This window comes from Saccostrea cucullata, unplaced genomic scaffold (assembly GCF_032062105.1).
Source record: "Saccostrea cucullata isolate Sc308-1 unplaced genomic scaffold, CSIRO_AGI_Scuc_v1 ctg2457, whole genome shotgun sequence".
In the NCBI taxonomy this organism is placed as follows: domain Eukaryota; kingdom Metazoa; phylum Mollusca; class Bivalvia; order Ostreida; family Ostreidae; genus Saccostrea; species Saccostrea cuccullata.
Genome location: NW_026940281.1, coordinates 1 through 122,279, shown reverse-complemented (window position 1 = coordinate 122,279; position 122,279 = coordinate 1). Strand labels below are relative to the sequence as shown.

General features: G+C 34.2%; 3 protein-coding genes and 1 long non-coding RNA gene across 5 annotated transcripts; 2 read left to right on the top strand and 2 right to left on the bottom strand.

Annotated features, from left to right (window-relative positions):
• Window positions 1-7,848: 7,848 nt before the first annotated feature.
• LOC134255064 (small ribosomal subunit protein eS26-like) lies at window positions 7,849-16,291 on the bottom strand. The gene is made up of 4 exons (XM_062737585.1): window positions 16,277-16,291; window positions 15,923-16,100; window positions 9,770-9,903; window positions 7,849-7,933 (listed from the first exon to the last, which is right to left on the bottom strand). Exons 1-4 carry the CDS (start codon window positions 16,289-16,291, stop codon window positions 7,880-7,882), a joined length of 381 nt encoding a protein of 126 aa, XP_062593569.1. The 3' UTR covers window positions 7,849-7,879.
• A 2,425-nt stretch (window positions 16,292-18,716) lies between these two features.
• LOC134255062 (serine/threonine-protein phosphatase 2A 65 kDa regulatory subunit A alpha isoform-like) lies at window positions 18,717-117,125 on the bottom strand. The gene is made up of 20 exons (XM_062737584.1): window positions 116,986-117,125; window positions 115,160-115,250; window positions 114,792-114,892; window positions 46,536-46,677; window positions 46,286-46,376; window positions 45,856-46,003; window positions 45,465-45,620; window positions 45,081-45,195; window positions 44,821-44,977; window positions 40,753-40,852; window positions 39,840-39,962; window positions 39,350-39,410; window positions 38,940-39,094; window positions 38,253-38,395; window positions 37,929-38,020; window positions 20,425-20,696; window positions 20,209-20,289; window positions 19,933-20,055; window positions 19,645-19,766; window positions 18,717-19,545 (listed from the first exon to the last, which is right to left on the bottom strand). The coding sequence occupies exons 1-20, from the start codon at window positions 117,064-117,066 to the stop codon at window positions 18,780-18,782; spliced, it is 3,120 nt and encodes a 1,039-aa protein (XP_062593568.1). The 5' UTR covers window positions 117,067-117,125; the 3' UTR covers window positions 18,717-18,779.
• Window positions 33,848-34,402, top strand: LOC134255063 (uncharacterized). The gene is made up of 3 exons (XR_009989444.1): window positions 33,848-34,013; window positions 34,050-34,213; window positions 34,325-34,402. It is a non-coding gene; the product is annotated as an uncharacterized LOC134255063 (long non-coding RNA).
• A 1,836-nt stretch (window positions 117,126-118,961) lies between the features above and the next one.
• Window positions 118,962-122,263, top strand: LOC134255060 (uncharacterized). 2 transcript variants are annotated; one of them, XM_062737583.1, is made up of 3 exons: window positions 118,962-119,030; window positions 119,272-119,504; window positions 119,652-122,263. In XM_062737583.1, the coding sequence occupies exons 2-3, from the start codon at window positions 119,282-119,284 to the stop codon at window positions 121,043-121,045; spliced, it is 1,617 nt and encodes a 538-aa protein (XP_062593567.1). In that variant the 5' UTR covers window positions 118,962-119,030; window positions 119,272-119,281; the 3' UTR covers window positions 121,046-122,263. The 2 variants fall into 2 exon arrangements, with proteins under 2 accessions (XP_062593567.1, XP_062593566.1); XM_062737582.1 differs by having other exon boundaries at window positions 118,973-119,030; window positions 119,159-119,504.
• Window positions 122,264-122,279: the final 16 nt, after the last annotated feature.

Here is a 122,279-nt window from a genome sequence, read left to right as displayed (position 1 = left end):
CTCGGCTTCGCCTTGGTCAATATGAATATTTTTCTGGTGAATAACAAAGCATATTCAACACCAAAAGAGTCCATAATTGTATAATATAGTACTGTTACATGTGTAATGAGCATGATTTATACAGGTTTGGTCACCAAATGGCTTATACAATGTAATTACTTGAGAATGGACCTGGTCAACTAACCGAAAAATATAGGTCAGATCCATGCAGGATCCAAAGAATCTGATAGTGTGCATCAATGGATATAATTCATGCAAATTGGAAACTGAAACCTGACTGATGACAATGATCAAAATATACTACATGCACCTTCCAGACAGCGGGTAAGAGATCTGCTAAAAAAAACTTGAACTTCTTTAAAGGGACATGCACAGTTTAAGCTAAAAAAATCAAATTTATTTTTTCATTTTTTGCGTACAAATACTTATAATAGAGGTATTTTTAATGATTATCATAAATATGAATCTCAGTTGTCGAGACACAAGACAAAATTAGATCTGTACACCTTTGTTATGTATATATAAGGTCCATGTCACGTTTTATTTACATAGGTAAAATATACTAATATGCAGATATTTTCAATACAGAAATTAATTCTTAATACCATTAAACAGTTTTTAGTGTTTTACTGCAGCATGTTTTTTTTATAAATATATTTTTTATGAGTAAACAAAAACAAGACACGAGCCTTGTTTACATTATGAAGAATTTTAAGTCATGTATTTCTTTTGTAAATCAACAAATGATGTTCAAATTTTTGCTGATCATTTGAATAGCCTTAATTAGGAACTGTAAACATTGATATTGGTTTTTAAAAAAATCAGTTAACATGTGTGCATGCTCCTTTAAGGGTTATAATAACTTTTACATAAAAATGTTTGTCCTGTCACCGGATCTTTCCTGAATATTCAGCTCTTTTCCAAGCCTGACATGTGCGTGATATTGGGAGCCAAAGAATTATTTTCAAGATATATTGATATACACTATACACTTACATGTCTCTCTTTCTTTCAGGTCAGCAATGTCAGAACTTTGTATACCCGGTATCCTTTTATTATCAGTAAACGGAATAAAGTATTTAAAGGCAGCACTACAGAACACAGTTTCAACTGTTGCTCCTTCTTCTTGAAGAAAAAGACTACATGTATTTGTTTTATCTTCTGTAGCCAAAGGTTTCTATAAACGGCTACTCTCCTTATGAGCTAAAGGGTTTAAGGGAAGAGTCACGCGATTCAGGCACGTAGCAACAGGGGGAACCCCCCTTTTTTCCAAACATAACTTTTATTGTTGAAAATGTTCATTGAAAGGCCGGTTGCCCCCACCGCCCCACCCCCACTTTTTGGTACAGTAAAGTTAAATTAGGGTAATGTACAGTATTGTATTGGGAAAAAATTAGTACTGATAAAAGTGAACCTCTACCCCCACCCCAATGTAATAGTTTTTTTTTAGTTTGGGAAATTTTTCCTTTTTTTTTTTTTTTTTTTTTTTTTTTTTGCTTGTCAATTTTTTTAGGCAAGTATTTAATTAATGAAACTTTCACAGAATTTATAACAAAGTGCAGTTGTGCACCTCCTATTTTTCTTTTTGATCCGACACATATTTCGCGTTTCACATCGCTGTCATTTGTTGAAGGGTACCCATCTTTTATCATCAACTCATTATTTACCACTAAATAAAATAATGTAATCATAATTTCACAAGGTTTATAATAACATTATTATTTGTGCACTTCCATTTACTCTTTTATCCGACACTTAATTCAGACGGGCATCCCAGAGCAAATATATTTGCCATAATAATCATATGGGAGGCTGGGGTTATCCTTTAGTGAGCTCAGTGCAGCTCACATTACCTCTCCTTTTTTCAGTTTGGGAGAAAAAGTTAAACCAAGAACACTGTGAGACATTTGTTTCCCTCGACAATGAAATGAACAAAGAGAGATAACTCTCTTTTGCATCTTCTTTTTAATCTCCGTTCACCTCATCAAAATGTGTTCATGTTGACCAGTGATAACAGCCCTCTCTCCATACTTAGTTTTAACATTTATTGGGGGTTGTCAATGTATGTAAAATACTTGTCAAAGATTTTATAATATGCAAAATTTCTGCAATTTGCTCAAATTTCACCAAGTTTGAAATTATTTGTCTATATATATATATATATATATATATATATATATATATATATATATATATATATATATATATATATATATATATATATATATATATATATATATATATATATATATATATATATATATATATATATATATATATATATATATATATATATATATATATATATATATATATATATATATATATATATATATATATATATATATATATATATATATATATATTTAAAAGTAAAAATCCAAAAATATCACAAAACATTTGGATTTTTACTTTTAAATATACCAAAAACTGTACCGATTCTTCATTTTGTTTTGAAATTATATATATATATATATATATATATGAAATGGCTTGTAAAATACACACTGAACAGCATCTTCTCATACTATAATACATGACACTAATGGTCTTTATTCCATTCCTTTGCAAGTTCATTCAAAAAGTTATATGCAAAAATATACATTTTTGGTTAACGAAAACATGGTGCAAAGACCTGAGTGCTATACTTTTGATTCCACCTTTATGATAATTTTTTTTTTTTTTTGCATTTTTCCGAGAAAGGAGATGGGTGAACACGACGAGAGATAAGCCCATAGCGCGACAAACATGAAGGTGAAAAATTAAATCTCAATTTTATCAAAATTTTCCTTAACATTTCATCTAACATTAAAGTATACTTTATGTAAAATCTCTACAACTTGCACAAATCTCATGAAAATTGAAGTTATTAATTTGCCTATGAAATATTATACACACACGAAAGAGGGCAAAACGAGTCATTTTTTCACACTATAAAACTATACTGAAAGGAAAAAGAAACGCAGGGTAACATAATATTCGAAAAATTTTTGACCGCATGACCGAAAATTAAGAAAATTGGGCAGATGAGAAATTTAGTTACTCTGCACCAAAATCAGTATTCAGAATTACTCAACCGTAAAATGTTTGACGTCACGTAGGAAAAACGCTAAAAAGCCCAAACACGTGCAATTTAATGACGACGAGTTTGTCAACAAATCTTGTTGCACCATTTGATGCAACTGTGGTATGCACATCGTTTTTCAATATTTAGGGTAGCTGCAGATCAGATCTATAGCTCTCCGAAAAAAAAAAGTGATAGACCGGAGAGCTACAGTGCCACCCATTGAAAAAACTGTATATTTATTGCGCACAAAAAAGTGCGCTCGGTTGTTGATTAATTCTTTCAAATTCTTACCTCAATTGCATAAAATGGAAGATTAAAAAAAAAATCCCCTCTCCTTCATCAAGTACTTTCGTAGTTGACACTGAACGAAGCATATTGGACCGAATTATCTTTGAAACCAGAATGGCAGTATAAATAAGCAAAATGTTCGATGATTAAAATATCAGGGCCAGGAGGACTAGCTATTAACAACAATTATGAGGAATGTTTTGTTGTGGAAACAGTCAAAGAATATGTTAGGAACACATGGTTAGTAATATTTTGAGATTACAGTTTAAAAACATGGAGAAATAAACCGAGAACCGAGCGCACTTTTTTGTGCGCAATAAATATATATTTTTTTCAATGGGTGGCACTGTAGCTCTCCGGTCTATCAATATAATTTTTTTCGGAGAGCTACAGATCTGCAGCTATATTTAGGGACGATATGAATTACTTGCATTCTTGGTACAGTTTACGGAAGTTCCATGGGGTCTTGTTTTCGAATTGCCTAATTCATGAAAAAGGAAACAACGGTTAACTAAGCAGTTTCTTGTAAATTTCCCCCCATAAAACTTGTTACCCGTTGTCAGAGAAGGCCTGGAATGGTTTTCAATCAACCGTGACGATGACGTTAACGCGAAACAGAGTCATGATACGAGCGGGTTATTCGTCCTGCCATCTCTTAAATAGCCAAGTTACTACCACAAAAACCGCCATTTATACGGTAGACTATCATAATCATTACTTTCACACGAAAAAAGAAAGAAAACAATTCCTCCGTTAACTTTTTTGAGTCGGTCAACTAACCGTTGTGTTCCTCTCACTGGCGCATGCGCGCGTCGTTCGGCTGATTTTTTGGCGTTATTACCCATGCCCAATATAGCCAGGGTTTGAAAGATAAACACGCTGACGAATTCAATGCAAAGGAGAATTAAGGCTCTGACAGATGCGCGGGAGACACATTGAAGATAATGAGAGTTTTTGATTTTGACTTTTGGGGGGTATCGTCATTTGAGCTTCAATAACTCATGAATAATTAGACAAAATCAAATGGGATTTTGTTTATATGTTTTTGAAAGAAGATTCTAAAAGTTAGATAAAAATACTGAAAATAATTAAAAGAAAAATAAATTAAATTCACCTCAAAAGTTTACCCTGCGTTTCTTTTTCCTTTCAGAAAAAAGGTTTATACCCAGGTTTCTTTACTTATGAAAAAAAGTCATTGAGAGTGATCTCCCGTATGGAATTCTCTAGGCGCTGAAAACAAAGAAAGCATATGTAACAGACTGAGAGGTAAACAAAAGCACGTGTGTTTTTCTATCGGATATATTCAACTCTACAGTAATAAAAGAAAAGCAGCGCTGGGTTTTGTTTACATTGTGTTGAGGGGGCAGACAGTTAACAGGTCGTCATTTAGAATAGGTAAATGATTGCTGGGAAGTGCAAAGGTGTGAAATAATTATGCTGAAAGTGTTGATAGCTAGTTGGACCGAATGAGAACGATTCCATAGGTTATGTGAATGATGCACCATTAAAAAGTTACTATAAATCCTTGCAAAAATGTTTTTTAACAGTTCGTTTCCAATTAAGTGAATTATAGAATAGAAACAAACAACCACTCTCTTGGATGTTATTACGGTAAAGGGAAGTAACTCAAAATTAAAGAACAGTGCTGGTATTTCTGTGTTTTGTTTCAATATTCGCATTTTCAGCCAAATTATATGCATGTCATCGGAAATAAGGTTTCAACAATGTGTTTTATGTATAAACCTTATGAAATAAATGGTTTTTAGAGAAAACGTATGGTTAAAAATAATATAGGCCCATTTAATCAACATTTTACATAGGAAATGCATTGAAAATTGTAAAAACATTGATTTGACAAAATCGTTAAAGGAAGGTTGGCTTGATGGGTAAAAAGGACCTGAATTGAACATGTTTGGTACCATTAAACCTGTTCAAAAAATCATGAAAAATTCTATACGAAAACCAGAAACGTTGCCAATGTCCTTAAATGCCACATACCATCAGGACTTGTGTAGCGTAGTGGTTAGCGTGCTAGTCTCAATAGAGAATGCAACTTAGGATTTTTATTGCCCGGGTTCGAACCCAATGGGTACCACATTATTTTTCTTTATAAAAGAATAAATTTCAACGAAAAAGTTTCTTCAAAACTTTTTGTTTATCATGATTTTACAAAAATCAATGATGAGAACTTTACTCTAAATACTAAAATCACAATTTGAATATGATTTTTATATATCTGAAGCTTCACCAATCTCCTTTACTTAAAACATTTAGTCAAGGGTCTTTTAAACAATAAAATGCTTTCTTTGGTTGTTAGTATGGGATTGAATTTGCAGTTGTTGCAGAAAAAATACATAACCCGCGTATGCGGCTTATGTAAATTTTTTCTGCAATAGCTGTGACGTTCATTCCCGTACTAACATGATATGTACGCCTTAGTACGTTTCATTGATGGAACAGCCACTGATCAAATAAAGTGCCGCGCCACAGCATGACACGCCCGTCAAAAAATTACAATTTTCTTGAACAGTTTAGGTGCAAGAAAATCACATCAACCTTGATTCTAAGATTTCGATGATTTTTCCATTCCTTAAAATATTTATCAATCCCCTGTGATGTAGGCATCAATTATAATAAATATTACATCACCGATAGATTTCTGTGCTGGTTGTGTTAGACCTTGTCAAATGCCCGTCATCAAATTAGTCTTAAAAACTTAATCTATACCAAATTAATTTTGAAAAGAAAAGGTGGCCATCAAATGACATATGTTATAAACTGACCAGCAGTTCTTCTGTCTAATCCCCAAAGGGTACGGATAAGACTGCTAATCAGAGCGACTGAGACAGCTAGTCTTCCTACATTGAACTCATTAATTAATCTTTAACTGGATGCTTGTCTACTCATTACTACCAAGAGATGAATGGGTCTGCACTATCTACTATAAATTTTTTTTAAAAACATATAAAATACTCAAACATTTTTTTTTTTTGTTGAGATTTAATGTCCGACAGGTTTTAATATGTAATTGGACATGCTAATTCCACCCCACCCCATAAAATTAGTTTTTAAATTAATAATATTGCATAATATCAGATTAGTCTATTATGCAATATCAAATTAGTTTTAATTACTTTTCATTAAATTCATTTTAAAACTTAAGCTAGTCAACAAGAGCTATTTTTAATCAAACAGGCTTACCCATTTGCCCAATACTCAAGGGGTATAGATAACACCAATGCTCTGTCAGTTAGCTCCTCGCACTCAAAACCCATTAATTTCTCTCTAATTTGACATGCAATTTTCCGTTATCAAAATTCTTCTTGACCAGTGCTTGATAATTACACTCATGGGAGAGGTAGGATTTCTCTGACAAACATTATATTTGTTATAGATTGCTGTCAAGTATATTCTTAAACAAAATAAGTATTTTCTTGATTTAACACTTTTTTAATAAGAACAGTGCAATACTCTTACGTTATTTGGGATGTGTAAATGAATAGTAAAGAGACACATTTTTTTTTTAAAAATTCACTTAAATTAAAGGTCACAGTGACCTTGAAATAGGTAGCGACACACCTTCTAACTAAGATGCATAAACTGGCCAAGTTTGATGATTATGGTTTTCTAGTTATGGGCCGGAAAGGATTTTTCCATATTTGGCTATAACTTCTTAATTAAAGGTCAGAGCGACCTACTTTTTGTGCGCAACACACCTTCTACCCAAGATGCATCAGATGACAAAGTTTGATAATCCTAGGCCTAGTAGTATTAAAGTTATGAGCCGGAAACGAAAAAGCTAACAGACAGATGGACGGACACGAAGCCTGTAACATAAATCGTCCCGTCTTAAGACGGGTGTATAAAAATCTGTATACAGGTGATATGCCTAGTGTTGTTCATGCACTGATTAATGGCAATGGATTTCTTAAGAAATAGAGAAAATATTTCAGTGGATGTAAATATAACAATGCCAACCTTCATCTGATATGTAGTATCATGGTGAGCTTGCAGAACATTACCATGCTTTTTATAGCTAAGGTTTGAATTCCTTGAATACCTGTTAATGATGATAAATTTATCTTCAATAGAATAATTTTGGACAAGACTTTTTTTTCTCAGAAAAGTTTACCCATACTTATACATTTTGTATTACTTATACAAGATGAGATCACGCTTGGGTATCAGACGATGAAAAATTAGTTAATAATTTTCAATATAGAGCACTACTCTAAATAATTGATTCAATAACCAAGTTTTACATACCCGGTAGCACTCTGAACACCTTGTTCACTATCTTTTTGATAAAATATCATGCAACATGTACATCATGCACTGTACATGTAGTTCTTGTGTTAGGGTTTGAGCTGTGGATATCTTGGCCTGGATGATTAAGTCGGTAGAGGACCAGACTAGTAATACAGGGGTCCCGGGCTGGATTCCCAATTCAGAACTACATTTTCTCCTCTGGTTTATAAACACAACTAGAGAAATAAGACTGATCACATTTTATTGATTACAGAGTTAACGTGTCTGTGCTGGGGCACCAGGGGCTCCGGGGCGGGGAGCAGCATTATCCTGAAAGGAAACAAAGTATTCCATCAACAAAATATTACAGGTATCAATTAACAAAATATTTACAGATATGTATTGTAATACATGTAGTACTGCGCAGCATCATCCTAAAACGAAACAAAGTATTCCATCAACAAGATATTACAGGGGCTCCTGGGTGGGGAGCAGCGTTATCCTGAATCAAGACAAAGTATACAATCAACAATATATTACAGATATGTATTGTAATACATGTAGTTTTGAACTGAAGCCAGACAAACAGAAGCAATTGGCAAGCAATGTCAGTTCAAAAATTGTTCTAATATTCTCTGATGCTTGAACACTATTAGTCATATACTAAATATAAAAAAAGTATTTATTAACAAATTCTTTGTGAGGCTATAAGGTGTAAAGGCAGTAAAGCTCACTCAGTAAAAATTACTTTCTCTCCTGAATGCAGCCTTAATTAAACCAATTCAAATGGCATATATATAGCCTAAATTTACTTGAAAATAGTGATGGAACGATTGTCGCCGACAATCGATTGTCGGTCGTTAGAAGCTCTTCGATGCTACTAATCGATTATAAAATAAATGTCGCCGACATCGCTAACAAAAAATAGAATTGTCATACTTAAATTTTATTACCAAATCCAAGTGCATAGAGCATAAAAGTAGTGGTGAATGTTGAAAACAAGGAAGGATTCCGTGTTTTATTGATACTTTTACCGCCATGATTAAATATGAGGTTAGACTAATACCAGGAAACGGTGATATTGCAAGGTTTTACTATACAAAGGAAAGCATAATTAGTGTAGTCAATCTTTAAACGTAATTATAATCAGAAGTACAAGTCTTACTTCTGGATAACTACTTTTAAAACTTGCAATTTTAACCAATTAAAACTAATTTTAAGAAATAAATACATGTATTTAAATAAAATGTGGGACTAATAACAGTAAAATACCCATTGCATCAATTGTGCATGGACTTTATAAAAAAATTAAATTCCTATTCCCTTTCAACAGTCCTATATTGTTTAAAGAAAACAAAATATTATTTTCCACTTTTTAAAAAAGAAATGTCAATTAACATTTTTGAATATTTTATGTAAGTAAATGTTTTTTTTTGTAAAAGTTTGACAGAAATCTGAATAAGTTTTAACTTTTCTATATTAATTTCATTAAAGTTCAAAATTTCGATTATAATCGATTAATAATCGATTATGCCCAGCCGATTATTACCGATAATCGATTCTGATTTTTTTCCGATTCCCCATCACTACTTGAAAATCAAAACTTCATACTGTGACAGTTTGTCACTGAGAAACTTTAATTTTATGCTGGGATAAAAACACAAATATTTTAGAAAAAAAAAATTTCAAGTACTATAAATCACTTTTTACTCGCGAGAACTTTATTTTCGTGTATTTACGCGAGACAGTGTGCTCGGGAAAATTTCTCACGTATAATAGCATTTCTTAAGATTATATAGTGCAATAACCACAATTCGTGAAAATTTTTTCCCGCTAATCAAGAGTCAATGACTACATGTATCTCGCGAAAATTTAGTGATCTACAGTACTAATATTTTGAAGAATTTCCAACTTCCCAGCATAACCTCAGATATATAATGTAATTGTTTAACTTGGGGAGACACCGATATGAGCCTCGTCCATAAATGTAAGCCTTACCCTCATTGGTCTGAACCTGAGGGGAGTTGATCGGTAAAATGAAATGTAAGCCTTACCCTCATTGGTCTGAACCTGAGGGGAGTTGATCGGTAAAATGAAATGTAAGCCTTACCCTCATTGGTCTGAACCTGAGGGGAGGTGATTGATCAAATGAAATGTAAGCCTTACCCTCATTGGTCTGAATCTGAGGGGAGGTGATCGGTCCTTTCTGGCTTCTCGTGATCTGTTTCTGACAACCTTGGAGTGGATTGCGCAGGAAACACAGTATAACAACTTAGCATACAGCTTAGGCAGGGCATACACTACAAAACACATTAATTATATTAAACTCGAACAGGCATCATGCCGCATGCACAATGATTTTTTTTTCAAAGCTGGCAATCAAGTTTTTCTGCACCTCTACCATTTGTTAGATTGATCCCCAAGAGAATTGGAAACTTCCAAGAATCACTCTCCTTTTCGATGCGCATACAAAAAACTTAACAAGCTTATTCCTATGAAAGTTTCTTGATGCAAATTTATAATCAAAATAAATACATGTATTTTCAATTCTTGCACTGTAAATATATGTTTCATTTAAAAATACTCTATCCCAGACAGGCTAATATTTCCATTTCAAATTGCTTTCTCTATGATACCTCTTTCAAAGTTTGTTGATTTCTTGATAATTCTACTAGAAAGTTAATTTGCTACGTGAAAAGTCAGGAGCTACAGAAGCTTCATATGCATGTAAATCTCATGCAACTGTCCTTGTGCTTGTCGTCAGTGGGCGGGGACCCAATGGGTGGAAAAAAATCGCTGACAATGAATCACTGTCTACTTTTTTCAGTATGTCAGGCACAACAACAATTGTTGGAAACATGGAATAACGTGGCTATGCCTGTTTTGCATATTATCCCACTTTCCAACTATCGTTGATGCCCTGGCATACCCAATGAACTAGAAGTGATTCCTTAATTTATATTTCCCATTTGGGGAACTGGTCCAATCCTGAAATCCTCTAAAGTGTCCCATCAAAGTAGCAAGTGCAACTTTGCTGTGGGAGTCTATACTCTTCCAAGCTGTCACATCGTAAAAGATGTTTAAGGTAAAGCTAAGTGCTGGGGAATCTGATCATACTGTGAGGAGTTACATTTAGACTGGCTGCAGATCTGTAACATTATGGTTCTTTTATACACGGGATTTGTCTTTTACCATAACGCTACAGATCCTGTAATGCAAAAATTGTGCAATTTATGGCACAAGATTTTCTGCGCACAGTTGGAGAGAATTTCTCCACTTTCCAGCATTGGTCACTCATCTCCCTTTACAGGGGTAGACATTTAACTTTTATTTTCACTTGTCCTTCGGGCAAGTGAACTACAATTTTGACTTGTCCGAATTCAAAATGTGGTTGCCCAAAATTTTTGAAGAAAAAAAAAGTTATTGTACCTTAATTTGTTGTAAATATAAAAGTTGACAAATTAATCTCTATTTTGAAGTTACATATAACTGCCGGAAAAAATGTTGATATGATGGTGATGCTACATTTGTAAATATACATGTATTTAAAACACTTTCCTGTCATTTAACTATCCTGAAAACACACAGAGTCAGAGTTCTTGAAATCTTTTTTTCGCTGTCAGTCATTTGGACCGACTGCCATGTGAAGTTTGTCAGTCCAGACAGATTTCTATCAGTCCAAAATAAATTCAATAAAGACATGAAAAACAAGAGGCCCCTGGGCCTTATAGGTCACCTGAGCATTATTCAACAACTTCCCAGTGACTGAATTTGATCCATGTTTTAAGCCAGATGCTATAGCATTTATAATCTGGTCATCATAACTATACACTTAGCAGTTCCTTAGTTTGGTTACTTTATACCCATAGGCAGGGTAGGGGAACAAAAAATGCATTTCAACTAATCAGTAATATTCAGCAATAATCAGTAGTGCCGCTACCACACATGAACCCTTGACTCTTAGGCCTAGATCCACACATTGCACTATTTTTGGAAAGGCATACTTGCTTTTCAAAAATATTTGATTAATACCAAGGAGCACATTTCAAACAATCCATTCATTTTCAGTACATAAGTACAGCCTCCCCCCCCCACTATGGTACAACTGACCCTGGGGCCTTGAAATTTACAATTCTTGAAGATTAGGGATTGCTCATAACTATATAGGTAATTCATCTGCTTAAAACCTAGGAGCAAAGAAGAAAATATTCAAAAATTTAATGTTTTTTCACTATACATGTATAATCAATACAGCCCCGCCCTAACACCAGAATCCCTGACCCTGGGGCCATAAAGTTCACAATTTTGGCAGAGGCACTCTTGGTCAGCATAACTATGTACTTAGTTAGTTTATTTAATACCCAGGAGTGAAGAAGAAGATTTTCAAAGAATTCATGTATTTCCTCTATATAATCAATAGAGCCCCACCCTGACACCAGAACCCCTGACCCTGGGGCCATAAAATTCACAATTTTGGTAGTCGCACTCTTGCTCATCATAACTATGTACTTAGTTAGTTTATTTAAAACCTCGGAGCAGAGAAGAAGATTTTCAAAGAATTCATGTATTTTCACTATATAATCAATAGAGCCCCACCCTAAAACCAGAATCCCTGACCCTGGGGCCATAAAATTCACAATTTTAGTAGAGGCACTCTTGCTCATCATAACTATGTACTTAGTTAAATTATATAAAATCTAGGAGCAGAAAAGATTTTCAAAGAATTCATCTATTTTCACTATATAATCAATATAGCCCCACCCTAAAACCAGAACCCCTGACCCTGGGGCCATAAAATTCACAATTTTGGTAGTCGCACTCTTGCTCATCATAACTATGTACTTAGTTAGTTTATATAAAACCTAGGAGCAGAGAAGAAGATTTTCAAAGAATTCATGTATTTTCACTATATAATCAATAGAGCCCCGCCCTAAAACCAGAACCCCTGACCCTGGGGCCATAAAATTCACAATTTTGGTAGAGGCACTCTTGCTCATCATAACTATGTACTTAGTTAGTTTATTTAATACCCAGGAGCAGAGAAGAAGATTTTCAAAGAAATAATGCATTTTCAATATATACTTATTCAGCCCCGCCCTAGTACAAGAACCCCTGACCCCAGGGCCATGAATTTCACAATTTTGGTAAAGGACTCAATGCTGATTACAATCATGCAAACAGTTTGACTGCTTGATGTCCAGGAGTAAAGAAGAAGATTTTTGAAGATTGCATTAATTTTAGTGGTTTTGGCCCCACCCCCCAGGCCCCAGGGGGGCAGGGATCATGAAATTCACAAATTCTATTCCCCTTCACCCATAGATGCTTTGTGCCAAATTTGGTTGAAATTGGTTCAGTGGTTGCAGAGAAGAAGCTGAAAATGTTCAAAAGTTTACGACCGATTGACGACGAACGACGAACGACGTACGACGAACGACGGACGACGACGGACAAAAACAGATAGCAATAGGTCACCTGAGTGACTCAGGTGACCTAAAAATGTATTTAAATTTTATTATCAATAAACACAGCGTCTATATAAACACTGCACACTTCTTACCCTAGCGCTGTCAACAAACTTGTTTTAACAGTTTACCGAGAGTTTGGCGTAAGTTAGAATAATCTGTGTCTCGGAACAAGTCCTCATAACAGTTATACTCGCAATGTACTATAAGCAAATAATTACAGAATTGCTCCGAAACGAATTTGAAGTATACAAAAGGATATGCACTGGAAATAACTTCAAAATTAATTACAACAAACCTTTTTAGGTCGCGTATGTCTTTAAACCTAAATTATGATCCAAATAAAGACGATAATTCAACTAATTTTCTTTACGTTTTTTCTCGCTTCAAATTTACACGCCATGTTTGCATTCGGAACTTTCTGGAATCTTCGTAGTAAATGTACTGGGTTCGAGTTATTGCCCGTGTTTATTTTGCGACATAGTGAATGTACGGAACAAATTCTATTATTAAATCGGGTCCGTAGGACATTTATCATTTTAACGATAGAACATTGTCTCTAAAATTTGCACTTGTATTAATCGAGAAGCCATTACAACATGCAGAAAAAGAGTTTGAAAGATTACGATCGGTCGATTATAGGGAATTTGTACGAAATTTAGTCGGATTTTCGCAAGTTCCTCTGTCAACACCGTCCGGTCATTTGGACCGACACAGAACGGAAAGTAATCGGTCCTTGGTTGTTTTTATCGGTTTTGCCGACAGGACCGAAAGATTTCAAGAACTCTGCAGAGTACTGCAGGAATATTAATTTCTTAAGATTTTTGTTTGAAATTTAAATTATTCCTCTAAAAACTTGAAGTCAAGCTAGAAGGAAGAGAGTTGTAATGTTTTGAATCAAGATACATAGTGCACCCACCGTGAATAATTGGTGTTCTTCATATTCTTTAATACGCAAGTTTTGAGATTATCTCCCATGGTGCGCTCTTTCGTTGAGGAGGGGAGTTTCGTTGCCGCGTAAACAGACAGGTGGGACAGATATTTATTGCATCATCGATATACTTGTTTATCATAACTACTTGATTGTCAGGATGCAATCCACAACTCAAGAATAATCGAATTAATGTAAAAAGACGTTTTTTAATGCAAAAATTCGTAACAAAAAAAAATGTCAGTGGATGTGAGACTTTTCAAACGAGGTAAGAGATATGGACCTCTAATGAATACAGTACACGTGCATCCATCAGATCATTGCACGTCGGCAATCTAATTGAAACATTAATTCTTTTCCTTATTATAATTTTAAAAAAAACCACTAACTTTTTAGAAAATGTTTGTACAATTAAGAAATCGGTTACTTTTTATAGATACTACGACGTTTCTTTCGTTTTCAAGTACCTATAATTTAAAGTAGATTTGTAAATATGCATAGTTGAGCTTGATAAAATCATCAAATGCATCACTGCTTAACAATATTATCGTTCTATAACAATTAATAAATTTCAAAAGCCATAAATATCGTTCATTTATTAATGCACATTTGTGCACAGTAACAACCTGTCCCACCTCCATGCTGAAATGGATACTTTTTGCGCCTCTATCGTAGAAGAGTTACAATCTCGAAACTCGCGTATTGGGTAGAGAAATATTCTGTAATCCCTATTTCATAATAAGACTGTAACGTAAGTTGTCAGACAAATAATCGTATTTTTTAAACTACGAAAGAAAACAGAATAACGAACCCGATTTCTGACTAAAGGTAAGATCTAGAAACGCTACCAAAGGATTCCGAATGCAATAACAATGTCCCGTTTTTGGCGGAAATCAGGTGTTCAATTTATTGTGTTGTTTATAAACTTATGTGAGATTAAAAAAATGTTTTTATCAGAAATATCCACTTGCCCGAACTGATAATTTACTTGTCCCGGGCAATCGGACAACCGTTAATGTCGTTCCCTGCTTTAACTCCCTAACTGTATATTACATATTCTTTAACTAATCTGTATATTTTATCCATCTCCTAGCCCTTGATAGTCGTCCATACATGTGATAAACTCGCTTGATCAGAATTATTTGTTAGATTGCTGAAAATTTACTTCAAGTGAGTTTATAGATAGTTTTCGATTGACCTAAATTTAGCAAAAGTTACCTCCCGTTGGCCGCCATACTGGAGGTCCAAATGCTCATATTCCTTCATTATTCAACCAATTTTAAATTTTTATATTTGCGATTTTGAATTAGGAATCATTTTTTTTCTGAAGTATATAAATTTTTGGAAGCCTCCTTTATTTCAAAAAATTATTTAATAAAGATTTTCCACCAAATATTTATGCTATGTTTTCTTAAACTTGGTAAGACAAAGAGGAAAACTCACCGAGTCGACCTCCAATATGGCGACCAACGGGAGGTAACTTTAGGTCAATTGAAAACTATCTATTGTGTGTAGAGACAAATTTAAATGGTTGGGAGGTGGATATAATATATTTATTGGCTAAAGAATGTGTCTAGAATTAGCAAGTGAAAGGTAGTTGATTGACCAATGCTGGAATGTGGAGAAATTCTCTCCAAAGTGCGCAAAAAATATTGCGCCGTAAATTGCACCTTTTTTGCACTACAGGATTATGGTCAAAGACAAATATACAAAACCATAACGCTACAGATCTGCAGCTACATTTAGACGTACATGTTTCCTCCTTTAACGGAGATGAAGGGTGGGGCTAAAGGCAAATGATGAGCCGGGGTGCTAATTACAGGTATTTTCATGATTAATTGGTTGACTAACTTGACTTCAAAGGAAAACTCATCTGGTCATGTCACATTACTCACAAGTGATCAGACATTTATTTAATTTTCATACCGTCATAAACACTGGCATCAGCAATATCTCTGACGGCAGCAGCCTCTACAATGTTCCTGATGACAAACTTCTTGATGGCCTTATCCTTAGGCACACATCTGGCGCAGTTTGTGCAGCGAACGAACTGCACATGACCACGGCCCTTCTTGCTTCGTCCATTATTCCTTCGTTTCGAAGTCTACGAAACCATCGTGAAAATAGATTAATGTAAGTAACTGTCATTTTAAATTAAGCAGATTTTTTTTTCAGTTAATGATATTTTCAGTCAATGTAGTCTGTTACCACGTGGGGTATTTGAATAAGAAAGGGGGGGTTAAAGATGTTTTTCTTTAGCAATATTCTCAGCAGACAAACTATGCCATATTCCATGTCACAACACAATCTTAATCAAATAGTGTTTTAATCAGTCATTGGAGAATATGAAACATGTTTTTTTGTGACACTTATGAAGTATTTTTACAACGAACATGCGGTTTTCACCCACCATTTTGGACTGTTGAGGAGAAAAAGGAAGTAAGAATAATTAATCCGCCGCTCGTAAAAGTTATGTAAAGGTTTATATCTATCACAGACAACTACCATTTTCTTAACAAAGATACAAAAAATATAAATAATATAAATAATTTGTTCAAAAGTTTTATTCTATTCAACACGCCCAGAGTTCAGGGAATTAATTTTGTTCGCGGATCTCCGTGATAAGGCATGCAATGAATAACTCGTGCAACGATTTATTCCATTAAAATCAAAGTACTATAAGTACTCATGGCAATAAGAATATTATTAAACATGTGCTAGGCGATCTATACATGAATAAGTATGCCCATTTTTTTCTTCATCATCTAATTCTTTTTTCTTAAAACTATCCGTACTACATGTTAATTGTAAAACATGATCACTTATCATATAGCACAGCCATATAACAGGGTTTCTTGATTGGAAAAAAAAACTACGTAAGAATACTTCCAAATTTAATAAACATGATATTAGAGCCATCTTTCTAAATAAAATTATCATCTCTACCCAGAGATATCGTTCTACTTATACCTCTGTCAACGTCTAAAAAGTAGTATGTGCGCGGAGACAAGTGATTTCATCTTTAACGTTGTTCAAAATAGCAAACAATTAAGGGCGATTAAAATTAACACATACATATATATTTATGTATGTGTGCTAAAGATGCAAGTTGTTTGTCAATAAGAACTAAACCAAGTCGACATTTGAAAAAAAAAAAAAACAACTATATCTATTTCTAATATTCATATTAAATAAAATTTATTTCCTCAGTATCAGATATCTCAGTTGATTCGATACGCAGAAACATGCTATATAGACAGTCGTATGAACAATTTCTACATGTTCTAAACCGATGTAAATTATTGACAAACAAATTGATGCAATAATTGCAAGATCTAGAAACTTCAGCAGTCTAGTTTAAAGTCATTTTGTAAGTTCTATGGTCGATACAATGACCTTGTCAGCAAATACAATTTATCATTGAGTCAAATGCTGAATGGCGTTTTTCATGCTACTTGTTAGTACATTATTTATATATATATACGACACTGAATTGACGACGGAATTTTTCCATTATACCCCGATCATGACAAGAGTCAAGACGCACACGGCGGGTGTGACCGATCGGCAGGGGATGCTCATTCCTCCATCGCACCTGATCCCACCTCCGATGTTTTGGATCGAGGTCTTAGTTTGCTCTGCTCCTAATTTGTATTTTGATCAATAATTAAGTGTGCATCGTTTAATGTATCATCTAAGCAAGTTTTGTCATATATTAGGCTATAAATATATACCTTCTTCAGGATGAACCTGCTCCGAAAACGTTAACCTGTTTACTCACTCAAAAAAATGTAGGTCGGATTCCACACGAAGCAAATCCATTACTGTGCTCTTAAGATGTATCAACCATGCAAGTTTGGCCAGCATATATAGGGCTCATAGTAACTTGGAAATGGGACATGCACCAAAAACATTAACTCAGTGTTCACTCATCCGGGAAATGTAAGCCATTTCCAGCATCCAAAATTATTAAGCCTGGTAGTGCGCATCCTTAGATGTAATTCATCCATGCAAGGTTGGTCAAAATAGGACTCATAGTTTTTATTTTACTTACTTTAAAATGAGACCCCCCCCCCTGCAATTTAATTTGCCGATATCCAGTTTTCAAGCATATTATAGAAAATAAAGCTAGTACTGTTTATGCTCGTGCCCCTCAAAAAAACGCACGTTAACCTTACTTTTTGCTTGTCAATGTATTTTTTCAAAATGGAAGGACACTTAACGGCCATGCCTGATGACTAATCCAATTATATATCTATAAGCTGACTATACATATTAATAAAATATTGAGTAAATTAAGAATTTTTTATAGTTGGGAGTCCCCCGAACTGAAAATATATATGCCTCCCCCAAATTTGCTTCCTACTATCCTAACTGATATAATTAAGACGTTAAGACTTCCGTTTGGTTCTAATCGATTAAGTCTCACTATCGCTTTTTGTTAAAACCTAAAGGGTTTTAATTTAAAGAAAATATTTTATTCTAAAAAGGATTCAATATTTTCGAATCATGAAATTAGCAACAGAAACTCTTTGCAGTTTAACAACGAATGTAAATGGCAAACATACATACGTAAAAACACAAACTGTAAACCATATTTTAATTAACATGGTAAGAAACTAAAAACAACCACATTGTAGTATTTTATTCGATAGCATTTTCAAAGATAACTGAAATTTCTTTTACTTTCTTTCATTATAAAGCAAACGCTCCACGGAATATTATTTCTGCATCAGAATATAGGGACTGAGCTACAATTTTCTAGATTCCGGGAACTCGCAGGTCAACCGTATGTCGTTCCTTTACTAGACTGTAAAGAGAGAAGAAGCTTGGCCTTCATTTGAATGTTTTCTGGTACATCTAGTTTGTCATAAGATTTAAGTCGGTCACTGAATTCTTTTGAAATCTGAAGGTGCGGGTGTCCAAACCTCAGGTTAAACAGAGCTTGGTCGATGTCATGTTCCACAACAATCCAGTGCTGACCCAAAACAAAGGGGTCATAGTTAAGGTCAGAGGTCGACACCGGGGTCACAGACCTAAGAGCTTGCTTTTCCAGCTCACTGAAAACCTGAGGCACAGAAAACCCAGAATATCGACGACCAATCTCCTTCAGAATCAATTTGTAAATTTCTAGTCGCAACATTCGAGCCTTTCGCCTGACGTTTTCATCCGGGTGTTTTTCCCACATCTTGAGGTCATCGCCAAGGCCGTTTCTATTGGTGATCATCATTTGATCTGTGTAAAGGTCGTTTTCTACCGCCTTCATTTCGTCCATGATGTAGTCTGTTTTTAATTTGTCAATTTGCGGTGATATTGACTTGGCGTCGTTAAACTGGAGAAGATGAAGGGCGTACATTTGGTCTTCTGACAACTCCTCTATCTTAATTTTTTTGTCCTTATACCGTTTGTCAAGGTCATGTAACACCTCCATTACGATGGCTTCGATTCTTTTACCGCGCATGTTCTTGACCTCCTGGTTGATCTCAACCAGGATTTCCTCTTCAACCCGCGCCCTGAATTTGGGCATTAGTTTGTGTTCCTCTAGAAACCTGCAACGATATTTGTAATCAAATGTGAGACTGACATCATCTCTTGTATTTGCTAAAGAGAAGAGAAATAATAGAGAAAGAAAAACTTTCACATCTTACTCGGACTGTCTTCTGTAGACTTCCGGAATGAAGGACATGACGTCATCGGCGGCAAACTCTAACATCTCACAGGTCAAAGGTCGCTGTGACCAGTAGTCACCCATTTTCCGAAGGTACATGTCCTTCAAAAAACATATTAAAAAAAGGGATAAAGGTTCAAAATTATCCATTTATATATACAATTATTCATATTCGAGCACTCCTTTTATTGTGCATGGTGGTAGTGATAATTGATGCCCGTAAAATTTGACTTCAACTGTAACATTTTTTTGCATTTTTCTCCAATACCTTGACATCTGTCCTCCAGCCATAAGGATTTCCGGTCCCAGAATAGCACTGACAAATATCAAACAGAGTCAGACGTTCTGGTAACTTCCGGCCCTCAAATTCCCGGATCACTAGATGAGCTATCTTATAATCAAAACGTGTGAAGTAGTCAATGAATCTTGTCTATACACTAGTATATAAAACTTATAAACTTTATCCATAAACCAATTAAGTAAATTTCTAAAGTTTAAAATCCCATTATGTATTTTTCTAAGCGGCATTCAACATGGAACTTACTTGAGTATCGAACACGTTACGGAGACGAACAGCAAACTGTGTAAATAAAGCGGCACTTAAAAAACAACATGAAAAGGCCACCTGAAAACAAAAATGATATGGATTAAACGATCTCATTTATCAGCAGTGTTTTTGTCGATTTTTTTAACCGCGTTATTTATTCTAAAGTAGTTTAACGTGTTTAAGATATCATTATTTATAGACAGGGTGACTTACTTTGAGAACTTTTGTGTTCTCCAGAAGGAATCGTAGCCCTCCTTTGTCGAACAGTCGGTTGTTCACCAAACAGTCAAACGCATAGACCTTCCCGTAGAAGGTGCCCACAAGGAGTAGTGTCAGCGGTCCCTCCCGCCCCAGGGCCACGCCCTCCCCCGACACCGAGATGATGCATTCCCTCTGAAGCACGTGCACCAGCTGACGACACCGGGAAATCTCGGTCACCACTTCCTTCTCGTGGTATACACTGGGAGATGAGGGCCTCAGAAGATCTTACAATACAAAAATATCATTTATAAGCAGAAATAAATATATATTGTAATGTTGTTTTCCCATACAAAGATTTTGTGTAATGCTTTTACTTAAGCATTGTTAACCTTGATCAAACTGATATACAAACAATAGCCGTATCTCAAAGAGAGAGAGAGAGAGAGAGAGAGAGAGAGAATTCTTACCTAGCCTGGCACCAGGAAATATCGGTATGTTATGGAGATCCGCCATGTGGCAAGTCACCTGAAACTATAAGTATTGTTTTCATAACAGTCACATTTTGATCCCACGTACAAGATCCGATGACAATTTGTTTAAATGCAGCAATATACCTTTCTTTCTGTTTACCCAACAGGTGCGCCGTCAACATAGGACTTTACATAGTTACAGGTGCCCTCCGAATAGACTGCGCGCCTGTGTCGATATATTGTGATTTGCTCTCTTTATGATTCTCTAAAACATTCAGTTCTTCCACCAAAGGGGCGATCAGGCAATCGATAACGCTATATTGAAGTCTCCTATTGTCTTTTACTGTCAGCCATTCAGACGAATAAAATTTTCTTTTGAGAGAACAAAACTATTGAATGCCCTTATTCAAAGTGATTTAAAGTGTATTAAATATATATATCACTGAAAATAAATTTAAATCTCCCGAGCATAAGAGCGTTAAGCTAAATCTGCTACGAGACTAGGTATGAATACTTTATTAATAAGATTTGGAATTTTGACAACGATATTTACTCTCGGAGCACTTTGCTAATATTTGTGTTTATATCTGTATGCGGCGTAAGGGGTAGGTGACACAGTCACTAATGCTTGTTTTTAGAAGGTATTTTCTTAAATTCAAGCATCTTCGCTAACCAAGGGTTTCTGATAGCAAAAATGAAATTCAAGCGACATAGCGCATCTCTTCAACAAACGACGACCACAGATGAACAGTCCAGCCACAAGGAAAAATAGCTTAACCACGCAGGAGTTTGATATTCAGGAGGAAATGAAAGACGGCTTGCAAACTCTAGCTTGACTTGCTTATCATTGAAATAGCTGATATAGATGTCTAGCAGTAAATTCACTGCATCCTTCAGTTCATGTAATATAAATTTTGCATTAGTGTTAAATATCTTCCTAAAGAAATCTATTTTACAATACAAAAATTTTAATATTAATATACCTTGCGAGACACAATTTTACAAAATATATAGGTCTTTATTAACTTTGATAATTTAAAGGAAAAAACTTATCTATCCCAATAAGAGTTACCCCTCTTGTCAGAGGGTCATGAACCTTAAAGGCGCACTTGTTTCACGGGTCAAGCCGGTTGATACTTCCGGAAGCGGGCAAGTCACTTAATTGTTTCAAATATTTTTAAGCCGCCGGACGGTCAGAAAGTAGCTCGCATCGCCCGAAACATTTCGAGCGACCAAATGAAAAGCAATATGGCGGTAAACGGAGTTAGAAATTTTCTTGATGGTTAAATATTCGTTTTTTATCATTTGCAGTAGTTTCATTTTCAATAAACATGCAGTACTGAGATAATAAGTATATAACTATAGATTGTGACGACATTAATGACTTCGTTCAAAACTTTGAAACCGCAGTTAGCAATATTCTGGACAAGCATGCCCCAGTAAAGCAAAAAACGCGAATTCTGCGAGCACCTAAACCATGGTTTACAGACGAAATCAATAAACTAAAATGCATCTCGCGCAAAGCAGAAAGAACCTGGAAAAAGTACAAACAACTACAGCAGTACGAGGCAATGAAAGTAGCGCGCAACAAGTATAATTACGAGTTAAATAGAGAGAAAAAACGCGTCTTGAATGAAAAGGTTTTAAATTTTAAAGGAGATTCGAAAAAGCTGTATAAATTTGTTTCACAACTATCTGGTACTAGGACTGAAACCCCAATGCCCAACGCAAAAAGCGACAAAGATTTAGCAGAAAAATTCGCCGACTTTTTCATGGACAAAATAGACAAAATTAGAAAATCATTGAAAACGTTCGAAAATTTTGAACCAAAACATAAAAACGTACCCTTACTTAGCGAATTTCAGGAACTTTCCCAAGCTGAAGTAACAAATTTGATCATGGAATTACAAACCAAATCTTGTGAATTGGACATTCTACCTACCAATATTCTAAAATCTTTTCTAAACGAACTTTTACCAAACATTACAAAAATTGTAAACCTTTCATTGAAGCATGGTGTATTTCCCTCAACTTGGAAGCAGGCGATTGTAAGACCCCTGTTAAAGAAAGTAGGATTGGAACTCGAGTTGTCAAATTACAGACCTGTTAGCAACCTGTCGTTTCTCTCTAAACTCATCGAAAAATCAGCCCTTTATAGACTCAATGTGCACGTGGAAAAATATGATCTACTCCCCAAAAATCAGTCTGCATACAGACGTTTTCATTCATGCGAAACAGCTCTACTACGACTTGTAAATGACCTTCTTGACGCGATGGAAAAACAAGAAGTTACTGCTTTAATTGCAATAGATCTAAGTGCTGCATTTGACACGGTAGATCACGAAATTTTGCTGAATGTACTTCAAAAACAGTATGGAATATGTGGTTCGGCATTAAAGTGGATAGATTCTTATCTGCGGCCTCCCAGCTAACACAAAAACATTTTTAAAATGTTTTAAAAACATTTTCAAAATGTTGCGAAAACATTTTTAAAAAATGTTTTAATCACGTGATTTTGTATGGTTTTTTAAACGTTTTTAAAACATTTTAGTGAAATATTTCAGCAAAATGTTGTCAGAACATTTTCTTAAAATGTTGCAAAAACATTTTCAATAATGTTTTAATCACGTGAATTTGTATGGTTTTTTAAACGTTTTTAAAACATTTTAGTGAAATATTTCAGCAAATGTTTCCGGAACATTTTCTTGAAATGTCACAAAAACATTTTACAACAATGTTTAAATCACGTGATTTTGTATGGTTTTTTAAATGTTTTTAAAACATTTTACAAAATATTTCAACAAATGTTGTCATAACATTATTTTTAAATGTAACAAAAACATTTTCAAAAATGTTTTATTCACGTTTAATTTGTTTGGTTTTTAAAACGTTTTCAAAACATTCAAGTCGAGGTTACGAAAGTATTTTTCCTGATTTTTTTTTTACTTTATCTCATTAAATAATGAAATATTTATATTTTAAAAGAAATAATTAATAAAAACAAATTATAATTAATTTTTGAATCTTTAATACAAACCCATATCCAATATTTTAATCACATTTAAATTCCATTCTCGGTACAAGTTTTAATCTATTTTATTTCAAGTCACAGGTTGAAAACGGCGTCTAATCCATTCACTGAATTTTAAAAGAACATAGGGCGAATTTGTTGCACATAAACTGGTTTGGGTTTTGGTTTAAGGTTTAAAACTGTTTTTTCAAACTGGTTTAAATTTCAATCCGGTTTACCTCGGTAAAACAAATGAACAGTTTATACATGTATATACAAGATGGCGTCAAAAAGATGCAGAACAACATACGTGTACAGTATTAACCAAATATACATGCTAATAAATTTGTTAAAATCTTTTTCTTAATGAAAGAATTCAAGAAATTAAAACGTATTTTTTATATTCTTTGATTATCTTACTTATAGTTGAAGTGCAGTATTTATATTTTTAATGCCTCAAAGATTAATCATATGAACAATTTCCACATTTTTTACACATGGAAAGATAAACACTCGGGTATTTATAATTACTTTTTAGATTTCCAATATTTAAGCTTTCTTTACAGTATGTTATACAATTTACCATAAATGTTGAAGTTTGTCCAAATGATCCAAAACTTATTTTTGAAAAGGAAAATTTAACATATTCTGTTCATTACTGTATAACAAACACCATTATTTTCAATATGCAGCATTAATAAATTCTCTGAAGCTTTATATATAAAACATCAAATATCAGAATGTGGCATTTTAGTCAAAAGAGTTGTTTGTCCTCGAAAAAACAATTAATGGGCGTATTTATAACTTTTTTCTTTATTAGAATAGTCACCATCTTTCATCACCACCATATTGGAATACTTCCCGCTCTTTCGTAAACCGAATAAACCACCATCGGAGGTGGTTTGGTTGGTTTAACGAACTGGTTTAGGTTACAGCCAAAACAAATGGAAAACCGGTTCCGGGTTTAAACTAGTTTAAAACCAGTTTGTGGAACAAATGAACAGTTTACAAAACTGGTTCAAAACTAAACCCAGTTTTTGGGAAACAAATACGCCCATAATCACAGAAATCCTATGTTCACTGTAAACATGGTAAAGGTAGAACAGAGTGGCGGATCTATAAGACTTAGTTAGAATCACATACACTGAAAAGGCTGATAAGATACTGCTCCTCGGGGAGAATAGCATAATCTGTAAAGATAAGGAAAATTGTGTTTGTATCAGCATTCTACATCTAATGTATCTTTAGATAATCAATGAAAATATACAAAAATTATTTTAAATAATTATATAAAATTAAAGTTCTTTCCTCATTTGCATCGAAAAAAGCAGAAAAATAATTACTATGACAATGTTATTGAAGAGTAACAGTATTTACGTACACCTTTGCCTTCACCAAAGGCGGGTCTTTTGAATGTGGGAATTTGAAAATACGGATGATGCAATCAACACCATGCTGTAAAGAAATTTCATTTTTAAATCAACATATTCATGATATTGTTTGATGAATTTAAAACATTTAACAAAGACAACGAATACTTGAATCAAGGATATAATTGTGTTGCCTTAAGAATGAAATATTCAAATCAAACACATATATACGTATGCTTCATACATTTGTACAAAGTTATTGATCATGCACTGGTTGTATAAAAGTCATTTTTAAATGATCTTTTAAAGTCTATGATAAAGGAATAACTCTTACCATTCAAAGTTAATAAATCCCGAGGTTATTATTGTGGTTTAATGGTGCAAAGTCTTCCCATTCCAATCGGCACGGAGTAAGCGCGCACATCATGTTTACCAGAATTCAAAATTTGGCCTAGATAAGCAGCAAACCACTATACTCTGTAACACGCTGCCCAGCAGGAGAATTGCATAAGAGGTTATCATGACACTGAAACTGACCAGTGTGCCAATCCCTATCTAATGCCTCAGAGTAAAATTCTGGGAGTGGATCACAGATTTGATGAAGAACATTTTTTTTTCAAAAAAGACATTAAGAGTTTTATTTAATGCTTATGATTTTATAAATTTATAATATATTTTAATTTTTTTGTTTGCATATCTTTTCATTTATTGGTTTTTTTTTTATTTGTTTAATCAAAGGACTTTATATAAATTATGTCTGTTTTATCAAGAAGCCAAAACAAGAAATCATAATTATAAAATACCCGAAAAAAAATCTTTCAATTAAAAATAACAAGAATTCCTCATTTTAACACTATTTTTTCTATAAATTTGTTTTCTCCATTAACTAAATTTTAGAAAAATCGCAATAATACATTATTTGAATGTTTTAATTAAGAACATTTTGAAAATAACAGCAGCAGTAAAAAAAAAGAAGTCTTTAAAAAAAGAAAACACATTCAATTGAATGTTCTTAAATTATTCCCACAACATACTTTTAAAGTTACTAAACGAATTAAAATGTGCTGCAATTACATAAATGTTTCAGAAACACTTTGAAAATGTTTCCAAAAAATGTCAAAACTATAATTAAAATATTTCAATTGTAGTGAAAATAATTATTTTAGTTACTGTTTTAAATAAACATTTTCACTGCCTAGGCTGAAAAATATCCGGAATTGAATGTTTTTAACTAACAGCGATATTAAAAATGTTTTAAAAATATTTTTAAAATGTTCCTTACAAATGTTTCAGAAACGTATATGGAATGTTTCCGATTTACAGAAAAAGAATGTTTCATTTCATGTTTTAAAAACGTTTCTAAAACGTTTTATAAGATCTTCGATATTTGGAAGCTATAAAAACCCTTAAATGAATTCAGAATGTTTCAAAAACATTTTGACAACGTTCCTTCCAAATGTTTCAGAGACGTATTAATACAATGTTTCAGATTTATGGAAAAGGAATGTTTCATTTCATGTTTTAAGAACGTTTTTAAAACGTAATATAAAAATCTTTGACATTTGAAAGCTAAACATACCGTTTGAAACATTTTTAAAACGTTTCAAAAATATTTTAGAAAAATGTTCCAAAAGGATTTAATCATAAGCTTTTAGAAAACATTTTTAAAATGTTTTTAAAATGTTATAATGAGAAAAGGAAATGTTTTTAAAACATTTTTAAAATGTTTAGTCTGAAATGTTTTGAAAAAACCTTTTTGCAACACCAATAAAATGTTTTGAAAATGTTTTGTGCTACCTGGGCTCGTGGCTGCACGGTGTGCGTTAACTCCGTGACATCATCGGTACGTCAACTGCAGTGCAGCGTTCCTCAGGGCAGCTGCCTGGGACCCTGGCTTTATTTAACATACGCAGGGACCTTATTTGATGTCATTCCTTCAACCATATCGGTGTATGGCTTTGCAGACGACCATACCGCAAATAAACGGTTTAACCCAACGTCAAAACGCAATGAAATTAACGCCATTCGCGAGCTAGAGGAATGTGCTATCGATATTAACAATTGAATGAATGCAAACAAGCTTAAAATGAATTCATCAAAAACAGAATTCATCCTCTTTGGAAGCAAACGGCAACTAGAAAAATGTACAACAAAATCTATAAACATTAACGAAAATGAGATCGAATCTGTTAAATGTATACGATATTTAGGTGCTTTTCTGGACGAGAACTTAAATTTTAAAGATCATGTCAACAAAAAATGCCGCACAGCTATGTTTAATTACCAAAAAATCAAATGTATTCGAAAATATTTAACGACCGAAGCAACAGAAGTCTTAGTTTTATCTTTAGTTATATCCCATTTGGACTATTGCAATGTGATTCTGTATGGTATATCGCAAGGAGAAATCATCAAAATGCAAAGAATTCAAAATATGTGCGCAAAACTAGTTTTAAACCGCAAAAAATATGACAGTTCTAAGAAAGCCCTTTCTGATCTTCATTGGCTACCAATCAAATGCAGAATATCTTTTAAAATTCTAACATTCATGTACAATTGTTCTGTTGGCCAAGCACCGGAGTATTTAAAAGAACTGTTAACGAAAAAAACATCAAATGTCAATTTACGCTCTTCAAGAAATTCTGAAAGTCATTATAATGTTCCATTTAATAAGAGAAAAACCTTTAGTGACAGAAGTTTTAGTACCATCGGCCCCAAACTGTGGAATGAACTGCCAACCAGTATTCAAAACTCAGGATCAATTGACATTTTCAAAAACAAATTAAAAAATTACTTTTTCAGAGACTTCAATTCCTTGTTTTAATTCTTCGTATGTATGTAGTATTATGTGTAAAAAAAAAAGGACTTTATGAATATGTATAATTTATGTATATATGTAAATATCTTTTATTTTCTTAATGTACAACGCCATTGAATACGTTTTATGTAAAAATAGGCGTTTAATTAAATAAACAAGTTTCAAGTTTCAAATAAGTAAATTTTACATGTTTGTTTATATTTGCATTTTGCGCGAACGACCAACATTTTTTTCCTTAAATTTTAAAGCTACTTTTCAGTTTTGTGTGTAACAAGGCCCTGTGCTCCTAATTCACAGATTGTACATTGAATGGATCTAGTAAATATTAAAACGAAATATATGCACAAAATCGTTGTCCTCGTGCGTTCAGAGAAAGTTATTTTTTACAGCAACAGCACTAATAACAGTATCAGCTATTTTCCGGCTTAATTTTCACTCGTTTCAGCGATACTAACCGGGTCAATATGTCATGTGATAAAAGTCAACCGGGTCATCGCCCGGATGTCTGAAACAAGTGCGCTCTAAGGAAACATAGCAAAAAATTTTATCTTCCAATCAGATTTACAATGCTTTCAACTTTTAAATATTAAATAAATTTGATTTGTGTAGAATGTAAAGGTAGACTCTTGAACTTTATCATCTTTATAATTTAAAAATTAACTTTATAGGAAGAAAGATATGTTTCTTTCTTTCCTTAAAAAAGTACAACCTATTTCCTTTTATATATAAAAATACAGGCCACGTGCTTTTGCGAACAAAAAAAGAGGACTTAGTCCCTCGAATCCTCTCGGACTTACCCAGTATGCATGAAATCCAAGGGTATAAAAACTTTTTGAAGAAGGCATGAATTATTTGGATAAATGGCCTGAAATTCAACCCTGAAAAAAAAAACCCCTAACCATACATGTAGACCAGCAAGCCACCTAAATACCGGTACATTGAACCCTAACCATAGACCAGCATGTCACCTAAATACCAGTGCATAGAACCCTAACCATAGACCAGCATGCCACCAAAATACTAGTACATAGAACCCTAACCATAGACCAGCATGCCACCATAATAACCTAAAACCTGTTATGAGTTTAAAGATTTTGCATAATTACACACATTAATTGCACTTCCTCTCATCCAAGTCTTAGTAAGTTACACATGTATACCAAAATAGGTTGAAATATAGTTCAGCTGCAGATTTAAAGAAATTGCAGACTCTGAATACTTTACAACTAATGAACAACAGATATACAATAATTATTATTAGTACCGAGTAATTATATTTATATCAGAAACTGTGGATAAACTCAGAGCAATAAAGATTACACATCTTATATGTCATTAACAACAACAAAAGTTTTTTAATACATAAATCTCATTTTATTTTTAGATGAAAGGGGCTCTAATCAGTGATTGCTAAAAATTAAAACAAATTCCATGAATGACACAATCTTAAATAATAGAAATGTACAATTACATATTAGTTCAGAGGATTGCATTGGGCACTATTAATGTCACATATCTTGCTGCTAATCTCTTGTCATTGAAAGCATTCAATCCATTTTGTTCTGCGGCTTCACTAAAATTTCTTTCCTTTGTAGATTTAGCATTAATAAGTTTCCATTTGAACCATTTCACAAACTGCAATTTATAGATATATCTTACAAGACAATTACTACATCCACAAAACATTGCTATTGGATTATGTGAAAAGTAAAGATCCTGACATCGAGCTTTTCAACAGCCATTACACCTCCTGTAGAATGTTCTGTTTACGAGGAATTTAGGAAGCCGAGTTTATCAGGATTGAGTTTTAAATCTTTCCTGTTTGTCACAGAGATTCACAACTTCCTGATTATCCGCTATATTAAACACATATAAATTAAGAGAATATTATTGAAACAGAAGTTAGAATATCCAAGCACTTTGAATTGAACATTGTTTTTATCGTAGATTTGTGAACGCCTCTTCAACTGCTGCTGGCACAAAACAACACAGATGATTATTGTCCACACTCCTCCCCAAAAATCTGAAGAGAAAAATAAAGTGGATACAGATTTCAATGAATAAATCTTTGATGTATTACTGAAATTACTGAACATTTGAAGCAGATGTTGATGTACCACTTCTTTTATGAAATAGCCAGTGCCTAAAACAAGACAAGTAAGCAACCATGCTCACTAAATCAGACTTTTATTGTATACAAGGGTGTGGATAAATACCATTTTGAAACTTGGAAGTTACTGTATACAGGATCTTGTTAATAAATACCCATATACATATCACAGTTCTCAGGTAAGCTTTGATAAAACTTTCAGTAAGATGTGGTATTCTTGGTGCAACATAATTATCTTGTTAATAACATCATATACAAACAGTGGCATACAGGTTCTCATTGGTTAAGAAATTAATAACATCAAATGGCTATAAATTGTTATTGACAACGATGAAACGACTTAAGCCCCGCCTCTGTGCCATGCGAGAACTTTTAATTGGCTATTTGCTATACTATTTGACATTTGGCCAAATTTCTATCCATGTACTATATTTCAACCGTGAAGGAAAGCTGCGTAAATTTCAGGAGCTAATTATGTAACGTTGAGTATGCCACGCCTTACTGAAAGTCCAAGCTTAACTGGGAATTGTCCTAAGAATTCTCGTCTTTGGTATCAAAAATTTATTGTGCCTTCTAATTATTGACACTCTCCTTTATCAAATACTAAAATACTCTTTGTACTTAAGTGGCAAAAAAGGGGAAGATGACATGTAATCTCTCATAAACAACAAGCAAAAAGAATACTCCCCCTTTCCTGCACCAATTGTGTGTATATTAGTACTTTTCAATAAAAATCACTTTCTGTTCTTGAAATTTTTTTAAAAAATCCCCCCATTTTCTTCTGTACAAACTTTGACCCCTTATTATGGCCTCACTCTCACAATATCGTTTGATTTGAAACAGTTTAGATTTTTTATTTTCTGAATCATTAATTTCTTAACAATTAATTTTTAAGATAACACCACAATATCTCAGCATATTCTAATTAACCTTCCCTTGTATTGGGATTCTTTTTCACCAAACATGCTTTGTGCCAAGTTTGGTTGAAATATGCTCAGTGGTTATTGAAAAGAATTAAATATAGGCCCACGGGCCTTTTTTCACGTGGTATTGTGTAACAACTTTCAAACAATATAAATTTGGCATATAGTGTTTAAACCGGAGGCCATGAAATTCACAATTTACAATTTTGAAAGAGGCACCATTGCTTATCATAATTATTAACTTAGCATGCTTATCTCTATTTACTTAATACAATTACTTAAGAGTAACAAAAAAAATGCACTTCCACTTTATAACCAGTTGTTATTTACCTCACCCCAAAGGAACCACTGACCCAGGGCCATATATTTCAAAATTTTGCAAATTTTATCATAAAATGGTTGATTAATACCAAAGAGCAGATTTCAAAGATTTAATTTATTTTCAGTACACAAATGTTAAAGCCACGTTCTCACGAGAATAGCAACAAAAGTTAAAAAAAACTTTGCTAGATTTAATGCACCTTTTATTTCAAAAATATATATATACTTGGGTAATTGGCTTAAAACCCAGAAGCAAAGAAAAATATTTACAAAGAATAAATGTATTTTTACTATATAATCAATAGAGCCCCGCCATAACACCAGAACCCCAAACCCTGGGCCCATAAAATTCACAAATCTGGAAGAGGCACTCTTGTTCATCATAACTATGTGCTTAGTGAGTTTGATCAATACCCAGGACAGAGAATATATTTTCAAAGAAATAATGCATTTTCACTATATAATGCAATTAGTGCCCATCGATCCCTAACACCAGAACTTTAATTTGGGGCCATATAATTCACAATTTGGGATTGGTCATTTTCATCATTGATCATGTGCTTATTATTTTATCTAACACCCAGGAGCAGAGAAGAAGATTTTCAAAGAAATAATGCATTTTTGTATATAAACTGCTTATTTTCAAGCCCCGCCCTAACACCATAGAACCCCTGACCCTGGGGCCATAAATATTTTACAAATCTATGTAAGAGGCACTCTTAGTGACATCAAAATTATGTGCTTAATTAGTTTATCTAATACCCAAATAGCAGAGAAAAGATTTTTTGGCAAAGAAATAATGCATTTTCACTATATAAGAGTGCATATAAATGCCCCGCCCTATATATTAGAACCCCTAATATAATCTCTTCTTCCAAATAAATATCACAAATCTGGAAGAGGCACTCTTGCTCATCACAACTATGTGCTTAGTTAGTTTATCTATATACCCAGGAGCAGAGAAGAAGATTTTCAAAGAAATAATGCATTTTCACTATATAATTTTTTAAAGACCCACCCTAACACCAAACCACTGACCCTGGGGCCATAAAATTCACAATTTGGGAAGAGGCACTCTTGCTCATCATAACTATGTGCTTAGTTAGTTTATCTAACACCCAGGAGCAGAGAAGAAGATTTTCAAAGAAATAATGCATTTTCACTATATAATCTATAGAGCCCCACCCTAGCACTAGAACCCCTGAAAAATCCTGGGGCCATGAATTTCACAATTTGGTAGAGAACTCAATGCTTATTACATTCATGCCATGATAGTTTGCCTGCTTGATGTCCAGGAGTAAAGAAGAAGATTTTTAAAGATTTCATTAATTTTAGTGGTTTTGGCCCCACATTTATTTAAAAGTTAATTCGGGGAAATGTGAAAATTCACAATTTTTGTTTTTCCACCCATAATTTGTATACCAAATTTGGTTGAATTTGGTTCAGTGGTTTCAGAGAAGAAGCTGAAAATGTTCAAATGTTAACACACGACACACGACGGACGAAAACGGATAGCAATAGGTCACCTGAGTTACTCAGGTGACCTAAACATATAGAGTTTATTGTCAGACTTCAGTTGATGATTCATAGCAGACAGACACTGGACTTTTTTTTTGTCAGAATCTTAATTGTATTCATCTCTTACCTAATTTCTCTAAAGCTAATTTACTTGAGTCCTGAAAAAGAGAAAAAAAATTAATTACATGTCATGCTGAATTTAGAGTTTATCACCAAATCAAGTGAATATAAGTCTTAAAAACATGGCAAAAGTTCATTCAACAAGAACCTTATTTAATGTGTAATATACTTCCTTTTTTCAGTTTACTTACAAATTACAAAAAAATTAAAACCATATAACCAACTAATACTAAGAATTCAAAGAGTGATGATGTGCACTTTGAGGGAAGAAATCAGTCTCAAATGCATTTAATTTACACAGTAAGAACAAACTTACACCCAAATCTAGGTTTCCCATTATAACATTGTACTACAGAACCTGTCTAAACCGACAATCTGTCAGGATAAAGAGGGAGGGTAGGCATGCCAGAGTAATAGAGGTGCACATGTTATGAGATGTGTGTTAGTAGTGATATCGTGATCGCCGACGCAGTGAGAAAAGTCCTACCCATAATGCAGCATGTCATATGGCAGAGCTTTTTTTGTCCTTTATATAACTTGAGAAAACCTACTGCAGTGAACGCAACATCCTAGCTAACAACTGAGATCTACATGGGAAATCTACAGTGTGTTACAGCAGGCACTTGTTCTTGCAGGAAGATTGTTGGACACAGCTAGGAGCTGGTCACACACATAAACTAAAAATTAACTTAAGAATTAAGGTTAGGGTTTAACATTGAAATTCATCCTCCAGTTTCCCACAAAGCCATGGAAATGATTCCATAAAAGATGTATAAGTCAGTCTCCCTGAGTAAATTGGGAATCACTCTAACTGACTAGTGCATTCCCTGGGTAAATTGGGAATGACTTTAATAGACAGGTGCTTGCCCTGGGTAATTTGAGATTGACTCTGACAGGCAGGTGCTTGCCCTGGGTAAATTGGGAATGACACTTACAGACAGGTGCTTGCCCAATTTGAGATTGACTCTGACAGGCAGGTGCTTGCCCTGGGTAAATTGGGAATGACACTTACAGACAGGTGCTTGTCCTGGGTAAAATGGGAATGTCACTTACAAACAGGAGCTTGCCCTGGGTAAATTGAGAATGACACTTACAGACAGGTGCTTTCCCTGGTTAAATTAGGAATGACTCTAACAGACAGGTGCTTGCCCTGGGTAAATTGGGAATGACTCTGACAGTCGCTTGCCCTGGGTAAATTGGGAATGATTCTGACAGTTGCTTGCCCTGGGTAAATTGGGAATGACTCTGACAGTTGCTTGCCCTGGGTAAATTGGGAATGTCACTTACAGACAGGAGCTTGCCCTGGGTAAATTGGGAATGATTCTGACAGTTGCTTGCCCTGGATAAATTGGGAATGATTCTGACAGTTGCTTGCCCTGGGTAAATTGGGAATGTCACTTACAGACAGGAGCTTGCCCTGGGTAAATTGGGAATGACTCTAACAGACAGGTGCTTGCCCTGGATTAATTGGGAATTACTCTAACTGACAGGTGCTTGCCCTGGGTAAATTGGGAATGGCACTTACAGACAAGTGCTTGCCCTGGGTAAATTGGAAATGACTCTAACAGGCTGGTGATTGCCCTGGGTAAAATGGTTGGGAATTTGTCCTCTACTGCTAGTACTGCTGTGTGGGAATAAAGGGACACAGCGGGGCATGGAACACTCACCACACACAGTACTAAGTAAAGGAGCTCAAGACATAGCTTTTCTTTATTTTTCTTCAGCATTTAACATTCAATACATTTTAACAAGAAGCCTGTGTTGAGCTCCTTTAAATCATTACCACAGTAATTATAAACTGTATGCAGTTCTGATACAAGGATCTGTAACAAAGTGTACATTCAATATTTGGCCACTAAATGATTTTTGATATAACACAAATATTGTCTTTAAGTCTTTTCAAGATGAGAGCATACATGCCATCCTACACCATTCTGGAATGAAGCTTGCTCTAAATCAAAGAAATTGCGCAAATGTGGATATAAATGCAGCTTGGTGAACAAAATGAAGTAGATGAACATGCTTTGAGTAATGAACACGATCCATGTAGTGTTTTTTTTTTAGACAATGAATGAATGATTTCTGATTTCATGCATTCAATGTTATCTTAAAATAACATTCCAATCATTAAAGAAGCAATAGAAGTAAACATTACAACATCAATGGCTGTTGACACTTCTGTCAGGAAAGAAAGGATTCAGTGTTATACTGAGACTTTGTTTTGTGATGTTCATCTACATACCAGCGTTTGTGCGGGAGACTACAGTGAGTGGATGATTGATAAAACCAAGATCTATCGCAAGAGCTAGTACACAGACATGCAACAGACATAATTATAAGCATACAACAGAGAGGAAAGGCATCTGGTAAACTGCCGAGAACAGAGTTCAATCTGTGCCACCAAGAGCCCCATTCATTCTGTGCGGGCCCATCACTGACAAGCATTTCAACCAATAAACCAAAATTCAACAGCTTACAAAACTTGTCATTGTCATTAAGACTTTTCATTGGGTTTTTGCATAGTAAATTTATAGATTCTCTTGATTTTTTTTCTTTTCTTTATCAAACACATACAAATTTGCAACAGCTGTTTGGATGTACATGTATTTTAGGTTAAGTTGCACTGTGAAAGGACCAAAAGAGTAAATAAAATGATTACTTTTAAATGTATTTTATCATGTTTATTCCTTTTTTCACAGAAATAATCAGTTTAAGACCACAATTAACAAAATCTTGAAATGAATTTTGAAAATTGGAATTAATTGTAGGTCCATTTAACGAGGCCCGATCTAGTTGAAAATTACGAAAACGGAATGATAAAAAATTTTAATTCTTGTAGATATACTTGTATGTTTTATGCTTAGAAAAATTAAAATGAAATTTTGTTACATTGCCTTTATTGTAGTGAAATGGGGGCACTGTCAAGATATGGACCATTTGTCGTGTTTTTATACACAATTACATACTAAAACTCTTCAATAAACAAAGAAATTTACAAATCTAAAAAAAATACATGATGAAATTCTTTGTTTTTCACATATATCATGCAATTTTCATTCTTCTTATAAAAAATGAAAAGAAAATTGGAGGTAGCCTTTATTGCAGTGAAAAGGGGACATGTCAAAACACAAAATTTGGATTTATTCTATCCAACTACATATTTTATAGGTCGCAATGGGTTTACATAACACCAACAAACGATTGCAATTCTGTATAAGTTTCTAAAAAATAAATATATACCCCACCTTTGATATCCATTGAAACAAAATTGATTGTAGCTTTCAGTTGTTCAATTTTTCTGATTCTGCATTATATGTTTATATGCATGACATTCTGTGTTTTTTCATATAGTCATTTATATGTAAATAAATGGCATTTTCAATTCACAGAATCTTATTTTTGTTTCTTCGTATCAAACAGAGTTAAACTATTGTCAGTGGATTTACAAAAATAATTCTTACATTATAAAATAATTTTCTCGCCATGCTTTATTTTTCTCTTAACACGCGACGTTGTTTTACATGGAAAAAAGGGGTAGAGGGAGGAGGGGGGTTAAAGGCGACAAAATTGCGATTTTTACTAATATTATGTACGGTAATATATAGAAAAATAAAATATTTCGGGGGTTCAATTTAAATGATTTATAGACTTATTTTATTTTTTAAAACTGAAGATAATCCATGCATATTTAAGTCCGCAATAAAAAGAGTGTGTATAAACACTTCAACATGTTCAAAGAGAAAGACTAAACTCGTTTATTTTTAGTTGCAGTGTTTCCTTTTTTTTCTTAAATTCACAAATTGAAATAAAATTAATGAATCTGTACCAAAAAATTGATCCATCAAAATTAATTACGCTCCAAAGTTGTTTATCAATTTATACATTTTTTAAAGAAATGTAAATAATAGAAATGCCAGCTTTCAACTTGCACAGTCTATAGAGCTACCATGCAGGTAAGCAAGATCAACGAAACATTTTAGCGTAATTTGACGTCATTTTAATTGTGACGTTATTATGTTCAATTGTGACGGCAGTCAAGGGTATTGTGACGTGCCTGAGTCGACGCTGCGTTAAAACGTATGCGCAGATCAAGTAGATCGGGCCTCGTTAACATGTTAAAGTTTTAATTATTAACCATGTTACCATGATTAAAATAAACTTAGAATATGCCAAATTCAAGAAGTTTTATTAGTGTGAAGTCCAGCCTTTTTCCAGCAATCTATGCATATTTACATCAAGTTCATAACCTATAGACCTTAGAAAATAAGAAATCTGTAGTGAAGACTATAGCAGTGTAACAGTCTGACAGCCAGATAGACGATACAGCACTTACCCAATCTATGGCTTGATATGAACTACAGAGGGAGGGAAAAATAGCAAAATTAGAACCAAGCATGAAGTCCCCATCAAAATCAGTCACTGAACTGGTCAGCTTGATGACAGGATACATATCACAAATCAATTCTATTTCAGTTCTTAATATTTCGACTTTATAATCATGGCATGTAAATACATGTAATTTAAGAAATTGGGAAAAATTATTAATAATTGTTGATTTTTTAAATTGATTACAACTTTCAAAACAAAACAAGTTCACGTATTGATTTCACTTTAACCCCCACCCCTTTTCCTTTTCGTTCCCTTTTAAAGTGAAATCATGTGACAATAACTTCTTTCCTTGCATTGGACCAGTTCATTTAATACAAAATTTTGGATGATGAATGCCAGATGATATGAGTATGAATGTAGCAATGATAAATAAAAATCAATGCCTGCATAGCATAAGTAGGCCTATGGAGCTGAGATATTTAAATCAGTGATAAAATCGAGTGAAATTAAACAAAACAGACACTCACCATCAATGGCCTCCAATGCATAGTACTGCACATCTATATCTGGGTCCCCCTTCATCTTGTCCAAGACAGGCTTAATTTGTTGTTGAATTACACTACAGTACAAATAATGTCATTCTTTATAAAGCTCAATTCATAATGCCCCTGATCTTTATGGAAATCATTGGCTATTATTTATAATATGAAACAACACTTCTATCAGGTTAAATACAACCTAAATGTAACATAATTACTTTTGAGAAAGAAGTCATTTCCATGTACAAGCTTTGGCTATAGAAAGTAAACAGTTCACATACAGTGAATTACTGAAGAACTTGGTAAACTCACCTTTGATCAAACATTTTTCCAAGACGGAGTATTGTTTTGGCGACATTGAATCGAACATTTGGTACAGTGTCTCCAGCCATGCTAAGAATTGTGGGTAACATCAATTTCAGTGTGATCTCGGGTCCACATGCCTCGGACAGTAGCTGAAAATGAATCATGGTATATCATATCACAGTTGTACATGTATCACACCTATAAACTAACCCATGATTATTACATGCTTAAATTTAAATCTACTGTTTTATCTTCAAAATGAAATTGACACAAATTGAATTTCTTGTGAATTTCATTTTGCACTGTAAATCTAGCACAAAGCTGACCAGTAAAAATTTAAGGTGAAAGTTCAAGTGCCAGTGAAGAAAAATAACTATTTCTAGCCCTGCAGAAAGTTACCTAAATGGTGTGTTTGTGAAGGTAAATAAAGGTGACCTGCAATACTTGTATTGATTTCCCACAAACAGATGTCTAGAATTTCAGTAATTACAAATTTTCAATCTCAAGAATTAATTGGGACTTGTATTGCTTACACTGATATAGAATTCAAAGGTCATTAATGAAAGTAAATTTGGATACTGAGACACCTAAGGACTTGTATCAGTTAGACTGATACCGAATAAAACGGTGAGCTAACAAACCTTTAAGGTAATTCTGGGCATTTCTAGCCCCTGTACACCTGGTATTACTTACATTGATACAAAATAGACATGTGAGTCTATGTAAGTAATTCTGATCCCTAGACATTTGTAGGACTTTTGGGATAACTGTTTGTTGAGCCCAATCTACTCCAAACTTTTCAACCAACTTCTTCAGATTTACTGTGGCAGCATCACGAATAGCAAACACTGAAAAAGAACAGAACCATATTCAAGAATTAAACACTAACAGAAGAACCTACCATAGATTAGGATTCAATCCAAACCATAGAACAGGTGATTTTCTCCTTAGTTCTTGTGAGATATTGATGTAAGTCCACTGAGATATACGTTATTTAAACACTGTCAAACAACATCAATAATTAATACAGATGTGCAGACCTGACATCTTTACGACACAACATAAGTACTGCCTTAATGGCGATCTATAGGTGATAAACTTACCATGGTCTACCAGCCAAGTCATGCATAAGGAATTCAATTTCTCATCAAAGAAGTCTACTCCCTGGAAACACACAAGTACTCAATTGTAAGATAATATTACCATAAATCAAACAAACTGAATAAACTACAAGGTGTTCAATAAAGTAAATATATACAATATATGTAATGACTAAATTAATAGTTGTCCAAGTAATGGAAGTATATTTTAGTTAGCAACACCTTATTTTGGAAGTCAGCTATTCGGCATTCATAAGCTTGCAAGACACAATTTTCTTGAGCTATGCTTTTTGTCATCTACAGTCCTTTTATACAAAAATATGCCAGAGTGTGATTTCTATGAGCAGACAGACTCGCGTAATTATGCAAAAATAAACTTGAAAAAGTGATTTACAGTACTGAATAAATTATCACTTGTCCAGTAAAGTTAATTTGAACTGAATAAATTACAAGTTGTTTGTCCAGTAAAGTGATATAAATCAGAATAACTGACCAGTTGTCCAGCTAGAAGTGGCATGTACTCTATGATGGCGAGACGAACTCTCCACTTTGTATCCTCAGCCAGCTCAACAATGGCGGGAAGTAAACTCTGAGACAACTGTTTGATTCCAATAACCTGAACAGAAAGCATAAAATAATCAGTATACAACAGTGTACAAGTACAAAATAATCTACATACAACAGTGTACAAGTACAAAATAATCTATATACAACAGTGTACAAGTACAAAATAATCTACATACAACAGTGTACAAGTACAAAATACAAAATACAAGTCAAAATAATCTATACAACAGTGTACAAGTACAAAATAATCTACATACAACAGTGTACAAGTACAAAATAATCTATATACAACAGTGTACAAGTACAAAATAATCTATATACAACAGTGTACAAGTACAAAATAATCTATATACAACAGTGTACAAGTACAAAATAATCTACATACAACAGATTACAAGTACAAAATAATCTATATACAACAGTTTGCAAGACAGTTTACAAATGGAAAAATAATCTGTATACAAAGAGCAATGTACTGTATATGTGACCTAGATCTTCAAATGGCTCTAAGTCACAGAGAAAGATCACATGTGATTAGCTTAAGTAAAAAAAAATCTTTTTGTGATCATGCAAAAAAATTATATCTAAACTGACTCATTCTATGAGGAGTTTTTCTTGTAGTCTTTTTGGTATTTTGTTCATTTAAAATACTTCCTCAATGTCTATGTTTATCTAAAAGAACTCTAACTTACAATTTAAACATAAATAACTTCAGCATACCATCTGTTGAAATTTTTTTCTCAAAAATTACATATACTATTTTCTCAGGGTATAATTAATAAATCTTAATTCAAGAACTGTTGAAATGTAGTTTAAAAGTACAAAGGAGTAGAATTTACCTCATTGACGCAGTCTAAATTTGATATGATGTTCAAACGGACTTCAGGACATTCATCCTTCAGCTGAGTCAGGAACAGTGGCAACAAATGTTCAATGGTACTGAAACAAACAATGCATATACATGTATACAGAAAATAGTGGCAACAAGTGTTCAATGGTACTGAAACAAACAAATAATGTATATATATGTATACAGAAAATAATGGCAACAAGTGTTCAATGGTAATGAAACAAACGAATAATGTATATACATGTATACAGAAAATAATGGCAACAAGTGTTCAATGGTACTGAAACAAACAAATAATGTATATACATGTATACAGAAAATAGTGGCAACAAGTGTTCAATGGTACTAAAACAAGAGGCCCATGAGCCTTATAGGTCACCTGAGCATCATGCAACAACTTTCAAATGATTGAATTTGGTTTACGTTTTAAGCTAGATACTATGGCATTCACAATTTTGAAAGAGGCACCATTGCTAATCATAACTAACACTTAACAATTGTTTAGTTTGTTTACTTAATACCCATAAGCAGGGTAGGGGAACAAGAGTGTATGTCAACTAATCAGTAATATTTAGCAATAATCAGGAGTGCTCCTACCACACATGAACTCCTGACCCTAGGTCTAGACATTGCACAATTTTTGAAAAGGCACACTTGCTTATCAAAATTGCTTGATTAATACCAAGGAGCAGATTTCAAACAATTCATTTTCAGTATATAAGTAGAGCCCCCCCCCCCTCCCCCATTTTGGTATCCCTGACCCAGGGGCCTTGAAATTCACAAGTCTGGAAAAAGCCCATCATAACTATATAAATAGTTCATCTGCTTATTACCCAGGAGTAGAGAAAAAGATTTTAATAGATGTAATGTATTTTCACTATATAGTCATTATAAAGCCACACCCTAACACCAGAACCCCTGAATGGGGACATAAAATTCACAATTTTGGTAGAAACATTCTTGCTCATCATAACTATGTCCTTAATTAGTTTATTTAATACTCAGAAGCTGAAAAGAAGCTTTTCAAAGAATAAATGCATTTTCACTATATAATCAATAGAGCCCCGCCCTAACACCATAACCCTTGACCCTGGGGCCATGAATTTCACAATTTTGGTAAAGGCACTCTTGCTCATCATAACTATGTACTTAGTTAGTTTATTTAATAGCTAGGAGTAGAGAAGAAGATTTTCAAAGATTTAATGCATTTTCATTATATAATCAATAGAGCCCCGCCCTAACACCATAACCCCTGACCATGGGGCCATGAATTTCACAATTTATGTAGAGACGCTCTTACTCATTATAACTATGTACTTAGTTAGTTTATTTAATACTCAGGAACAGAGAAGAAGATTTTCAAAGAAATAATGCATTTTCACTACTATAATCAATAGAGTCACACCATAACCCCTGACCCTGGGGCCATAAAATTCACAATTTTGGTAGAGGCACTCTTGCTCATCATAACTATGAACTAAGTAAGTTTATTTAATACCCAGGAGCAGAGAAGAAGATTTTCAAAGAATTAATGCATTTTCACAATATAATCAATAGAGCCCCGCCCTAACACCAGAACCCCTGACCCTGGGGCCATGAATTTCACAATTTTGGTACAGGACTCAATGCTGATTACAATCAGACCAACAGTTTGACTGCTTGATGTCTGGGAGTAAAGAAGAAGATTTTTAAAGATTGCACTAATTTTAGTGGTTTTTGCCCCATCCCACAGGCCTCAGGGGGGCAGGGACCATTAAATTCACAATTTTTGTTCCCCTTCACCCATAGATGCTATATGCCAAATTTGGTTGAAATTGGTTCAGTGGTTTCAGAGAAGAAGCTGAAAATGTTCAAATGTTAACGCACGACGGACGACGACGGACGAAAACAGATAGCAATAGGTCACCTGAGTTTACTCAGGTGACCTAAAAATAAATGTATACATGTACACAGAAAACCGTGACAACAAACACATAAAAGTAGAGCAGTACTACTAGTCTACTACAAGTCAAAACTCAACACTGCTGGTTCTGCTATAGTTCATTGGTATTTCTATAAGGCTAACTAAAATTGAAATTCTGGTTCTCAGGCCCGCGCGCATCCATTTTGAGGTAGTTGCACTGCTAATTCTATTGTATTTTTGATAAAATAAAAAGTTGGTATTGCAGAGACCAATGCGGAAAAAAAAAGTTTTGTCCTCATTTTTTCGTAGTTTAGTATTCAAATATCACTTCCTGTAACCATTTTCAAAGAGATTTTGGCTACTTCGTTTGAAAATATATTCAAAGACATTGCCTATGATGTTCACACGCTGATAAGCAATGGATAAAGCAAACCTTTTGATCAAATATGAAAGGTATTTATCTGTGACTAAAAAAAAGAAATCTTTATTTTAAGGAAAATTCGAAAATTAAAATTAAAAAAATACCTCCCTCACCTACTGTATTGCCAATAAAATGATAAATAAAATGCCTCCCTCCCACATCTGTTTTGAAGAAAATTGGCCTGAGAACCAGAGAATTAAATTTAGATAGCCTAACAAAAGACATTTTAACTGTAACAGCTAGCGTTCCATCCCAGTCTCACTTAACTCCAATAAAGTGCCACGCCACAGCATGATACGCCCTTCAAAATATTACACAATTATCTTTAACAGTTTAGACTGCAAGAAAATCACTTCAACCTTGATTCTAAGATTTCCATGATTTTTCCATTTAAAAAAAAAAAATTTCTTTATCCATCCCCTGTGCTGTAGGCATAATTATAACAAATATTACATAACTGACAGATTTCTATTCTGTTTGTGTTAGACTTTGTCAAATGCCTGCCATCATAATAAACAATATCAAATTAGTCTTAACAACTTAATCTATGCCAAATTAATTTTGAAAAGAAAGGCTGGCCATCAAATGACATATGCTATAAACTGACCAGCAGTTCTTCTGTCTAATCCCCAAAGGATACAGATAAGGCAGCGCTTGATCAGATAGCCTTCATACATTGAACTCATTAACTAATCTTTGACTGGATGCTTGTCTACTCATTACTCCCTTTATATTAATGGATCTGCACTTTTTATCCTAAAACACTTTTAAAACATATAAAATGCGTACTCCATAATTTCTTTTTAGATTTAATGCCAGACAGGTTTTATATTTAATTCATATGGTCAAATAGGCATGCTGATTCAACCCCACTCCATAAAATTAGTTTTTAATTAATTAATATTATATAATATCAGATTATTAGTTTATTATGCAATATCAAATATGTTTTAATTACTTTTCATCAAATTCGTTTTAAAACTTAGCTAGCCAACAAGAGCTATTTTTAATCTAACAGCTAGGCTGGCTGTCCATTTGCCCAATACCCAAGGGATAACACCAATGCTCTACTAGTTACCTCCTCACACTAAACTCATTAATTTCTCTCTAATTTGACATGCAACTTTCTGCTATCAAAATTCTTCCTGACCAGTGCTTGATAATTATGCCCATGGGACAAACTGAATTCCTCTCATTAACACTGAAATTTGTTTAAGATTGCTGTAAAGTATATGATGAAAAAATAAGTTTTTACTTGATTGAATACTTTTAAATAAGGATACAACTCTACTTTTTACATTTTTAGGATTATGAAATTTAAAATTTAAAAAAACTTAGTTTTATAAAGAAATTCACTGAAATTAAAGGTCACAGTGACCTTGAAATAGGTCGTGACACACCTTCTACCTTAGATGTATACTTTTGCCAAGTTTGATAGCTCTAGGTCTAATAGTTTTCTAGTTATGAGCCGGACAGGATTTTTCCATATTTGGCCATAGCATCTTTATTAAAGGTCAGAGCGACCTACTTTTGGTGCGCGACACACCGTCTACCCAAGAAGTATCAGTTGACAAAGTTTGATAATCCTAGACCTAATAGTATTGAAGTTATGAGCCGGACACGAATGGACAGACGGACGGACGGATATGAAGCCTATAACATAATACGTCCCGTCTTAAGACGGGCGTATAAAAATCTACATTGAGTCTATATCAGAAAGAGCTAACACTCACTTGTCTTTCCCTAGGATTGGAGAGAGGCCCATTATAACGGAGGCCAGAGCTGACTTGACGTGTTGATTGGCGTCCGATACTAAGTCCTTGACACAGGGTAGAATGTTAGTCATTATAACACTCTCACGGATATCCGGCGATAAATTCTGACAGAAATCTACAAGATACATGTACATCATATAAACCTTTAGAACCCAGATTAACAACTTTGTAAGTTATACAATTAGTCACTGGTATTGTGCTATGAAGAGTCTGCTGACCTTTGACCTTGTGAGCGGCAGCAGCCCTGACCTCTGCTTCACAGTCCTTCAGTAAACTACAGAACGCTGGAACAAGGTCAGTCTTGGTGATCTCTGGACCCACTGCTTTTTGTATCTACAACACAGATATAAACATACTTTACTTTAATAATAAAGCTATGCTGTGTTTCAAATTTGGAATAAAATCTACCTCATACTGATAAACAATATCTCTGCCTCTCTAACTGTACGCCAGCTTTTTATGATGTCAGACAAAAACTGTAACTTTCACTGAGATATTTAAAAAAGATGGATTAAAAATATGGAAGTTATTTAGTAGTCTTTGATTGAGGTACTAGAAAAGATTCAGTAGTCATGGTAGTATCTATAGAGTGTGATATTGACCTCTGTGAACTTATCTGCGACCATATATCTGACTCTCCAGGATTTATCATCAGCCGCCTGCCTTAGGGTTGGCATCACGTACTGTTCTACGTCCTCTGGAGGCAGGAGGGACGCAATGCTGACACAGGCTTCCACATCCAATAGACGGACCGAGTCCTAAAAACAGAAATCTCACTTACTGACACTGTACAGAAACAGAATTAAAGTAAAGAAATATCAACAATATAAAAATGTTCATTTTAATTCTAAATGGTTATCATATTTATCAAAATACACTGTTAAATGAAAAAGTGCCTCCTGTTTAACACTGGTTACACCTCAAACAGTGGACTTTATTCGTAAATATTGTAACAATTTTTAGGCAAATATTTCATGTTCTAGAAATAAGTACCTGTTCATCCTGAGCTAGTGCAGTAAACAGAGGGATTAAGTCTGACTTTAGATACTCTATCTCCACAGCTTTGGCAAAATCTCCCAACTTTCCTGCAGCAGCTCGGCGGACCATAGGGGTGTCATCACCACCCAGATTTCTAAAGTGTCTGTAAAAGAATCACTGCAATAAAAACCAGTCTTGACTGGTAGAAGCTTACAAACCATCAAAAGGACAAGCACATTTGTACTGGTCAAATTCGAATTTTGTCGGGAGTGAAAAGAAGAGCATTTTTGCTAGAAAAAAAAGAACTAACTGTCTCAGCTCTGCTTTGATAAAATTAAGTCTCGACTCATAGAATCTTACAACCATCAAAAGGGCAAACACATTTGTACAGGTCAAATTTTTTAAGAATAAAAACAACAGCATTTTTGCTAGAAAAATAACTAACTGTCTCAGCTCTGCTTTGACTGATGAGGAAACTCTAGGATAACAAACAGCAAACAGACCGCAAGCTGAAGTTCTGGATGTGAACCAATCTCCTGAAAAACAGTTAGTAGAAAATTTTCTGATTGTATTCAGTCACCTCACTTCTCGCCATGCTTTCATGTAACATATATCTAAACAACAGCATCTTTTAAACTATTGAAAATTTCATTTATAATAATGTATTAATAGATATGGTATTTAAAGTATCTGACCTGCTGATAATCTCTTGACCAATGGCACAAAGTGATTTTCAAGGTCAGCTGGAGAATGCTGGGTAGCGATGTTCCTCAGAGATTCCACGGCTTTATCCCGCACGACAGTCTCCTCTACTGTAGCGAGGCTCTCCAAAGGGGGCTACAACAACAAACTTACTGATTTATATACTTCTCAGGGTCCAAAGGGGGCTACAATAATAAACTTAATGATTTATATACTTCTAAGGGTCCAAAGGGGGCTACAATAATAAACTTAATGATTTATATACTTCTGATGGTCCAAAGGGGGCTATAATAATAAACTTAATGATTTATATACTTCTAATGCCAGTAATGGTCCAAAGGGGGCTACAATAATAAACTTACTGATTTATACACTTCCATGGGGAGTACATTTAAATAACACTGTATAATTATCAACTACTCTCGTTAAGCAAGTTGGTCGAAATATATTTAAACTAAAAATTAATGAACTTTATACATTCAATCAATTTTAGCACTTTTAATTTTAATCCTTTTTAAAGTTTGTTCTTCAAAATAAATAAAAGTTTTTTTTTTTTTTTTTTTTTTTTTAATACATACTTATACAATACAAATATACATTTTCTGTAAATTTTTTATAAGAGAGAGAGAGAGAGAGAGAGAGAGAGAGCACTCGCGCTCACCGGCTTGTGGGGAACTCACACCTGACAAAGGACCTTTCTTATGGGGAAAGTTGAGAATTGTGGGGAAATCTCTCATTCCCCACAAATACGGTCATGGGGTTTTTTTGAATCTATGTCACCTACTGATAAAAATTTGTTAATTGCTTTTCGTTTTTCAAAAATTCCCCACAAGTAGGGATTGTTGACCACGGTATGATTTCTCTCTTCACCGTAAAGTGAGCATTTGAGGATGCTGGGAAATTTTCCATTCGGGACGCCGCGGTATTAAACTGGTTCCCCTCGCTCTCTCTCTGAATTTTCCCCACAAGAAATGTCCTATGTCAAGTGTGAGTTCCTCACAAGTCGGTAAACGCCGGTTTTTATTATGATATAATATTTATCAGCAAGGAGTGGGAACCAAGGAAGAGCAATGGCGATGAGGTGTGTTAGGTGACATTCAAAAATTTTGAAATGCTGTCCAGGGGGAAAAAAGCGGTAAGGGCTCGTGTTTTATAATTTTTTGTATGCACTGATCGAGAGAGGTCCAGGTGGGTGGGTCCGAGTCTTCCCGTTATTTAATGTATAAATTAAACCAATATTAAGCAAACGTGACCTTGGACCCTTAGCATATACATGTGAAAATGGTATGAAAAAATCAAAGATATTAAGCTTTTAAAAGTTTACGACAGCACCCCCCCCCTCCCACACACACACAGTAAATAGGTTTTTCAAATTTGAAAATGAGTAAAGATTTGTTTGTTGGTTTTTTTAATTGGGAAGAAATTTCTTGGTTTGAATTTTTTTGACTGGAATTGAAAATCCCTGGATCTGCACCTGTTTAGGCATGCTACTTTTAACAAATAAGGCACAATATTCCTTTTTTAGGCCACTTTTATGCTAATGGGGAATTGCTGTCTATTCGGTTATAAAAGAAACATAATGTTTCTTTTATATCCCTACTGTATTATACACTACAGGGATATTTACATGTACCCTTTGATTCCTGGGGCCGGGCCGTTAAGAGTAGGAAATGGCAATATTTGGTTGAAATTGGGAAAATGTCTTCATACCATACAAATAAAAAGGAAAACACAAGCAAAAGTCAACTATTTAATCTTTTTTATCTTTAATTGTATGAAACTGGCTTCAATCAACTTTACTGATATAAAATAAAAGCGGCTTTTGAAGTTCAGAAGCTTACAAATGGCAAAGTCGCAGAGTATCATAAAATATTTGTAAAATACGTTGTCATCTTTTTTACATTAAGTTCGTTACAAATGAAATTTGATAGTTAATTTGTTCCTGATGAGTAATTAATCGGTACTGATTGACCAGTTTATAGGAATAAGACTCTAGAGCGATTCAACCCAGTCTGAAAATTACCGTCCGTGGTAAACAGGAGTGACTGCCATGATGCTCATTAACTTATCAAATAACGATCCCGACTTTAATTTTAAAAACCTCGACCCCCCATTAAAACATTCGTACTATTCCGAATGACCTCTCAAATGGCTCGTACATTGCACATATGGAACATAACACCTGTTTTTTTTTATTATTTTATTTTAATAATTTACAACTTCATACTTTTTTCATATGGGGAATTTTTAGGTATAATTTTGGGAAAAACATGCACTTTTCAGCATTGGGAATGGGGCCAAATTTCGGCCCAAGAGAGACCCTAAAAAACTCTGAGTACTAGTATATAGGATTTCTTTTCTCGTGTACCCTCTATCTTATTGAATTGAAAAAAAGAAATTTTCACATCCTCTACATATTTACAGTCATTCAATGTGAAAGTACCATGCATGCTTAAAACTAAGCTACAAAAGACAGGAAAGACTGATGACACATTTTCTTACGGAAGGTTATTGATATTAAAAATTGAGACATTGAATACGTTCAGCACTTGCTAGTTCGTACAGGAAATTAATTGCTCAAATTTAATTTTATATTATTTCTTTCAAAGACATCATAGAAAAATTTTAATACCACTGCTTCTTGTACAGATGAAAATAAATTATTTGAAACATTAGAATTTAAAATAGTTCTTAAAATGGTTTTATAATGAATGCTCGTATTAGATTCCATACTTTTCCTATCATTTATCAACAGTGAAAATTAAAAAAAAAAGTCCTGAATTACGGCTGCATGTGAGTTTTAATTTCTCACAAGATGAAATTACTCCATTAAGTCGACAGATCGATAACTGGATGTTACTGAAAGGTCACTGAAAAGATCCTTTTTATCTTTCAGTTAACATTTAGTCCTCTAAATGGCAAACACAATTCAGTGGTCTTTCATTTATCTGTCAGTAGCATCTTTTATTTAATATTTATTGTTTGCAGCTTAGTATAAAGTTTTACGTTACGTCAGGATCTTTTCGTCATGACATGTGCATCCAGCGTAAACAATTCACATGATTGGTCAACTCAAAAAATCAACATTGACATGGAAATAGTCTGTTGCTCGAGCAACCAATCAGGGATAAGAAGAAAGTTCCAGTCGTAAAACTTGCGGTTAAGTGGCTTGTACAATTTACCTTGAGCGCAGCTGTCAAATAAATCGTGACGTAACGTGAAACTTTACACCTAACTGCAAACAATAATAACTGATTAATTTTTTTAACATAAGAAATTTTATTTCACATTTTTTTATTATACAAGCATTGAATTTATGGATTTCTAATTTAAAAAGAAATGAAAACAAAATAATTAAGGAAAAATCTTACACAAAACCAGAATCGAACCGTTCTTTTGGCTTGCAAGTATGGCTTATCCCTTGTGCTACGACATCCTCGTATACTCAGTATAACATTGAATCTAAATCAATCAATTTGTAGAAATCGAAATGGAACACTACCTGTACATATCTAGCAGCTGCGATGTAAACATTTTGTATGCGCGGATTTTGGGGACAGACTGATTAATTACACATCTCTTATCGGGATGATGACAATTTCTGCTACGGCACCTGTTCTTGTTTCAACTTTCAAAGACATGTTTTCATTATTAAGAACTTTGTAAATTTTCTATCTAGAAAATTAGTAAAATGATGATTAATTCTAGTCACCTAAAATAATTTTAAAACTACGTCTTTAAAGCAAAATATAAGAAGTTCCACAAAAGGAATAAATAGTATTATCTATTAATTCTGTCTTAATACGAAATATTTTCTGAAAAAATTAAAACCACTGTTAGTCTGTTACAACAGGCTTAAGCCTTTGAAAAAAAAAATAAGCATTTTGCACTTTGATTTTTTTCCCTAGAGAGCGTTGACATTGAGAAATTATTAATATTAACGCACTTAAATAAATGAAACAAAGGGGGTAACACATCGTTTTCTTTCTTTTCATTTCAGTGACATAGCATCAATTACGAAAGTGGGGTTCAGTCAGAGAAAATAAAATACTTTCCTGAAAAAAGTTGACAAGCAAAAAAAAAAAGGATTATTGCCCAAACTCGAAAATCGTAATTGGTGTGGGGGGGGGGGGGGTACAATTTTACCATGCCCTAGAATATAAAAAGCAAAAAAAGGGGGGGGGGGGGCAACCAGCCTTTCTTTGAACACTTTCAATACTAAAGTAGTATAATATTTATTAATAAGTTTGGAAACCCCCCCCCCCCCTTGCTGCTACGTGCCTGCATTTCTAGCTGTAATAAGTTCAGTAGATGTGGGGGGGGGATAAATGATCGACTTGAAGAAAAAGAGAGCAGCTATTATTTTTCCATATATAAAAGGAAAATTCTGGGTGCAGATATGCAGCTCGCTGGTCTGAAAAATCAGTATGGACGATCAGAGCTACAGCGCCATCCAATGAAACAAAGTGTATAAATTTATTATGCCAAGTTTTTTTTCAGTGTCCTTGTTCTGTAATGATATTTTGCTATTGTGAAGTAGTCAGATTTGAGATAACCAGGTTTGAATGGATAATATATTGCACTGCAGGGTATGAATGTTGAACCTCATATTTAAATTTCAGTGTCTTGAATATGATTTTTTTATGTAGTTAAAGGAGAGCATCCTCCAGAGACATCTTCAAAAGGTATATTTTGCTTTACTGAACTAATTAAGGTCTTCTGTCTTCAGCGGAAGACCTTATTGTTTTTCTTAGGTTTCTTTTCCACTATTTTTATTGTTTTTTTCTTACCGATTTCGTGCGCGCGATTTCTCGAGAACGGCTCGATCGATTTTCATGAAACTTTCAGGTCTGATAGAACATCAAAAAATCTAGAGATAATTTTTTTATTTTGATGACGTCACTTCCGGTTCGGAGTTTTCTGCGATTTAGTGATTTTTAGAGGGTCACTTTGTTCAGAAGTTTTCTCAGAAAGCACTTAACACAGAAGCTTGAAATTTTCAGTGATGATAGAGCAATTTTTGGAGAAGTGCACTAAGTATAGCACAACTACCGGACGTACGAAGCGCTGACGCTCGCTATGGCCCGAAAATAGTCCTATCAAGAATTTCAAAATTTTAAGCACCTTTTCAACGATAACCTTTCACCTAGAAATATTTTGTTAAAGCACGTAGAACAAAAAAGGTGTAGAATTTCAAGATCTTTTTAATGACATCTCGAAAAAAGGGCCAATGTTTTTTCCTTTATATCTCAAAAAGTATTGAGAAATTTTGATATGTCAAAGAAGCAAAGTTGTTTAAAATGTCAAGCTTAATCTATTAAAGTCGTCAAAATACGTCCGTCGTCGTCTCTTCCGGTCAAACCGGAAATAGTCGGAAAACGCCTATTTTTGCCCTTCTTGACAAGTTTTTTGGTAACATATGTCTCTGGGAGCATTAAAATTAATTTTCTGTCCGTCGTCGTCACTTCCGGTCTAACCGGAAGTAACAGAAAATTGCTTATTTTTGCAATTATTACCATGGATTAAGAGGATTCGAACCATTTTTGGACGTTATATCTCATTTTTGTTAAAAATTACACCTACTTCCGGTCAAACAGGACGGAAGACCAGCTCGTTGCTTTGCAACGAGCTCGGCTCTAGTTATGACTATACTGTTTTGTTTAAATGGCTTTTCTGCCACACCCTTTTTCAAGGAAAGATAATGTCTACTGTGAAAATCTAGTGAAATCTTATCAAGAACCACTGGAGCAATAAAATTGAAACTTTTACGAATCCTTTACGGGTTCAAATTTTGTCAAATCATGACTCCCTGGTTAGAGACTTAGAGTACATGGGGGTATTAATGCCAGTGGTCCAACGGCAGCATATTGACTCAGGATGCCTGGCCTGCGAGGATGAACTACTTGAGGATGTCATTTAGCAAATAACTGCTATTCTTGAAGAAAAATTAATAATTTTAATTGTAAAAAAAAATATTCCCCTTTCTGGCCCTTCCCTACCCGTACACCCTTGGTCATAATTCAAAAAAAAAATGAATCTTCACTTCATGCGGATGCTTACTTGTCAATATGACATAGATTTTCTGTTCTTGGGAATCTTCATTCAATTGAGGAGCACCAATAAAATAAAAACTTTCATAAACAGCAATAGTTATATATAAATGTAAACAAAAAGGATTCAGTTTGTTCACACCTCAAATGCATATATTTTACAGGTTTTTATTATTATTATTATTATTATTATTATTATTATTATTATTATTATTATTTATTATTATTATTATTATTATTATTATTATTATTATTATTATTATTATTATTATTATTATTATGTCTTAGAATGGCTAAAATGATTGTTTGAGAGACAAGAAAAAGTATGAAATTTTGTAATTTTTTCTAATGGCGTTTCAGTCAGACCACAAATATTGAATTAAATATGTCACAGATCCAAATTTAAGGGTTTGACTCGGTTCCCCTGGTATTTTGAGGACGTTGAAAAAGTATAATATTTCATGGCTTAATATTTTATTTAAATAAAATTCAAAAAAAAAAAAAAAATTGTTAATTCAAGTTCAAAATCCCATTCATGTACTTAATATTTTACCCTTCTGATTCAATTTTTAAAACCCTAAAAGAATATGTTGGATTTTGTAACAATACCAATAAATATTGATTCATATAGGAGTCGTAATAATATTTCCACTAATTTTTTCAAGATTTAAACTAAAATTATTTTACAGAAAAGGTGTAGTCCTGATGAGAACGCAAAATTTTATTGTGAGAGTGGCCTAGACCCGGAAGGGTTGGAAAGGAGATTAATTGATAAAAAAATCGGTAAGAAAATATCGATGTGAATATGAGCTATTAGAGAGCATTTGAGATACCAGTATGAAAAATTTATATGAGCATGCATAATCAGGTTGTGCTTTTGGAATAATTACTCTCTGTCCCATTTTTTGACCAATATATATATATGTAATGAAATTTGAGGAAATTCAGGGAAATGTCCTACCTCTGCACCCTCTTGTGGCCTCAATGTAAATTAGCTTAAGATCAAAATCATTGCTGGTTTTAAAACAAGCAATATTTTACATCAAGTTTCTACAATTTCAACAATGTTTTGATTTTAACATCAAATAAGGGGTCAAAATCAGCTGTTACCGTACCTTGTCCTTTACTCAAAAGCAACTGCTAGGTTGGTGTTAGTTAAAGGAGAAACTTTTTATTGCAAGGATTTGGTGTATTTACTACAAAAGCTTTCCAAAAGGGGAGCTTTCTCCTGGAATATGTTGGGGGTAGAACAGATCCAGTAAATGCAGCAAAAAAAGAAAAACGGAGGAGGGGCAGACATTGCTACATTTATTATTTCAAGTGGAATGGATTGAAATGGTTTGTAAAAATAATAATACAAATACAGTATATTGTAAATAAGAATGTTTATTTCACAATCCTTGAATAGGTATGTTTTTGTTTAACCTTACTATTTACTAAATGACAATTTCAGTATTGATGCAACAAACACACACAACAGACTAGGAAGGTATGTAAACGATGCTCCTAAACTTCACCAGATGAACAATTCAGCGATGAAAATAAAAGTATTTAACGACTACCCACGAATCTGTCTGTTTGCCTCAAGAGATCTAGAGCCGAACGAAGAGATACGCTACGATTACGGGGATTCTGCAGAAAATTTACGATGGAGGCATCAGGTTAAATATCTTTTATCCTAGGTTAACTTTTTCATGAAAATTATATAAAGACACGTTGAATTATATATTTTTAAAATTATTATTAATGATCAATTAATCAAAATTATTTGAACGTGAATAATATGAATCCGCATTTTAAATAATTATGAATTATATTTTCCTTTGAAGAAGTCTAAATTTGCATGCATGGTGTTCCATATGAAGCACTTCTTCATCTTGACATTTTCCAACTACATTTAGTTTTTTCCCCGATGTGTGGTCTATAATCCTGAGTAAAATCATATTTGAGAGGGTAGATATTTTTGAAAAATAGAACATAATGGTTGATAGTGTCTTTATTTCCATGCGTTTGAAACTTTTGAAGAGATGAAATTTAAGAAAATTTAAGAAAAATTAATTTTGGGTACAGTTATGCGCCTTAAAGGTTTGACAGTCACACTTTCGCCCCCCCCCCCCCCTAAAAAAAATCGACTCCAAATCTGCAAGGGAGTTCAAGTCTATATATCACTCTGATCCTCATAAAATTTAGATATACATTAATAATGTATATAACGGCATATTGGTAGAAATTCAGAGACATGTTGTATGAGGGCTAAATGGAATAACAGCTTGTCAGACACTGCTGTATTTAACCCTGCGTCAGTTTGAAAACAGTTTGGAAAAATATTGGGAACATCCCCTGGTCATCCGGCCTCTGCGCTGACCTCACGTACACAATAGCCCTGCACTGGATAAATCGCCAATTACAAGCAATTTTTTTTTACTGCAAGACAAGTAACAGCTTTTAAACTGGTGCCGATAAACGGTAGCATTCCCATTGCCAAAAAATTGCTTAACTTAATATTTAGGCCTAACCTAGGCTAACTCCGCTAGAGTACGAAAGAGTACTTTAGAGTACGCTAGAAAAAAATGAGTATTTAATTTAATTAGACTGTTTATTCATGTATATACAACTTGATTAAACAGTATTATAAAATAATATTGCTACATTCCCCACAAATATTTGTAATTTTAGCGATAGTTTGATAAGAAAGCAACATCATATTTCAATGCATTAAAGGTTATCAACACCCCGATCTCGTTTACTTTTTTTGTTTCAGACTTATCAACTTTAACTAAATTTTATTTATCAAAAAATAAATTAATTGTATTACCTAAAATTCAATATTTAGATCGGGATCGGGAATGGGCATAAAACGATAAACCATAACCTGAAATCAAAAATTGAAATAATTTCTAAAATAAGGAGTACATAGGCATTTTATTTAAGATATATGTTTATTATGTTAAAGTAATGTAGTAAAACATACAAAAGGCAGTTTAATTGCATTAGATTATAAATTTTACCAGGTACTCTAAAGTACTCTGTCGGACCATCGTACTAGCCTACTCTGTTTAGTAGGACCGGGCCTAACTTCCTCTTAAATCGGAAGTAGGTCTAGATTTCAGCGGCATTTTGGCGGGATCTGTGTGTGTTGGCAGAGAAATTACGCTACTGAGGTAGACAGTGATGGGAATCGGTAAGAATTTCATAATCGATGATTGGGTTCCTCTAACTTACTAATTATCGATTATAATCGGACATGTAAAAAGTATAACAATTTAAACAAGTAAATGGTAAGAATGGGTAAACGACGACTTTCTGTGGTGATCCAACTGGTCTTTTATTCATTTTATAGAACTAAAAGTACGCCCATGCCCAGAAATATGCTTTGTTATCCGGGTAGAAATGCAAGAGTTTGTTCATCTACACCATTACGTTACACAAATAAGTCAAAAACAATGCTGTGGATAGAAAATTATGTATATTTTTGACAAAAAGCATGACAGTGAGAGAAAAAGGGACATTAAGACACTTATTAATTGATTATTTTTTTAAATGCAGGGCTTAATTAACACTTTTTAGTAAAGAGTACAGGGAATATTTAAGGTCAGACGATACCTTCTCCAGAATATATGTTTCTTTATATATTATCTCATTAATGTGTCAATATTATACAAAATTTTAATTAGATTCTGGTTTCTAAACCGGTTACTAATTGTTTTTAAAAAATTGAAACATCTAAGTTAGTTAAAATGTTTCTTTTGGCTATTTTTAGTGAGTAAACTCTTACAGTAGTTGTAATAATTATATTGTTTTGAAATGATAATTCCTGGTTAAAGTTTAGAATTTATTCAAGTCCAAAAGTACAAAATCAAAATTCACATTTTTACACAAAAATTCCTAAAGTTCCTAACTTTAACCAGGAATTATCATTTTAACCAGTGAATTACAAAAAAAATCAGACACGTCTCAAACTTGACATCTCTCTCTCCATCCCACGGTATCGATGCTGGATTCTTCAAAGACAAAATATTAGTGTATAAATGTCGCCTGTTTTGAAGGGTAACAGTTGAAATTGACACCCCAAGGAAAACCACTTTCAATCGATGCATCAGCTAAAGCCATACAAAATTAATATATGAGCCTTTGTTACCCTCCAAAACAATCACCAATTATTTTATTATACTGAATGTCTTCTTGATTTAGGATGTCAAAAACAATAGTCGATCATCTTTACGTTTACTTTTAGAAAGCTTTCAAACTCCACGCTACTTCGAAAAGATTAACTGAGCTCTTTATTGTTTATTAGATACTCTAAGAGTCCTTTATCACCTAAAGTTTCATTATTTCTGCACTAGCAAGCATGTTTCGTCTGTCGTTTGTTGTTTTCAAGTAAACTACATCAGACACAAGCTGTGATTCATGTCAAGTTTATTCCGGTTCTTTCAAACATGCAGCTGACGTTCTGAGAATGAACCGTACACGCATAATATCCACGCATGTGACATTAACGTTGTGTTACCTGTTGTCACGTGTGTTGTTAAGGCTGAAGGTAATAGAACAGATTGTTAACCGGGTCCAAACCAATCAGATTTTAGTATTTTACATAAAAATATAATAAAAATAAAATTTTATGAAGGAATGTCTCAGGACCTATCAAATGTCCTTAAGTGTGAAAAGTAGAGGAAAAAACATAAAAAAAGGATAATTTTACTTTTGATAACCTAAAGAAGTGTCATCTTATAGATTGTTTACTATTTATTGCATTTAGACGAGACATATTGGTTTTACTAAAATTAAGTTAACATAAAATGAGCTTAATAGCATTTGTCACAATGTGCTTCCATACCTGTAACCATGCAGACAAAGATTGTCTTTTCTACTGTAAATTCGACAAACCTCTTTAAATGCAGTTGAAAATATGACAAGCATTAATTTCTGCACATTTGTAAGAAAAATTAAAATTCATTTGTTTTTTTTTATGCTTACAATCACTGGTTGCTGTGTTAAAATGTAACTTCCATTTTACAAAGTTTGTTATTTGATGATATCGAGGTTAAATACAAACTGAAAATATTGTGGAATTTTACTATAAAAGCTGAAATTACTTTTCCCCCAAACCTGATGATGAACTAACTTTCAGTTACCAAATATTTCTGTATGACCACTTTTCATCGTAAACTTCTCGGGCATCAATCTAATAACCATAACTTGCAGAAAAACTTGCTTTTCAAAAGTTGTTCATTTTAAAGTATTGGTTCCAATTGATATTTATAGTCAAAATAAAAATTTTCATTTTTGCAATGTAAATTTTAATTCCATTTGGGATATTATATCCCAGACGGGTTTTAATATCACTTTTGGCTGGGTGGTCCCAACCTGTTGATTATATTAATTTTTTGTTTTGTTTTACTTTTCCTTTAGGGACCTGCTGTAAATGGTAAGTAACTTATATGTTTTAAGTATAATCCTTAATCTTAAATGATCACTCAAGAAGAGAAAATTTCACAATTCACACTAGTAATTTTTGTGTCACCAGCGGAACAGAGCTGCACTAAAGGATCACTTTACCTGCAGGGATGGGCAATTAGCATCGCCTGACCCCCGGGCTACCAATTTTAAAGGTCTAGCTATCGTAAAACTAAACTGCGTTAGCCCTTCGGGCTAGTAAACCTAAAACGAAAGTAAACATATAATAACCCAGACTGAATTGAAGTACGAATTCCATTTTTTGTGTAAAATCATAATCTTTAATTCTTTTTATGTTGCTATCGTCAGTCATCTCAGTGACAATTATAGTCCATTAAAATTGGGAGAAGAACCTAACAATAACAAAACATTTTTTGTTCAGTGCTCCAAGTCGCACTTACTTTTAGGTCGCTATAAAATGGCGACCTAAAATTTTTTTGGTCGCCATTTCAGAATTTCCAGTCGCCATAAACAAATTTTTCACTTGCCATGATGAAAAAATGTAAATAATACAATTAAAACAATGAATTAACTTCCACATGTGTTGTTTTTATTAAAGATTATTAATTACTGTGACTAGAAATCTTTTGCTAGTTGAAGATATTTTTTAAACATTATATACAACCACCCTTTGTACGGTATACAGAAGAACACAAGTAATCTGATCCAAGAATTAAAGTTTAATCAAAAGAAAATAAAACTTGACAGTTGCTAAGACGACTTTGCCAATTGTTTATCATGTTTACCTGTTTACTTACCACTACAGCAAAACTTGGTTAGTACAAACACCAGAAAGTTTACGATGTTTGGATGCCATTCTCTCAGAAACCTTATTCATATATGTTACTGGTTCTATCAAACTTGACTATTACAGCATGCTGTCATAACATTAAGTGGTCTAAGTTCATAAGATGCTTTTGAAAGTGAATTATAGTATATATCATCAAACGTTGTCTTGATAGAGAATCTTGAAAAAGTAAATCTTGATCCCAATCATAAAAAGATGGAGGTTGCCAGCCCAAATTTTCTTAGTCGCGAAAATGCGACTTAGTTTTAATTTAGTCGCAAAACCAATTTTTTGGTCGCAAACGCGACCGTTTTAGTTGCAACTTGGAGCATTTTTGTTTTATTTATTTTCAACCTTTATGTTATACTTTTACATGTATTGTTTTTCTGTAGTTAATGGGCTAATAACTGGCAACCTCGGGCTCGTAACTTTGTCACTGCCATTAGCCGACAGGCTAGTAACTTATTTTTGTAATTGCACACCCCTGTTACCTGTCTGTCTGTCGCACCTAATATCTCAAAAATTGTAAGAGATATGAACTTGATATACTGCACAATTATTGCTTGGCACAATGGCATTTGTAAATTGCCATGCTTACCATCCATGTGATCGTTGTCCTTTGACCTACTCAACTAAAAAGTTAAAAGTGCCATTTAATTCAAAACTTTTTTTCCCCAGATGACGAGGATCATGATGAAGATGCACTTGACCCATTTGATTTGCAAAAAGATTCGGTATGTCTTTTTTTTTATGTTGCTGATGTTTTACATATTTGAATATTTCCATTTCTAATTTTTTTCTCTCTGTGATAACTCTTTGAAACTTATTTGAGTTGATTTCTTGATAATTGTACTGGAATGTAAATTAGGCAGGTCGATAGGTCAGGAGCTAAGGAGGGTTAATAAGCATGCAAATCTCATGCACATATGTCTCTGTGTCTGACCTGACGCTAAGGAGGCCTTGTATGCATGTAAATTTCGAGCGACTGTCTTTGTGTTTGACCTTAATTAGCTCTACATATGTCTACATATTTTTAAAATCTAAATCTACACTTTTATTTCACAGTGAAATGGAAATATAAGGAATCATTGTCCAGGGACATCAACGCTAGTGGGAAACATGGGATAATTTACGCATAACGGGCTTCGTCCGGTATGCAAATTATCCCATGTTTCCCACTAGCGTTGATGCCCTGGCATACTATACTAACTAATCAGTGATTCCTAAAATCATTTTTGTTTATAATCTTATAATAGATAGGTTAAGCATTTGACTGTGTACGTGTACCTATGATATAATTTGAGTTTAGTTCTCACCTCTTTGTATTTATGGATCTACATGTGAACAACTTGTAAAATTACACGGTTTGAAAAACTGGTGACGTTTACAAATGGAAGTAAATTAGGGGATTTCCCTAGCTACACGTACAGGTAGACATACACAGTCATGTTCTTAACCTTTCTTATAATTGAACTTAGTTGAAGTTACTTCGCATATGGTCATACCTCAATATTTCAGACTGAATTGAAAAAAAAAAAAATTGAGTTGAAAACTGAACAGTTGGTGGAAATTCAGACTAACTGCATATTGTCTGTTTTTTTTTTAATGGATTTACATAGTTTAGCTTTATATTGAATGAAATTAAATGCACTGACTGCTATATGTCCAAGATTTATTTGCCTTTCATTTTTAGCATGGTAAATACCATTCTTATTCTGGTGAAGGGTCAAGTACATGTTTGAAGTTCAAGAGTTTATTTTATTCATTTTTATAGGAACATTTTATGCTTTGTTCTGTTGTCAACACAATGTGTTTTTAGGTGACCTGAGTAAACTCAGGTGACCTATTGCTATCCGTTTTTGTCGAGCATTGTGCGTTAACATTTGAACATTTTCAGCTTCTTTTCTGCAACCACTGAACCAATTTCAACTAAATTTGGAACAAAGCATCTATGGGTAAAGGGAAACAAAAAGTGGGAATTTCATGACCCCCCCCCCCCCCAGGGCCTAGGGGAGGGGACCAAAACTACTGAAATTAATGCAATCTTTAAAAAATCAGTAAAATAGTGAAAATACATTATTTCTTTGAAAATCTTCTTCTCTGCTCCTGGTATTATATAAACAAACTAATTACATAGTTATGATGAGCAGGAGTGCCTCTACCAAAATTGTGAATTTTAGGGCCCCAGGGTCGGGGTTCTGATGTTAGGGCGAGGCTCTATTGATTATATAGTGAAAATACATGAATTCTTTGAAAATCTTCTCTGCTCCTAGGTTTTAAAAAGACTAACTAAGTGCAAAGTTATGATAAGCAATAATGCCTCTACCAAAATTTTGAATTTTATGGCCCCAGGGTCAGGGTTCTGGTGTTAGGCTGGGGCTCTATTGATTTAGATTATATTGTAAAAATACATTAAATCTTTGAAAGCTATTGAAGATTCATTCCTTAAGTAACTATAAGCCCTTTTTCACGTTCCACATGAATACCACAAATCTGGAAATTTTTGCTATAGATAAATTTTTAGGCTAAAAAAAAAAATAAGTTTGTTTCCTGTAACATTCCCAAAAATCGAGGGTCGGTAGGTCGGAAATTCTTTTTTTTTTTTTTTTTTTTTTTTTTTTTTTTTTTGCTTATGAATGGTGAAACATCCCCGGACTGAAAATAACAGGTGTTATATTTACAGTGGACACCCAACATGGCATCCAAAATGGCTGCCAGCGGCAGAAAACGAACTTCAGAAAGTTGTAGGGGGAAACTGTTGTTACACTAATGATTACTCTTTATATTTAAGGTAAATGTAAACTTGGTTGACATATTTTATGTCTCAAATTAAGCTACAAGCTATTTTTTTTAATTAATAAATGGAATCAGCTGATTGATCAAACGAAGTTTTGCCATTTGTCAGAAAAAAAAAATCCACCCGGGTATAATTTGAATGGGTCCGTCGGGTTACAGGAAACAAACTTATTTTTTTTTTAGGCCTTAGCAAATTTGCGCGTTCATTGCATTCGCAAAAATATTTTTCTTATTTCAACAATAAGAAAATGTAAACAAAGTAGTTGTCATTCGCAAAATTTTGAAACGTAAAAATTAATCAACAGCATTTTGACCCAGATTCGCAAAATAAAATCGACATAAAAATTTCCAAATTTACGGTAGGGCTTACATTCCAAAATCATCAAAATAATTTTGAGTTTAGTTTTATTTCTTGTTACGTATTGCCATATCAAGTTTGTATGGCTTTAGCTTTGTAAGATTTTTTTTATTACCCAAAGTGATTTTCAATAAAATGCCAATAATATGTTACAAGTATGTAATTTTAAGTTTTTTTTTATGTGTCTGGCTTTATTTGGATTCTTTATAAGTGTTCACCTGATATGATATACATGTATGTTTCTAGACTTAATACTGTTGTATGTATGTTTCACTTAATTTGTCTCTGAAATTTCTAGATCTGCATTTAATTAGTTGTTTTCATCTGTTTCAGTTAAGCTGTCTCGGAAGTTGAAGAGGACTAAAGGTTTGTCAGTCTTTTTAGCTCAAGTGAGCTTTTCTGAACACATTTTGTCCTGTGTCCGTCTGTCTGTCCGTCTGTCTGTAAACTTTTCACATTTTCGACTTCTTAAAAATCTCTGGGCCAATTTCAACTAAACTTGCCACAAAGCAGCCTTGGGTGAAGGGGATTAAAGTTAATTCAAATGAAGGGCCACTCTCTTATTCAACGGGAGATAATTGGGAATTAGTGAAAATTTGGTGGCATGTTTTAAAAATCTTCTCAAGAACCACTGTGCCAGGAAAAATGAAACTTATGGGAAAACATCCTTGGGTAGTTTGAATTTAAGGTCTTCAATCCCTGATAGGAAGAAATTCAATGAAATTGAAGACATAACAGATATGTAAACATTGAATACTCAGTTTATTTAGACATACTTCCCATTTATTACTATAAATGTTTTTAGTGAGATGTGACCTAATTCATGACCTTGACTTTTGGTAAGAGTTATCTCCCCTTTTTTAATTAATAAAAAAAAAATTCAATTAAAAAAAATTACCTGGTAAAAAAATTGTTTTCAATAATCATTCTATTTATAATATTTCAATGCATCTTTCCACCACAGGATTTATTGATATTCAAATTATTTGAATTTTTATTTTGAAAAAACGCTTTTCCCCATAGACTTCAATGCAATCTTTGTTAATTAAGTACTGCTTAATAAAGAACTTTTTGAAAATGTCTCGTGGGCAATCCTTTTCCACTATAAAATGCTTAAATATAATACCAGAGTATTGTGTACTTGACGGACATTTAAGGGTAGAGAATTTGGTACCATTAGGGATTGAAAACCTTAAGTTTCTTCAAATCATAACCCCTGGGTGTAGGACAGAGCCACAATGGCCTATCAAGTTTTAAATAGATATATATACAAAAAACTTGTAAAAATCTTCTTTTGAAGAATAAGAAAGCCAGAATTGATACAATTCATATTGAAGCATCCTCGGGTAGTGTAGATTCAAGTTTGTTCAAATCATGACTCCCCAGAGGTAGGGTGGGGCCAGAATAGCCGATCAAAGTTTTACATAACAATATTTAGGAAAATTCTTTAAAAATCTTATATCTTGAGGGAAAATTCTTAAAAAATGGAAAAGCCAAGCCATAATTGATCCTATGGAAGCATCTTCAGGTTGTGTAGATTTAAGTTTATTCAAAACATGACCCCCGGGAGTAGGGCAGGGCAGAAATGGTTGATCAATGTTTTACCTAGAAATATATTGAAAATTCTTTAAAATCTTCTCAAGAATAGCAAAGCCATAATTGATCATATTTATATGGAAGCATCCTCAGGTTAACCTTGTGTAGATAGATTTAAGTTTGTTCAAATCATGACCCCAAGGGTAGGGCGTGGCCACAATGGGAGATCAAGGTTTTACGTAGACATATATAGGAAAATGCTTTAAAAATCATCTTCTCAAGAATAGCAAAAACTTGGTTGGTCATGGGACTTTGGATTTAAACTTTTTAATAATAAACCAATCCCTACTTTTCTTAGCCACAATGCTCAGGTGAGCAATGAGGCCCATGGGCCTGTTGTTTTAATTATCAAGAACAATGGGGTCTTAAAACATAAACTTATATGAAAGTTCCTGATTCATAAATTTCTGATAAGTCTAGGTTAAAAACCAAATGGCTTATTATAAGTTAATACAGAGTTAATAAGACTTTTAAGTGTACTAGATTGGTTAATAATTATTTAAACTGTAAAATTACATCATCACACAAAATAATAACTATACAATTGGTTTAGGACAGGATACATGTATATTAGATTACATTTCAGTTTCAGGACAGAATACATGTATCAATGGTACCCTCCCAAGCTGTTTCGAGTCATTTCCTTCTGCAAACACAGGAGATGAGCCACCCCAGACTTGTACAGGTATTGATTGATGTTTGATACTCAATGGATTCAACTCACTTGACAAGAAACAAGGGCTTATATATTGTAATGGAAATACATTTCAGTTTCAGGACAGAATACATGTATCAATGGTACCCTCCCAAGCTGTTTAGAGTCATTTCCTTCTGCACCCCAGACTTGTACAGGTATTGATTGATGTTTGATCCTCATTTGATTTAACTCACTTGACAAGAAACAAGGGCTTATATATTGTAATGGAAATACATTTCAGTTTCAGGACAGAATACATGTATCAATGGTACCCTCCCAAGCTGTTTAGAGTCATTTCCTTCTGCACCCCAGACTTGTACAGGTATTGATTGATGTTTGATCTTCATTTGATTTAACTCACTTGACAAGAAACAAGGGCTTATATATTGTAATGGAAATACATTTCAGTTTCAGGACAGAATACATGTATCAAGGGTACCCTCCCAAGCTGTTTAGAGTCATTTCCTTCTGCACCCCAGACTTGTACAGGTATTGATTGATGTTTGATCCTCATTTGATTTAACTCACTTGACAAGAAACAAGGGCTTATATATTGTAATGGAAACACATTTCAGTTTCAGGACAGAATACATGTATCAATGGTACCCTCCCAAGCTGTTTCGAGTCATTTCCTTCTGCAAACACAGGAGATGAGCCACCCCAGACTTGTACAGGTATTGATGATGTTTGATACTCAATGGATTTAACTCACTTGACAAGAAACTAGGGCTTATATATTGTAATGGAAATACATTTCAGTTTCAGGACAGAATACATGTATCAATGGTACCCTCCCAAGCTGTTTAGAGTCATTTCCTTCTGCACCCCAGACTTGTACAGGTATTGATTGATGTTTGATCCTCATTTGATTTAACTCACTTGACAAGAAACAAGGGCTTATATATTGTAATGGAAATACATTTCAGTTTCAGGACAGAATACATGTATCAATGGTACCCTCCCAAGCTGTTTAGAGTCATTTCCTTCCCAGACTTGTACAGGTATTGATGATGTTTGATCCTCATTGAATTCAACTCACTTGACAAGAAACTAGGGCTTATATATTGTAATGGAAATACATTTCAGTTTCAGGACAGAATACATGTATATTAGATTACATTTCAGTTTCAGGACAGAATACATGTATCAATGGTACCCTCCCAAGCTGTTTCGAGTCATTTCCTTCTGCAAACACAGGAGATGAGCCACCCCAGACTTGTACAGGTATTGATTGATGTTTGATCCTCATTGAATTCAACTCACTTGACAAGAAACAAGGGCTTATATATTGTAATGGAAATACATTTCAGTTTCAGGACAGAATACATGTATCAATGGTACCCTCCCAAGCTGTTTCGAGTCATTTCCTTCTGCAAACACAGGAGATGAGCCACCCCAGACTTGTACAGGTATTGATTGATGTTTGATCCTCAATGGATTCAACTCACTTGACAAGAAACTAGGGCTTATATATTGTAATGGAAATACATTTCAGTTTCAGGACAGAATACATGTATCAATGGTACCCTCCCAAGCTGTTTAGAGTCATTTCCTTCTGCAAACACAGGAGATGAGCCACCCCAGACTTGTACAGGTATTGATGATGTTTGATCCTCATTGAATTCAACTCACTTGACAAGAAACTAGGGCTTATATATTGTAATGGAAATACATTTCAGTTTCAGGACAGAATACATGTATCAATGGTACCCTCCCAAGCTGTTTAGAGTCATTTCCTTCTGCACCCCAGACTTGTACAGGTATTGATTGATGTTTGATCCTCATTTGATTTAACTCACTTGACAAGAAACAAGGGCTTATATATTGTAATGGAAATACATTTCAGTTTCAGGACAGAATACATGTATCAATGGTACCCTCCCAAGCTGTTTCGAGTCATTTCCTTCTGCAAACACAGGAGATGAGCCACCCCAGACTTGTACAGGTATTGATTGATGTTTGATCCTCATTGAATTCAACTCACTTGACAAGAACCTAGGGCTTATATATTGTAATGGAAATACATTTCAGTTTCAGGACAGAATACATGTATCAATGGTACCCTCCCAAGCTGTTTAAAGTCATTTCCTTCTGCACCCCAGACTTGTACAGGTATTGATTGATGTTTGATCCTCAATGGATTCAACTCACTTGACAAGAAACAAGAGCTTATATATTGTAATGGAAAAACATTTCAGTTTCAGGACAGAATACATGTATCAAGGGTACCCTCCCAAGCTGTTTCGAGTCATTTCCTTCTGCAAACACAGGAGATGAGCCACCCCAGACTTGTACAGGTATTGATTGATGTTTGATACTCAATGGATTCAACTCACTTGACAAGAAACAAGGGCTTATATATTGTAATGGAAATACATTTCAGTTTCAGGACAGAATACATGTATCAAGGGTACCCTCCCAAGCTGTTTAGAGTCATTTCCTTCTGCAAACACAGGAGATGAGCCACCCCAGACTTGTACAGGTATTGATTGATGTTTGATCCTCATTGAATTCAACTCACTTGACAAGAAACTAGGGCTTATATATTGTAATGGAAATACATTTCAGTTTCAGGACAGAATACATGTATCAATGGTACCCTCCCAAGCTGTTTCGAGTCATTTCCTTCTGCAAACACAGGAGATGAGCCACCCCAGACTTGTACAGGTATTGATTGATGTTTGATACTCAATGGATTCAACTCACTTGACAAGAAACTAGGGCTTATATATTGTAATGGAAATACATTTCAGTTTCAGGAAAGAATACATGTATCAATGGTACCCTCCCAAGCTGTTTCGAGTCATTTCCTTCTGCACCCCAGACTTGTACAGGTATTGATTGATGTTTGATCCTCATTTGATTTAACTCACTTGATAAGAAACAAGGGCTTATATATTGTAATGGAAATACATTTCAGTTTCAGGACAGAATACATGTATCAATGGTACCCTCCCAAGCTGTTTAGAGTCATTTCCTTCTGCACCCCAGACTTGTACAGGTATTGATTGATGTTTGATCCTCATTTGATTTAACTCACTTGACAAGAAACAAGGGCTTATATATTGTAATGGAAATACATTTCAGTTTCAGGACAGAATACATGTATCAATGGTACCCTCCCAAGCTGTTTCGAGTCATTTCCTTCTGCAAACACAGGAGATGAGCCACCCCAGACTTGTACAGGTATTGATGATGTTTGATACTCAATGGATTTAACTCACTTGACAAGAAACTAGGGCTTATATATTGTAATGGAAATACATTTCAGTTTCCGGACAGAATACATGTATCAATGGTACCCTCCCAAGCTGTTTCGAGTCATTTCCTTCTGCAAACACAGGAGATGAGCCACCCCAGACTTGTACAGGTATTGATTGATGTTTGATCCTCATTGAATTCAACTCACTTGACAAGAAACTAGGGCTTATATATTGTAATGGAAACACATTTCAGTTTCAGGACAGAATACATGTATCAATGGTACCCTCCCAAGCTGTTTAGAGTCATTTCCTTCTGCAAACACAGGAGATGAGCCACCCCAGACTTGTACAGGTATTGATTGATGTTTGATACTCAATGGATTCAACTCACTTGACAAGAAACAAGGGCTTATATATTGTAATGGAAATACATTTCAGTTTCAGGACAGAATACATGTATCAATGGTACCCTCCCAAGCTGTTTAGAGTCATTTCCTTCTGCACCCCAGACTTGTACAGGTATTGATTGATGTTTGATCCTCATTTGATTTAACTCACTTGACAAGAAACAAGGGCTTATATATTGTAATGGAAATACATTTCAGTTTCAGGACAGAATACATGTATCAATGGTACCCTCCCAAGCTGTTTCGAGTCATTTCCTTCTGCAAACACAGGAGATGAGCCACCCCAGACTTGTACAGGTATTGATTGATGTTTGATCCTCAATGGATTCAACTCACTTGACAAGAAACAAGGGCTTATATATTGTAATGGAAATACATTTCAGTTTCAGGACAGAATACATGTATCAATGGTACCCTCCCAAGCTGTTTAGAGTCATTTCCTTCTGCACCCCAGACTTGTACAGGTATTGATTGATGTTTGATCCTCATTTGATTTAACTCACTTGACAAGAAACAAGGGCTTATATATTGTAATGGAAATACATTTCAGTTTCAGGACAGAATACATGTATCAATGGTACCCTCCCAAGCTGTTTAGAGTCATTTCCTTCTGCACCCCAGACTTGTACAGGTATTGATTGATGTTTGATCCTCATTTGATTTAACTCACTTGACAAGAAACAAGGGCTTATATATTGTAATGGAAATACATTTCAGTTTCAGGACAGAATACATGTATCAATGGTACCCTCCCAAGCTGTTTCGAGTCATTTCCTTCTGCAAACACAGGAGATGAGCCACCCCAGACTTGTACAGGTATTGATTGATGTTTGATCCTCATTGAATTCAACTCACTTGACAAGAAACTAGGGCTTATATATTGTAATGGAAATACATTTCAGTTTCAGGACAGAATACATGTATCAATGGTACCCTCCCAAGCTGTTTAGAGTCATTTCCTTCTGCACCCCAGACTTGTACAGGTATTGATGATGTTTGATCCTCAATGGATTCAACTCACTTGACAAGAAACAAGAGCTTATATATTGTAATGGAAAAACATTTCAGTTTCAGGACAGAATACATGTATCAATGGTACCCTCCCAAGCTGTTTAGAGTCATTTCCTTCTGCACCCCAGACTTGTACAGGTATTGATGATGTTTGATCCTCATTGAATTCAACTCACTTGACAAGAAACTAGGGTTTATATATTGTAATGGAAATACATTTCAGTTTCAGGACAGAATACATGTATCAAGGGTACCCTCCCAAGCTGTTTAGAGTCATTTCCTTCTGCAAACACAGGAGATGAGCCACCCCAGACTTGTACAGGTATTGATTGATGTTTGATCCTCATTGAATTCAACTCACTTGACAAGAAACTAGGGCTTATATATTGTAATGGAAATACATTTCAGTTTCAGGACAGAATACATGTATCAATGGTACCCTCCCAAGCTGTTTAGAGTCATTTCCTTCTGCAAACACAGGAGATGAGCCACCCCAGACTTGTACAGGTATTGATTGATGTTTGATACTCAATGGATTCAACTCACTTGACAAGAAACTAGGGCTTATATATTGTAATGGAAATACATTTCAGTTTCAGGACAGAATACATGTATCAATGGTACCCTCCCAAGCTGTTTAGAGTCATTTCCTTCTGCAAACACAGGAGATGAGCCACCCCAGACTTGTACAGGTATTGATTGATGTTTGATCCTCATTTGATTTAACTCACTTGACAAGAAACAAGGGCTTATATATTGTAATGGAAATACATTTCAGTTTCAGGACAGAGTACATGTATCAATGGTACCCTCCCAAGCTGTTTAGAGTCATTTCCTTCTGCACCCCAGACTTGTACAGGTATTGATTGATGTTTGATCCTCAATGGATTCAACTCACTTGACAAGAAACTAGGGCTTATATATTGTAATGGAAATACATTTCAGTTTCAGGACAGAATACATGTATCAATGGTACCCTCCCAAGCTGTTTAGAGTCATTTCCTTCTGCACCCCAGACTTGTACAGGTATTGATTGATGTTTGATCCTCATTTGATTTAACTCACTTGACAAGAAACTAGGGCTTATATATTGTAATGGAAATACATTTCAGTTTCAGGACAGAATACATGTATCAATGGTACCCTCCCAAGCTGTTTCGAGTCATTTCCTTCTGCAAACACAGGAGATGAGCCACCCCAGACTTGTACAGGTATAGATTGATGTTTGATCCTCATTGAATTCAACTCACTTGACAAGAACCTAGGGCTTATATATTGTAATGGAAACACATTTCAGTTTCAGGACAGAATACATGTATCAATGGTACCCTCCCAAGCTGTTTCGAGTCATTTCCTTCTGCAAACACAGGAGATGAGCCACCCCAGACTTGTACAGGTATTGATTGATGTTTGATACTCAATGGATTCAACTCACTTGACAAGAACCTAGGGCTTATATATTGTAATGGAAACACATTTCAGTTTCAGGACAGAATACATGTATCAATGGTACCCTCCCAAGCTGTTTAGAGTCATTTCCTTCTGCAAACACAGGAGATGAGCCACCCCAGACTTGTACAGGTATTGATTGATGTTTGATCCTCATTGAATTCAACTCACTTGACAAGAACCTAGGGCTTATATATTGTAATGGAAACACATTTCAGTTTCAGGACAGAATACATGTATCAATGGTACCCTCCCAAGCTGTTTAGAGTCATTTCCTTCTGCACCCCAGACTTGTACAGGTATTGATTGATGTTTGATACTCAATGGATTCAACTCACTTGACAAGAAACAAGGGCTTATATATTGTAATGGAAATACATTTCAGTTTCAGGACAGAATACATGTATCAATGGTACCCTCCCAAGCTGTTTAGAGTCATTTCCTTCTGCACCCCAGACTTGTACAGGTATTGATGATGTTTGATCCTCATTGAATTCAACTCACTTGACAAGAAACTAGGGCTTATATATTGTAATGCAATCTCTTTGTTACAAGATCAAATGGCCATTTGATGGAATTATCAACTCTCATATGGTAAAAGCTACTGCATGTAGATGTACTACATTGAATATTTTCTTATTGATAAAGTCTGTGGTTTCTTTTAGGAATTCATGCATTCTAATGAAAAAAAAATGTTTAAAGAAATCTTGAGGGTCTTAAGGGTATTTTTATTTTTTAGGTAACATGGAAGGTCAGTACATTTTGAGGAGCACTTTTCCATGGACTGTCTCAGAAGATGCTACAGTTCAATATTTTGGTTCAGGTACATGTATATTGTTTTAAAAATTGACTGTTGTGTGGTAACTCATGTTTTCATGCCTAGTATGGCATTGTTGCACATCAATAAGCCAAAAAAATTAATATCAGATTTTTATTTAACAACTCAGCTGACTGGTGATTTTGTAATTTGCACTTTTCATGTGCAAAACAGGACTACGAATACTTGTCATGTTTTGAGAGTTCCCTTTTCTATTGCAGCCCTTTATGTTGAAGATTCAAATGACAGTGATGTTTCGAATGAATTTCATCCAAAAGTGGTAAATACATTTTAGTGTTGCTGTTTTATTAACATAAACACTTCAAAATATTTCTGGATATGTCCCCTTCATAAAGTTATACATTGTATTTTTCATTGATAATATATTTGTAGAATATCCAACAAAGAAAAACACGAGGTGTTCCAGTTAATTCTGCCTTACTTGAAAAGGAGAGGGATATTGGAAACTTGTATAACAAGAGATGGTAAGCTCTCTTAAAGCCATATCTAAGCAGATTTAAGCCTACTTAACATCATTTTGGGATGCCATCCAAGTACCAAATTTAATTAAAATTCAGAATCGGACAAGCGACTATTAAAAAGTTTATTTTTTTGGGGGGGTACTTTTCAGTGTTGACAACATTGCAGATCATGATTATATTCCTTCAGATGAGTCACTGTCAGGAAGGTAATCAATTTTTTTATGTACAATGAATGGTTTATCAAAGTAAAATTTACATATACATCAAATAATGATTATTTAATGATAATTACTTAAGCCAACCAATCTAGGTAATCAAAGATGTTATTTCTTGCATTTTAGTTCTGATAACCTTTCTGAATCAGACCTGTGCATTCCCACAGATAATACTTGTACATTAAGTGAACCAGATTTCATTCTTGAAGATGATACAAGTACCCTCACTGAAACCCTGGAAAGGAGGTAACATTTTCTTCTTAAAACTTGGGTTTTCTGGTGGTTTAAGATTCTGAATCCTTTTTTGTCATTCACATTGTAAACTTCTCTTGAACCATTGTGCGAATATCAACTTCACATAGCAGAAACCTTCCGTAGATGAAGGTATTAGAATGAATTGTTTAAAGGTATAACCCTTTTCAAAGTAGGAGATAAAACCAAATAATGTAAATAATCATTAATGTAAGCTTTCTGAGTGCATATTTAAGTTGTTTTAAATCTTGACCTCTCGCCCCTTTTTAACGGCTAGGTCTGGACTACATATGCATCTAAGCTTTTTAATACTGAACTGATTTTCCATAGCAACCGTGCCTGGTTTAGCGATGTGTCCCATGGAAAATCTTTAAGAGTTAAATGTACATTTTACCACTTTTTATTTTAGGACACTTCATGATGGTCCTTTTTGTGAAGTATCTACAGTAAGTATCTAAGCTTTTCAAATGAAATTGGATTAAAGATAAAAACTGTTAAATTGATGGTGTATAATTTAAGTAATTACCTCCAAAGTCAAAAATAGAATACTTTTTGTTGTTGGCTTTTTTTTTTTCAGCATAAAGTATAAATTTTCTTAATATTTTGTTGAAAAATTTGGCATGTTTTGAGCAAACACAGAAACTCTTTTGTCTGATCTATTTAAGCATTTTGTTTGAAACAAGTTTTATTTTGTTTGGCAGGAAAGTAAACAAAAAGATAAAAGAGACAAAAGCAAGATGGAAGGTGTGTAAAATTGTCATATTTTCTTTAAATTTTGCAGATACTTTCAACTTCTGTGTGTTATAAATGAATCGTTATTCAAACTTGTTGTCTGTAAAATTTCCAAATTTTGCATAGAAACTACAGCCAGTTTGTACCAAACTTGCAACAACATCAAAGCATCATTGGGTGAAGGGGATTCAAGTTTGTTCTTTTTAGGGGAGTTAATTAAGAATTACTGAAAATTAAACAGGTCTGGACAATTTTTAGCTCACCTGAGCTGAAAGCTCAAGTGAGCTTTTCTGATCACATTTTGTCCGGCGTCCGTCTGTCTGTCTGTAAACTTTTCACATTTTCGACTTCTCAAGAAACTCTGGGCGAATTTCAACCAAACTTGCCACAAAATATCCTTGGGTAAAGGGGATTCAAGTTTGTTCAAATAAAGGGCCACGCCCTCATTCAAGGGGAGATAATTGGGAATTAATGAAAATTTTGTGGCATATTTTAAACATCTCCTTCCCAAGAATGGCAAAGCCAAAATTCATCATATTTATATGGAAGCATGCTCAAGTAGTTAAGATTCAAATTTGTTCAAATCATGACCCGGGGGGGTGGGGGGGGGGGGGGGATAGGGCGAGACCAAAATCGCCAACGGAAGTTTTTTAAAGATATATATAGGAAAATTATTTAAAAATCATTTTCAAAAGAATAACAAATCCATGATTGGTCATGGGACTACTTTTGGATTTAAACTTTACAGTATAAAAAGCCATTTTCTACTTTTTTCTACCCAAAGTGCTCAGGTGAGCGTTGTGGCCCATGGGCCTGTTGTTAAATAAGGAAGTCAAGAACGATAACCTTGAATTGCTATTAATACACAGAATAAACAAGGCACTAACCCTTCTAACCATTCAGGTAACAGCATTTAGACAAACCCATGAGAGAATAGATAAAACACGTGGCTTTTAAGTTTTTTGCTCAAAAGATTTTTTTTGAACAAACTTTTGTATACTTAATGCGCATTTGGGAATAATATACAGTCAAACCTGTTTTAAGAGGCCACTCGTGGGAGAATGACAAATTGGCCACATAAGACAGGTGGCCACTTATTCCAGGTTTCAAACCAATGAATAAAAATTGCGACCATGGTTGTGTATTTATTTTCACACATATATCAGTGTTCAGATCAGTTTTTAAAAAACCCTTCAAAGATAACTTGGTATTTTATCAAATTTCATATACTAATGAGAAGTATTCAAGTGCACCAACGTTATTGATCTTGGTCTTTCCTGTAAATTTGACCTCACTTTTCTAAATTATTGTCAAAATTAATATGCTGATACATACTGATGTAAGCAATTCAACTACGTGAGCATTTTTAGCTCACCTGAAAGAAGTTGGGGGGAGCTTATGTGATACCGTCGGTGTCCCAGGTTAAGGTTAAGTTTTTTGGAGCAGTTTTCTTTTTAATTACTTCTGTGTCCTATATTGATTAGACATGCATGGAAGATAATTGTACCAGACAAAGTTTCAGATGCTGCAATTTCAGCAAAGGAATGACCAGGTTAATGTTTTTGGAGCAGGTTAACATTTTTGGTGCAGTTTTTGGTGTAGGTTTCATTTCCAAGTAACTATAAGCCCTATGTTGACCAAACTTGCATGGATGATACATTTAAGGATGCATACTACCGGGCTTGCTTCGGATGCTGGATCTGACCTACATTTTCCGGTTGAGTGAACAGGTTAAAGTTTTTGGTGTAGGTTTCATTTCCAAGGAACTATAAGCCCTATGTTGACCAAACTTGCATGGATGATACATCTAAGGATACATTCTTCCGGGCTTGCTTCAGATGCTGAATCTGACCTACATTTTCCGGTTGAGTGAACAGGTTAAAGTTTTAGATACAGGTTTCATTTCCAAGGTACTATAAGCCCTGTGTTGATTAAACTTGTATGGATGATACATCTAAGGATGCAAACTACCTGGCTTGCTTCGGATGCTGAATCTGACCTACATTTTCCCGTTGAGTGAACAGGTTAAAGTTTTTGGTGCAGGTTTCATTTCCAAGTAACTATAATCCCTGTGTTGACCAAACTTGTATGGATGATACATTTAAGGATGCATACTACCGGGCTTGCTTCGGATGCCGAATCTGACCTACTTTTTGTGGATGAGTGAACAGGTTAATGTTTTTGGTGCAGGTTTCATTTCCAAGGAACTACGAGTTCTTTAATGACCAATCTTGCATAGATGATACATCTAAGGATGCATACTACCAGGCTTGCTTCGGATGCCGAATCTGACCTACTTTTTGTGGATGAGTGAAAATGTTAGTTTTTGATACATGTTTCATTTCCAATAAACTATGAGCCCTATAATGAGACTTGCATGGATGATACATCTTAGGATGCACACTAATGGAGTAAATGCTTTGGATGCTGAATTCGACATACATTTTTCAGATAATAGACAAGGTAAAAGTTATGGTTGCAGGTCTATTACCAAAAACTATAAGGCTTATATAACATTGTATAAACCAAACTTGCACTAATGTTGCATCAAGAGATGAAAACTCTCAAATTTGATTCAGATGCTGGACTTTCATTACATTTTCATGAAGAAGAACTAGTTTAAATTTTTTATGTAGATCTATTTCAAAGTATCAGATCAAAATTGCTTAAATATTTTCATTTTTGGAATGTATACTTTTTGTTGGTTAAATGTGTTACTTTGCCTTACTTAAAGACAACATTCGTTGAGGTGAGCTCTGTAATCTCTGATTACCTATGTTTGACCTTGACCTTTCAGTTGACCTTGACATCTCTTATCAAATTGTGTTTATGTCAGTTTTAAAGAAACCATTCATAATGAATAACACTGTCATTTTTTTAGCCACAGTTCTCAGATTAGCAATGTGGCCTATGGGCCTCTTGTTAGATGATATGATTATTTAAGTGTTTTTTTTGTTTCAGTTGATGTGGGTGCTGTAAATAAGACTATCACTGGTAAGCGCATCTATGACAAAAGGCAATCCTGTTACTTTTGTGGAGGTTTATTTTCAAAGTTAAGTAACCATCTGGAAAATAAACACAGTAATGAAGCTGAAGTAGCCGAAATTTTAGCAAAAAAGAAAGGCAGAGGAAGAAAAGCAGGATGGCTGAAGATTAGGAACATCGGAAATTTCCATCATAACATCTCTGTACTGGAAGAAGGAAAAGGGACCCTTATTGTAAACAGACGTTCAAACAATGAAGAAGGATCATCTACTTTTACACCATGTCCTTCCTGTTTAGGTTTCTTTAAATCTAGTGAGTTGTGGAAGCATCAGAAGAATTGTTTATTTGCACCCAACACTAACAGCACTGAAGGTTCTGAAGAGGAAAATCAGAAAAAAATTCGTATGATTCAAAAGGAATCCAAAACCTTGTTGCTAGGAGCTATGTCAACAAAGGTTGATAAAGACGTTTTACAAGTATTGAGCACCATGAAGAGTGACCAAATTACAAACACCATTAGAAAAGATACAGGACTGATGCTCTTGGGGACAATGAAGTTGCAGAAAGTTGGATTATCCAGAGCTGCAAATGTTAGACAAAAGCTCAGAGAACTGTCTAGACTTCTTACCGTACTTAAAGATAACTGCGAGGGACCAAAAGAGTTCTTTGACTTTATTAGTCCAAAATATTTCGACGATATAGTCAAGTCAGTAAAACTTCTTTGCAAAGGGGACAGTGAAGAAAAAAGTAACCGAGGGTGTCCCTTATACAGCAAGCCATCATTGGCTCTCAAACTTGGACATTCTTTAAAAAAGTTAGCTGAAGTGAAGAGAGCGCAGGCTATAAGAAATGGTGATTCCAATGGGAGAAAAGAGGCAGAAGATTACCTTGTGCTCCATGATAGTGAATGGACTGAGTCCATTGCGACTCATGCCGCTCAAACATTACAGGAAAGAAAATTTAATGAACCGAATGTACTTCCTCTTACTGATGACATAGTCAACCTTCGAATATACACCATGAAGAAAATGGAAGAAACGGCATCTCTTCTCAAAGTGAATCCTAGTCTTTCGACATGGAGGGAATTGGCTATGGCCACACTTTGTAGAGTTACTGTGTTCAACAAAAGAAGAGGGGGAGAGACTGGACAGATGTTGACTGCTTCTTATTTACAAAGGTCCAAAGACAAAGGAAGCGAGGAAATTATGAATTCACTACAGCCAATTGAAAGAAGATTAATATCTAGGTAAGATATGAGGCTCAGATCATTGTCTCATGTTTTTGTATTTAAGTAATTTAACAGACTTTACCATGGGAGGTCAACATTACCGCTACATCACCAAAAAATTCAACTCATTACTGCTACATTTTTTCAAATTTTTGACTGATCATTACCGCTAAATTTTTTGGCTGAAAACAACTCATTACCACTATATATTGAATCAGCTGAAAACAACTCATTACCGCTACTTACTTGAAGTATTTGGTTTAAACTTTTCAATAATAAACTGATTTCTGCTTTTACGTAGCCACATTGCTCAGGTGAGCAATGTGTTTGATGGGCCTCTTGTTTAAGTTTTGTTTTGGCAGCATAAAGATTATTTTGACCCCAAGTCTCAAGTCCCAACTTTTCTCTTTCTTTGTTTTCAGTATAAACCAGTAGAGCTACAGTCTCGACAGAGACTTCTGGATTAGATATGGTATCTTAAGCTATCAACTATCATATGGCAAAGAAAGAATTCATACTTTTAAGTTTTAAAATTTGATCATTTATGGAGCTCTTTTTTAAAAGGAGATCGAAATAGTCTGAAAATGGCTGCCACCCCCAGCCTCTTTAAAAAATCTCCTCAAGAACCAGTGGTACATGAGAGCTGAAACTTAAGTGAAAGTATCTTTGTGTAGTGTAGATTCTAAAGTATAAAGGGGCAATATCCCTCTTCTCCAAATTTCACGACTTTTTTAGGTCACACGAGTAAACTCATGTAAAGGGGAACAAAAATTGTGAATTTCATGGTCCCAGCCCCCTGGGGTGGGACAAAAACCACTAAAATTAGTGCAACCTTTAAAAATCTTCTTCTTTACTCCTGGACATCAAGCAGTCAAACTATTGGCATGATTGTAATCAACATTGAGTCCTCTTCCAAAATTGTGAATTTTATGGCCCCAGGGTCAGGGGTTCTGGTGTAAGGGTGGGGCTCTATAGATTCTATAGTGAAAATACGTGAATTCTTTGGAAATCTTCTTTTCTGCTCCTAGGAATGAAATAAACTAAGTACAAAGTTATGATGAGCAAGAATACCTCTTCCGAAATCAGGGTTGCAAATAACATTTAAACCTTAGGGGCCATGTGGGCCCCCAACTTCACAAATTCTACTAGCCCACATTGATTTTATGGGGCCCACAATTTTTTTTTTCACTTTTTAAAAATGCTTTTCATATGAAAACAAAAGAGAAAAATACTTTATGGCCATAGTATTTCATTATTTCTTTTCAAATTTTTCCTGCAGACTTTTACACAACTAAATGTATGAAATTCAATGTTATCATTCAATTTAAATTTGCTTCTTTTGATTTCAGTTGTTTCAGGGGGCATGCATTTTGAATTAAGCTGAAAAAATATCTGATTCTTGTAACATTACTAATAACCAAGGGTCGGTATGTCGTTTTTCTTTTTATAAATAAAGGAGCCAAACATACCTGGACTGAATTAACCAGGTGTTATATTTACAGTGGACACCAAACATGGCTGCCTATAGCAGCAGAAAAAATGTTACAATAATGATTACTCTTTAAATTTAAGGTAAACGTTGACTAGATTGACATATTTTGTATCTCAAATAAAGCTACAATTAATATTTAAAAAATGGAATCAGCTGAATGATCAAACACAGTAAAATCCGCCTAGTATGTGAAAACGAAAGTACATAGAATAGTTGAATCAAACTACGATCTGATTCTGGAAAAGGTCCGATAAAATTCTTACTCACCATGTGGGCGACAATATTCCCAAGAGCTGGTCGCCCACAGGAAAATTTACTCGCATTTGCGAGTGGGCGAGTGGTTATTTGCAACCCTGAAAATTGTGAATTTTATGCCCCTAGGGTCAGGGGTTCTAGTGATAGGCTGGGGTTTTATTGATTTTATTGTGAAAATACATTGAATCTTTGAAAGTTTTTTTCTCTGCTCCTTGGTATTAAGCAGATGAACTACCTATATATTTATACCCCACGCGACTAGTTGCGGGAGGTATAATGTTTTTGACTGGTCCGTCAGTCAGTCAGTCAGTCAGTCCGTCAGTCAGTCAGTCCTCTTTTTTTGTCAGCGCAACTCCTCATAAACCGCTGCACAGAATTTCGTCAAACTTTGCAGGTATTTAAGACACAATGTGTAGATGTGCATATTACCAGGAAATTCCGATTCCTTTATTTTTTCCGGGAATTTCCGCACTTTTTAACTTAGGCATTTGGCCATACCTTGAATATAGAGATGAACAGTTTGTCAGCACAACTCCTCATAAACCGCTGCACAGAATTTCGTCAAACTCTGCAGGTATTTAGGACACAATGTGTAGATGTGCATATTACCAGGAAATTCCTATTCAATTATTTTTCCGGGAATTTCCGCACTTTTAACTTAGGCATTTGGCCATACTTTGAATATAGAGATGAACAGTTTGTCAACACAACTCCTCATAAATGGCTGCACAAAATTTTGTCAAACTTTGCAGGTATTAAGGACACAATGTGTAGATGTGCATATTACCAGAAAATTCTGAATCCTTATTTTTTCCGGGAATTTCCGCACTTTTAATTTAGGCATTTGGCCATACCATGAATATAGAGATGAACAGTTTGTCAGCGCAACTCCTCATAAACCGCTGCACAGAATTTCGTAAAACTTTGCTGGTATTTAGGACACAATGTGTAGATGTGCATATTACCAGGAAATTCCGATTCCTTTATTTTTCCAGGAATTTCCACACTTTCCAACTTAGACTTTTTTGCCATATTTTGAATATAGAGATGAACAGTTTGTTAGCACCACTCCTCTTAAACTGTTGTACATAGTTTTGTCAACTTATGCTGATATTTGGGACATATTACATTATTTTATCCCAAAGAGTTTTGCTTATTATCCAATAAAATTTTTCAAAACCCTTCCCCCCCCCCCCCCCCCACACACACACTTCAAATAAATGTGTTGATTTGTATATGTCAAGAAATTTTGATTCCATAATTTCATCTGGAAACTTCATTCCACATTTAAATGTCCTCATATGCAAGACATTTTGATGTGAATATTTTTTGCAATTATTGCCCTTTTTGATCTATACTATGTATTTAAAGTGCACTGTGCCTTTCATTATGTGTTTCACCATCAAGTTATGGGGGAGCGTGGGGTATGTGAGCTAGCTCACTTTTTCTTTCATTATGATGAGGAAGGGTACTAATTTTCCAGAAATGTGAATTTCAAGGCCCCAGGGTCAGGGGTACCATAAAGGAAGGGGAGGGGACTGTACTTATATACTGAAACTGGATGAATTGTTCGAAATATGCGACATGGTATTAATCAAATATTTTTGAAAAGCAAGGGTGCCTTTTCAAAAATTGTGCAATGTGTGGATCTAGGCCTAAGGGTCAGGGGTTCATGTGTGATTGGGGCATTACTGATCATGCTTAATATTACTGATTACTTGAAATGCATTTTTTGTTCCCCTACCCTGCCTATGGGTATTAAGTAAACAAACTAAGCAACTGCTAAGTGTATTGTTATGATGATCAATGGGGCCTCTTTCAAAATTGTGAATGCCATAGCATCTGGATTAAAACATGAATCAAATTCAATCACTGGAAAGTGATTTAAACAATATTTATTCAGTAAACTGAATTGATTGGGCAACAGGCTTAAGCCTATAAATACCCTCACTGGAAAGTTGTTGCATAATGCTCAGGCGACCTATAAGACCAAAAGCTCTACAGAGCTTATGTTTTCTGTTGTAAAAATCCGACTTAAAATAAAATTTTCTGATTCTGAAGGCCCATGGGCCTCTTGTTTTAAAAATCCAGACATTGATTTTCAGCAACAACTATAGCATAAAATTCAAATGGAAAATAGTTCAAGTATAAAGTGTCGCATACTCAGTCCTTTTGACTGAAGATATGATCTTTGTTGCATTTATATTTATTTGTTGTTTTTTTCTTTATCAGACTTGAACTTGTTGAAATTGTTGGCAAAAGAAACCGAAAAGTCCCAGTCCTTTTGACTGAAGATATGATCCATGCACTGGATTGTCTTATTTCCACCAGAACACAAGTGGGAGTTCCTGCCAAGAACAAGTATTTGTTTGCTGCACCATCAACAGAAACGGGGTATCTGAAGGGGTGGGATGCCCTCTATTTGATGAGTTCTCAAGCAAACCTCAGTAAACCACACTTACTGACAACAACAAGTTTAAGGAAATACATTGCAACTGTGTCTCAGGTATACTATTTAAAACTTTTAAGCATGATTTAAAACTTTCAGTAGAGTTAAGGCCTAAAATAAAAATTAGTATGTTTTCAGTTGCATACCGACCCACTGAAAATGCACCCGTTGGCGTCTGTGTCGGCGTTAGCGTCGGCATCCCAGTTAAAGTTTTAGAAGCAAGTCTATTCCAAAGTAACTATTAGCCCTACTTAGATCAGACTTGCATGGATGATGCATATAGGGATGGATAATCGAAACTTGCTTTGAATGCTGAATCTGCCCCACATTTCCCAAATGAGTGATGAGGTTAAAGTTTTTTGAACAGGACAATCCCCAATAAATTTTAAGACCTATTTAAACAGAACTTGCTTGAATATTATTGTCAGAATATGATGTGAGATTTGCATTACCTAAACTGATAACATTCGTTGAGGTGAGCTTTGTAATCTTTGATTACCTATGTTTTTAGAATATTGAAACTGTTTCATTTTCAAATGTTTATCAGTCAGTGGTGTATAAACATGATAAAAAGAGTTGAGCTTATTCATGTCAAGTAGGCCTATATAATGAAAACCTCTATATTTATTATCTAACAATTTTTTTTTTTTTAAAGAATGCCTACCTACCAACCCTGTATTAAAATTATTGGTCTCTAACTGCACATAGAATATTTTTTAAGCTTGGCCTAAATTATATGAAATCGTGAAAAATAACCGTATTAATTATTGGTTTTTAGCTCACCTGAGCTGAAAGCTCAAGTGAGCTTTTCTGATCACCTGTCGTCCGTCCGTCTGTCTGTCTGTCTGAAATGTTTTCAAATATTGTCACATGTTTAATGCCTGTATGTCATGCAAGTACATTCCTATGGAAATTTAAAGGACATTTTGAAAAACTTATAGTTTCATTGATACTATTAGAAAGCATCACCCTAACAAGCAAATCCTTTTTAGTTACCAATCAATGTCTCAGCTACATAAATCTGAATTTATTCTTTGACTAACAGACAAGTTGGAGGGGAAAAGTTCACCCAGACCAAACATGACAGTCATAAATTGAATCAAGTAAATTTCTTACAGATATGTTAGAACTTTTATTGCTGGTTGTGCTTCATGACATTATAACATTTAGGGGCCACAAGGTACAGTGCCAGGACTGTTTATCCAAAAAGTCAAACATCAACATTCAACGTGTTTGGCTTCCCTCTAACTCCACTAGTCTAGGTCTATTTTTAGCGGAGTCATATACCATGTCTGTATTCAAAAACGCTTTAATTATAAGGATTTGGGACTTCTAAATTTTAAAACCTGTCATGGCAAACTAACATTTTCTGGAATATTTTGAGTCAATTTTACTGAATTTTTTTTAATGTAGCAGGGTAAACTTGAATGCGACGGGGGCTGAGAACCAATCTTGTTTTTTTTAATTTGGCCTTGATCATGTTGATTTAAGAGAATTCAGAAATATCTTTTTCTCTTTGAAGATTATTGACTTGGGACCAAACCAAGAGTTGGAATGGTTGGCAAATCATATGGGACACTCTCTGACAGTTCACCGGGAATTTTATAGGCTTCAAGAGAGGACTCTGGAACTGGCAAAGGTGTCAAAATTGCTTATTGCAGTTGATGAAGGAAAGTGTCACTCCTATATAGGAAAAAAACTAGAGGAAATTACTTTGGATGGTAAGTGGTTTGAATTAAATTTATTTGACCCAGAACAATGCATACTTCATCTTTATATGCACGTCTATCTGACCCTGGCTCTCTGTATTCTAAGTACTATAGTGTAGTATAAAACAGATTCCAGTTCATTAATAACTAAAGTTTAACCAAATTTGTTTATTTTGAGGATCTGTGACAAGTTAAAGACTGTACAGCCTTGCACTTAAAACCCATGGCAAAATTTATTCAGTTGTACAATGTTTAAATCGAGAAATAAAACTTAACTTACTGGAACTTTCAATGAAAAAACAGTTTGACATTTAAATATTTTATGATTCAACCACTTTTCTTGAAACTAATCGCAAGGATTCAGACCATTTTTAAGGTATTTATACCTTTTTAGTAGGGATGTCAACGAGTAACCGGTTAACCGGGTACTCGATCGAACGTCCGAGTATCGAATACTAAAATCGGTACTCGGATGTATATTTTTAAATATTTCTAAGCTTATTCATTTATGCATTAAAAAATCCGTTTTAATACGTAAAATGTTCATTGCACTTGTACTTACAATATTAAGGGTTTTCTACGCCTCTAAATGACCGTTATCGCCTGTGGCAGTGTTTATATAGTAATTATAGTGACAAAACAGCTGATATACCTACCTGGCTTTTCTCACCTTCACTGACTGTCTTCTTCCCTTATAATTAGTTTGCTTTGATTATTTGTTTTCATTGAACATCGTTTAAGGTCCATTATATAAAGTAGATTAAATAATTTTGTCAATTCTCCAAGTAGCCATTAATTCTTGGGAAAGAGACAGACGATATTGCACGTGCGATTGTTGATTTGGGTGCGTTTGATTACATGCCAATTAATGCAAATGGTTGAAGGCCAATGCTTTAAAAATCTTATGTCCATCGTTGCTTCAAACTACAACATACCGTATCGTAACTCTATAAAATTTAGATGAAAAAGTTTACGAAGATCCGCTCTGTTATAGGATAACTTGATTAAGTTTATACCGTAACGTTACATGTAGTTCAGAAAACTTATCACTTGGACGTCAAATGCACCAAAGAGTTACATAACAATTACGGAACAGATTATTTTTTAAAACAAAAACACTGTGAACCATTTATGATTTTATTTCTCGTATTTATCTGATAAATAAATTGAACTTTAAAAATGTTAGATTAAATTTCGTCGGGGATCATAATTGTCACAACGCAATTGCAGGTAACCTCCCATCAGTTTTATTTCTACAAGAGTTTACAATGTTTTACAGTTATCAATTAACTTGTTCATATTTATTTACACTTTTACCGAGTACCCGGGTACTCGATCGGAAAAACGTCCGAGTAACCGAGTATCAAAAATCGACCGATTTTACATCCCTACTTTTTAGTTAATTTTTTTTCTTTATTTTAGACCTTCCTTCAGTTGCAGAAAAAACATGCAATACAGAAGAAGATAGTGGGCCATTAGGTACTCTAACATACATACTCATACAGTCATTTGGCCAGTTCCGGATTTTTGCCAGTTCCGAATAATTAGTAATGTAAGGACTGATAATTAATAAATTCAACGGTTTAAAAATAAATTGTTTCTATGGTAAGAAGGCTTATTTATTAACGTTTGAATTATGCGAAGTTTTGATTTTTTTACCCTCGGTTTGGTTTTGTTATCCTACTGGTAAATGTGACACCTATGGTAACTTGCGAAATAAATTTTGATGAAACAATATTTGATTCCATAAGTCATCGAACTACCTTGACAAAACACTTAAATTTTGAAATAATGTCTAGTTCAGCCGAATTGGTTTCTTATTCGGAACTGGCCAAACAACTGTACATGCTAAAGGTACATTTTGTTCATTAATGATTGCACCATTGTTAAATGATACAATTTGGACAGTTCTAATTTAATATTTCCGACTAATTTAGATCTCTCTGATGAAGAAGAGGAAGAAGCACCGTCAGGTATATAAACATATTTATTTTAAAAACACATAAATTGAATGTTGTATTCATTAATGCTTAAATTTATATACTGAAAGGAAAAAGAAACGCAGGGTAGCATAATTGTCGATAAAAATTTGACCACATGACCGAAAATTACGAAAATTGGTCAGATGGGAAATTTAGTTACTGTGCATCAAAATCAGTATTCAGAATTACTCAACCGTAAAATTTATGACGTCACGTAGAGAAAACGCTATAAAGCCCAAAACACGTGCAATTTGATAACGACGTGTTTGTCCACAAATCTTGTTTCATTATTTGATGCATATGATGTATGCACATCGTTTTTCAATATTAAGAGACATTATGAATTTATTGCAATCTTGGCACAGTTTACGGAAGTTCAATGGGGTCTTGTTTTCGAACTGCCTAATTAATGAAAAAGGCAACAACGGTTTACTAAGCAGTCTCTTGTAAATTTTCTCCCATAAAACTTTTTAGCCGTTGTCAGAGAGGGTCTGGAGTGGATTTCAATCAACCGTGACGATGACGTTAACGCGAAACAGAGCCATGTTACGAGAGGGTTATTCGTCCTGCCATCTCTTAAATCGCCACCTTACAACCACAAAAACAACCATTAATAGTGTACACGATTATAATCATTACATTCATACGAAATTCGAAAGAAAACAATTCCGCAATTTAGTTTTTTGAGCCAGTCAACTTACTGTTGTATTCCTCTCACTGGCGCATGCGCGCGCCGTTTGACCTATTTTTTTGCGTGGTTACCCATGCTAAATAAAGCCAGGGTTTGAAAGATAAACACTCTGATGAAATTCCATGCAAAGGAGAAATAAGACTCTGACAGATGCACGAGATGGACATTGAAGATAATGAGAGTTTTCGATTTTCCCTTTTGGAGGGTATCGTCATTTGAGCTTCAATAACTCATGAATAATTACACAAAATCATATGAGAATTTGGTTATATCTTTTTGAAAGATGATTTTAAAAGTTGTATAGGAAAACTAAAAAGTATTTTAAGAAAAACAAATTTAATTCACCTCAAAAGTTTACCCTGCATTTCTTTTTCCTTTCAGTATATTTAAAGTTTATAGCTCACCTGAGCAGAAGTTGAAATTATATTCAAAATTTATAGCTCACCTGAGCAGAAGGCTCAAGTGAGCTTTTCTGATTACATTTTGTTTGGTTGTCAATCCTTCTGAAAACTTTTCATGTTTTCAACTTCTTCTATAGAAATATATTGGAAAAATCTTCTTCTCAAGAACCATTGGGCTAGAAAAGCTAAAACTTATGTTGAAGCATTCTGGGGTAGTTTAGATTCTAAATTGTACAAAAAATTATGACCCTTTGGGGTTAGGCAGGGCCAAAATAAGGAGTTTGTTTTACTTAAAAACATAAGGAAAATTTTTAAAATCTTTTTCTCAAAAACCAGTGGGCCAGAAAAGCTGGATCTTTGTAGAACATCTAAATTGTTCAAATCATGACCCCTGAGGTAGGCCATGGCCACAATGGGGAATCAAAATTATGCATAAAAAAGTTTAGGTTTTAAAAACTTTAAAAATCTTCTTCCCAAGAACCAGTGGGCCACAAAAGCTGAAACTTATATGGAACCATATTTGGGGTAGTGTAGATTCTCAATTGTTGAAATCATGACCCCCCGGGGCTAGAATGGCCGACCAAAGTTTTTCATAGGAATATATAGGAAAATCTTTAAAAGGCATTGTTAGTGATATTTATATGGAATCATCCTAAGGTAGTATAGATTCTAATTTGTTCAAATCATGAACCTTTTGGGGGTTAAAATTCACCCCTTCCCTACCACCCACCCCCTTCAGTAAACTTTCAGATCTGATCTAATATGTGCTTTTTCCTAGCCGATGTACTCAGGCTCAGGTGAGCGCTGTGGCCCCTGGGCCTCTTGTTTTGTTTACTTATATTTATAAACTTTTAAATTTGAAGGGGACTTTAAAAATTATGTCAAGACTCTTGGAGAAAAACTGATATTATTAAATAGCAGGTAGAGTTGTAAATTTGCTTGTTAAATAATTTTAATCAGTGATAAAAAATTATGATTTGATTTTAAATAGGTTTAAATGATCAAGTGGATCAAGTGGACGTTTCTGGAGATAGAAATGGTGAGTAAAATTTGTTATAAAATTGTGTTGCAATTTATCCTTCCAAAGAACGAGACACACCAACGCTTCATTTTTGCTTCATTCAGGACTATGCAACAAATATAATGTTTTGTATGTGCATGATTTCTTTGAAAATAAGAATGGATATATTTTAGTAAGATTTCCTTGCAACAGGTCTTACCTTTAGTCAAAAAATGATATGTAAAGGGGTTTATATTCAGCAAATTTAAACTATACTGTTTTTGTATTCAATTTGCAGATTCCAGTACTGCTTCAAAGTGTTCCAAAGGCAGTAGTAGAAAGGGTAAGTAGATCTGAGTAAATAATACTACATTCATCAATAATATATATCTAAAACGTCTCTGGCAAAGACAGCAACACTTCTGTCGCCTTAGAAGTAAATATATACTTGAAAACTTTCTAACATGGTTTATATTCAGCAAATTTAAACTATACTGTTTTTGTATTCAATTTGCAGATTCCAATACTGCTTCAAAGTGTTCCAAAGGCAGTAGTAGAAAGGGTAAGTAGATCTGAGTAAATAATACTACATTCATCAATAATATATATCTAAAACGTCTCTGGCAAAGACAGCAACACTTCTGTCGCCTTAGAAGTAAATATATACTTGAAAACTTTCTAACATGGTAAATCTCGAGAAGTTTGGAGGGGATCAATGAAGGGGATAAAACTGTGTGTATGAAAAAATCTTCAAATGCTCTTTTCAAGAATATATGGAAGCATCCAAAGGGGCCATAGAGGAGTGAAGAATGTTAAATAAATGAATACTGTAAATGTTGAAATTTTGATGAAGTGCCAATTTTGACTCTAACGTTAATTATTTTTTCTCATTAAAATTTCCCCTTGTCAACTTAACATCATATATATAGCGTCATAACGGACATTGACTGTTTTACAACTTTACCACTTAAATTTTTTTCGTCTTTCCCCCATTAAAACTAGATCAACTTTATTGTTACCTTATTTGGCCAAGAATAATATGCATTGATGTAAAATACGCATCCCCCTTTTTGAGTCTGAAACGGGGGGAGAAAACGCAGTTCGGATGTATTATATGCAACAGAAAAAGAAGAAAGTTCAAATTGGTCCATGTTTTGCTTTGTGAATTTCTGAAAAATCAGAACTAATCAGTTTTAATTGAAACAATGTTATATTTTCACTTTCACCCTTGGTAACTTCATATCAAATAAAAATGACGTAATTTTTTCCCTTGTCTATGTATTATGACGTCATGAATTTCGTCATATTCCTCAACTCTTGAAAATTTCGTTAAAAATGACCAAAAATTTAAGCTGTTTTTTAATATTTTGCATAGCCCCATACCTAAGATCTAAAATGTTGAATTATATAACGAAGAAACTGTTTCAGAAGATTTTAATTCATGATAGAATTTTTGGATCGCGGGTTGGGCTCATGTTTTTATCAAAAGTTGAAGATGCTCAATTTTACCCATTTTCTTCAAAAATCAAGAACATTGCAATTTCACAACGCCTGAGTTTCCAAACTTGGACTCTCAGAGGAAATTTTTTTGATAGAAAATGAAAGCACTAAGTCTCTACTTTATGTTGATGATCAAAATAGGACGTAAGGACTTGGTTAATTAATTGGTATATTGAAAGGGCCATTTTATGGAGTATGTGAACGTACCTCTTTACCAAGCGATGTTCTTAACTTTGTAAATCGCGGTAATTTGTTACGAAAATTCATTAATTTATTTCAACAGAGCATAAGATAATGTTGCATAAAAGTATAAACCGATTTTTTTTTTTTAAGAATAGTTACAATGAATTTTAAAATTATGCGTTGCATATTTTTAGATGAAATAATTTTATTTCAACAAAGCAAGAGATATTGTCAAAAGTTTTATCAGTTGTCTTATTTAATTTTGGTTCTAGATAATCATTCTGAAAATTATCTTACAATATTTTAACAGGAAACGAAATTGAAACATCAAAGTATTTCTTTCTTTAAGAAGACTACGATTTCCCTCTTCTGAATTTTCGCAGATATCTTATTTTTTTCTAAATGATACCACTTTTATTAAAAGTTTTAGCATAATTCATATTTCATTTGTCAACTCTCAATTATTTAATCAAGAGGCCAATAAGTATAAGATAAGGTGAAATTACATTTAACAAGTGTTTAATTGTTCAAAGTGCCGTGATCAACACATGCTCACATATACGAAAGGTCATAAACCGACCCCCAATTTTTAACAAAGAAAATAATCAAAGCAATTAACATGGCAGTAAATAATCAGTGCTCTAACTGTAAAAACATTGCTTTGGAGTTGGTAGACAATTAATTCCCTGGAGGGGTGTTGACAGGTAATTATCATTTGACCAGTGCACATTTGTCACAACATTGGCTTCCTTTCGTTTGGACATATGGAGGGGTGTTAATATTGTTGTAGATTATCATTGAGTTACTTTAAACTAAAATTAATATTTATTTTATTTTATTTCATTAAAAAATGATTTATTACTTTGTCTGGCAGATAAGGTGCATGTGCACTGTCATTCTGGAAGTACGTGACATAGGCATGAGTGAACGTCTAAAAAAACATCGGTAATGGCAGCCTCCTTGGAGACAATAAACATGCAGCTCAAATTACTTTTAACTTACTTTTTTCATGTTATTTTGGTATCAAAAGATTATGAAAGTGACATTTTTAAGAAGCATACCTTTCAACAATAACTCTCTGAAGTTTAAACATGTTAAAATATGGCAATTAACAAGAGAAATTGCATATGTCTCTAGGTAATACTACGGTATCGATGTACATATGATAGTCGTGTTTCACCTGAAAGAAAACTTGTCAAAATCCCATTGTGATGTAAAATACGCATCCCTTTTTCACAGAAATTTATTTTAGGAAACAAGTGTGTATTGTATTCCCCCAATTACGGTAAATTTTGATTGTAATTAGTTCTGGTAACATATTCACAGTTTTAATTAAAATCTAAACAAGTTTGTCATGTATAATTATTACTTATGGTCACAGCATTCTAACTTTGCAGATTTAACACCCCATGCTTGACCTACTTTGTAATTAGTCTTGTATAATTTAAATAAAAATAAAAAAGAGAAATTAAGTCAATCAAATCATACAATTTAAATGGTTTTTACAAGCAAAATCAAATTTTATGGATTCCAACTCTTGTAAATGAGCTGACTAGGAGGTTGTGCTTATAAAATCGTGAATTTTCAGGACCCATATAATATTAAGTGGCTTTCAAGTCTTTGTCAACGAAATCTGTAATTTGTATTCATTTATTCAATATTTTGTCAAAATTAACCCTTGTTAATATTCTGAAACACAGAATTGCAATTTTCAACTCATCAAAACAACCACATTTACAGTACATTAAGACGATATTCTTACAAATCTGTTGCTCAAGAACAGCAAAGATATATGGCTGCATCCACAGGCAATCTAATTATAACCCCTGCAAACAAAATTGTGAAATGTGCGGACCAAGGGTCGGGTTACTACTGATTATTGCTGAATATTACTTATTAGTCGAAATGCATCTTAAGATTTAAAATCCAAATTAAAGCATACAACTCTTTGCAAGGTTTATGTTTTAATTTAAAATAAATACTTCTTACATTACTGTAAAAGCTTCTGGTTCCTTTTCAGGTGGTACCAAGAAAGAAAGAAAGAGTTGGAAAAAGGAGGATTGTCTACTCCTGAAGAAATGTTTTCATATCCACATTACCCAGAGAACACCGCCATCAAAATCTGACATTGAACTCGTTGGTAGAAAAAATAAACGCGTAGAAACCATTTTACAAGAAAGAGGGTGGAAAAGCGTTAAATACTATGTCTGGAACCTTGCCCAGCAACACCACAAACATGGAGAAAGAATGTTTTCCCAATGAATTGCAATGAAAAACTTGAAACTGTTAATGTATCGCCATAAATTGTTTAGGGTGTTTTGTTTTGCTTGTCTATCAGTCTGTCATAGTTTTCTAGACTTAAGAATTTAATCTTCAACTTACTTACTACAATGACTATTTAAACTATTTGTTAAAGTTTAGTTTTACAGACTATGATTATGTTTTTTAACTAGTTCTAATTGTAACGGGGACCGTTACAGATGTTCCCCAAACGCTCCCCAACTCCTTTTTTTGTGCCAATTTCCTTTAAAACTTTTTTAATATGCTCAGTATTGCAGGATTTCATAAAAGAATTTTAAAAGCTACAATGATATAAACTTTGTCATTTAACGCACTGCACGCAAAAGCACGTGCTTGCACATGCAAGGTGATCATGGCATGTTGCTAAATCATTAACATTTCTTTATACATTCCAAGAACCAATAAAAAATCATAAAATTATTAATGTCACCGTTCTTCAAATATATTGATCATTTTACGCATTGCGCATGCGCAAGTGCATGCAAACATAGTAGTATCACGTAGGAATCCATTATACCTATTTATATTCTAAATTTCATCATGTTTTGTTGAGAAACAAGAAAGTTATAGGCATTAAAAGTTTCAGCCAATCAGATTGCAGAACACGTGCTTGCGCATGCTTTTATGATAATTCTTATATATCATGCTGTAGATCTTCATAATGTTTGACTATGTTCAAAATTTCAAAGGATTTTATCAAAAAACAAGAAAGATATTGAGAATTTAGTTTCAGCCAATCAGAGCGAAGCGCACGTGCATGCGCGTGACATCTTGCTATTTTGACCATGTCATCTTGTCTACACTACTAATATATCCCTACATTATAAATTTCAAAAGATTTCATCAGAAAATAAAAAAGTTACGGCTATATCCATTATATTGGTCATTTCACGTGTTGCACGTGCGCACTCTTGAAAGCACGTGCGCGCAAAATGGCATGTTGACAATGTCATCTTATCTATATTTATAATATGTCTCTATATTCTAAATATCAAAGCATTACATCGAAAAATATAAAAGATACGGCAATTTCAAGTATATTGGTCATTTCACGTGTTGCACGTGCGCGCTCTTGCAAGCACGTGCGCGCAAAATGACCTTCGTTCCGCAAATCTACATAACATGCCTACTTACCCTAAAAAGGTTTCACCTAAGTCGGATGTGTAGTTTACAAGATCACTCGCGGACAAAATTTTCCCAGGAAGAAAAATAATAAGAATAATAATAATAAGAAACAGAGTAAAAACAATATGTTCCCCAACTTCGTTTGGGGAACATAATTAGTGAGATTAACTTTGAATCCTGATTTTTAAAGAACTACAATACTTCACTGATTTTCAAATGATTTGTGGCCAGAATTTTAACCCATTTAAGAATTGCAATTCAGGTTTATATTTCAGAGTCAACTGTAAACATTATTGTTAATGTGAGCAGTTCCTTGTTTCATTGTTTTGTCACAAGATTCTGAAATTATGAAAGAGCTGGATGCCTTTGTCATTTTTATACATCGGTATCAACATTTTTGACTAGCCATGAGTTGAAAATTTATAATGTTTGTGAGATTTTAAATGCAATTACTTTTGTCTTGTTTAGTTGTGAACTATATTGAAGATTGGTTGTATGAATGAAATATTTATAAATCAAGGTTTGCATTTCCTTCAAATTATTCAGATTATGTATTTTTTTTCCTGATGTGTTAGATTCATGAAAACATTCTTGAAAATTGCATTTACTGTTTTAAAAATTTAAAGTATTCATGTACAGCATATAAGAGAAAAAAATTGAGACAGTTTTGATAGTCAAGAGGAGTTATTTCTTAATGTTGTTTGTGTAATATATGCTTTTGCATTCATATTGTGTAACTTTCTGATAAGAAAATCAAACAACCATAGCAAATTGCCTCATATTTTTTATTCATTGTAATGCTGAAATGTTCCTCAACACAACATGGGCAATTTTTATTTGTGATATATGTAATATAAGTACAACATTCACCCTATGAAGCATCCATGTATCTTAAGGTACACATTCATTATTTCTCTCAAGTCTAATTGGATGATCTGTTTCATGACTGAAACCTGGTTAGTCTTTGTATCTCATATGAACAACTTTTAATCTTTCTTTTCGCTTTCGATATGTAAGGTTAAAAAGGTTGTTCTGACTGAATATAGCTGTTTCTTTGAAATCTGAAAAATATTAGTTCCATTGCACAAATATTAAATATAATTAATATACTGTAGATCACTTATTTTTCGCGACACCTTATTTTCGCGAGATAGTCATTGACTCTTTATTAGCGAGACAAAATTTTCGCGATTTGTGATCATTGCTCTATATAATCTTACGGGATTCTATTATACGTGAGAATGAAATTTTCGCTAGCATACCTTCTCGCGTAATTACGCGAAAATAAAGTTCTCGCGAATAAAAAATTATTTACAGTATTAATTAATATATTATATATATATTAAATTTAAATGACAAATATAATTTAAGAAAGCCCAGTTTTTGGTACAGTAAAATAAAGCCACATTCCCCCTATGAAGCATCCATGTATCTTATAGGCGTATATTGTTTTTGTTCTGTCTGTTTTTCTGTCTGTTGTCAACTTTAACCTTCGCCATAACTTTTTAATTGTTCAAAATAGAGACTTCATATTTGGTATGCATACTCCACTAATTAAACACTTTCAACTGACACCAAGGTCAATGACCTTGTGACCTAGACTAACCTTAATGCTAAAAAACTTTTTCGAACTCTTGTCATGTTGCATTTGTCTGTGTAATACTTTTTTCATAATATTGTAAAAAGGTTAGGATAATACAATGGTTCAACTTTATACTCCATGTGCAGATGCCACAAAACAAATGATCTATTGGTAAAGTGAAAAGTGCCTCAAACATTGATGGTAAAAATTTCTGAGAGTTGCAAAAATGTTTTTGACCAATCGAGTTGTCAAAGGTGAACAGATTGAGAATGATTAAAATCGTAACATTTAATTAAATGTATAACACGTTGCTTTTTTGAAACAATTAATTATAGAATTGTTGTGAAATTAGTTTAAAAGCCAATTTATATGTATAAGCAATATATACTATATTAATTGAAATGAACAAAGATATATGATTCCAGATTAAGATGTTTTATTGCGAACTGCTGTTATGATCATGAAATTTAAAGATTAGTTTGAAACATCAATATTATTTACAACATGTAGTTCATTAAAGACTGAATGAATTTAAATAAAGCTCAATAAATCTGATATAATTTGTTGTATTGGTGTGTAGTTTTATTACATGAGGATTTCAGGAATAAGAAAGGATTAATTTGTAGTACACCATGGATCACATATCTCAGTTTATTTGTAAAGTATGCTTATTTAAATTGCAGAAAAAGATGTTAAATAAATGCATCACTACAAAATGAAGATTTCAGTTTCTCAAATGCAAGTCAATTAATTAAGATGACCAAGGGTCCTTTCAGATGTGAATTTCGAGACCCCTGGGTCTTGTGGGTCAAGGGTACCATAGAGGGGGAGGGGCCTCTTTTAAGGGGGGCTTTTCCAAAATTGTAAAATGTGTGGATCCAAAGGTCCCTGTGGGGGCGAGGCACTATTGATTTTTGCTGAACATTACTGAATAGTTGAAATGCATCTTTTTGCCCTTCTACTGGGTATTAAGTAACCAAACTAAGCATCCTAAGTATATAGTTATGATGCACGATAGTGCCTCTTTCAAAATTGTAAAGGTTAGTGTCCTCTAGTGTAAGACATGAAGCGAATTCAATGGTTGGAAAGTTATTGCATGATGCTCAAGTCACCTATATGGCCCATGGGCAATTTGGATGTTTATACTCCCCTTTAAGATGGACTGTACTTTTATGTTTAATGTAAGATGACCACCTTTATAATTTTACCACATTTTTTAAAAGATTTATTTTGATGAAGCAGATGTTATTATACAGTTAAATATATATCATCGAGGGAGTTAGCAAAATTCCAGTTCCCCAAGGGCAGGACTATTTCCTGGGAGACATGCAGTGGAGGGAAACTGGACTGAACTGATCTGGAATCTTGCTAACTCCGGAGTTGATATACTTTTTCACTTTTATTCTACTGACATAAAAGTAAAATTTATAGGATTCAAATAGCGTGGTTTCAAGGCAGGGATTAGCTCACTGACCTAACACGGGGAATAGTTCATTCACATATCACACCAATGTAAAAGAAAAATTTGGAGGATAATGTGTAACCGGTAATTAGTTTTCGATGCAGGGATTAGCTCACCTGACTCACGCATGTAGATCAGTCCATTCATAACAATGCTAAGGAAAAAGTCACATCTAATGATCTGATGTATATAGTGGAAAATCAGTAGAGTGCACTTCGCCCGAGTATACCCGATAGACCGGACGCATTTCATAGCGGTCCGGATTTCTTTCTTTATTAGTGTTTTTAAAATTTTCCAATTCATCATGTAATTAAGTATGTAAATATCTAGTGTTTAGTGCTAGTTGTTTTTGTTTCTCTTTTTCCTTTGTTCTTATGACTTTTTAACTTTTTTCTTTGTCCTGAGGAAGGGACAGGGCGTCCCGAAAATTTGACAATTTCTATTGTTCGTGTCGTTGGTCATTTTTAGTGCTTTATATAAATTTCCATCCGTGACCTTGTATCTACTTGGTAGATCCGACATTTAGGATATACAGTGTTATTGGTATTTTAGTGCTTTATATATATATATATATATATATATATATATATATATATATATATATATATATATATATATATATATATATATATATATATAGACGCCATATGCAGGTGATGAAGGTATATTGCTGCATAAGTAAGGGAAGTTGACGATAGAGAAGTTAAAGTCATTATGCATAGGCGTAGTCACAGGGGGGGCAGCGGGGGCACTAGCCCCCCCACTTTCAGATGTGGGGGGGCAAGAGTATGTCTGTGCCCCCCCACTTTTTAATGAAGAACAAAATAACAGATAGAAATAATAGTAATACATAGTTGTATAATAAAATTGTGTAGAAAAATTTAAATTTAGAATAATTTGCCTTTGAAAAAAAAGTTGGCCCCTACCCCCCCCCCCCCCCCCCACGAAATAGGATTTTCGAATTTGGGGAACTTAAATAATTTTTTTTTTTTTTTTTTTTTTTTGCTTGTCAAAGAATTTCTGGACTTGAGCCCCCCCCCCCCCCCACTTTTAAGTTTGTGACTACGCCTCTGTTATGTTTATCATATAGCTTGGTTGTTAGATTACCATTAACACATTTTTCATGTAAAATATCCAAGTATGAAACAGATGTGCCAGACTCTGTGGTATCTTTTATCTCAAGTTCACCATGATATATTGTATCGACGTAGGAATGGAAATTACTATTGTTAATTGACAATGCGTCGTCGATATATCTAAATGTCGAGTGTTTTCTTCCTTTCACGCATAAGATTTTGTACAAATTCTGCTTCATGTGAATATAAAAACAGGTCTGCTAATAATGGAGCACAATTGTTACCCATGGGAATTCCAATAGATTGTTGATATTTTAAAATCAGTGTTCATTAATTTCACCTTTTTTCATTAGGAAATACATAATATATTATACCAAAAGTATGTCTTCATAAGAGATATTATTAATATCCTTTTCGATACATTCTACCTAATAAACAGGACTTTATATCATCCAAAATGTATACATAATTATAACATTGCATATCATTTCCGCTTTTTTGCCTTAGCTATCAATGTCTATAATCAGTCAAACATCCAAATATGAAAGGAATAAAAGACACCCAACCAATATAACTAATATTTGGCATTTTGCGAATCTCAATGTGTTTGAAATATAGAAATATACAAATGTAATGGTGATTTATTTAAACGTACGTCCACTGTTGGTCAATGAGGACATATTGGAGAATTAAACATTGAAGTTCAAACACTTTAATGGAAAAAAAGTCAATTTTCAACAGGGGTAAAATTTTTAGATAGTGCATACAAAAAAATAAGACTTTTTTTCTTCGGGTTTTTGTCGTTAGAAAATGACCCCGTCATTTCATTACTATGGTAGTCATTACACATCTTTACACCGGCCTGGCACAGTGGTTAAAATTCCTTATATAATCTAGGTTCGTAATTTTTAAAAAGGGGGCCCCTAGCTCTTCCAAAATGGGAAGTGAGTGATCCATGGGTGTTAAGTGTTTGTGTTAAGACGGAGCTTTATGTATCGTAAACTGAAAATGTATGTATTCTCCCACTAACCAAAAAGTTTCCGCGTGGCGCCGTGTCCTTAATTCGCGAATTCGAATCCACTGCGGGAAGCGGAGATCAGTCCTTCTTATGATACCGTATGAACCGATCGAGGTCCCTCGTCATAGTAAGTGGTGACATGCACGCAAAAACACCTCATTCATAAATGGCTCCGAGGGCCATGTATAGATGTTTATGTAAATTCACTGCCCTCTATCGACAAATGGTTGTGTCTCCATGCATACGAGAGAAAAATCCTCTAGGGGATGTTCAACAACGCACACCGATATTTCTAATACCATAGTTATGTATGTCAGGTGGTAGTCAGAATTTTTTTTTTTTCTGTTTTTAATGCCTATATTTCGAATCCAAGAATGTTTCGATTTTTTTTATCCCATTAAGTTCGATTTGTATTGTCGTAAATGTATTGTCGTTCTCAGGGTCAATACGATGGCTTATGCACAACACAAACAAGAATGCCATTAACAAACTAGATTAATTTGTGTACGGAGTTAGAAAAATGAATACAAACTTCAAAGTTTACAGTATCAAGGTTCTACCAACTTAGCTGCAGAACTGTAGCTCTCCGAAAAAAATATATTGACATACAGTTTTGTAAATTCCATAGGCGCTCCCCATGTAATTCTGTAAATGACGTATGATAAGTATATATAGGTCTACCCCTCTATACTATAAAATATCCAAGGCCTTGGATATTTTATAGTATAGAGGGGTAGACCTATATATACTTATCATACGTCATTTACAGAATTACATGGGGAGCGCCTATGGTAAATTCAACATATATTTTTCGGAGAGCAGCTACTACACCAAGTAGGGTAAATATGTGTATTGCATGTACTGGTGACACGTAATTCATATTTGAAAAATGTAAGCAAACAGGGTTAATGTACTTTCCTTATTAAAGAGAAGGGCTCTCACTAGGAAAAGAAAGCAGGTGTAAAAAGACACCCCCCTCCACCAACACACACACATTTTTTTCCAACATGCTTAATGAATCCATTTAAGAAAATTATTTCATTCTTTTTCATTCTTTTATGAAGGAAACCTGAAATCACTGAGTCTGAATTTTGTTTTATCTTATTGTGGTATTGTCCAGGAACAAGGGAGCGTAAAGCCTAAGGCTATATTATGCGACATACATTCGAGGGCTGTTCAGTGTCCAATAATGTCCTTGGTGCTCGGAAAGAAGCAAAAGACGCTTTTCAAATTCCTGTCAATGGAACTTCGATCATACTAAATGTTGTACAAGCCATGTGCACAGAGATAAAAACTTTATAAACAAAATCTACTCATGGGTTTTTGGACCTCCTTGAAAATATTGAGAATATAGGTATTTATACAAAACACAAACTATTTTGTTTGTAAAGAATTCGGGGCAAGCAATTTTAACCAGTAAGAGATCATTCTTGTAAAAATATTAATATACACTGGGAATCACCCATTTTCCCCATACACCAAAATCTAAATGTGTAACTACACACGTTCAATTATGTCAAGGTTTTGATATCCCCAAATTTCGTAAAGTCTCCGTTGAATGTAAGATCATCGGAGGGTTGAGTGGAGGGCAACAGACATTGGTCAATCATTGGTCAATGTTCGACCGAACAATTGCCCATAGTCGACCGACGTACAAACGATGTTCGCCAATGTATAAGCGATGTAACATACATTGGCCAATTACCCTGGGACATTGTTTAATGATTAGCAATGCATCGCTGGGACTTTGTAAGTCAGGCCAGCAACCACGCCATTTTTATAAAAAAAAAAAGGATTGGTTGCCCATCATATACCCATTGCTTGATAATGTGACTGATATTTTAAGGACTACTAAACCGATGTGGACCGATGTTTGGGCATCACTCACACCAACGATTACCACCGGTCTACGGCCACCGGCCGAGAAATGTGAGCTAGGCATTATTCTCAGAGCAAGTATGATATTTCGGGATTTTATTGCTAGGGTTCGAATCCCACGTATACCATTTAATATTTTTATAAAATGAAATTTTTTTATGAGATATAATTTCTCTCAGAAAATGTTTTTTCCTCATAATTTCATAAATTTCAATAATGAGAAGTAAACTTAAATACGCAATTTACATATCAAATGTGATTTCTTGATATCTGACGCTATAGGCTTTCTGCACCCCTTACCTCCCCCCCCCCCTCCATTTTCTTTAATTTGCGCTGGGTTTTGTTACGAAAACAAAATCTTTATTAACTGTCCTGCTGTTAATATAATCATACCTTGTTTAGAAAAAAGAACATAATTATTTCAAATGCACTTGTAAGACAATGCTAGTATGCCTCGATTCGTTTACGTCTTAGTTATGCATATTAAACTCATTCTTCAATATTCATGCAAGTTTATCCTTTATGACTTTAATGAATTTTACGTTTATGCAATTTAGGTTAAATAAACTCAATATACATAACTTTGAAAATCTCGCTGAGACCTCCTTAGCAATGTCCAGGTTGTCAAGATCGCACCAAATTTTATTAACTCGACTACCGTTTTTTTTTATCAACTCTGTTATTCTTCACTGAGTTATATTGATCAACTCTAAAAATAAATTATAGCTTGACAGTTGCTGAGAAAAATGAGATTTAAAGATTTCATTCTTCGAATACGTATGTTCAATGCATCTGGTCACCATTTCAAAGAAATGACATTGTACTGCCCCTCTTCCCTTCAAAAACATAAGTACATCAAGTATATTTTATTGGAGGGGTGGGGTGGGGTGGAGTGGTGGCTCTCGAGGAAACTGTACTCTACACCTTCTACACAGAATAGGACACCCCCTCCCCCCGGAAAATTGACCTTAGTGTTAGATTTTTGTAAGGAGGATTTTAGGGGGAGCCTACTTTACAAGACTGATATGTAGGGATCGTGTTACAGAGACCAAGAAACCGGTATTTACATTGTAGGTACATGCATGTACAATATAGTTAAAATTTCCAGAACTTATTCATTTATTTGTTGAATCTTCCACATTACATCTATAGAAATGTAAAAATTTTAAAAGGTAAAACATGGCATCATACATGTAGCATCTAAAGTTGCTCACACTAGAAAATGAAATTATGTTGTTTTTCCGTACATTTTAGAGAGAAATGTGAATATTAATTGAAAATCATTGTAAAACCGGCATTTAAAAATATTGCGATATTATGGTTTGGAAAAATATGATATATCGTAATACGAAAATTTTGGTGATATCCATCCCTATTTAATTAGTTTTTAAAGATAGACTAGATCGATGTTGAAACACAATTTCTTTCAACTCCATTGAACTGTCTTTTGTTTGACATAATTAAGTTATATGTAACAAGTAAGGAAAAAAAAATATGGCGGAGAAGATTGCGATAGTATTTGAATCCGGATCCTCGAAATCTTCTAGACAAGTCCACTACCAACTGAGCTAGCTGGCAACCGGCGATCAATCTCGCATGACCGCAACATTTATACTTTAATGCATGTTAGAAGCAGATCAGACAAATAAAAAAGAGCGGTGGGGGTCAAGACAGATCTAGAAGATATCCAAGATTCATAGTAGATTGAATTTTCACATCCGTGAACGAGCTCTGTTATCGTTAAAGTTTACGACTAACCGGGTGTGTTCAGTTGGTAAAGTCTGTACACGCCAATGAACAAGGACTGACAATGTACTGTGAAGGAATTTTGCTTTCGAGCATATCTACTCTGAATTTTCTGGATAATAGTTTGTAATTATATGCTGTGGGTCTATAATTATATGCTGTGGTTCTATAATTATATGCTGTGGATCTATTATTATATGCTGTGGGTCTATAATTATATGCTGTTGTTTTATAATTATATGCTGTGGGTCTATAATTACATGCTGTGGATCTATTATTATATGGTTTCGTTATTATTTGCTGTGGTTTCATTATTATATGCTGTGGTTTCATAATTATATGCTGTGGGTTTATAATTATGTGGGTTCATAATTGTATGCTGTGGGTTCATAATTATATGCTGTTGTTTCATTATTATAAGCTGTGGGTTCATAATTATATGCTGTAGTTGTATTGTTACATATTATGTCTGGTTTATTAGGAACTAGCTATTCGAATCTGGACTTCTAGGTTTTTTTTTTATTTTAGGCCTTACTTGCTCAAAAAACAGGCCTAACCGTAATAGGAATGAGATAGTGGAGTGCTGAACAGGAAGGTATTATATGATTGACTGAAATGAGGTACATGTAATGCTTTTTTAAAGTAAAAATATTAATGTTTGAAATAAATGAGGGAATGTATGAATGTTACAGAAATATAGAAATACAAGGGGAGATTGTAGAAGCTGGGTTGATTTTTTTTTTCTGACAGTGTTATTTACTGCTGGTTATTTTTAATAATTGCAGTTTTGACCTATAAACGCCATGGGACGCCATGTACCTCATTTATACCAATCATGTAATACCTTCCTATTCAGCACTCCACTCTCTCATTCCTATAATTACGATAAGACCTGTTGCAGTTGTCGCCTTTTTTTGAGCAAGTAAACTAAAAAAAAACATATAATAATGAAACCACAGCATATAATAAAAGAACCACAGCATATAATTATGAACCCACAGCATATAATAATGAAACCACAGCATATAAAAATCGGTCCACAGCATATAATAATGGACCCACAGCATATAATTATAGACCCACAGCATATAATTATAAACCCACAGCATATAATTATATAACCACAGCATATAATTATATACCCACAACCTATCATCGAGCTCTGGGCTACAGTTTGATTTTAACGGTCGTGCGAAATTTTGAACACGCTTATTGTCGAACGACGGACGACCGACTTAATAAACTGACTGTAGATGGTCGGACGATGATCGAAGGTTGGTCGACGGATAACTTCAATTGAAAAAATTGGCCACCGACGCAGAAAAATTCTAACTTGGACCGATCGATCGTTAGCCGACAAAAAAAGAAGTCAAAATGGGCCAAGACAACGGCCGATGAGCTGAGGACTGTCACCCGAAGAATCTCATTTTTACTTCAAAACTCGTAGGCTGTTGATTGTTGGAAATGCTACTCACAGTATCTAACCCACATACTAGAAAAACCGGAAGTTCTTGCGTTTCTTCATTGACAACATGATGCAGTCATCGTGTTATGAAAATAAACCGGCAATTAATCGAAGACATCTTAAGTATTTAAATGTGTTGTGTATTAAAACACATAGATATATATGATGAAAGGTTCCCCAAGGAACACAATTTTGCAAATATGCAGCTTTGTTTTTAAACACAATGCAAAACGCAGTGCAGTATAGCTGGATAAAGACTTGAAAAGACATATTATGGCGTTGACATTCATCCTATATAAGTAATAATTGTATCAAATAATAAGAAAGAAAAGTATTGGGGAATTCAAACGTAATTTATTCCCAATAACGAGTAGATTATCCTTAATTTTACTGATTTAATCAAAATGCGACTGTATCCGTCGTTCAATATTTACTGTATGTGTCGTTGTGCGGGACAGTATTTTCATTGTATGAGTCGTTCGTAAATTATGTGCGTTCTTCATTGAAAAGTTTCAGTATAAATCCTTTATTCTGTATTTTCTTTCCTTCTCATTTACATGACTCCAAATTTAAATATCATTGTCTCCTGTGTTTAAGCTGTTTCTCTTGTGGAAATGTGAAAAAATTATAGACGTTTTGCGATTAGACCATTTTTCTCGATAGAAGCTCCTAGAAGTGAATAAAATTATTTACCTAATTTAACTTCCTATTTACAGGGACTAAAGTAAAATCGTTTTTCAATTACTTTCCTATAAAAGACTGATAAAATCTTGTCGCTAAGAAAGCATTAAACGTTGCAAGAACTTATCCTCCGATAAAAATTTAGGCAAAAACGTAAATTCATAAATTAGTTTCCAATTAATTATTACTGTTATAGGTATTTAAGAATACCAATATTTCACTGTATATTGTTGTTATGCGTTTATCAATCCTATTCTTTCAACTGTCAACAGATTCATAATTTTAAAAAAGTACTTTTTTTTCTTTGTTCAGACAATATTTTAACTGAACCTTCCTATATGTCAGACTTGGTAGGTATATGGCTCTGTGCAGGGCCTTGGGAACCGGGAGCAGGAGGAGAAGGGAGGGCTTTCCCCCGAAATTATTTTGACGATATATATAGTGCCATATGATAGTAAAGAAAGCAGATGTTTGTGCCCCTCTATAAAAACGTTTGACATTTGGTAGTTGACAGTGTCCCCAAATGAAAATGTACTGGTATGGCTGTGCCCCGATCCCCCCAACTGAAATTGCTTTCTACGGGCCTATTTTGTGTTACTGATTTTCAAACTGAATAAAACCGAAATGTGAGGAAAATAGGCAACAATCTGACAATTTCTTAACAAGCCTTACCTTTAACAAAGATAACTATTCAACATCCCTTGCGTACATGAAATATTTTCTTCAATATAATATTATATACTTACATGTACATATAATGTGTGAATCATTATTACATGTATTTACTTATAATATTATGTCATAGTTTGAACACTTTATTGACTTAAATAAACAATTAACGTCTATAATAAAATTGAATTCCAATATCAATTTTTCTTTCCCCCTTTCACTAAAAATGGGGCAAATATATCTTGGAACTGTCTGGACGTCCGTCCGTCTTTCTGTCTGTCTTTAGCACTTTCATCCGTTTCCTCACGATATCTCGAGAGGCTTTTGAGCTTTTGCAATGAGATTTTAGAATCAAAAATTATTAGGAGTCTTCCTTAGGCTACGGGCGTAGTTTTACAAGACCTATCAATTTTAAAGAGTCTTATTAATTTGGTGAAATTCCACAATCATTTGAAATTTTTGGTCTTAGTCGTATGTTGTTTTGTACAACTGGTCCCTGTCATATAAATGAGGTATCAGTTCCAAAAATGATTGGATAACAAAATTTTCAATTTCGTGGCGCAGTGATTAGAGCGTCGCCTCCAGAGTCGCAAAGTAAGAAGTCAATCCCACTGTGGGACGTGGAGACCGGTCCTTCGGATGAGACCGTATAAACCGAGGTCCCGTGTCGCAGTAGGTACTGGAACGAAAAAGATCCGTCCCTGCTCAATGGCCCTAAGTGCCGAGTAAGGGACAAAATTTGCAGCTCTCCACCGGCAAGTGATGGTGTCTCTATATGAGTGAAAAATACTCGAGAGGAACGTTAAACAATATACAATCAATCAATCAATCAATCAATCAATTTTATGACCTAATCAACGGACCAAGCTCAATCAGTGTTAATCCTTGTTGCCAGTTCATGTAAATTATCCAACATTGATTGCATAAAGCCATATATATTTATATTTAGCACATTACTATAACAAATACACAGTAATAGTAGTTTGTGCATGATTTTACATCATTCATGGTGTGTTTAATATGCCTTTTGAGGCCATGTCTTCTTTAAGCATGGCTGTAAGAACCGGAAAGGTGGGGTGTGCCCCCAATAATTTTACGATAAATGGAAAGCTACATACACTATAATGCTACTACATGTATATGCTTGCGCTCCCTCAGTATAAAAACCGCGTATGATGACGTTTATTGCTTGTCAAGGAAACTTTTAGAGTTGATATTGTCCCCCTGAATATAGATCGCGCTTCCTAAGAGCCTCTTTAGTGCTGTATAGCACAAAAACAATGTTGCATCATTCGACTTTTGATGTCTCCTCAACTGTCTTTCATATACAGACATTCATCCTTAAGAAATTTTAAAAAGGAAATTAATCTTTTTCGCGCATTTGTTTGATAAAACATTGTTAACGCAACATTTAAAATATAAATGTAGGTTTCCTGAGTTGCCTTTTCTGTTTTTGTTTCCGTTTGTCAATACATGTATTAGTCTTTTTTATTGTTTTATACCCCGCTTGAAAAGCGGGAGGGTATATAGTAATCGGGATTCCGTCCTTCCGTCATTCTTTGCCTTCGTCCGTCTCTTACGCTTTGGGGTACCCATCTCTTATCCGCAACCCCACTCATACCACTGAATGAAATTTGTCAGGAATTTCACAGAATCTTAATTTCATATTGTCATTGTGCATCTCTTATTTTACTTTTTGATCCGACACATATTTTGAGTTACCCATAGCAAAATATGGACACTGTCATTATATTCAGGGGGGGGGGGATAATTTAGTGAGCTCATTGCCACATACCTTTATTATTTTTATTTATTTGTGTTTGTATTTTGTTTTTGTTTGGTTTTTTGTTTTAATCTTTTATTGACAACTATTAATAATGCCGTTAATTCTCAATTTTTAGACTTTAAAATTTGGTGTAAATGAAAGAATGAAACTCCCTGACAGTGAGTTTAAATGTTGTAGAACTGTGGTAGTCAGAGAACCGTCAAGACTTGTGGATTTCTTGTTTGTTCAATTACATGCCAGTACAACTTGCGTTTTTTAAGGAACGAACAATACAATTCGAACAATCTCGTTTGAAACGACGCATACAGTGATTACAATGACAAGGGTGTTTTAAATTGTGTATTTTCAAACCTTAACAATTAAATATAAAACTCCGAAGCATACATGACATATTGTTTTGTATCAATTTTTTCAATATTTGCCATTTCGGGAAATAATTATATCTCCTGTAGACTAGAAACAACGTACAAACGATACATGCATTTGAAAATATTTGAGAAAACGATTGCGTTTTTTAAATTTCTACCTACATATTCATTCAATTTTAATTCTAAAAATTGACACTTACTCAGCGGGATATGTCGAATGATAATTACATTAATTCAGCATGTTTGTTTGTCAATAATGATGCTCAACTTGCATTTTAACGGGTGGTTGTTCTCTTCTAGGCTTGTTTACACGCTTCGATACGCAAGAACTTCCGGTTTTTTTAGTATGTGGGTTAGATACCGTGTACTGGGGTTTTAATGATTGTGTAAAGACAGTGTGAAGACTGTGTGTTTTATCCATGAACATGCAGTGCTTGATTTGAAAAATTTGAAGTGCTTTATTAAATAAAATATATTTTAAAATTACCACCCCCACTACTCACCCTTCCTTACTCTCAAGCAAATATTCAAACACACACACGTATTGAAAGATCTAAGGTTGTGGTAAATAATAACATTGTTTACGTCCCCTTTTTCTTTGAAAAGATACTGTACCCCCAGTCTGAATAAAAAAAAAAACACATTTCCAAAATTATATACTGAAGCCTTAAAATTGAATGGATTTGCAGCATTTCCGAAGAGTACAAAGAAATTTTGGGGGGGGGGGAATTTGAAAAACGTGTTTGGGGTGGGGTGTGGGTGGGATTTAAAACAAAGAGCTATACAAGTTAGTTCCTTCAAAACATATTTGATCAAAAAAGGGTACATATATTGCCAATACAGCCACAGATTGCGGGAATCTAATATCAAATTAAACCTCACATGTTACATATCATATATAAAATATATAAAAATAGATAGACTATTTTCTACCATTTTCTCATATAAAAGAAGTAAAAGTAAAGTGGGAAATTAAATGTGTGAGAATCTGTCTATTCATATTCAATACATAAGTTAGACGTACAAATATCTATTATCGAAAACCGTGTTTATCTCCCCTTTCTTTCTCTCTTTCCACTTTGCAAAAAATAAAGGGGGGTTCCAACCCCTGCCCCTCTGGATCCGCCAATGTTATGCTTGTATATGTTATACTTAAATGAATAAATCTGTACACTCATAAGTGGCAGGTTAGCGAAAGAGACAATGTAGCGGTAATATGTAATTCTATATGTAGCGGTAATGCAACGTTTTTGTTTCGGTAATGACTAAGTAGCGGTAATGAAAATTTCTTGAATGTAGTGGTAATGATACGCGCACCTTAACCTTGTAGCTCAAAAGCTCAAAGACCGGTTTTTACAGAAATGATATAATGATGGAATAATTTCAGTAAAGGTATTACACATAAATTTTTTAAAACAAAGTTTGAATGTGAAAAATACTCAACTATTTTACCCAAAAAATTTAGAACTATCAGTTCAAAATTAAGAACAAGTAACCATTGTCTTCGAATAGAGATGGGTAGATGAAATAATGTTGAAAGAAATGAAAGAGTGTGCAATTTGTGTAATAATAATCAGATAGGAGATGGATTTCAATATTTACTGGAATATAATGCATTATGTAGTATTCGAAAAGATTTTTTTTGTTGTAGAAACACTATATGTACATCCAAATGTTATAAGATTCTGTTATTTGATGACAAGTACTGATCCAGCATTCTTACGAAAATTGTCAATATATATCTCCAATTTTTTGACATTGTCTGTCCTCCTGTAATTTCTTATCGCTCATAATTATTGTAAATATGTATACTAGTATACGTACATGTAATCTACCCATCTCGCTGAGATTAGTATATGTACCTCTTGTACCATACATTTGGTTTTTGAGAGAACAAATGAATGTTGATTATTATAGTAAAGCCAGTCAGATACTATAAACCACATCTAATGCCTAGGTCACATTTCCCGGCCGGTAGCCGTAGACCGGTGGTAATCGGTTTTAACCCTTGTGTTAGCGACGCCCCAACATCGGTCCATGTCGGCCTACTAATCCTTAAAGTATCAGTCACATTATCCAGCGATGGGTATACGATGGGCAACCAATGCTTTTTATGATAAAAATGGCGTGGTTGCCGGCTGGACTTACAAAGGCTATGCATTGCTAATCAAAAAACGATGGAGAGGACTTATATAGGCCATGCCTGATGTCCAATCCAATTATGTAAGCTTACTTTACATAATAAAATATTGTTTAAAATAAAAAAAAAACGATGTTACAGGATAATCGGCCGATATATATTAGATTGGTCATACATTGGTGAACATTGTTCGTACATGGGTCGACTACAGGCCAATGTTTGGTTGAAAATCGACCGGTGATCGGCAGTTATCTGTTGAACACCCCTCAAACCCCCTGATGACCTCTGATTCAACGGATATTGGACGATGCTCGTCCAAACATCGGCCGATCTTTGAAAGAGGTGTTAATGATGGGTTACCGATGAGGAGTGATGTGAGGCATCGTTGGAGACATCGCTGAATTTTAACTACGAATTATTTCCTACCAATGACCCCACCGATTCGCAAAATTGCCTCACCGTCCGATCACTAGTGGTGCCCGGCCGGCAAACATGCCATTTTCATAAAAAAAACGCATCGGTTTCTGATCGTATACCCCATCGCTGGATAATGTGACTGATACTTAAGGACCAGATTCACAACCTATAGTCATCTATAGCTAGACAAAGATGATCGGTTTTCTTGCGTTTGATTTTGTTATGCTAAAATAATTTTGTTTAAACAAATTTTACATGTATCAATCTGATAAAATTACATTTTCATTATCCTGGACGGTTTTAAATTTAAATATTTCTATTTCTAATTCAGTGGCCAAGGACTATTGAAATTGGCATGGGGGTCCTTGAGTAAATTCAATCTATGTCTACTTTTTAAAAATCTAAATCTACAGTTTTATTTCACAATGCAATGAAATTATAAGGAATCACTGTCTAGTTAATATAGTATGCCTGGGACATCAACAATAGTGGGAAACATACTTCGTCCGTCATCACGTTCCCCACAGTCGTTAATGCCCTGGCATACTATACTAACCAGACAGTGATTCCTTAAATGCATAGATGATATCCGTTAAATACAATGTATATACACGTGATTTAATAGGTCAATAGAAGGATTATACTTTTATTCATAATAACAAAGTTTATAAATACAAGTATGTTGAGAATTATAAAGAGTATAGGTTGTTAAAAATAATCAATTGATAAATAGAATATAAAGAGGTGGAATACAGAATGACTTTTCAAACAAGGAGGATTTTGACATGTTAAATTTTTACCTGTTTATTTGAAGCTCATTTGAATTATAACCCTGAATATGTCGAACCCCCGGATGGTTAGAAGCCGATCTATGGTCCCATCAACTTCGAGATAACGAAGCTTAACTGTTCATGCATTTTTTTCTATTTAAATACTGAGACGTTAATTTAATTTATTAAGTGAATAAGTACCATAAGTGTCAATAAAATTTAACATTACAATATCGAGGCCGTTCATCATATTTGTAACTGGCTTCACAAAAAAGGACATTAGGGCCAATCGGCAATCCTCGGCTGACTCCGCTACGCTCCATTCAAACCTCGGATGTGATAGGTGGAGGAATACGCATCAGATCGCTACATTTCTCCGCCGGAAACTGCCTTGTCACTCATTTCATATTTCGCTCATATTTCGCTCTGCCTAAAGTTCATAGAAAAGTTTCATTATTTGTGTAATTTCTTGTATTAATTACAACCAAATGTTAGTATTCTTTGAAAGCAAGAACACAGTGTTGGGCGTGCATCAAAGTAACTCGGATTTCAAAAGTAAAATATTTGAACAAAATTCAAATAGGATCACATGACTGAATCAGCAAGATGGAAGATCACCGTTGAGGTCCGAGGTTATGTGCGAGGTACGAGTCATCCGAAGAACCTTTAAAGTGCGAAGCGCGGGTACCTGTAAAGTGCGAAACGAAATAGAAACGAAACGAAACGAACTGATACGAAACGAAATCTGCTGAAACGAAAGGAAATCTACCGAAACGAAACGACACCTATAGAAACGTAAGGAAATCAAAAGGAAACCTACCGATTCGAAACGAAACAAAACTATCAAAATGTTTTTTTTTCTTCAAATCAAGGTACATGTATATGATTATATATGTGTAACAGCATGTGGATTTTTTATTTTAAATAAAATATATATAGTTCAAGGACTTATTAATATAAGATTTAATTACCGATAAATTACGCTCCCTTCTCAGTCTAATGATGTATTAACATTTTTGCCAGCTGCAAATATGTACGAGCGCACTATGCATGTATAATTTGAATTTTCAATATGTGCAGTATTTTCTAATTTTTATATCTTACTCTTATTTTCAGTCCTTATTTATCTAGATAGAACATACCGGTATCTATCAAAATTGATGTTTTACATGTAAAGAATCGTTTATGTACGGGTCGAAATAAAGTCAATGTAACGTTGTACATGTAATGCCAATGTCTTAAAACATAGGATTAACCAGAGACTTGGAGTATTTAGTATTCCATTCCGAGGTGTCTGGTTTCATCGTTCAATTATTCATTTAACCCCAACCGGAATTTTGTGTATCCTTTCTACGTACATACGGTCCTATTTTTATCGAGGTAATTTTCAAGGAAGACATGAGTGGTTTGCAATAAAGAGGCTCGACCAGACCTAAAACGATGTAATTGACTAGAAAAAAGTCTCTCGAAGTGAGCGATGTCATTCTAAGTGGGTAAATTATTCAGTAGGATATTAACAAAATATGGCAACGCAAGCACGGTGGGGGGGGGGGGGGGGGGTGTAGCCCCCACCCACTTTTTTTGCAAAGATATACATTATATAGGCATTGAAAATTGGGGTTTACCTTTTTTGTTTATGAAACCCCCCCCCCCCTTATTTCAATTTCCGACACCTATGTATGAGCTTGAAGCGAAACTATTGCTTTTGGTGCTCGAACTCGAACTAAATTTCAGATGAAGTAAAAATAGACTTTATAAACATTCTGATAGTTTTGTTTCGTTTCGTTTCGGCAGGCCTCGTTTTAATTTTTTTTCGTTTCGTTTCGGTAGGTTTCGTTTCGTTTCGGTTTATTTCGTTTCGTTTCGGCAGATTTCGTTTCGTTTCAGTTCGTTCGTTTCTATTTCATCACGCGCTTTACAGGTACCCCATTAGGGCCACTTTTAAGAGACTGCTTGTGGACCTTTAAAGGTCAGGAGATCCTTTTCGTATTTAAGGGCAGCCGCTCAAGCGCAGTAAATGCCCCCCCCCCCCGGCCTGTTACTAGTATTTGGTTCCTACCTTCAATGAAAAGGATGAAGTGAAGGTTAGCGATACTAGAAGGAAAACATCTTTCTGACATAGTGCTTGCAAATGTATTATTCAAAATAATACTAATTTGTCTTTTTTTGGTTTGTAAATTTGTTTCTTATCTTGCGAGCAGTGTATTTCTCTATATACTGTTTACTGTATTTGGTCCGTCTCGGTACGTAAGAAAAATTTCATTTTTCTATAGAGTGAATTACTGACATAATTGACGGGGAATTCAATGTTTTTGAAAATTAAAAGTAATCTTACTGTTTTCCCATTAACAATGGGGATCCATACATGCACTTAGGTGTCTGTGGTTGAAACTCTAAGAAACAAGTTGAGGTAAAGCCTTATTTTGTATTGTGGAATGTCTTGTTGGAATGCACATGGTAAGTATTATAAAATTCTCGTATTCAAAACATAATGACCAAAATTTTTATAACAGAAAAAAACACACTTATATACACAGAACGAAATAAATGATGTCGATGTCCTTGCGCTTTAAACCAAAAGACAAGGGCACCACAAGGCAGAGCATCCCTCGCAAAGAGAACTTCTGTATTCGATAATGATCCCACGATGCAAATTACGTCACTCACCCATAGGCGTCAGAACCGGGGTGGGGGTTAGGGGGCACAGCCCCCCCCCCCCCCAACACTTTTTACAACATTTTGACAGCATTTCAACATCATTTTGTACATAATATAAGCATTGTAAATTGGGGTTTGTTATTTTTTTGGTTTACTTTTATTCGTTGGTTTAGCCCCTACCCCACTTTTGATTAGCCACCCCACTTTCAATTTGCTTTCGACGCCCATTCACCCACAAACGAACACGCCCAACTGGGTAACGTGGAGACAATGTCAGATTGATTTTCTGAATGAAAAAAATATAACTTTTGACTTTGAAAATTTATGAAACAATTTTTAAGCTGGAAAATGAATTGATAAACTGAACTCAACAAATGCTGTTAACAAATAATTTTGAATTTAACGATTTGTTGATCTCTTTAATTCATCGATCAATTGAGAAATGAACTAGAGAGAAACTATTCAACTAAAGACAAAAACCATTTTATTTAAATTGTGGAAATGTTGGATCGGGAAAAATGGGAAGGAAGGAGATGGGTTTAAATTCAATATCTATGATGACTTGTTACCTTTAAATTATTTTAATAATTAATAAACGAAACTTCATGCACACTTCCTATTTCGTTGAAAAATGTCATTGTATCCTAGAATATTAACATGAAAAAGGTCTCGTTACAGTTGGGAATAATGCAGAAAAACTCAACAGCGTTTATCTGTTATCCTTGATATATTCCCCTTTTATTTTACTTTTATTGCATAAATATAAATGAACAAAATCAATTTCCAGTCCGTTCCTAGATTCGAACTAGGAACCGTTGCATGTTTGTTGACAACAGTGGAATCGGGCTCGATGTTCAATGTAACGAGTTTGGTAAATATTGTGACGTCATTTATGCAGTGTCAAAAATTTATTTAGCTATTTTAAACAGACTATACATCAAAATACCACTTATCTATGTAAAACTGTATCCATGAATAAGTAGAGGATTAGGAGAAAAATGTTCAAAAACATCAAGAATGATATAATTGTTGAATCCAACAGTAAAGCCAGAGGAGTTCTGATGACGTTCCCCATAAGAATGAGTGATAAAAAACATTCCCCATAATTTTTGATTACATACAGAGACGACAGATAGGTAATTTTTACGATTAGAAAGGAGAGTATATAATAATATAGTTATTTTCCATAAAAATTGCCTATTATTTTAATAAAATTGTAATACGGAAGCACTTTCCCCACAATGTATTCCATGCGCCCAATTCCTCACAAGTCGGTTATGTCGGGTAAGAGAGAGAGAGAGAGAGAGAGAGAGAGTAGAGCAAGAGAGAGAGGAGGGCGAGAAGGGATAGTAAGAAAAAAAATTACAAAAACAGATTCTTCCAGGGTTTCCAGGCTTCGTCAAAAGTCAACTGATTATTGTTTTTATATGCAATATACTTGTTTATTTCATACATATATTTGATGGAGGATATCAGTTCATTCAAGGAGAGGTATTTACCACTACATCTCATTCTGTAGATAAAATATTTAATCTGAAGAGCAATGAGATATTTTATTTTGTCTAATTTTGCAAAAGATCCCAATATGAATTCTTTTTTCAAATATACAACATTAATATGAATCTTTCTAAAACAATAATTATCAAAACTATTCAATAAGTCTTGTACTACTTCACATTCCCAGAAGATGTGTTCAATAGTTTCTGTCTCAGTTTCACAAAAAGAACACTTGTATGAATCTATTTTCTTAATTTTATGTAAAAAGGAATTTGTTGCTAATATTTTATGATTAATGCGGAACTGAAACCACTGAAGTTTTGTATCTTTTGTGAGCTTAAAAGGAAATGAAAAAACTTTTTCCCATTCACTATCATTCAAGTTAAAAATTCTATTCCAGCTAGTCTGACCTAAAGGCTTGATATCATTGCTTTTCAAAATTTCATATAAATTTCTTGATTTCTTCGCATTTAATAAACGGAATGTTTTTTGTGTAATATATGGCATATACACAGTTGGCATAGAAATTATATTTTTGGTTTTCATCCATTCTCTGATAGCAGCTATAAGTCCATTGTACGCAAGAAAGTTTGTATGGATTCCATATTTCAATTTAAACATATTAATGTCCATAAAGGAACCGTCCTCTCTTAAGAGATCATTTACGAAAAATACATTATTTTCAAACCATTTCTTATAAAAAATTGTTTTCTTGCCAATCAGTATATTTTTATTAAAAAATAGTGGTTCCATAGAGGCACTTGCTTCTGGTTCTGGTAATTTTTTAGAAAAAAATAGCCAGGCTTCTAAAACATTTTTCCAAAACATATTTTTTACATCTTTAATTTTCTTGAGAATGTATTCTTCTCCACAAAAAACTGTTTTTTTTTAAATCTAAAGTTAGATATGAATATTTACCTTGCAGTATGACATTTTTCATCCATACAAGTTTCAGAGACATAATAAACTCTTTAATACTAATCATCTTGAAACCGCCATCTTTAAGATCTTTAATACAAACTCCTTTTTTTAGTCTAAAAGCATTACTCCCCATTACAAAAGAATAAAAGGTGTTTTCTAAATCTTTTATATATAAATCAGTGGGATTTGGAAGGGAGGCAAAAATATGATTCAATGTTGGCAATAAAAGTGTTTTCAAAACTGTTAATCGTCCTAGTGGTGTGAGATTCCTATGTTTCCAATGTCTTATCATTATCTTTATGTTTTCTAACTTTGAACTGAGATTCCTCGAAAGTATCTTCTGCAAATCTATATCAAATTCAATACCAAGTAACCTAAAGTTTTTCTTTCCCCACTCAAGAGATTGATTTTTACATAAAACCTCATCACTACCTTTTTTGCTACCTATCCATATTACTTGTGTTTTATCGTAATTTATATGTAAATAAAAGTTCTTTTTCACACTTACCAGAAGACAGTGGACATACTCAGGGCCGCCGACTAATGGAGTAAAGTTTCCTAGTTGTTCTGCCAGCGCTAATAGAACTTCATCCTCATCATAAATAGTATCTTCAATGTAGAGAGGAAATGTGTTATCTCAAGTCTAATATCAGTGAAGAAACAAACTCCCATCTACAGTCACTTTACAAAGATAATGTTAACAATTTTATGTTGGGCACTTTGAGAGGTGATTGTTATTGTTAAGTCTAGTTGAAAGATTTTTGTCTAAACATGCTAAACATGCAAATTCAAGGAGTGTTTAGGATAAAAAAAAATGTACATGATGTAGAGTTAACATGATAAAGGGTACCTGATAATTTTGAAAATTTTGTTTACCTGTGAGGAATGGAATAAGTTCACTCCTGGTCCTTTCTACTCCTAGAGCAAGTGCTATTGTGGAGAGTTTCTTGATACTGTTAAGGCGAAGCTGAAACCAGAGTCAAGTATATCTTACAGTATATAAGTTCTAAATGCTTAAATGCTGACTTTCCCATTAATCATATAATTTCCAAACCTATACATGCTATAGAACATTGTCATTTCAATGATAGACTGTTCGATCTAGCACAAGTAATGCCCAGAAATAAATACACTCAATGTAAGGTCCTCTGAAGTTAGATATTGCAACATTCATCATGTTTATCATTCTTCATCATATACAACTTCTTTTAACTTCCTAATAAAGCCTTACCTACCATGTTTGCATTATGCCCATTACTGTAGCGGACAGTATACATATGAAATAGGGATCTTATACTGCCTCACTAGAGCTAGCTTTTCCCATGTTTTATCATGTTTATAGTGATGCAGTAGAGTCTTACTGTATTTAAGGCAAGTTAAGTAACGGTGAGCCTGTTTAACTGTTGGATGGGTGACTGCTTCATGTTACAAGTGGCAGTGTAGTGACTCGGGTTTTTGGTGACCTGCTTTAGACAGCGTTAGTGCTAGGACATATTGTCCATTTACAGACTTGCTGTGGATGGCAGGGATTATTATAACTGAAGAGGTCCAAACCTGCTTCAGGAAGCTCTAGGTCTAGGACTTTGTATTCCGGAGCAGCATTGGTCGCTGTAATTTTAATTGAGGCCCTAGACACTCAGAAAGGATCAGGGGTGTGCAATTACAAAAATAAATTACTAGCCCGTCGGGCTAGTGGGGGTAACAAAGTTACTAGCCCAAGGTTGCCAGTCACTAGCCCATTAACTACCGAAAACACGTCACGTATAAGTATAACATAAAGTTTAAAAAAAAACATTTAAGTTGAAATAAATAAAACAAATAATGGTTTGCACTTTGTAATTGTCAGGTACTTCCCCCTATTTATATCGACTATAATTGTCACTGAGACGACTGGCGATAGGAACACACAATGCATATAGGTTAAAACGAATTAAAGATTATGATTTTACAGAAATGTTAATTCGTACCTCAATTCAGTCGAGGTAAATACCGGTATATGTTTACTTTCGTTTTAGATTTACTAGCCCGACGGGCTAACGCAGTATAGATTTAAGATAGCCCGACCTCTAAAATTGGCAGCCCCGGGCGTTGGGCGATGGTAATTGCACACCCCTGAGGATTCATTGTAATTTAGACTGAAGCTTCCCTGAGTAGGGGGGGGGGGTGTAGTGGCAGGGTATATGCTGTCTGGCTAGAGAGCTAGCCCTTTCTACTGATGCAGAACTTGAGAAGTCTTCCTCTTTTTTGAGGCAAATTAAGCAATGATGAGCCTGTATAACCCTCGAATGGGTGACCCGAGCCTACCCCTTAATGTTACATTACTTTTGGTAATCATAATTGTGCTATACTTATCAGAAACCTGCAATAATACTAAAACTAAAATATACATGACGGGATTGGTCAGTTTCCTTCATTTTAAAAGAGAAACATTCAACGTCGAGATTTTGGGTCGAGAAAGAAGTTTAATTGCAATTCCAAATTATTCATTACAAATGACTACTTTGTAATCATACAATATACAGTAACAATATCTATTATTTATTGAAGCAGTGTGTATAATTCCTACAATGTATTGACAACCACTGAACCAGCAATTCTGAGGAATTCAGTGCCCAAAATAAGGCCGGATGGACATTTCTTTAGCATATAAAAGTTGAAGATGATATATATCGTAAAAACAAGTGTTTCTGTTATCAAAATACCTGGACATCCTCGTTTCTGAGCTCGTCTATTAACACAGCAATAGGATAGAGAGATTCGTCGGTCGTCTCGCTGGAAGCCATTTTGAATTGTAACAAATTTGGACAGGTCGCTTACACCAACGAAAATAAAAGGATTTTTTTTAATTCATACAAACATAACTTGGGAATTATTTCAAAGGAATAATTAATAATATAATACATAATATTACACTCATGATTTATATGATTTATATGTAATATGATTTTCTTTTTAAATTCTCTAAATCATTAAATCTCGATCCCGATGCAATTTCTTAAAAATTGCATTATTTCTTTCAAAAAAAAACTTTTCAAATAGGGCCTAGAATATACTGATCACTTTAATATATGTACGATAAAGGAAGAAACAATATACGGAAAAAAAATCACAATACAAATATTTTTTAAATATCAAATTAAATATATGTGCTACCTATTTTATTTTCAAATACAATTAAGTGAATTCAGATATTAATTAATTAATTAATTAAAAACAAACTTGACTTTCTGTCAGAACTCAACATAATTGTTATTATGCTTACTTATATCAGAACATAGAACATAGAATACAGAAATAAAAATAAATCTGACTTTATAAGCATCCCTAATAATGATTCATGAGAGCGGGTGAGTCACCCATTGTCACTTAACTGATATCAAGAAGGTTAAGGTTGATAAATGTGTACATATCATGCCTTCGCGTTCTATCTATTTCTATAAATATACTATATATATTATATAGTAGATATACATTTGAAACACATATACTTGTAATTCTAAAAAATACCCCACTATACATTATATAAGAGAGATTCTTATAATGTATATAGTGGGGTATTTTTTTGAGGAGCGATTATTTTGGAGTTTTGACGATTTGTTCATATTGCAAACATGTTGAATAAGTGTACTAAATATAAATTGTGAAAAAAATGTCAAATAAGCTCCGGGGTTGAAGATCGGGGGACCGGGGGGGGGGGGGGGGTCCTGTCCACAAGTACCTGTGTATCAGTGTTATAACTTTGTTGATGGGAATGAAGCCCAAAGAATGATTTATCATATCGCCTCAGTTAATTAATAAGAATTAAATAAATAAGTTGACCTATAAATATATAGTGTCACTACAAATCCATAAAGTTTGTAGATAAAAAATATAGAAAAAGTCTTTTAATTTTTTTTTAATTCAAATTAAAAATATATTTATGTGTGGTTGTATAGCCGTCGGAACCGGGGTGGGGGTGGGGTTCTAAGGGGGCTTAGCCCCCCACTTTTTTTCTCGCAAAGATAGACATAATATAAGCATTGAAAATTGGGGGGGGGGGTGCCTTTTTTTGTTGGTTTAGCCCCCCTTCAATTAGCCACCCCCCCCTTAATTTGTTTCCGACGCCCAAGGATTGCCTTTCATAAACGATCATTTTTTTTTCATTAACATTTAGTCTGGTTACAGCATGCGTCTTTCTCCTGTTGCGTTAACAGAATAATCGGTTTACCTTTTTAAACAAATGGATAGCATTATACATTAATATCAAAGTATTTAAACTGCCTTTCATATGCTGGGACACTTAACATTAATTAAACACGTCTGTATAGAGACCATTCTGGTCAGTAAGATGCGGGATTGGGGGGGGGGGGTCTTTTTATTATTTTTAGCCAGTGTTTAGGTAAAACACAGAAAGTTGGAAACGTTTCTAATTACGGTAGTTTTACTCAAGGAGGAACACCGCTCAGGGTTGCATCCACAGAAAATAAATTTTCACACAGAATTTATATAGAATATCTTTAATGATATAAAGTGTAATGCAATCTCTCATTAGAGGACGTATTACGCTTCGCTACTAAAGCGAAATTATAACACTCTGGGTAGGCCTATAGATCAAGTCTATTTATTAAATTTTAGTTGAAGTCGAATATCTTTGGAACGAGTTGTCTAATTGTACGTCACATTAGTAAATATCACGTGACTTTTGGTGAAAAATGTCAACATTCGCTTTTTTGTGTCAGGTTACGTTATGTCGATTGTAAAATTATAGGTATGAATGTTTAACTTTATTATATTTAATTAATTAGGATTCCACATTGCGGATTAGTTCTGCATAGATAGCATATTAATCATGTGTTAATGACACGCGGGAATCATGACTGGACATTTAATTTTTAGATGTGCCCAGACATGTTCACCAGATGGCAAATCTTGTTAGGTCTTAGAGACTTAAGTTAGAAAGAGAGAGGGAACATGGGATTTTGTGATTGAATCAAGTTTTTAATTTTTAGAAAGTGGATCATGATGTTACCGAGGGAGAAAATCGCCACCGTGGTGATTTTAGACCTGGAATGCACGGGACTTATAAACCCCGGGTCCAGGCCGAGGGTGACGGAGTTGTGTCTTCTGTCTGTCCAGCGGGAGGAGCTCCTGACCCCTGTAGGCTTACCCCGGGTCTGTAACAAGCTGGTCATGTGTATCAACCCCAAAAAGATGATCGACCCAGCAGCCAGCATTATTACTGGTATGTATAGAATGCATGTTAATGAAAGAAATATAAATTTTTACTTATGAAGAAAACAAAAGTATATTTGCTTGAGTCAGTATAGATTGAGGTCGAATAATTAAACAGAGAATTATCATAAAGATATAATTGTTCTGTTCTCAACAGGTTTATACAATGATGCATTGGAGGCCCAATCTCCCTTTGATGATGACACCATCACTTCTATTTCACATTTTGTTTCAAGACTTCCTCAGCCTATATGTCTGCTGGCTCATAACGGAAACGGATACGACTTCAAAATTCTGAATGCTGAGCTAAAAAGAATTGCTCGTAGTCTACCAGGTGAGATTTACTGTGCTGATTCACTGGAAGCACTTCGTGCTCTGGATACAGAGGCGGCAGACATGTTGTCAGATCCAACACAAAATACCAATAATGGAGCTTCATCTGCCACACCTGTGGGACAGAACATTCCCGAGGTGCCGGAGCAGGTCATAGATGTCAAAGGTCGAGTGAGACAGAAAAAACGCAAATGTGATGCAGACTTTGACAGAGTTCCCATTGAGGCCAAATCTGTACGAAAAAGATTATTTGACTCTGCAGGAAAAAAAGACGATGAAAAAAGTGAAGATTCAGTAGATCTGATAGGACATAAGCCAATTGGATCAAGCTTGAAAATGTCAGCTGAGGTTGTAAGTAAAAGAAATACATGTGACATTGAGTCAGTGAAGAAGAGGCTGAGTTTTGATGAAGATGACGATGATGAGGAAGATAATGAAGATAAAGATGTAGAAATGTCCGACAAAGAAGAAAATCACAATCCGTCATCAGTAGAACATAGAAATGTTGACAGTCAGCACACCGTTCCTGCTTCTCAGGGGAGTCTGCCAGACGATGATTTTCTACAGGCTGTGGAGAACATAGAACACTCACAATTAGAATCTCACACCAATATAAACAGCGAGACTCCTGTATGTCCATTAAAACCCTTAGACTGTGTAACTCCTAAGGAACAGACTGTCAGTGTGTTAGCTAATTGTGAGGGGCTGTGTACCCCTGAGACTCCGTCCACCAGCGGCCAAACCTTCCCTACCATGTCCACCCCACAGAAAGGCCCGTGCCTTACCCCCAAGAAAGAACACTGTATCACCCCACAAAAAGAGCAGTGCCTGACCCCTATGACAGGTCTTGTGCGCTCGACAGCAGCATTTCAATTAAATACTCCAGTCAGGGGAAGAAATGAAGCATCTAATGGAGACCCAGGAAAAAGATCCATCCCTAATGGAATGGCCTGTCGTTCACTCTTTAGATCCACCACTGAAAATGCAGCATCAGGATTCAAACCAGGTTTTTCTCCTGTGTCGCGATTTCCTCCGAGGGTATCATACAAACTTGGTGACATTTACAGACGAATCTTTGGACAAGATCCGGTCAATCTCCACAGTGCGGAGACAGACTGTGTCACTCTGATGAAAATTATCAAACAGCGATCTCCAGCATTTATACAGTGGGTGGATGAGCACGCTGTTTTGTTAACCTCTATACAACAAGCTTATTAAGTATTAAGAGTGTTTAAAGTTTGTGTATTTCTGAAATACTTGTTTGTTATGATTGTGTATAAGGAACAAATGAAGTAGATTGGATATTTCAAGACTTTTGAATTAAGTATCGTTAACCTTTATACAAGGTTTTTAGATTTTTAAATATTTTTAAGCTGAAGTATTTTTAGAATATTTTACTTTTATTAGTTAACAAATGGTGTGATTTTGTTTGAATGTTTTAACATTGCAGAAAGAAGTATCATGTGATGTCAACCTATATATAACAACCTCTAGATTTTAAATACTGTAGACGTACTTTTTTTCCATGGGGTCATAATTCCGTGGAATCTCATTTTCTATTTAATCCGCAGGTAGAAAATTACGCGGATTTTCTTGACTGTCACTATATGCCTTACATTTATATTAAATACGCTTGAACAAATTTCCGCGGATTATCTGTGACCGTGTACATAGCGTAAATTAATACCATGCGGAAAAAAGTACTTCTACAGTATTAATATGTATGTACTGTTGGAATATTTTGAATTCTTTTCTGATCAGATGACCTGATTTTATGTGAACAAAAGTATTTTTCATGTTTTTGAATGAAGTATAATTGTACTTCCATTTTTTTATTTGTTTATTTTTAGATGACAACTTTATTTTAAAAAACTGTTTAATCAAGCTGTTGTATTTTACTATCTTCAGGCATTTCTGGTTTTGTTATAGATTTTTTGATTCCAATAATTGGAAATATGATCTGGATATTGTTACATGATTCAGTGACAGTCTTTCACCGAGTTGAGAATTTTGATTATCCATGTCAGCTGGGTATATATATTAGATTATCTTAAGATTTAAGATATTGACCAGTTAGGACTGCTGGGCTCCTTTTAGTTATATTGTAGGTCAACAGGGAATGGTTTGTTTGATGTACTCACCCTGGCCGATTCAATATTATATGAAACTTTTTAACTTATTTTTGAGCAGCATGCAATCCAGCATAAAGATTTATACCATATAAGTTATGAAGGAAATTACCTTCCCCTCCCCAAATTTAAAAATATTGGGTCAGAAACTCAGAATACATCAAACAAAACATTTACCCGGTACATAGATGTGTTAATTTGCTTACATTTAAGTTATGTAGATAACTCTGTAGACAGTAGAAAGGATTGTTACTTGTCTTTTTATAAAGTCAGTATAGAATATAGACATGTTAGACTAGTCATTGATGCCTTGTTATATTAAA

Bases quoted from the DNA above. Each gene is read 5' to 3' on its own strand.
- LOC134255062 (XM_062737584.1), bottom strand. From the start codon at position 117,066: ATGGCTTCCAGCGAGACGACCGACGAATCTCTCTATCCTATTGCTGTG. The intron at 38,396-38,939 runs GTAAGTAATACC...ATTCATTTTCAG, and splicing joins CATGTCTATTTTGTATCAAT to CTACTGTCCGAGGCATGTGG. The intron at 20,056-20,208 runs GTAAGTTCCATG...TTTGATTATAAG, and splicing joins GTAACGTGTTCGATACTCAA to ATAGCTCATCTAGTGATCCG.
- LOC134255060 (XM_062737583.1), top strand. From the start codon at position 119,282: ATGATGTTACCGAGGGAGAAAATCGCCACCGTGGTGATTTTAGACCTG. The intron at 119,505-119,651 runs GTATGTATAGAA...TGTTCTCAACAG, and splicing joins AGCAGCCAGCATTATTACTG to GTTTATACAATGATGCATTG.
- LOC134255064 (XM_062737585.1), bottom strand. The intron at 9,904-15,922 runs GTATGAAAATTA...TGTGTTTTGTAG, and splicing joins TGATGCCAGTGTTTATGACG to TGTATGCCCTGCCTAAGCTG. The intron at 7,934-9,769 runs GTAAGGCTTACA...GTTTCCTTTCAG, and splicing joins TCAGATTCAGACCAATGAGG to GATAATGCTGCTCCCCGCCC.